The sequence below is a fragment of the Bos taurus genome, chromosome 4 (assembly GCF_002263795.3).
Source record: "Bos taurus isolate L1 Dominette 01449 registration number 42190680 breed Hereford chromosome 4, ARS-UCD2.0, whole genome shotgun sequence".
Lineage (NCBI taxonomy): Eukaryota > Metazoa > Chordata > Mammalia > Artiodactyla > Bovidae > Bos > Bos taurus.
This window is the reverse complement of record NC_037331.1, coordinates 108979931-109124109: the sequence shown is the minus strand read 5'-3', so window position 1 is coordinate 109124109 and position 144179 is coordinate 108979931.

Here is a 144179-nt window from a genome sequence, read left to right as displayed (position 1 = left end):
AAATTCCAGTACTTTGGCCACCTCATGTGAAGAGTTGACTCATTGTAAAAGACCCTGATGCTGGGAGGGGTTGGGGGCAGGAGGAGAAGGGGACGACAGAGGATGAGATAGCTGGATGGCATCACTGACTTGATGGACATGAGTTTGGGTGAACTCTGGGAGTTGGTGATGGACAGGGAGGCCTGGTGTGCTGCAATTCATGGGGTTGCAAAGACTCGGACACAACTGAGCGACTGAACTGAACTGAACTGAAGGCTTTTGTAAAATGTGAATTGTATTTGTTTGTTGTTTTTACCCTAATCAATAAATATATTTAGGGGTTTTAGGATTTAGCATGTTTCAAGGAAAAGTGTTCAGTTCAGATAGTCAGTAATATCTGACTCTCCTTCTCCTCCTGCCCTCAATCTTTCCAAGCATCAGGGTCTTTCCCAATGAGTCAGTTCTTTTCATCAGGTGGCCAAAGTACTGGAGTTTCAGCTTTAGCATCAGTCCTTCCAGTGAATATTCAGGACTGATTTCCTCTAGGATGGACTGGTTGGATGTCCTTGCAGTCCAAGGGACTCTCAAGAGTATTCTCCAACACCGCAGTTCAAAAACACTGATTCTTCGACACTCAGCTTTCTTTAATGGTCCAACTCTAACATCCATACATGACTACTGGCAAAACCATAGCTTTGACTGGACGGACCTTTGTTGGCAAAGTAATGTCTCTGCTTTTGAATATGCTGTCTAGGTTGGTCAGAGCTTTTCTTCCAAGGAGCAAGTGTCTTTTAATTTCATGGCCGAAGTAACTATCTGCAGTGATTTTGGAGCCCAAGAAAATAAAGTCTGACACTGTTTCCACTGTTTCCCCATCTATTTGCCATGAAGTGATGGAAGCAGATGTCATCACCTTAGCTTTTTGAATGTTGAGTTTTAAGCCAAGGAAAAGTGGCTTAAGGAAAAGAGTTGTTGTGGCCTAAATAGAATATAGATCAAAGTGGACCAGACAATTTGGAGCATGGAGATTTAGCTGGCAGCATCAGTTTGCCTCATCTAATCAAGTTCATTCTCCATCACTGGTGATAGAGGATCTTTTGTTAAGTTGGAAGGGATTGGACTTTATATAAGGCTTAGAAAGTTATTTTTTATTTTGGAGCAAAAACGTCTTTATTTTTGCTGATTCATCTTTTTCTTAGACACAATTTACATCCCATGGTTTCAAAGGAAATCAAGTGTTTTGGAAATCCCCCAATATTTTTTCACAAGTTCAATATTAATTAGTCTAATTTTTTTCAGTGTGACTGGAGTTAGAATATAGGTAATTTGTAATGAAAATCATAAAGTTGGTTAAAATTTAAAGAGAAAAATACTTTGGCCTCATTAGAATAGAGGTAATGTTTCTGAACATCTAGGCCAAGTTGGGTGGAGAAGTATGCGACTACTCTAACAAAATGATGGAGGGGGATATGAGGGTAGTGCCAAGGAAAATGAAGCCACAGTGAATGGAAAAGTAACATGTTACAGTATCAAAGGAGTAGAAAATTTTAGAAGCGTGAGGCTTTGACTGAAGTTAGGTTTATAGTATGAGTCCATGGCATCAGAGTATATTCCAATAGAAATGCTCTTTATTTTTCCTGCCTTAACAATGTTTCATTGGAAGGACTGATATTGAAACTGAAACTCCAATACTTTGGCCACATGATGTGAAGAACTGACTCCTTGGAAAAGAGCCTGATGCTGGGAAGGATTGAAGGTGGGAAGAGAAGGGCCTGACAGAGGATGAGATGGTTGGATGTCATCACTGACTCAATGGACATGAATTTGGGTAAACTCTGGGAGTTGGTGAGGGACAGGGAGGCCTGGCATGCTGCAATTCATGGGCTCGCAATGAGTCAGACATGACCTAGTGACTGAAGTGAACTGAACAATGTTTTAGAAAATTGCCTTTAAACAGATGGCCATCTAAACTTTTACAGCACATCAATGGATGGAAACAACTGATAGGAAAGGTTATCTCATAGGTATTTAACCCTACTTTTAAGGCTCTAGTTCCTTCTTATATCAAGCTATATTTGTTTTCCTATAACTTCAACACATTGAATTTATTTTTATCTTCTGGGACCACCTGGGACACATTGCTCCTTTCCTCGTAATTACAAAGATTTAAATGTTTTTAGAGCTTTTTTGTTTCTTTCATATTTTCTGTTTTCAAGATAAACATTTCCCTTTTCTTCAGTTGATTTTTAATTGTGTTGTTTCAAGCAGTCTCACTTATTCTGTTTTTTTTTTTTTGTATTTGTCAACAGCTCCTAACGGGTATGGCATACAAACCTAAATGAACTGCCTAGTATACAATTCCAAGTCCAAAGGACAGGGACTCTTATTTCGCTTCCTACATACATTAGAATCTTTAAAGTTGCCTAAGCTCTATGTTGGAGAAGGCAATGGCAGCCCACTCCAGTACTCTTGCCTGGCAGATCCCATGGACCGAGGAGCCTGGTAGGCTGCAGTCCATTGGGTCACTAAGAGTTGGACACGACTGAGCGACTTCACTTTTACTTTTCACTTTCATGCATTGGAGAAGGAAATAGCAACCCACTCCAATGTTCTTGCCTGGAGAATCCCAGGGACAGCGGAGCCTGGTGGGCTGCCGTTTATGGGGTTGCACAGAGTCGGACACGACTGAAGCAACTTAGCAGCAAGCTCTATGTTTATCATTTCCATCGTATTTTGACTCACATTTCATATGCAGAGAACTAAATTCTTTACCTTTGCTTTCCATACATAATGCTGCTAATCAGGCTTTACCATCTTGCACTTGAAATTTACATTCATGTACTCATTAAATGACATCTTCTTTCAATCTACACTGGATTTCTAGTTTTGCTAACCTTCCCACATTCATGCTATTTAAAATTTAGTTAAGTTCACAATCAATGTTAGCATTGAAGGACTTAGATAAAAGTTATTAAAATGCTATGACTATAGGACATGGTAAAGATGAAATCATGAGAATGTATATAATGACAAGTGGAAGAAGGTAAATGGGGAAAAAAAGAATGGGAAGAAAGAAGAATCTTATTGAACCAAAATCCTGCTAGCATGGGGCTTCCCTTGTGGCTCAGATGGTAAAGAATTTGCCTGCAATGTGGGAGACCTGGGTTTGATACCTAGGTTGGGAAGATCCCCTGGAGAAGGGAAAAGTTACCTACTCTAGTATTCTGGCCTAGAGAATTCCATGGATTGTATAGTCCATGGGGTCCAAAGAGTTGGACATGACCAAGTGACTTTCACTTCATCTGCTAGCGTACACGGTGTTCTTTATAATATAATTAGCTTTGGGGGGGATGGTTCTAAAATAAAACATTTGCACTAGCAAGATTCAACATGTGAGCATTTCAACATGGACAGATTTCCAGGAGAGTTGGAGAGATGGAAGGAGGTTGGGAAACTTACCTACAATATACTCATTTCATTTAGGCTTAATTCTGGTGGGTGAATTTTCTTTTTCAAGCTAAAGCTTATTCTTTTTCTTATGGAGAAATATTACATATTTGAAGCAAGGTACTGCCTGAACTAAGTGGTATGATAAAATCCAAAACTGACATTAGATAATATAACAGAAATGAAGTATAGATCAAAAGGGTTCCTTTACTAAATAATTGAATTCATAACCCATGTCTTTGAATTTCAGATTTTATTCATTCATCTTATAATGGCTTTCTAAATTGGCTTTTTCCAGCTGATATGCCAAAAACACTTGATAGCCCAAATTTTCCCGTTATAGAACTACTTTGATAAACTAACTTTGAAGTCAATTGGATCTTTATAGGCAAAAAGAAGTGACACTGCAATGCTTGCAAATTTAAGTCAATATATGGAGATTTTTCTTAAAGAAGATTTTGTAGCTGGATAGACATTTTCATGTCAAGGTTCTAAGTATTAAGAAGGATACAAATAATTAAAGCTTTGATGCTTACTCTTAGTGTGTTTGAAATCTCATTGAGTAGAAAATAAATAGCAATTCATTCTTTCATCAGTTAATTAACAAATATTGACAAAGTAAATTCCATGTTCCAGATACTTCTAAGGCATTTGGGATACATTTAAACATTCTTCCTTTCATGATATTTGTATTGGAGCAATCAGAGATAGACAATAAAAAGTAAAGGAATTAAGTAAATTAAATGATATGCCAAAATGTGATTATTAATATATATAAGAATATGAACAGGAGTCATTTAGGCTTTAGAGGTGGGGGAAGGATACTGTTTTATACTGAGTCCTCATTGAGAAAGAAATATAAGAAAATGGAATTAGCCTTGGAGTAAGAGTATTTCAAATAGAAGAAAGAGAAAAAACCTATAAGGACATGGCTGGTATGAGGAATTAGAGGGGGACTACTGTTGCTGGGGCATTGTACCAGTGGGGAAAGAATAGGAAATGAGGAAAGAAAAGGATGGATTGAGAGATTGTAAATGATGTGGTGTGTGTGTGTGTGTGTGTGTATGTGTGTGTGTGTGTGTGTGTGTGTGTGTGTGTACACACATATGCTCAATTGCGTCTGACTCTTTGAGACCCCATGGACTGTAGCCCACCAGGAAATGATGTCATAGGTACCTCTTAACATGGCTCCAGTGATTCCCCACCTCCTAGTGGTCATGACCACTGTAATCCTCCACCTTCCAGTGTGGGATGAACCTAGTTAATTGCTTCTAGTACTCTTGCTTGGAAAATCCCATGGACAGAGGAGTCTGGTGGGCTGCAATCCATGGGATCTCGAAGAGTCGTACACGACTGAGCGACTTCACTTTCACTTTTCACTCTCATGCATTGGAGAAGGAAGTGGCAACCCACTCCAGTGTTCTTGCCTGGAGAATCCCAGGGACAGAAGAGCCTGGTAGGCTGCCATCTCTGGGGTAGCACAGAGTCAGACACGACTGAAGCGACTTAGCAGCAGCAGCAGCAGCAACCAGTAGAATATGAGAAAAGTGATGGAGTACCATGTCCATGATTAGGTTGTACAGGTTTGTGACTTTTATCTTGATGATACTCTCTTCCTGTTACTTTCTTTCTCTCTTCTGAAACTGTTCTGATAAAAAGCCAGCTGTAATGTTGTGAAGTCCTCTATGGAGAGACCTCCATGGTAAGTAATTGAAAGAGACCTCTGATCAACAGCTCACAAGGGCCCAAGTCCTTAACTCTATTACAAATCTTGGGAGTGATTTAGATCTACCAATCTTGTGAGTACCTTCCCTGTTGAAGCCTGAGGTTGTTGAAGTCTTAAAGAGTTCCACATAAAAAAAGGATGCTCAGTTAAATCTGAAGTTCAGATAAAATTTCTTATGTAAGTATGTTACCAAACCCAGGTCCAGCTGCTTGCCATTTAAAAGCCGTTAGAGAGACCAGGTTGGTGGAAGGGAAAGTTTAATTTTGGAGGTTGGCAATCAGGGCATGGGGTTGGGGTGGGGAGAGGTAGATGTTTTCCAAAGGGCAACCTCTCCCTCTCCCAACAATCAGGGTGCAAGACCTTTTATCAACAAAGGGAGGGGGCTACATGCAGAAACAGCACAGTCAGCTCTGACAGTCATCTGGAAATTGGTCATTGGTGGTCGGATCAGTGTAATCTTGATTGTTTTAGGTACAGCTAATCTTCAGTTTCAGGGTTGGTTTGTTTCCCTTTATTTGAGGCCAATTCTCAGAATTGTGGCAGCTTATGTCATGGCTACTTAATGGCCATCAGGTGGTTAACTTCTCCCCCTGAGGTTTCAGTATGTATAAGACAGGTCACAGGTAGAACTCAAGGGCTCTATATTGTCTATAGCCCTTGAGAAGGAACTGAAGGTTCTTGACTGTGCTTAAATAGACCACTTATTCTTTGGTCTCCTCTGGTTGCTTTCCTTTGTTTCTGCGTTTTAGCATATTCTCACTCCTCAGGTTAAACTTATTCTTTGACTACAGTTCTTCCATAGACAAAATGCAGGCTGGGGAAATGGGAGGTGGGGCAAGGACCATAGGGTTCTGCTCTCTTTCAAGTAAAGGATATTTTGAACATGTGCTAGAAACTATCTGTTGTTTATCTGAAATAAAAATTTAATTGGGCATCCTGTATAGTGTCTGCTAAAAACATCAAGCCTACTTGTAAATGACCCAGAGTCAGAGGAATTATCTAAACTTGTCCATGATTTTTGACCCAAAGGAGGATAGAGATGTGCTTACTGTGGTTAGGTTTGGGGGCTATTTGTATGCAGTGATAGCTAGCTAAAACAATGTAGTTTTGATAAAACTCAAAGGAGAAAAGTGCTAACCTAGGTTTGAATGAAGGCCAGGGGAGTAGTGAGTAAGGAGGTAGGGTTTGTTGTACTATGTCTTAATTTATTTGTAAGAATGCTAAAATGGGTTAGAATATACTTAGAAATTAAAGCTCAGTTCTTTTACTTTGCACTAGAGGATATCACAATTCTTCTATTCATTAATTTACACATCTACCCTGGGCTTCCCTGGTGGCTCAGATGGTAAAGACTCCACCTGCAATGTGGGAGACCTGGGTTCAATCCCTGGGTTGGGAAGATCTCTTGGAGGAGGGCATAGTAACCCACTCCCGTATTCTTGCCTGGAGAATCTCCATGCATAGAAGACCCTAGCAGGCTACAGTCCAAGGGGTCACAAAGAGTTGGACTTGACTGAGCAACTAAGCACAGCACAGCACAGCACAGCCCGATCCTGGGAAAGATTGAAGGCAGGAGGAGAAGGGGATGACAGAGGACAAGATGATTGGATGGCATCAGTGACTCAATGGACATGAGTTTGAGCAAGCTCCAGGAGATGGCGAAGGACAGGGAAGCCTGGTGTGCTGCAGTTCATGGGGTCGTGAACTGCAGCGACTGAACAACAACAGTCATTCTAAATTATCTTTTGGAACATATTCCTACAGTAGCTTCACCGTATTAACTTTGCAAAAATTGAAAACAATATTCTACGGTATGGTCTTGCTGTATCCCCATGTTATAAGAATAGCTAATATATATAGCATTAGCTATGTGCCACTTCCTGTGGTAAATGCTTTCTGTGTATTAATTTAATTGCCATAATAACTAAAATAAATAATGTTATCATTTGTATAGATGATAAAACTGAGAGGCAGATGATAAAGTAATTTGTGTAAGATTATAGACATAGTAAGAGATAGACCAATGCATCCTTGGTGGATACCAAACTTTTTGATTTTAACAAACAGAAACTCCTTTTTCTGTGTGTGTCATCTGCCACAAACTCGAAATTCATCTTTATTTAGATGACTGATTTTTTTTAATCATAAAAATATACATTTCATCTTATAAGCTTCACTGTTACCTTTTCCATGAAATCCATCTCTTGCAAATCCAAATTGTCACAGTCAGCTCTATGTTACAAATGAGCCCTACCATCCTGTGATCTGTTTACACCCTTCTGGCAAGTATTCAATCAATCTGGGGCTAAATACTAGTTCTGTTTTAAGTGATCTTCAAAACTTTGGGCAATTAAAAAAATTCTCTTAGCCTCAGTTTTTTCTTTCTTTCTTTCTTTTTTTTTTTTTTTACTATGAAACAGGAATAATTGTTGTTGTTGTTCAGTTGGTAAGTCGTGTCTGACTCTATGATCTCGTGGACTACAGCTCGCCAGGCTCCCCTGTCCTTCACTGTCTCCCAGAGTTTGCACAAATTTCTGTCCATTGAGTCGGTGATGCTATCTAACCATCTCATCCTCTGCTGCCCTCTTCTTTTGCCTTCAATCTTTCCCAGCATCACAGTATTTTCCAATGAGTCAGCTCTTCACATCAGGTGGCCACAGTATTGGTACTTCAGCATCAGTCCTTCCAGTGAATACTCAGCATTGATTTCCTTTAGGATTGACTGGCTTAATCTCCCTGCAGTCTCAAGGGATTCTCAAGAGTCTTCTCCAAACCACAATTCAAAAGCATCATTCTTCAGCTCTCAGCCTTCTTTATGGTCCAACTCTCACATCTATACATGACTACTGGAAAAACCATGGTTTTGAGTATTTGGACCTTTGGGAATAACGTAACTATTATTTTAAGACACAGAGAAGATTTAAAAATATATTTTACATACAGTGCCTATATAGCACCTGAGATAAGAATTGTGTGTCAAATGCTAATTCCATGTCATCTCCCATTTTTCATTGTGCCTAACCTCCAATCATTTGCTTCTTGATCCCCTGAAATCTGGCCAGAATTCACAGCTAACACTGAAGTAGTCTCCTAGGATACCTCTGTGATTTATTTCTGTCCAAAAGTGTAAGCGTTTCCTCACCCTAATCCCTCTTGTTGTGTTTAGAGGTTTTGACGCTTTTACTACTGCCTCTTTCATTTAATAAGGTATTGCTCCCTGACCTCGGTCCCATTGTCTTCTGAGAATCTCACCATGCTCTTTGACCCTTTCTTTTTGTGCCATTTTAGTGGTACTATCAGTCACACTAAGCTTGTCCCATGGAACCTGTAGATTGGGCCTCTCAAGGTCTACATCATATGTGCTTTTTGGTTTTCTTCTAATTATATTATTGTTTTCCCTCAAATTCTTGCAGTTAGTCACCTGGTTCTTCCTTTTTTTTTTTTTAATTTAATTTTATTTTTTAACTTTACAATATTGTATTGGTTTTGCCAAATATCAAAATGAATCCGCCACAGGTATACATGTGTTCCCCATCCTGAACCCTCCTCCCTCCTCCCTCCCCATCCCATCCCTCTGGGTCATCCCAGTTCTTTCTTATGCCAGGTACTGAGATGTTGCCTCTCAACTCTCGGTCTACCTCTATTTGCCTTGCTTTGTGACTGATGAATATTTCTTTTTTGTTGGCTGATGTTCAGTTTTGTCAGTAAAGGGTGCTGGATGGGTGCTATAGGAGGGGCATTCTCTTCCTGATTGTCATGTGCTTTTTCTCGCTCTTTCTCTGGCTGCCAGTATTGAGCACCCCCAGGCAGTGAGTGCTTGCCCTTCAGCATGTCCATCCTGCTCCATGGTGCCCCTCCCAGCAGCCTCAGCCTTTCAGTCATCTGGCAGAAAGCTTCCTGCTCATCAGGCTTTATCTCCTAGCTGCAGGCCAGCTCTACCAGGGGACAACATAGGCATCATCTTCACCATCTAGTTGGGCTCTTCCATCTCAGGCTTGTCCCCTAGTGGGGCCTACTATACTTGAAACTCAGTAACTTTCTCAAGTATCAGTGGATTATGGCCACACCCTCTCCAAGAAGGCTTAAATCTCAGGCCTAAACACTCTTCTCTAGTTGATTTCTTCCTTGTCTAGTTCTGTCAGCCCTAGGCTACTGTATGCAATCCTATTTTATTCATTCCAAGTAGGTTTTTCCCTTTTTGTAATTAATGCTTCTTTATTATTATTTTTTAATATTCAAATTAGCTGTTTGGTTTGTGTGTCCTAACTGGGTTCTGACCGATGCAAGATAGGTACATGAGAGGTCCTAGGAGGCAAATCCTAAAAGGTGTTATTGTGGAATTAGTTAATGATGTTTGTGTTCTTAGCATAGTGCTGAGCTCCTTGCCAGTGAGAAGTGAGATGCTAATAAATCACATGTATGCATCTGAGTAAGTTGCACCAAGTAATTCTCCAAAGTGGCTGTACAAACTTACCCTTTGGTGGACAGTGTATTTGAGTTCCTCTTACTTTGCATGCATGCTACGTTGCTTACGTCCTGTCCAACTGTTTCAGACCTCATGGACCTTGGCTGCCAGGCTCCTTTCTCCATGGGATTCTCAGGCAAGAATACTGAAGTGGGTTGTCATTTTCTTCTCCATCCTGTTACTCTAGATCCTTGCAAATACTTGCATGTGTATATTCTTGGCTTTAGCCATCCTGGCAGATATTCAGTGCTATCCATTTATGGTTTTAACTTTAATTCATATTAAGATTAATGAGAGTGAGTACCTTTCATATGCTTATTATCCATGTGAATATCCTTTTAACCATTTCCTGTTTTGATATCTTATCCATTTTTTTTTAATTGGCTCATTTAACTTTTTCCTTATTGATTTATAAGAGTTCTTGATACATTCCATAAAGCATTAACTTGTTTTAGTTATATGTGTTACAAATACTTTTTCCCAGTCTTTGTACGTACCATTTAGAATAATAGGAATATTTAAATGCTAAAGAATTAATCTTAAAATAAATTTAAGAGACACTGCTGTAAAACTATATATTGAAGAAGTAATGTGATCTACATGAGATGGCTATGTTTATGGATGGCAAACCTATAAAATGTAAAGATACCAATTTTCTCAATCCTATCTATAAAATCAAAAATCCTCAATCAAAATATAAGCTAGTCTGATTGGAAATTGAAAAACTAATTGCAAAATTCACATGGAAACATGACAACCTTGAAGATTTACTCTACCAGGCGTCAAGACCTGCTCTAAAGCATCACTAACTTATAGTGTGAATATGGCACAAACATACATATACATTAATGTATAAAGCAATGAGCAACAAGTTTAGTAGCAGAACCAGCCCACTTTTTCTCAGAGTGATGTGCATGGTTCCTTAGAGATAATTGATTTGCAAGTCTTTGACCTCTATTTATATAAAAGTATTTGCCCTCCAGGTTTCTTCCATATCCTATCCTGCATTGGCATCTTATATTACTACCTCTTCCATTCTGTAACTTTCCCTAAATAGGATTCATGAGGGAAGTTTTAAATACTTCTTTGCATGTAACACTGACACACAGCAAAAATTTCCCTTTGAAGTCTACTGTATAATGTTTATTCCCACAGAAATTTTCATATGTTTTATGTCTTAAATTATTTCGAGATAATATTTAGCATGTCAGTGTCCAAATTACACTATATTTCCTCTACTATCCTGTGAGTAAATTAATTCCTGGCTAGCAGTTACTATGATATTTTATTAGAGATTAAATTTGGCATCTATAAGACTCTGATGCTGGGATGGATTAGGGGCAGGAGGAGAAGGGGACGACAGAAGATGAGATGGCTGGATGGCATCACTGAGTCGATGGAGGTGAGTCTGAGTGAACTCCGGGAGTTGGTGATGGACAGGGAGGCCTGGCGTGCTGCGATTCATGGGGTCGCAAAGAGTCAGACACGACTGAGCGACTGAACTGAACTGAATTTGGTGATATAACTGTAGTGGTTGTGTAGGAGAGGGAGGCTGTTTCACCCAACTGGCATTGTTCCCAATAAAAAATATCATGTTGCAACAGACTTGTGTGTTTCCAATGAAAGACACCTAATTTCCAAGAGTTCATTTTATACAGAATATTAGTGCCCATTCATAGAAAACAGCAAGAGCCATTGTGAATAACATACTCACCTTTGAAGATATTGTTCTGTTTTTGAGCTTCCTTGAAAAAATCGTGCCAGTTTGGGATGGCATTCCCAATAGGAAAAATTGAAAACTCAGTTACAACCATCACTAACACACATGTTAAGTTTGAGCTCCATTTCTTCCCTGCTGATTCAGGTAATTACTCTCAAAAATAGTTTCACATTTTTTCCCCCTACAATTAAAGGCACTGTACTGCTCAAACGATCTTAAGTGCATGCATTTTCTTTTGAGTATGCTAGATAGTTATTTTTTCCTCAGTCTTTCACCTCTCCCTTCTTCATGTTAATTTAAAATAATTGCATTTTGAAAGAAACAATAGACAATTACTTTTCAAAGGCTCAATAGACTATAGACATAGAAAGGAAGAATGAGCTCTTTCGAATTACTTATAAAAGTGAACCCTTGTTACTAAATCTCATTGAAAAATGTATTTAATAGACTTTTAAATTTACAAATAAAAGATTATGAGCATTTATGAAACTATATATATTTTAGGGTTCCTATGAGAAGGAAGGGGGTCAGTGACGGTCTCCAGCTGTTAACTTAGCTTGTGCCTCAGCTGTACAAGTGGAGATCTCGTTCTGTTTAGGATGCTGCCAATGCCTGAGTAGGGCAGCAGTCCTAGAGGATTTGCTTTTCCAGGGTAGATGGTGGCCAGTGTCTGAGCAAGACCTTGGTAAAAGGTCACAGTCATTTGCATCCACTCTGAGACTCCATTATTGGGCAGGATTTACCCTGGATCTCACTTTTAGGCTGAGACTCTGACGGATCTTCAGCATGGTCTGCTGGGTTCCCCGCTCAATTCTGCTGTCTCCCGTGATTGTTCACAAGGTCCTCCCTGATAGACCTTTTCCACTCCTACCTGCATCTCAACATCTACTTCCCAGAGAGCTGGACTTAGGCCATGGGAAGCTTTTAAATGTAATATAGAGTCATACTGTAGATCAGAGACAAACAGAGACAAAGCAGAGACATAAGTTAAAATAGTGCTGAATTTTTATCTATTAAGATAAATTGCCTTAAAAATTCATGGTTAAAACTGATTTACTATGGACTTTCTTAAGTACTTTTGATATACTTTCTGAAAGAATATTATAAAAAAGAAGAAAAAATTTCAAAACAAAAGCACATACATGTGACTGAACAATTTGATATCAAACAATGACTGCTATGAGAGTGAGACCATTGTTAAAACTTTATGTTGTTTTATTGTTTTTTTTAAAGCAAATATTCTTTGGAGAAAAATAAGTTTATATCTAAATAGCAGCAGAAAAGTAAACAATTTATTAGTATGTTTCAGGAATGATGAATATTAGCAGGAAAGAATACTTGTTAAATACTCTGATTTTTGAAATTAAAAAAAAAATTACTTATAGATTTGCTATGCTATGCTAAGTCACTTCAGTCGTGTCCTACTCTGTGTGACCCCAGAGATGGCAGCACACCAGGCTCCCCCGTCCCTGGGATTCTCCAGGCAAGAACACTGGAGTGGGGTGCCATTTCCTTCTCCAATGCATGAAAGTGAAAAGAGAAAGTGAAGTCGCTCAGTCGTGTCCGACTCCTAGTGACCCCATGGACTGCAGCCTACCAGGCTCCTCCATCCATGGGATTTTCCAGGCAAGTGTACTGGAGTGGGGCGCCATTGCCTTCTCTTACTCAATAACAATTATTACTTTGGAACTACATTTTAACTATGCAAGCATATTTGAATTTAATGATCCTTGCTTTAATCAAAAGAAACCAAATTCAAAGTTTAAATCAAAATATACCTCTACAGTATTATTATTGAACTGTATATAATAGTGTTATATTTGAACTATATACTTGATGTTAGGTAATGCAATTGCTGATTGTATAAACATGAATGTTATACAGAATTTGGCTTTCAGGTATAGTATTTCAGAGATGTTCAAATACATATATTAATATTTGCGATGTGCATATATCTTTATGAAAACATTCTAACATAGAGCTCTCCACTTCTTTTGTTTTGAGGGCGTTGAAGAGAGTCCCCACTTAGATGCTGGGGTTATTGCCCTCTAAATATTACCACCATTGTACTTTCCAATATTCTCAATTCTATAATACAATGTAGAGGAGTCAAACCAGGAAGGGCTAGAATTTAATGTCTTTAATAAGGCTTCAGAAACTTTGACTTCTTGAAGAGATAATTTCTCACAGCTGGCAATATTTATTTTCTCTTTTGTTTAGCATGTAGGATTTACAACCAGAGAAGGCAATGGCACCCCACTCCAGTACTCTTGCCTGGAAAATCCATGGACGGAGGAGCCTGGTAGGCTGCAGTCCATGGGGTGGCTAAGAGTCGGACATGACTGAATGACTTCACTTTCATGGATTGGAGAAGGAAATGGCAACCGACTCCAGTGTTCTTATCTGGAGAATCTCAGGGATGGGGGAGCCTGGTAGGCTGCCATCTATGGGGTCGCGCAGAGCTGGACACGACTGAAGTGACTTAGCAGCAGCTGCAGCAGGATTTACAACTGTCTTGTGTTTTCAAGTTCTTTAATGATCAATACATTTTTCTAATTCATTCAAGAGGCTTCCTCCTATAACACCAGGTAGCATTTATTTACCTTTCTCCTAGCTATTATTAGGAGTTATTTATATGACTTATTTTAGCATTTCTTCTGAGGGATTCCTGCCCACAGTAGTAGATATAATGGTCATCTGAGTTAAATTCACCCATTCCAGACCATTTCAGTTCGCTGATTCCTAGAATGTCGACATTCACTCTTGCCATCTCCTGTTTGACTACTTCCAATTTGCCTTGATTCATGGACCTGACATTCCAGGTTCCTATGCAATATTGCTCTTTACAGCATTGGACCTTGCTTCTATCACCAGTCATATCCACAGCTGGGTATTGTTTTTGCTTTGGCTCCATCCCTTCATTCTTTCTGGAGTTATTTCTCCACTGATCTCCAGTAGCATATTGGGCACCTACTGACCTGGGGAGTTTCTCTTTCAGTATCCTATCATTTTGCCTTTTCATACTGTTCATGGGGTTCTCAAGGCAAGAATACTGAAGTGGTTTGCCATTCCCTTCTCCAGTGGACCACATTAGAAATGGAGTGGCCATCATGGTCAACAAAAGAGTCCAAAATGCAGTACTTGGGTGCAATCTCAAAAGCGACAGAATGATCTCTCTTCGTTTCCAAGGCAAACAATTCAATATCACAGTAATCCAAGTCTATGCCCCAAACAGTAACACTGAAGAAGCTGAAGTTGAATGGTTCTATGAAGACCTCCAAGACCTTTTAGAACTAACACCCAAAAAAGATGTCCTTTTCATTATAGGGGACTGGAATGCAAAAGTAGGAAGTCAAGGAACACCTGGAGTAACAGGCAAATTTGACCTTGGAATACGGAATGAAGCAGGGCAAAACTAATAGAGTTTTGCCAAGAAAATGCACTGGTCATAACAAACACCCACTTCCAACAACACAAGAGAAGACTCTATACATGGACATCACCAGATGGTCAACACCAAAATCAGATTGATTATATTCTTTGCAGCCAAAGATGGAGAAGCTCTATACAGTCAGCAAAAACAAGACCAGAAGCTGACTGTGGCTCAGACCATGAACCCTTTATTGCCAAATCCAGACTTAAATTGAAGAAAGTAGGGAAAACCACTAGACCATTCAGGTATGACCCAAATCAAATCCCTTACGATTATACAGTGGAAGTAAGAACTAGATTATAGGGCCTAGATCTGATAGATAGAGTGCCTGAAGAACTATGGAATGAGGTTCATGACATTGTACAGGAGACAGGGATCAAGACCATCCACATGGAAAAGAAATGCAAAAAAGCAAAATGGCTGTCTGGGGAGGCCTTACAAATAGCTGTGAAAAGAAGAGAAGCGAAAAGCAAAGGAGAAAAGGAAAGATATAAACATCTGAATGCAGAGTTCCAAAGAATAGCAAGTTCCAAAGAATAGCAAGAAGAGATAAGAAAGCCTTCTTCAGCGATCAATGCAAAGAAATAGAAGAAAACAACAGAATGGGAAAGACTAGAGATCTCTTCAAGAAAAGCAGAGATACCAAAGGAACATTTCATGCAAAGATGGGCTTGATAAAGGACAGAAATGGTATGGACCTAATAGAAGCAGAAGATATTAAGAAGAGATGGCAAGGATAAACAGAAGAACTGTACAAAAAAGATCTTCATGACCCAGATAATCACGATGGTGTGATCACTCACCTAGAGCCAGACATCCTGGAATGTGAAGTCAGGTGGGCCTTAGAAAGCATCACTACGAACAAAGCTAGTGGAGGTGATGGAATTCCAGTTGAGCTCTTTCAAATCCTGAAAGATGATGCTGTGAAAGTGCTGCACTCAATATGCCAGCAAATTTGGAAAACTCAGCAGTGGCCACAGGACTGGAAAAGGTCAGTTTTCATTCCAGTCCCAAAGAAAGGCAATGCCAAATAATGCTCAAACTACTGCACAATTGCACTCATCTCACACGCTAGTAAAGTAATGCTCAAAATTCTCCAAGCCAGGCTTCAGCAAAATGTGAACCGTGAACTTCCTGATGTTCAAGCTGGTTTTAGAAAAGGCAGAGGAACCAGAGATCAAATTGCCAACATCCGCTGGATCATGGAAAAAGCAAGAGAGTTCCTGAAAAACATCTATTTCTGCTTTATTGACTATGCCAAAGCCTTTGACTGTGTGGATCACAATAAACTGTGGAAAATTCTTCAAGAGATGGGAATACCAGACTACGTGATCTGCCTCTTGAGAAATTTGTAAGCAGGTCAGGAAGCAGCAGTTAGAACTGGACATGGAACAACAGACTGGTCCCAAATAGGAAAAGGAGTACATCAAGGCTGTATATTGCCACCTTGCCTATTTAACTTATATGCAGAGTACATCATGAGAAACGCTGGACTGGAAGAAACACAAGCTGGAATCAAGATTGCCGGGAGAAATATCAATAACCTCAGATATGCAGATGACACCACCCTTATGGCAGAAAGTGAAAGTGGAGAGTGAAAAAGTTGGCTTAAAGCTCAACATTCAGAAAACGAAGATCATGGCATCCGGTCCCACCACTTCATGGGAAATAGATGGGGAAAGATTGGAAACAGTGTCAGACTTCAGTTTTCTGGGCTCCAAAATCACTGCAGATGGTGATTGCAGCCATGAAATTAAAAGACACTTACTCCTTGGAAGGAAAGTTATGACCAGCCTAGATAGCATATTCAAAAGCGGAGACATTACTTTGCCAACAAAGGTCCGTCTAGTCAAGGCTATGGTTTTTCCTGTGGTCATGTATGGATGTGAGAGTTCGACTATGAAGAAAGCTGAGTGCTGAAGAATTGATGCTTTTGAACTGTGGTGTTGGAGAAGACTCTTGAGAGTCCCTTGGACTGCAAGAAGATCCAACCAGTCCATTCTGAAGGAGATCAGCCCTGGGATTTCTTTGGAAGGAATGATGCTAAAGCTGAAACTCCAGTACTTTGGCCACCTCCTGCAGAGAGTTGACTCATTGGAAAAGCCTCTGATGCTGGGAGGGATTGGGGGCAAGAGGAGAAGGGGACGACAGAGGATGAGATGGCTGGATGGCATCACTGACTCGATGGACGTGAGTTTGAGTGAACTCTGGGTTTGGTGATGGACAGGGAGGCCTGGCCTGCTGCCGTTCATGGGATTGCAAAGAGTCGGACATGACTGAGCGACTGATCTGATCTGATGGGGGATTGCTTTACATCTGTAGATCAATGTGGGAAGAACTGACAGGACACTGAACATTTCAATCTGTGAAAATGATATATCTCTTAATGTATTTAAGAATTATTTAACTTGCCTTACTATTTTTTTTTTCTGCATTGAGGCCGGGCACATTTTTTAAATAATATATTTCTGTATATTTACGTTTAAAACTACTTGGAATCTGTCTTTAACATTTTAATTTGTTGCTGGCGTGTAGTCTAATTTTGTGTGTTGTATGTATGATGATTTGCATCCAGTGGCCTTGATAAAGTTTCTTATTAATTTTAATAGTTGGTAAAGTCTTTTTATGGTCTATGTACATTTCATTTGGAATTAATCCTTTCATTTCTTCCTGCCCAATGTTTTTGTTTTTTTTCTTCAATTGTTGTGCTTTCTAGATGTCCAGTTCAATGTTGAATAGAAATGGTGGGGGGAAACCTTGTGTCAGTTTTAGTCACCAGGGATGAATATTTTAATATTTCATCGTTTATTATATAGTGTTTTATAAATTAGGTTTGCTCTATGGATAGTATTTTTAAGATGAAAGGCCTTTCCTTCTATTTCTAATTGGCTGAGAGTTATTTATCAGGAATGATATTGAATATTTTTTATATTTTCTGCATTATTTATTCCTGAAGTGCTTTTTTGTAAGCATTTAATAAGAATAGGGAATTTTCCTTCTATTTCTATTTCCTAGGTTGTTTTCAACAAGAATAGATGAAATATTTTCAAATCCTAGTTTTTAATCTGTTACTATGACACTATGGTTAGTTCCTGTTTTCCAATTTTTTCCAACTCCATCTTTTCTTTACACTTCGCTTCTTTTCCTCTGACTTTCAGTGGATTAATAATGTATTTCTTTTACATTTACTGATCTTTAACATTTAGTGTCTTCCTCAGTGTTTATAGTTTGCATTATTAACATTACAGTCCATCTTAAGTTACGATTGTGTGACATCAAACAAACTATAAGCCATCACAGCATTGTAATTCTGTTTAACACTGTCTGCATGTGGCCATTACATATTTTATCTTTACATATAAGACATACATTATTATTTCAACAAATCAGTAGTTTTTACTTATAAAAATATTTTTTTATCATGTGTCTTAGGGATGGGGTTTGGGGATGCAGTTTTAGAGATTTTCCCTTGGCTTTTCCCAACTAAGAAAGTAGAGGAAATAGTAACAATCTCATTAAAATAGCACCAGACTGGGGAGGGTAGAAACTGATGCTAGAACAGTGGTTAAGTACTGAGAGAACAGGGAAAATTAGGAAATTTAGAGGTCAAATTGAGAGCAAAGAAGGTAGGTAAGGAAATTATAACTTCATCCAAGAAGAGAATATTCTCTGCTTATTTTATTCATTAGTTCATTTGTTTAATACAAATGGTGTGTTACTTACAGGCATAAAATTAACTATATTTAAAACCAGCAATGAATAAGCAAATTCCAAACTGAATTAGTAAATAAATAAGAATGTGACTAATGCTATCAATGAGTAAGTATAGGGATTATTTCAGCATATAGCTACAGGACCTGTCTTTGTCCAGTTAAGTTTAAGGAAAAAAATCCCACAGATTTTATATTTAAGATGCTACTTGAACTATAAATATAAAATTAGCTAGAAAAAAAAGAGAGGAGTGAAAACAAGCACTTAAGAGTTAGTATGATAATGGAAGCAAAGCATACTGCCTGGAGTAATTCTGAACACCTGATGTAACTGATTTGAAAATTACCTGGAATTTATTTAGTTTATAGAAATAAACTAAAATTCTGAATTTTAATTATTTCTAATTTTCAATATTCAGAATTGGTTTCTTGGAAATATATATTGTTAAAGGTCCCACATTTTCTGATTAGTTAGTCTCCCAAGCAGTGCATAGAACCTTATTCTGGAAGTTCCATCATATAGAGAGTAATAATTTAGGGTCCGTGTACCAAGCATAAGGGGCTTCTTCAGTGGCTCAGCGATAAAGGATCCACCTGCAATGCAGAAGCCACAGGGGATGTGGGTTTGATTCCTGGGTGGGGAAGATACCATGGAGGAGAGCATGGCAACCCATTCCAGTATTCTTGTCTGGAGAATCTCATGGACAGAGGAGCCCGGCGGGCTACAGTCAGTCCATAGGGTCACAAATAGACCAGCAGGACTGAATTGACTTAGCATATATGCGCGCACCAAGTATAAACTGAGTCAAAATGACATAAGCAGGAGGAGATATAAAGGCATTCAGTCTAAAACTTTGAGTCTTTAAACATAGGAAGGTGAACAAAGCAGAAGTAAGGAATAAAGGCCTGCTAGAATCTCCAATACTGAGTTTTAGGTTTGTGCGGCATTTTATAAAGTGCTGTTTTCACTGCTTTCAAGAGTATGGCCTGCCTAATAGATTAAATAAATTTTGGGGAAAACACTTTGAATTTGTGCGTCTTAAGTAAATTTGTGTTTGTGTGTGTGTGTGAGTTTCAGTAGCTCAGTTGTGTCCAACTCTTTGCGAACTCATATCTGTAGCTTGCCAGGCTCCTCTGTCTATGGCATTCTCTAGGCAAGAATAATAGAATGGGCTGCCATTCCTTTCTCCAGGGCATCTGTCTGACACAGAGATTGAAGTCCTGTCTCCTGCAGTGCAGGCAGATTCTTTACTGTCTGAGTCACCTATCTAGAGGCTATTTCAAATTAGCATAGGGATATATGAAATGAAAATAGGAAAATGTACAATGGGCAAGGATGAAGTTTAAACCTTGAAATTGTGAGCTGAAATAAATAAGAATGGATTTGTTTCTGATGAAAAGAGTGGAGAGGCAAGTGTGTCTTACACAGATGAATGAGATAAAAGTCAGTTTGAAGTTACTAACAGGGAGTTGGGGAATTGAATTGATTAAAATGATATTACCCTTGAAATGTTGATGTGAGGGTAGTTTTAGCAGTTTCACATGTGAGTAAATTAACCTGATGTGATTCTGGTGGATTATGTTGTCAAAAAACAGGGTTTTGAATATGCAGGTCCACCTCTCAGTTCAGTTCAGTTCAGTCGCTCAGTCGTGTCTGACTCTTTGTGACTCCATGAATCGCAGGACGCCAGGCCTCCCTGTCCATCAGCAACTCCCGGAGTCTACTCAAACTCATGTGCATCGAGTAGGTGATGCCATCCCGCCATCTCATCCTCTGTCGTCCCCTTCTCCTCCTGTCCCCAATCCCTCCCAGCTTCAATGAGTCAACTTTTCGCATGAGGTGGCCAAAGTATTGGAGTTTCAGCTTTAGCACCACTCCTTCCAATGAACACCCAGGACTGATCTCCTTTAGGATGGACTGGTTGGACCTCCTTGCAGTCCAGTGGACTCTCAAGAGTCCTCTCCAACACCACAGTTCAAAAGCATCAATTCTTTGGCACTAAGCTTTCTTTACAGTCCAACTCTCACATTCATACATGACCACTGGAAAAACCATAGCCTTGACTAGATGGATCTTTGTTGGCAAAGTAATGTCTCTGCTTTTCAATATGCTGTCTCAGTTGATCATAACTTTCTTTCCAAGGAGTAAGCGTCTTTTAATTTCATGGCTGCAATCACCATCTGCAGTGATTTTGGAGCCCCCCAAAATAAAGTCTGACACTGTTTCCACTCTTTCCCCATCTATTTCCCATGAAGTGATGGGACCAGATGCCATGATCTTCGTTTTCTGAATGTTGAGCTTTAAGCCAACTTTTTCACTCTCCTCTTTCACTTTCATCAAGAGGTCCACCTCTACTTGGAGGTTTTTCAGTAGTAAATAGTAAAATCTGACAGAGGGATATATAATCATGAATATCAAGGAACTGTGGATACTGACTATAAATTATGTGTAGATTTTTCACTGCACAGAGAGTTCACACTTCTAAACCCTTTGTCGTCGAAGTGCCAACTGTATTTCAAAGTCTCTTCATTTACAAACTAAAAAAAATCTTCATCAAAGTGAGTTCATGCTATGAAAAATCTTCATCCTCAGCTGCAAGAGTAAATTGCTTTAGTGCTCAGTTTGCAGTGAAGATACCTACAGGTATTTTGTTTGTTTACAGCAACTATTTTTACCAGGAACTTTCCTTTGGAAGGTTTAAATACTTATATAGCAACTTAAAATATTCTCATATGAAATAACATTAAAATATCAATTCAGAGTTCTATATTATGTTCTGTTTTATACTAAATTTATGATCAATTTAAGTTACATAAGTTATGAGGTGCAAGAAAAGTTATGGGTTTTTTCTCCTGTGGATATCCACTTGCTTCAGAAATTATTCGATGAAACAACTGCTGTTCCTCCTTTTAATCTGCGTTTGAATCTTTGTCAAAAGTCAGTTGTTTGTACATCAGTGAACCTAGTTCTGGGATCTCTAATCTGTTTCGTTGATCTATGTATCTATTCCTCCAGAAGGTCCAAAGAGTTTTCATTGTTGTAGTTATATCATACATAAGTATTGGAATCAGGTAGACTGATTTTTCCCATTTTATTCTTTAAATTAGATTCTAGCCATTCTAATTCCTCTGCATTTCTATGTAAATTTTAGACAAATTTTGGTTATACTTACAAAAATATTACTGGGATTAATTGGAGAAAATTAACATCTTTACCTAATTGAGTTTCAAATCTATGATTACTGTATGTCTCCAATACTTAGTTATCTTTGATTTCTTTCATGAGCATACTCTAGTTTTCAGTATGAAAATCCTGTAAAACTTTTTTAGATTGCATGTATATACTTCATTTTTGAATGATTGTAAGTGGTATTTGCTAATATATAAAAATCTTTTTCATATTGATTTTGTATCTTGTGGACTTGCTTAATGCATTTATAATTTCAGAAGGGTTTCTTATAGTTTTCTTGGAATTTTCTACAAGTAAGTATAGCTAACTGCAAGTAGGTACAGTTTTATTTCTTCCTTGCTGATTTCTTTGCCTTTTATTTCATTTTCTTTCCTTATATTACTAGTGCTTAGTGTTTCCATTAAGTATGCTGTTAACTGTAGGTTTATTGTAGGTCTTTTAAATCAAGTTGAAGAAATTTCTCACTATTCTCGTTTTATGAATTTTAAAAATTCATGAGTAGGTGTTGAATATTGTCACTTTATCTGCATCAGTTGACATAATCTTTTCTCCTTTTACCTTGATAATATGGTATATTATAATCATTGTTTTTCAAATATTGAACTATCCTTGCATCTCTGGACCATTGGAATAACCCTCGATTGATATTATATGTAATTATTCTTACATATTACTGAAATTACTTCAGTAATACTTTGCTAAATATTTTGTGTCTATATTCATTGAAAAGACTGATGCTGAAGCTGAAACTCCAATACTTTGGCCACCTGATGTGAAGAACTGACTCATTTGAAAAGAGCCTGATGCTGGGAAAGATTAAAGGTGGAAGGAGAAGGAGATGATGGAGGGTGAGATGGTTGGATGGCATCACTGCTTCAATGGACATGAGTTTAAGTAAATTCAGGGAGTTGGTGATGGACAAGGAGGCCTGGCATGCTACAGTTCATGGGATTGCAAAGAGTTAGACACAACTGAGTGACTGAACTGAACTGAACTGATATTCAAGAGGGAAAGTGGTCTTAGTGTTCCTTCATGAATAAGTTGGGAAGTATTCTCAATTTTATTATCTGGAAAAGATTGTACAGAGTTGGTATTAATTCTTCTTTTAACATGTTAATAGAATTCTCTAGGGAAACTATCTGGACCTGTAATTTACTTGTCAGAAGTTTTAAAATTATAAATTCAATCTCTTTTTTTTGTTACATATTATTCAAAATATCTATTTCATATTGGGTGAGTTGATACAAGTTTACTTTTTCAGAGATAGTTTATTTAACCAAATTTGTCAAATTTATGTATGTAGGATTGTTTGTATTAATTCTTTATTAAATGTCTGATATTTGCAAGGTATGTACTGATACCTGCCATTGCATTCTTGATGCCATTCGTTTCTGTCTTTTAATTTGTCAGTCTTGCTAGAGATATGTTAATTTTATTGATCTTTACAAAGAACCAACTATTTTTTTCACTTATTATCTTTATCATTTTTGGGAGTTTTCAATTTCATTGCTTTAGGCTTCACAGGTAGTCCTAGTGGTAAAGAACCCATCTTCCAATGCAGGAGACTTAAGAGACAAAGGTTCAATGCTTGAGTCAGGAAGACTCCCTGGAGAAGGGCATGACAATCCACTCCAATATTCTTGCCTGGAGAATCCATGGATAGAGGATCCTGGTGGGCTACAGTCAGCAGGGTCACAAAGAATCAGACAAGAATGAAGCAAATTAGCACATAGCATATAGGCTTTTATCACTATTATCCCCTTCATTCTGATTGTTTGAGGTTTACATTGTCTTTTGTTTGATTCTTTAGATAAAAATCTGCATTATAAATTAGGACTTTTTTATAATAAGAGCAGTTTATATTACATTGGTGCTATAAATTTCCACTGAAGCAGTTTTTCTTATGTTCTACATATTTTGATAGGTTGTATTTTCAGTTTCGTTAGGTTCAATGCATTTAAAAAATTTCCTTGGATATTTCTTCTTGTCCAATGAGCTATTTAGAAGTGTGTTAATTTCCAAATGTTTGAGCATTTTCCTGTTATTTTTCTCTTATTGATTTACAGTCTGATTTCATTGTGACTAAATATGCTCTGATTTAATTTTTAAGCATATTAGTATTTGTTTATGATCCAGGATATGATCTATTTTGCTATTTGTTGCACAGAAACTTGAAAACTTGTATATTTTGAGTTTTCTAATGTTCATTATACCCTGCTGGTTGATGATACTGTTGAGTTCTTCCATATCCTTACTCATTTTATTTCTACTTCTTTTAACAATTCTCAAGAGGAGTGTTGAAATCCCCAGCTGTAATTGCAGAATTTTCTATTCTCATTTCTGTTTATGAAATGAAATTCAAAATGTGAATTGCATACTTTGCAACACTTTTGTCTGATGCATACACATTTAGGACTGTTATGTCTTGGTGAATTGATTACATTACCACTATGTAATGTCCATGCTGAAGTTGAAACTACAATACCTTGGCCACCTGATGTGAAGGGCTGATTCATTAGAAAAGACCCTGATGCTGGGAAAGATTGAAGGTAGGAGGAGAAGGGGACGACAGAGGATGAGATGGTTGGATGGCATCACTGATTTGATGGACATGCATTTGAGCAAGTTCTGGAAGTTGATGATGGACAGGGAAGCCTGGTGTGCTGCAGTCCATGGGGTCACAAAGAGTCAGACAGGAATGGGCCACTGAACTGAACTTAATGTCCCTCTCTGGCTCTAGTGATTTTCTTGGCTCTGAAGTCTATTTAATGTGTTATTAATAGAGCCATCCCTCTTTCCTTCTGGTTAATATTTTTGTGATCTATCTTTTCCCATATTTTTACAATCACCCATATAATTTTATTTGAGGTAAGTGTGTGATATAGATATTTAGTTGGGTCATGTTATTAACTACTCTGCATTCTGTCTTTTATCCTGTGTGTTTAGACCATCTACACTTAATACAATTGCTGATAATTTTAGGACTTGCCTACTATTTTATTACTTGTTTTGTTTCTTCTGTTTTATTGCTTTTGTTTTCTTATTCCTGCTTTCCTGTGGATTTCTTGAACACATTTCGAATTTTATTTTTATTTATCAATGCTATTTTTGAGTGTTTTCCTTCACATAGCTTTTCTAGTGGTTGGTCTAGGTAGTACACACACATATTTTACATATATATCTATTTTTATATTTTGTATATAAAATAATTTAGAAATTTCAAGGGGAGTTTGAAAGTCTATAGCATTTATCCATATGTCTATTTACATGTTTTTTTTAATCTTCTTTCTTCCTTTTTGATGTTACATATTTTCTTTTATTCATCATTTCCCTTCTGTTAGAGAACTTTCTTTAGCCACTCTCTTAAAGTATATGTATTAGTGACAAATTCTAGTTTTGCTTCATCTGATAATGCCTAGGTATCTCCTTCATTACTGAAGGACATTGTCACTGAATATACAGTTCTGAGTTGGTAGCTTTTATTCCCCCATATTTGAAAAATATTGTACCTTTCTTTTTGTCCCACAATTCTTTCTTGTAATAAGAAACTTACCATCATTAGAATTGATATTCCCCTTTAGGAAGAGTGTTGTTTTACCTCTGTCTGCTTTCAAGTTTTGTTTTTTATCTTTGATTTTCTGAAGTTTAATTTTGATTTGTCTTGTCATGTTTTACCCTTTCTGGAGTTTGCTCTGCTTCTTAAATATGTAAGTTATGTCCTTTGCCAAGTTCAGCAAGCACTATTTCATTCATTATTTTATGGAGCTGGTTTTGAGCTCATTTTCTTTCCTTCTGAGATTTTATCTTTTGTTATAGCCCCACTTGTCCTTCAGGCTCTTTAAAAAAATTTTTTTTTCAGTGTATTTTCTTTCTGTTGTTCAGATTGGGGCATTTCTATTGTTCTTTCTTCCAGTTCATAGATTCTTTCCTCTGTTCCCACTCATTCTACTGTTTTTGAATTTCCATATGGTTCTCCTTTATGTCTTCTATTTCTTTACTAAGGCTTTCTATTATGGAACATTCTAATTAAAAAAAAAAAAAAGTTTCAAGAAAGAAGAAGCTGTCTGCTAGTTTTATCTGTGAGTGAAAGTTTAGGTTTCTCACTTAGCCTTCTTTTGATACCCTGGGGTGGGCTTTAGAGGGTCATAATTCCTAGATAGGAGGAAGAGTTCAGCCCTCCCCTTGCCAGCCCTCTCTGGAGACCACCCTGGCTGTGAAGGGGAGAGGTCCTTTGTCACTGCTCCTGAAATTGCCTCCACTGATTCTGTGTGAGTTGAGATAATTACTGCCGTAAGGTGGGGAAAGTCTCAACTTTTAACTTTTCAGCCTCCTTGATTTCATCCCAACTGCGTGTGACTAGGAATCGGGATCTTCACATTGTTCAGGTGACATGATGAGGGCTGTTTTGTCTCTGCTTCTATGTTTTTTTCATCATGTTTCTAGCATCTCTAGTACCTAGTCTAATTTATATTGATATATGCCATAATGAAAGCCCAGGGAAATCATCACATGTAATGTTTCAGGGCTCAACATCCCCACTCTTTCACTACATTTCATATTCTTCCTATTTTTTTAATTTAAAATTTATATAAACTCAGGAAAATATACATAATCTCTAGGATTTTAGCATAGATCTTAATGACCTTAATAGAGAGCATTACATGAGAAAAATAAATAAAGTTTTAAAATTTAAATTTTATTTAGGATAATTTGAAAAAAATGGTGTTCATAAAGTACTGTAAGGATGAATATAGATAATTGCTTGCATTTAGCTATATTTATAAAGTGTTTTTATTTTTCAAAATTTCATTCCAAAGATTTCTTTGCCTTCCTTTAACTAGACTCTATCACTATTTGGTTAACAATATTGGAGTCATAAAGACTGTAGGTTGTTAACCCAAAATTGCCATTTTTTCATGGTTCACTGTATACAAGATTTCTAATTCAAGATCATCAATATAAAGACTAAAATAACTCATATCCCATGCCATACATTATCCTTTGTGAATAATTGGGGAAAGAGGGAAGATGAATCTGTAGTGCCTCAAATAATCATTAGAGGAGGACTCCCCAAAATACATTTTAATCACATTTATTTATTTAGCGTTATCAGTTCAGTTCAGTCGCTCAATCGTGTCCGACTCTTTGCCACCCCATAAATCCCAGCACGCCAGGCCTCCCTGCTGCTGCTAGGTCACTTCAGTCGTGTCCGACTCCGTGTGATCCCATAGATGGCAGCCCACCAGGCCCCGCCGTCCCTGGGATTCTCCAGGCAAGAACACTGGAGTGGGTTGCCATTTCCTCCTCCAATGCATGAAAGTGAAAAGTGAAAGTGAAGTCCCTCAGTCGTGTCCGACTCTTAGCGACCCCATGGACTGCAGCCTACCAGGCTCCTCCGTCCATGGGGTTTTCCGGGCAAGAGTACTGGAGTGGCATGCCATTGCCTTCTTCCAGGCCTGCCTATCCATCACTAACTCCCAGAGTTCACTCAGACTCATGTCCATCGAGTCAGTGATGCTATCCAGCCATCTCATCCTCTGTCATCCCCTTCTCCTCCTGCCCCCAATCCCTCCCTGCATCAGAGTCTTTTCCAATGAGTCAACTCATCAGGTGGCCAAAGTACTGGAGTTTCAACTTTAGCATCATTCCTTCCAAAGAAATCCCAGGGCTGATCTCCTTCAGAATGGACTGGTTGCATCTCCTTGCAGTCCAAGGGACTCTCAAGAGTCTTCTCCAACACCACAGTTCAAAAGCACCAATTCTAAGGCACTCAGCTTTCTTCACAGTCCAACTCTCACATCCATACAAGACCACTGGAAAAACCATAGCCTTGACTAGATGGACCTTTGTTGGCAAAGTAATGTCTCTGCTTTTGAATATGCTATCTAGGTTGGTCATAACTTTCCTTCCAAGGAGTAAGCGTCTTTTAATTTTGTGGCTGCAGTCACCATCTGCAGTGATTTTGGAGCTGACACTGTTTCACTGTTTCCCCATCTATTTCCCATGAAGTGATTGGACCAGATGCCATGATCTTCATTTTCTGAATGTTGAGCTTTAAGCCAACTTTTTCACTCTCCACTTTTACTTTCATCAAGAGGCTTTTTAGTTCCTCTTCATTTTCTGCCATAAGGGTGGTGTCATCTGCACATCTGAGGTTTTGATATTTCTCTTGGCAATCTTGATTCCAGCTTGTGCTTCTTCCAGCCCAGCATTTCTCATGATGTACTCTGCATATAAGTTAAATAAGCAGGGTGGCAATATACAGCCTTGACATACTCCTTTTCCTATTTGGAACCAGTCTGTTGTTCCATGTCCAGTTCTAACTGTCGCTTCCTGATCTGCACACAAATTTCTCAAGAGGCAGGTCAGGTGGTCTGGTATTCCCATCTCTTTCAGAATTTTCCACAGTTGATTGTGATCCACACAGTCAAAGGCTTTGGCATAGTCAATAAAGCAGATGTTTTTCTGGAATTCTCTTGCTTTTTCGATGATCCGGCAGATGTTGGCAATTGTTATAGGGGTATTTTTATTTGCCAGAAAAAAAAAATGAGAAATTCACAGAGGATATGGGGTATGCATGTGTGTACAGGCATCTGTGTGATTTAATGATAAAGGAGTTGTAATTAAAGGGGAAATAGGAGAAGACATTCCATATAATCCTAGAAAACAATATATTTGGAAATTAGGATCTTGGAGTTTATATAACTTAAACAGTATCTAATTCCCATACCTTAATATCAACCCAGTATTAAACATCCTGCTGGAAGACCACAATTGAAGCAGACCACAACTTTTCACTAGTAGAAATAACATTGCAGTGTGCACCTTCTGCGTTTCTCTACCTGAGCATACGTGAAAACCTTCTCTTGGGAGCTACCTAGAGAACAGATCATTGATTAAAGGAAAACAACATGGTCAACATTGTTATTTATTCTCAAATTAGATTCCAACATAATTATAGCAATTTAGTTTCCAAAATATTGTGTTAAATTTTCCTCTGTTTGATATCCAAACTGTTTTATATCAACAGCCCTCAATTTTGGTCATATGATAGGCATTAAATAGTATCACTTTTTAAAACAATTATATTTCTCTGTTTATTCTTGAGATTGAGCATTTTTTTTCATGTGTCTAAACCATTTCCATTTCTTAGGTAATTTCCTTTTTGATTTGATTTTCTTGTTGGACTGACTTTTTAAAAATAATTGTAGTTCTCTATATTTATTGTATAGTAATTACTGAATAATCCCTTTAATTAATGTAGATTAAAGAAATCAGTCCTGAATATTCATAGAAAGGACTGATGTTGAAGCTGAAACTCCAATACTTTGGTCACCTGATGCGAAGATCTGACTCATTTGAAAAGACCCTGATGCTGGCAAAGATTGAAGGCAGGAGGAGAAGTGGACAACAGAGAATGAGATGGTTGGATGGCATCACCGACTCAATGGACATGAGTTTGAGTAAACTCCGGGAGTTGGTGATGGACAGGGAGACCTGGCTTGTTGCAGGCATTAGGGTCACAAAGAGTCAGACATGACTGAGTGACTGAACTGAACTGTACTGAAAGTTATCTTCTTGAGTGAGTGATTTGTCTTTCCACATTGAATATGAAAGTTCTTCTGTAAGTTTTTAATGTAGCCAAATATATGACTGCATTTTCTTATTTTTGTGTTTTCTGACCTATTTCTTTAAAATATATATTTTTTTATCTGAGATTATCAGATATATTCCTGTAGTGCTTTCTGGGAATTACGGAGCTTTGTTTTTCACCTAGGGTTTTTCATCTATTTGGTTTATTTTCATATATGGCATAAACTTGAGGTCATAGAAATGGTATTCATTTTCTGTTTTTGCATAACAAGTTACCACAAACTTAGCAGCTTAAAATATCACCCCTTTGAGATCTCTCATTTCTTTAGGTGAGAAGTCTGAGTGAGCATGTCTAGGCTGCCTAGTGTCTCACAAGTTTGAGATCAAGTGTCACTGGAATAAAGTCTTACATAGGAGTTCTGGGGAAGAATCTCCTTTCAAGCTCCTTCAGGTTATTAGCAGAATCCAGTACACTCAATTGCATGGCAAGTTCCTTATTTTCTTGTAGAATGTCAAATGGGATCATTCCTAGCTTCTAGAAGTCACTGAGGCCCTTTCTATATGATCTGCTCCATCGCCAAACCAGCAATGGCATCTCTCCTTCTCACTCTCTATCATAATATATTCTCCTCCTTGAATCTCTCTGGCTTACTCTTTGATTATTAACCAGAGAAAACACTACTTTTAAAGGACTCACCTAATTAGGTTTAAGTGTCTACCTGCATGACCTGCTAATTGTGTGGTCGACAGATGAATAACTTTAATTGTATCTACAAAATAACTTTTATCATATAAAACCAATCACTGGTGCAGTAATGGACAGTGGAGGTCCTGGGGTTATCTTGGAATTCTGCTTGCCACAGAAGTATTTGGGATGGGTTTGCTACTCAATTATTTGAGATTTCCTACATGCGTTATTTGAATCTTCCCCTTAGAGAGATGAGAGAGAAAGAGTGAGAGAGAGAGGCTCAAGCCACTGGCTTCCAAAAATCATATTTAAATTAATCTTCATAAAATTCTTATTTTAATTTTAATATAGTCAGGAATATAATGTAGTATTTTTCTATTTTTTAATGCTAAATTAAAAACTCCCATATTTACATATATAGTCAGTGTATTTCACTTAATAATTAACAAAGAAATAAAAGATATATACTATACCCTTAGCTTCCATTGAAGAGACTTTAAATCTCTTTTAATGAATATACATACTGTATTGAATTTAAGGTAGGAACTCAATTAGGACTGCACTGACAGAACAGGAAAAAGACAGGACAGATATATGCTTGTATTTAAATTCTCAGAAATTCAACTTCTGTAAAAAGCTTTAGCCTTTCCTCATTTTTAATTGGGAACAAATGCAGTCAAGTGGATTTTTGTAATGCACTTGCAAAACTTCTGGAGCTCTTACACTATTGTTTTGGTTTTACATAAAGTGAATATTGCATGCAACAGTGACCTTGGAAGAATTGCCCTGACCATGTACCATGTATCCACAAATCCCTGATTTAATAGAAATAATTGAAATAAGTGAGCTGTGTTTTACTTTCCAATTGAATTACGTGGCTTTTCAATTGAATCTATATAATTGAAAAAGAAAAAAAGAATGTATTATATTCCTTTTTGTCCACATTTTTTCTTTTGTTCTCAAGGCTTCTGTTTCTATATACCTGGGCCCTAGAAGTCAACAAGCTAAAATAATCATTTCCAATAAGAAATCAGTGAAACCCTTGAAGAAATAATTACATACTTGCCTAAAACTGCATCAAGCTGAATCCTAGAATTAGGCCATGCAGCTCAGCCTCGTCTTTTGTAACATTATGTTAGGTCACCAAGTCACTCAGTTGTGTGTGTTCAGTCACATCTGACGCTGTTACCCTATGGACTATGGATCACCAGGCTCCTCTGTCCATGGTACTTTTTCAGGCAAGAATGGTGGAGTGGGTTGCCATTTTCTCCTCCAGGGATCTTCCTGAAACAGGGATCAAACTCATGTCTCCCCCAGCTCCTGCAAGGCAGGTGGATTCTTTACCACTGATCCACCTAGGAAGCCCAGAACTCACTTCAGTACAGTTCAGTTCAGTTGCTCAGTTGTATCCGACTCTTTGAGACCCCATGGACTGTAGCACGCCAGGCCTCCTTGTCCATCACCAACTCATGGAGGTTACTCAAACTCATGTCCATTGAGTCGGTGATGCCATCCAACCATCTGATCCTGTATTGTCCCCTTCTCCTTGCACCTTCAATCTTTGCCAGCATCAGGGTCTTTCCTAATGAGTCAGTTCTTTGCATCAGGTGGCCAAAGTATTGGAGCTTTAGCTTCAGCATTAGTCCTTCCAATGAATATTCAGGACTGATTTCCTTAGGATAGACTGAGTGGACCTCCTTGCAGTCCAAGGGACTCTCAAGAGTCCTTCTCCAACACCACAGTTCAAAAGCATCAATTCTTCAGAGCTCAACTTTCTTGATAGTCCAACTCTCACATCCATACATGACTACTGGAAAAACCACAGCCTTGACTAGACGGACCTTTGTTGGCAAAGTAATGTCTCTGCTTTTAATATGCTATCTAGGTTGGTCATAACTTTTCTTTCAAAGAGCAAGCATCTTTTAATTTCCTGGCTGCAGTCACCATCTGCAGTGATTTTAGAGCCACACCGACACCCTCCCCCAAAAAAGAGTCTGCCACTGTTTCCACTGCTTATCCATCTATTTGCCATGAAGTGATGGGACCAGATGCTATGATCTTTGTTTTCTGAATGTTGAGCTTTAAGTCAACTTTGTCACTCTCCTCTTTCACTTTCATCAAGAGGCTTTTTAGTTCTTCTTCACTTTTTGCCATAAGGGTGGTGTCATATGCATATCTGAGGTTATTGGTATGTCTCCTAGCAATGTTGGTTCCAGCCTGTGCTTCATCCAGCCCAGTGTTTCTCATGATGTACTCTGCATTAAGTTAAATAAGCAGGGTGACAACATACAGCCTTGATGGACTCATTTCCCGATTTGGAACCAGTCTGTTATTCCAGATCCAGTGCTTACTGTTGCTTCACCTGCATACAGATTTCTCAAGAGGCAGGTCAGGTGGTCTGGTATTCCCATCTCTTTCAGAATTTTCCATAGTTTATTGTGATCCACACAGTCAGGGGCTTTGGCATAGTCAATAAAGCAGAAATAGATGTTTTTCTGGAACTCTCTTGCTTTTTCAATGATCCAGTGGCTGTTGGCAATTTTGATCTCTGGTTCCTCTCCTTTTCTAAATTCAGCTTGAACATCTGGAAGTTCACAGTTCACATATTGCTGAAGCCTAGATTGGAAAATTTTGAGCATTACTTTACTAGCGTGTGTTATGAGTACAATTCTGTGGTAGTTTGAGCATTTTTTGGCATTGCATTTCTTTGGGAAATTACTCACTTATATAGCTCAAGTCAGAGGTTATCACCAAATTCCATATAAACTTATCTGAACTTGGATTAAATGTCTAAAGAAAAAATAGAATTGCGCTAAGGAATACAACTTAGATCTGAACAAATTTATTTTTCATTCATGTAAAAGAGCAATAAGGTTAACACAAGTGGGTGGGATTTTTTTGCAGTTGGATGGCATTTTTTGCCCCAAATATTAACCCATTTTGTCTCCTAGAGTTTATTACATGGTATATAGTTTCTGATTTGAGTCACTCATTTATATAGCTCAAATCCGAGGCTATGGATAACATGCTGTTCTTTTCTTATGTGACCAGGGAGAACTAGCAAACCATCACCAAATAGCAAACTCTAAGTCAAATGTGGTTTAGAAGAAGGAATGTAAGTATAAAATATATTAATTTAGAGACAAGTGATATTCTAATTAGGGGAAAAGTTAAAAATACATTCTTTTAAGAGAATAGTAGGTGTTTTAACCTATATGGTCACACAATCTAGATTGAATATCAGACAAATTTAAGGAAAATATATGGCTTTGATTTATATACTAAAACACATTTTCTGTGGTATGTATTTTTGCTGAAATGATTACTAATGAACTAAACAACTAAGGAAAAGAAGATTAAAATAGGAAGCACCTACACAATCCTTCTTTATTCACCCAACTCCAGTCACTTGTATATATCATGCTTGCTCTTACCACAGGGCCTTTGCACTGCCTTTTCCCTGTATATTGTCCTGCTGCTGCTACTGCTGCTAAGTTGCTTCAGTTGTGTCCAACTCTGTGCGACCCCATAGACGGCAGCCCACCAGGCTCCACCATCCCTGGGATTTTCCAGGCAAGATCACTGGAGTGGGTTGCCATTTCCTTCTCCAATGCATGAAAGTGAAAAGTGAAAGGGAAGTCACTCAGTCGTGTCTGATCCTCAGCGACCCCATGGACTGCAGCCTTCCAGGCTCCTCTGTCCATGGGATTTTCCAGGCAAGAGTACTGGAGTGGGGTGTATTGTCCTAGATACCCAAAATCCTTCCCACCTGCAAGTCTTTGCTCCAATGAACCCTGAAGATGTCTACATTGGATATCTTTTCTATAATTGCAGTCTACCCTCTGTCCCAGTACTGAGCCCTCATACCCTTAACTTTTTGTTTTTTTCCATAGAACTGGACACATTTTAACTTTTAACATATAGCTTACCTTATTAACTATGTTTATTGATCACTGTCTGCCTCATCTGAATTCAAACTTTATTCTGTGAGGATCTTTGAGTTTTGGTCACTGAGTATTAAGCTGCTTTAAGCACATGGTAGACATAGTTTGTATATGTATTTAATAGTGATTGAAGAAATTATTCAGCTTGTAACTAACTTGACAGCTGTCCTTTCTTAGTTAAACAAGAAACTCTGTTTGTGTCTATAGTACAAGCCAGCACTGGATTGTAATTAAAATTGATGAAAGTGAAAGTGGACAGTGAAAAAGTTGGCTTAAAGCTCAACATTCAGAAAACAAAGATCATGGCATCTGGTCCCATCACTTCATGGGAAATAGATGGGGAGACAGTGAAACAGTGTCAGACTTTATTTTTTTGGGCTCCAAGATCACTGTGGATGGTGACTGCAGCCATGAAATTAAAAGATGCTTATTCCTTGGAAGAAAAGTTATGACCAACCTGGATAGCATATTCAAAAGCAGACATTACTGTGCCAACAAAGGTCTGTCTAGTCAAGGCTATGGTTTTTCCAGTGGTCATGCATGGATGTGAGAGTTGGACTGTGAAGAAAGCTGAGCACCGAAGAATTGATGCTTTTGAACTGTGGTGTTGGAGAAGACTCTTGAGAGTCCCTTGGACTGCAAGGAGATGCAACCAGTCCATTCTGAAGGAGATCAGCCCTGGGATTTCTTTGGAGGGAATGATGCTAAAGTTGAAACTCCAGTACTTTGGCCACCTCATGCAAAGAGTTGACTCATTGGAAAAGACCCTGATGCTGGGAGGGATTGGGGGCTGGAGGGGAAGGGGATGACAGAGGATGAGATGGCTGGATGGCATCACTGACTCGATGGACGTGAGTCTGAGTGAACTCCGGGAGTTGGTGATGGACAGGGAGGGTTGGCGTGCTGCGATTCATGGGGTCGCAAAGAGTTGGACATGACTGAGCGACTGATCTGAACTGAACTGAACATATATTGAATACTTTGAGCCATGACTTCCCTGGTGGCTCAGTTGGTAAAGAATCTGCCTACAGTGCAAGAGACCTGAGTTCAATCCCTGGATTGGGAAGATCTCCTGGAAAAGGGAATGGTTATTCACTCCAGTTTTCTTGCCTGGGAAATCCCAGGGGCAGGGGAGCCTGGCGTGCTGCAGTCTATGGGGTCGCAAAGAGTTGGACACAACTGAATGAGCAACAGCACTGAATACTTTGATATATGCCAGGCATTCATTCAAGCAATTAACAAGTAATGCTTATTCTTCAAAACAAATATATGGTAGCTGTAAACATAACTTATTTTGCAGTTGAAGGGAAGGTTTCAACAACTTCTCTGGGGACATTTGGCAGGACAAGGTTTTGAACCCTGCTTATAAATTCCTTTGCAATATTGGAAGTGTCTAGAGGGTTCCTGATGAGCGTACTGAGTTCCTTGAATGGAAATGGTACACAATACTTAAAATTCTCATGGTTTTTGATAGTGATATTTAGTTTTATACTAGATGGCTAGAAAGATAATTTTTCATTTTTCTTAAGTCATAAATATAATCCACAGGCTTTATTTGCTTTTTGGGTTTGAGTTATGAAATATTCCAATAGAAACAGCTATTAAACATCTGGAATTTTAACCCAAAGCTCAGTACTGATCTCACACTAAGTAAAATTACTTATATTTCTATCACTATGTGGAAAACTGGCATATTCAAGAATAATCTTTCATTAAACATTCACATTTATTCAGGAGATAATTATTATGTCTGTCATCTTAGCACTGGGCCACACACTGAGCTTACAATGATCAACAAAAATAAATATGGTCTATATCATCAACAATTTTATGGATAAAAGGATATTAGGCAAGTAGTCACAAAAAACTAATTAAAAATTACAGATGTGAAAAGTACTATGGAGGGGCATATGTTACTATGAGAAAAATGTGATCATAGCTATATTTTGATCCATGACTTTAAAAATACATGTTTTAGGTACTTGTGTTAAGATGATCTTAACAACACAATTAGCAGATTAATTTAAGATGTAAATCCCAAGATAATATATTGTGTGTGGGTATCGGTGTGTCTCAGCGGCTGCTTATGCCCGTAAAATCTTTCAGTGGGCTCGGAAAGTTTTCTCTTTTCTGTTAAACCATTCCCTTGCTGTGAAACATACAGATAGTACAAAAACACCTCTTACTTATTTGTAACAGAGTAACAAAACTGGATATATCACTGGGCTTTATTTAGTTCTATATCAAATGTTTTTATGTGATTACCAAGATTGTTTTCTCATATAAATTGTCTTACTTCATAAATAGCTTATAGAAGCTTGAACTCAACTATAGAAAAGTATTTTCAGAATGTAGCATAGGGAGCTTTTCTAAGGTTAAAGCAAATTCTGTTTGGCTTATTTTTTTGGGGGGGTGCATATTGGTAACCAACACAAGTCTCAAGTAACCATTTAAATGTGTTTCTGTATATGTTTTCCTCTATTTCTTTATGTAACATCACCATTGTTAGTTAATGTTATTTTTTTCATTTGCTATGCAAAACCTACTATTAAAGTAGCTAAAATTAGAATAATTTTGCATAGATAATGAATGCAAAATTAAATTCCCATTATTTTAATATTATAAATTTATATTCATAATATTAAATGAGCTTATTTTCCATTTTTATGAGATAATAAATCACATTTTAAAATCTTTTTCAGATGAAGAATAACTTTATATAGAGGATGATAAACATCCAAAATTATTCTTGCATTTATTTTTGTCCTTCTGTTGTGATATTAACTTTCTTTTATTAATAGCAGAATGCTCAGTGCCAATTTAGATTTCATCATTAGCTTCAAGGAAAAGATTCTCATATAGTTGGATCACACATTTAAGGGATCTGAAATATTAATAGTAAAAAACTAGGAGGAAAAATAATAACAAAGCCATTTTTCAAAAATATAAAATACATTCATTAATTATTTCTAGTTTCTTGAAAAAGCATTTAAGATTTTCTAGCTTTTTAAAAGCCTCCATTTTGTGACTTTTTTAAAAAAAGCTCTAACATATACAGCTTATTCACATTACAGAGAAACAATTTATATTCTAAAAGTTAATGAAAATAGTAACTGTTTGTGCTACCAAAAACATTTTTGAATGTCAATACATTTAAATTTAACTGTTTTAAATCACAGGGAATTGAATAATAAACTGAGACCCCCCTCTCCAACCCAACAGGATTATTAACTGCCAGTTCTCTGTATGACTTTAAATATATTTGGTTATATCATGGAAATACTTGGTTATATAGTATTTTTCTGCTGAAAAGCTGCTTGATTTACTCTAAATCTAAACCAAGCCAGAAAAAAAAAATTAAATACTGCTCTTAATCTTATAAGTAAATATATTAAAATATCATAATTTTAGGCAGAATCCAAGTGAAAGGTGCAGCCATAATTTGGTCAGCTTTTCTTTGTTTCATATTTATTTATTTTTTAAATTTAAATTTATTTATTTTAATTAGAGGCTAATTACTTTACAATATTGTATTGGTTTTGCCATACATCAACATGAATCCACCACAGGTGTACACGTGTTCCCAATCCTGAACCCCCCTCCCACCTCCCTCTCCATACCACCCCTCTGGGTCATCCCAGTGCACCAGCCCCAAGCTTCCTGTATCGTGCATCGAACCTGGACTGGCGATTCATTTCTATATATGATATTATACATGTTTCAATGCCATTCTCCCAAATCATCCCCCCCCCCCGCCTCCCACAGAGTCCAAAAGACTGTTCTATACATCTGTGTTTCTTTTTCTGTCTTGCATACAGGGTTATCGTTACCATCTTTCTAAATTCCATATATATGCGTTAGTATTCTGTATTGGTATTTTTCTTTCTGGCTTACTTCACTCTATAATCGGCTCGAGTTTCATCCACCTCATTAGAACTGATTCAAATGAATGGGAAAAAATAATAGCAAATGAAGCAACTGACAAAAAACTAATCTCAAAAATATACAAGCAACTCATGCAGCTCAATCCCAGAAAAATAAACGACCCAATCAAAAAAATGGGCCAAAGAACTAAATAGACATTTCTCCAAAGAAGACATACAGATGGCTAACAAACACATGAAAAGATGCTCAACATCACTCATTATCAGAGAAATGCAAAGTAAAACCACAATGAGGTACCATTTCACGCCAGTCAGAATGGCTGCAATCCAAAAGTCTACGAGCAATAAATGCTGGATAGGATGTGGAGAAAAGGGAACCCTCTTACACTGTTGGTGGGAATGCAAACTAGTACAGCTACTATGGAGAACAGTGTGGAGATTCCTTAAAAAAACTGGAAATAGAACTGCCATACGACCCAGCAATCCCACTGCTGGGCATACACACTGAGGAAACCAGAATTGAAAGAGACACGTGTACCCCAATGCTCATCGCAGCACTGTTTATAATAACCAGGACATGGAAGCAACCTAGATGTCCATCAACAGATGAATGGATAAGAAAGCTGTGGTACATATACACAATGGAGTACTACTCAGCCATTAAAAAGAATACATTTGGTCAGCTTTTCTATTGAATTTTTATAGTCATACGCTATTTTAAATTAAAAAATCAGTGGGATATTTTCTGAATCCCAAAGCATTTATTTTACATGACTCTTCAGTTCAGTTCAGTTCAGTTGCTCAGTCATGTCCGACTCTTTGCGACCCCATGAATCTCAGCACGCCAGGCCTCCCTGTCCATCACCAACTCCTGGAGTTCACTCAGACTCACGTCCATTGAGTCACTGATGCCATCCAGCCATCTCATCCTCTGTCATCCCCTTCTCTTCCTGCCCCCAATCCCTCCCAGCATCAGAGTCTTTTCCAATGAGCCAACTCTTCGCATGAGGTGGCCAAAGTACTGGAGTTTCAGCTTTAGCATCATTCCTTTCAAAGAAATCCCAGGGTTGATCTCCTTCAGAATGGACAGGTTGGTGCAGTCCAAGGGACTCAAGAGTCTTTTCCAACACCACAATTTAACACCACAAATCAATTCTTCAGCGCTCAGCCTTCTTCACAGTCCAACTCTCACATCCATACATGACCACAGGAATAACCATAGCCTTGACTAGACAGACCTTGTTAGCAAAGTAATGTCTCTGCTTTTGAATGTGCTATCTAGTTTGGTCATAACTTTCCTTCCAAGGAGTAAGCATCTTTCAATTTTATGGCTGTAGTTACCATCTGCAGTGATTTTGGAGCCCCCCAAAATAAAGTCTGACAGTTTCCACTGTTTCTCCATCCTTAGATGGAAATAAAAGTGGTAAATTAGAGGAGATGATTTACCCACATATATGTTTTTGAAGCTTGAAAAGTTCATTTTGTTTTCCAGTCTTTATTTTTTATCCAACTGTAAGAATAGAATACTAAAGCTCAAACAGAATCTATCCTATGACTTTTCTGATCTATCTCCAGCCAAAATGCATTTACAATATCCAAAAATGTTAGTATATTTTCAAGATCAGGGAATTTCAGATACAGCGTTGAGCTCTGAGCACCTTGTCTAAAGATATAATGCCAAAACTCAGTTGTTGTTACTTGCTCCCCAAATGCAAGGAATTTCTAGAAAGCACACTATATATTATTTACCCAGTACATAGCCTTTTGCCGATCTAGCTAGTTATATGTGAACTTGGCAGAATGTGATGTTTTTAAAGTATGTGTATTATAGTATATTATCCCCTCCCCTCAAAAACATATCTGTTGAACAAGGTCTTTATATACATGTGATTTAAAACAAAGGAAAATATAATTGATGGCATAATTTATAAGAGATATACCAGTTCAGGAATATAGAGGGCAAGGCAATGTATACAACAAATGATTTTAGACCAGTGTGAGAAAGATGCAAGGGGCTTCCTGATAGCTTAGCAGGTAAAGAATCTGCCTGAAATGCAGGAGGCCCAGGGGACATGGGTTCAATTCTTGGGTTGGGAAGATCCCCTGGAGAAGGAAATGGCAATCCACTCCAGTATTCTTGCCTGAAAAATCTCATGGATGGAGTATCCTGGTGAGCTGCAATCCAAAAGGTCACAAAGTCAGACACAACCGAGCAGCTAAACACACAAGCAAAACACAGAAATATAGCATGTTGATTTACTGCTGATATAAAGCCAAGTCTTTTAGGTTGCCCTTGTTTAAGAAATATATTGTGTTATTAAGAGTATTTAGAGATTTTACAGGGAAGAAAGGATAGCGTTCTTGAAGGGTAAGAATATACTTAGAGATTTTGCCCCATAAAAATAAGTCTTTATTCCTATTTTTCTCTTCCTTTCAAAAGTGTGGAGAAGAGAGAAAATTAAATGCAACAGAAATATTAGATTTTTTAATGAGTACACTTATTTTCCAGGGCTGTGAATGAAAGCAACTATATGAAGACAACTACTTTTTCAAAAAGAAGTGAGACAGATATGCCTTATCTTGAGTTCTCCTAGATTCAAGTATTTTTCAAAAAGACTTTAGTGATGGTAGTATTATTTAAGAGAGGATCACAGAAAGATATGAGGTGTAGAGAAAATAAAACAGGATAGAGAGAAGCCAATAAAAGGATCCACTGTTGTTGTCATTTTTGTTGTTGCTGTTCAGTCGCTTAATTGTTTCTGACTCTTTGTGACCCCATGGACTGCACCATGGACTGCAGAACACCAGACTTCCCTACGCTTAACTATCTCCCAGAGTTTGCTCAAACTCATGTCCATTGAGTTGATGATCTTACCCAACTATCAAATCCTCTGTCATCCCCTTCTCCTCCTGTCCTCAATTTTTCCCAGCATCAGGGTCTTTTCTAATGAGTTGGCTCTTTGCAATAGGTGGCCAAAGGTTTGGAGCTTCAGCATCAGTCCTCCCAATGAATATTCAGGATTGATTTCCTATAGGATTGACTCATTTGATCTCTTGCAGTCCAAGGAACTCTCAAGAGTCTTCTCCAGCAGCACAGTTAAAAAATATCAATTCTTTGGCACTCAGCCTTCTGGATGGCCCAAATCTCACGTCCATACATGACTACTGGAAAAATCATGGCTTTGACTAGATAGACCTTTGTCGACAAAGTAATGTCTCTGCTTTCTAATATGCTGTCTAGGTTTGTCATAGTTTTCTTTCAAGGAGAAGCATCTTTTAATTTCAGGGCTGTAGTCCCATCTGCAGTGATTTTGGGAGCCCAAGAAATAAAGTCTTCACTGTTTCCATTGTTCCCCCCCCCTTTTTTTTTGGCTCTAAGTGATGAGACCGGATGCCACAATCTTAGTATTTTGTATGTTAAGTTTGAAGTCAACTTTTTCACTCTCCTCTTTCACCTTCATCAGGAGGCTCTTTAGTTCCTCTTTGCTTTCTGCCATTAGGGTGGTGTCATCTGCATATCTGAGGTTATTGATATTTCTCCCTACAATCTTGATTCCAGCTTGTTCATCCAGCCCACCATTTCACATGTTGTACTCTGCATATAATTTAAATAACCAGGGTGACAATATACAGCCTTGACATACTATTTTCCAAATTTTGAACCAGTCTGTTGTTCCATGTCTGCTTCTAACAGTTTCTTCTTGACTTGCATACAGATTTCTCAAGAGGAAGTTAAGGTAATCTGGTATTTCCATCTCTTTATGAATTTTCCATAGTTTGTTGTGATCTACACAGCCAAAGGCTTTAGCAATTCAATAAGAGTAGGAATAAAGCTGTAGGCAGCAGGGCATAGGTCTACTGAAGTCCTCAAAAACTATGTGCAATTAGTCTCAACACTGTTTTTCTGGATTCTATGGGGTTGGCCAAGAAGTTTTATGGGAGAAAAAAAATGCTAAGCGAAATTTTTGACCACTCAGTACTTTCACTAAGGGTGTGAAAGTTGGTGAGAACAGTCTCTGCCATCCTCATAACAAGAAAGAGTTGGATAAACTACAAAATCATTTGTCATCTTCAAATTATCATACAACTGAGGTTGCAAGGCAAAGAAATACTGTGAAATCTTCAGAAAGATTAGCTCCTCCAAAGAGAAATGGAATACAAATGCCAGATCACCTGGGAAGAACATGAACTAAAGGACCCCAAGTATTACATGCATGGATGAAAGTAATTAAGCTGCGATGTTAAAAAATGTGCTATAAATTGATCGTGAGATAGAGGAGAGTCTAAAACTCCTGTAAGCCTCAGATATGAAGAGAACCAGGACTTTTCTCCGAACACCTCTACTGGGTACTTAGGAGAATGGTTAAAAGAAAGGCAGGGACTGTAGAAAGACTCCCTCACTGGGACAGATCTGAACAACAGTTGCTGCCACTGAAGGAAAATGCAACATGGCCCAGGAAGACAAGTATTCTCTACATAACAAAAACCTGAAGTCACTGGAGAAGGGCAGGAATCTCTGCGAACGCATGTAAGGATCTTGAGTGGATAGAGGGTGTAAATGGAAGACAAGTACCAAAACATCTTGGCCACAGGCTGAAGTGCAGGAAATGATGCTGAGACATGGACCATATACAGCTAAACCTGGTGATCCCCTACTCTGAGGAAAGACAAGAGACCTCTCCCACACAAGAACTGTCTAAAAGGCAGTCTGGCTGCCATGAAAGGAAAAATAGTATCACAGTTACTGACCAGGGTCCTTGACCTCCTCCATCAATAGAAATTGATCAGAGGCCAGAGAAGAAATTTGGGCAAAGCTTTACTGGGGGTAACACTGCTTTACTGCAGCTCACCTGCCACAGCAGTGGTGAGTAAGAACAGGTAATCAGTTCCTTTGCCCACTCCCTGAGAGGGGCTAGCTGATTCCTTATGTGGAGTGAGGATAGGGGTGTATGCAGAGACTAGGCTATAAGGGTGGCTTAGGTGGGTTTGCCCTCCCCTTTGGTGGTTTTGTGTGCTGAGGGCATGCCCAGTACTCTGCTTTTGCTCCAACCCCTTGCTTTCGCTCCTAGCCCTTTGGAAGTAGCCATTGGGCTGTTTGGTCTTTCAGTATCTTATTGTCCAGAATTTTCCCCAACTGCATTTGCATGCAGTTATTTTTAGTCCCTTATAGTTTCTTTATATTTCATTGCTGTAGAGACATTTGTCCAGGTGCAAGCATTGCAGCAAAGGGTCCCAGGCCCCAGCATGTCTCATCACTTAGCCATATCCCTGAGACCAAGGCAGGCAGGGCACGCCAAAGACCCAGACTAGACTGGGATAACAGAAAGCCCACCTGACTCCACTGGCATGGTAACAGATATTGGGTTATAAGCAGTGGCAATGTGCCATTGGGGAATGGGTATGTACATGAAGGTAACCATGCCTACATGCTAACCACAGTTAATGCTGCAAAAATTTGAAGTAAAGGCATAGAAATTAATATCAGCAGCAGACATCCAAACTAGTACATATTTGGAAGAGACTGACTGAAAAACACCCTAAAAATCTAGTGCAAGAAAAGGTATTTACAGGTTTATCCATTTTCAAGTACAATGCTATTTACAATCCAATGTGTACAATTTTTCACATAATGGCCAGAATTTAATAAAAAATAATGAGGCAAACACAAAAAAACAAGAGAATAAAGAGCACACTCTTTACCATCTGCCTCTTGCAGACACATACCCAAAGGAAGAATCAGATGTGGAGTCTATCAGATAAGGATGTTAAAATACCAACGAATCTGTAAAGAAGGCTAGTATAAAAGATGGACTGATCGCCTCTATAAATTTCAGGAATAAGATGGAAAGTATAAGAAAGAGTTGATGGAAATGTGAATGCAACAGTAACAGCCACAACTTGAAGCCACATAGCGAATAGCCGTGACAGGTTCATGAGTAGTCTTGAAAAATCCCAGGAAAGAATCTGTCTACTAGGATATAGGTTAATAAAAATTATTAAAACTGAAACACAAGATGAAAAAAATCACAGCAACAACAAAACTCCTAAGTCATCCAAAAGCTGTTAAACGGTATCAAACTGGGCAACTCTTTTGAAAGGAAATTTGGCAATATCTAAAAAATCTACATTTGCATTTATCTTTTGATAGTATAGGACTGAAGAAATAAATTATATTTTAAGTGCTGAGAACCTCTGTAAGAGAATGTTATAAATAAGAAAGAAGGGAAATGAAAATGAAGCTTGTAGTGTTGAACCAGAATCGCAGTTGTCTCTATGAACACATGGTGTGTGAGTGTTTGTGAGTGTGTGTGTGTGTGTGTGCGTAGATAAAACACATCCAGTTCCCAAATATTTGTTTTTTAAGTACTATTTCTTGATAAAATTATCCAGGGCTCTTTAGCAAAATAACTTTCATTAGAAATTCCATTAGTTTTAAAAAATGTAGTTTGGTTTATTTTGTCCACTGTTGCTAGAAAGATATTTGTTTTGCTGTGTAATTCGATGTTTATTTATTTATTTATTTACTTAAAAAAATTTTTTTATTTTATTTTTAAACTTTACAATATTGTATTAGTTTTGCCAGATATCTAAATGAATTGATGTTTTTTTAATAGATGGACACAGACAGGAAGTATTTACAAAGAAGAAAGAAATGTTAAGTAACAGCCTATTTATTTTTAAAATTATGCTAAAGTTAGATGTAGCATTTTTTTAAATTTTTTTATTTTTACAGTACATAATCCTGGAGGAGGGCATGGCAACCCACTCTAGTATTCTTGCTTAGACAATCCCATGGACAGAGGAACCCGGTTGGGCTATCATCCAAGGAGTTGTACAGAGTCAGACGTGATTGCAGTGATGCACACACACACACACACACACACACACAGTACATATAATGTATTGAATTATTCTCACAAGCCTCAGCATATATTCTTCAAACAATATGATATTATAGATTGTAGAATTCATCTTTAAAAAAAATAGGGGCATTAGAAGAAACTGATCATTTGAAAATAGTATAAAGTTAATCCTCCAGAGTACAAATACTTATATATGTTTGGTCATATTATTTTCTAGACCCAGTAATCAATCTGCTCCATAATAAAATCCAAAACACACAAAATACCTCTTTTCATAATCACCAAATCTAATAAAATCCTGCTGCTGCTGCTAAGTCGCTTCAGTAGTGTCCGAGTCTGTGCAACCCCATAACGGCAGCCCACCCTACTTTTGGACAATTGATCCCCATCCTCCATTTGCACAAAATTGTATTGGCATCAGCAACTACCATCCATTATCATTGGTATAGTCACCAAAGTGCTCACCTTTATTCAGTTCATTTAAAAAACATTAGATTCAAAAATTTGATTTTTTCATGTGAGCTTAGACATAAATTTAACTATAATATTTTAAACCCATTCTTTCAACACTAAAATTCATGAATGATACTGAGTAGAAATTAAAAATAATGTTCCTAATTTCTTCTTGGTTTTGCATAACAAATGGTTTTTAAAATATTTTAATATACTTTTTTTTCATGTCTCTGCCAGCTAGATCACTCACTCATTTCCAACAAAAATATTATCAGAGACCCAAGTGTTAGACTTAGAACAAATGTCTTTATTTTCTCCTGGATTTACATTAATTTTATAAACACATACTTGATAAAAATTAGTCATATGGTGATTGAGCCAGGAAATAATTTGACATGGCATTCAAAGCATGTTCATACTCATTTAGTCTGGATACCTTGTATATAGTAGATAATTCTATTACCTTGAGTCCTAGGGATTCTTGATTCTTCAATGGTAAAAAGAGATCCTTCTACTTTCTAGATATTGCTACTATGGAAAAATACCATATGTGGTACCAAAATTATTATTCTAAATGTCACTGGAATTATAAGACTTTAAAGTACCAAACTAGATGAAAGGGGAAATTTGGATATACAGAAGAGTTCACATCAGAGGAAAGTGTATCAGAATATATCATGAACTGCAGAGGAGATCCACATAGTAGGAAGGGTGGCTTCTTACAGATAATGTACTGTGACTGAAACCACAGGTCCTCTCAACTTAAACAATATTTGACTACTCATAGTTGTGATAACGGCCATCCTTCCTAACCCCTGTTTTCTGACAATTGTCTTCCCACTGTCTGACAGAACACTGTCTGACAATCAGTGTTCCCAAAGAGCAATCCTTGTGTCCAGTGCAAATGTAGCCTTAGTTGACTATCATGCCGATTGTTGTTGTTCAATAACTCAGTTGTGTCTGACTCTTTGCAGCACAACTGCACCAACCCCATGGACAGCAGCACACCAAACTTCCCTGTCCTTCATCAAACTCATGTCCATTGAGTCAATGATGCCATCCAACCATCTATTTCTCTCTCACTCCTTTCTCTTCCTGCCCTCAGTTTCCCAACATCAGGATCTTTTCCAATGAGTTGGGTCCTCACATCAGATGGCCAAAGTATTGGAGCTTCATCATCATTCTTTCAAATGAATATTCAGCCTTCTTCACGGTCTAACTCTCACATCCACGGTCTAACTCTCACATCCATAAATGACTGCTGGAAAAACCATTATTTTGAATAGAAGGACCTTTGCAGCAAAGATATGTCTCTGCTTTTTAATGTGTCGAGGATTGTCGTAGTTTTCCTTTCAAGGAGCAAGTGTCTTTTAGTTTCATACCTGGGGTCACTGTCTGCAGTAATTTTGGAACCCAAGAAAATAAATTCTCTCACCATTTCTATTGTTTCTCCATTTATTTTCTATGAACTGATGAAACCAGAGGCCATGATCTTCGTTTCTTGAATGTTGAGTTTTAAGCCAACTTTTTCACTCTCCCCTCTCACCTTCATCAAGAGACTTTAGTTACTCCTTGCTTTTTGTCTTAAGAGTGGTGTCATCTGCATATCTGAAGTTATTGATATTTCTCCCAGCAATCTTGATTCTAGCTTGTGATTTATCCAGCCCAGCATTTCACATGATGCACTCTGCATATAAGTTAAATTAGCAGGGTGACAATATACAATCTTGAAGTATTCCTTTCCCAATTTGGAACCAGTCCATTGTTCCATGTCCAGTTCTAACTGTTGCTTTTTGACCTGCATACAGATTTCTCAGGAGGTAGGTCAGGTGGTCTGATAGCCCCATCTTTTGAAGAATTTTCCACAGTTTGTTGTGATCCACACAGTCAAATGCTTTAGCATAGTCAATGAAGCAGAAGTTGATGTTTTTTCTGGAATTCCCTTGTTTTTCCTATGATCCGGCTGATGTTGGAAATTTGATTTCTGGTTTCTTTGCTTTTCTAGATTCAGCTTGTACTTGGTTCACATACTATTGAAGCCTAGCTTGAAGAATTTTGAACATTAGTTTGCTAGCATGTGAAATGAATGCAATTCTGCGGTAGTTTGAACATTCTTTGGCATTGCCCTTCTTTGAGACTGGAATGAAAACTGACCTTTTCCAGTCCTGTGGCCACTGCTGAGTTTCCCAAATTTGCTGGTGTATTGAGTGCTGCAATTTAAGCATCATCTTAGAGGATTTGAAACACCTCAGCTGGAATTAGATCGCCTCCACTAGCTTTGTTTGTAGTAAGGCTTCCTAAGTCCCACTTGAGTTCACATTCTAGGATGTCTGGCTCTAGGTGAGCCATCACACCATCATGGTTATCTGGGTCATTAAGAACTTTTTGTGTAGTTCTTCTGATTATTTTTGCCATGTCCTCTTAGCATCTCCTGCCTCTGTTAGGTCCGTACTGTTTCTGTCCTTTTTGTGCCCATCTTTGCATGAAATGCTCCCTTGGTATCTCTAATTTTCTTGAAGAGATCTCTAGTCTTTCCCATTGTATTGTTTATACAGATAGACAGAGTGCCTGAGGAACTATGGACAGAGGTTTGTAACATTGTACAGGAGGCAGAGATCAAAACCATTCCCAAGGAAAATAAATGCAAAAAGGCAAAATGGTTGTCTGAGGAGACCTTACAAATAGCTGAGAAAAGAAGAGAGGTAAAAGGCAAAGGAGTAAAGGAAACATATACCCACCTGAATGCAGAGTTCCAAAGAATGAGCAAAAGATAAGAAAGTCTTCTTAAGTGAACAATGCAAAGAAATAGAGGAAAACAATAGAATGGGAAAAGCTAAAAATCATGCCAATATACAAATACTAATGTTGGCTTTCTCTTGAGCACAGTCCACCATGTAGAGAGAGAGAGAGAGAGAGAGAGAGAGAGAGAATGGTGAAGCTGTAAACAAAAAAATCCTAACAACATCTGATCCCTGGTTCTCGTAATCCCCAAGGGACTGCATCACTGACATCCTGTACCTTTCATGATGTATCACAGTGAGATTCCAATAGTTTCTCCTTTTTCGTGGATTTCCACTCGAATCAGTTAACAAGCACAGCAGAACTTTTTGGCTTAAACCCACAATTAGTGCTTTGGAGTTCATAAGTCAACTGGGAAAGTGCTGGCCTGAAATTAAGTGGACACAGCTGATGTTGGCTGCTCTGTCACAGATGGTGGATGGCTTATTTCTGCTCCATGTGGTCTTTTTCTCCCAGAGAGCCAGACGAGGTCTGTTCAAATGACCACTGAGTAAGGTTCCAGAAGTAGGAAAGGAGGGGAAAAAGGCCTTCCAAAGTCTAGGATTGGAACTTCTTTATTTTCTGGTTGCCACCATTTGGTAAAGAAGTCACAGATCAAAAAACTCAATGGGTGGAGAAGTAAACTCCATTTCTTCATGGAAAGAACTGAAAAATCAAAAAGTAAAACAGCATAATCTGGGGAGTGGTGAGCCATTACGGTCATTTTTGCAATCTGCTGCAGCATAAAATGCAGTCTCACTTATTCTAAGTAACAGAGTCCTCACTATGAAGAGAAATCTGCTGCTAAAATAAAAGAATTTTGCAATATGACACAGAATGCTTCCTTCAGAATGCATTTGCTTAGACAGCAGGAATTTAGGAAGCATCACTTTGAACAAAGCTAGTGGAGGTAATGGAATAACAGCTGAGCTACCTCAAATCTTAAAAGATGATGCTGTTAAAGTGTTACACTCAATGTGTCAACAAATTTGGAAAGGCCGCAGGACTGGAAAAGGTCATTTTTAATCCAATCCCAAAGAAAGGCAATGCCAAAGAGTGATTAAACTGCCACACAATTGTACTCATTTCACACACTAGCAAGCAATGCTCAAAATTCTCTAAGTGAGGCTTCAACAGTACAGGAGTAAAGAACTTCCAGATGTTCAAACTGGATTTTAAAAAGGCAGAAAGAAAAGAAGAAAGCGAAGTCACTCATTCGTGTCTGACTCTTTGGGACCCCATGGTTTGTAGTCTACCAGCCTCCTCTGTCCATGGAATTTTCCAGGTAAGAGTACTGGAGTGGGTTGCCATTTCTTTATCTAGGGGATCTTCCCGACCGAGGGATTGAACCAGGGTCTCTTGCATTGCAGGCAGACACTTTACTATCTGAGCCACCAGGGAAGCACAGAAAAGGCAGAGGAACAAGAAATCAAACGGGCAGCATCCCGTTAGATCACATAAAAAGCAAGAGAATTCCAGAAAAACATATATTTCTGCTTCATTGACTATGCTAAAACCTTGAACTGTGTGGATCACAACAAACAGGAAAAATCTTCAATAGATGGGAATACCAGACCATTTACCTGCCTCTGAGAAACCAGTATGAAGATCAAGCAGCAACAATTAGAACTGGACTGGTTCCAAATTGGGAAAGGAGTATGTCAAGGCTGTATATTGTCACCCTGCTTATTTTAACTTATAAGCATAGTTCAGTTCAGTTCAGTCACTTAGTCATATCTGACTCTTTGCAACCCCGTGGACTGCAGAATGCCAGACTTCCCTGTCTACCACCAATTCCTCAAACTCATATCTTTCAAGTCAGTGATGCCATCCAACCATCTCATCCTCCCTTCTTCAATCTTTTCCAGCATCAGGGTCTTTTCCAATGAGTCAGTTCTTTGCATCAGGTGGCCAAGGTATTGGAGTTTCAGATTCAACATCAGTCATTCCAGTGAATATTCAGGACTGATTTCCTTTAGGATTGACTGGTTGGATCTCCTTGCAGTCCAAGGGACTCTCAAGAGTCTTCTCCAACACCACAGTTCCAAAGCATGAATTCTTGAGTGCTCAGCTTTCGTTATAGTCCAATTCTCACATCCATACATGACTACTGGAAAAACCATAGCTTTGACTAGACAGACCTTTGTTGACAAAGCAATGTCTTTGCTTTTTAATATTCTGTCTAGGTTGTTCACCTGCTTCCAAGGAGTAACCATCTTTTAATTTCATGGCTGTACTCACCATCTGCACTGATCTTGGAGCCCCCCCAAAATAAAGTCTATCACCATTTCCATTGTTTCCCCATCTATTTGCCATGAAGTGATGAGACCAGATCCCATGATCTTAGTTTTCTGAATGTTCAGTTTTAAGCCAGCTTTTTCACGCTCCTCTTTCACTTTTGTCAAGAGGCTCTTCAGTTCTTCTTCACTTTCTGCCATAAGGATTGTGTCATCTGCATATCTGAGGTTATTGATATTTCTCCCGGCAATCTTGATTCCAGCTAGTGCTTCATCTATGCAGAGTTCATCATGCAAAATGCTGGGCTGGATGAAGCTAAGCTGGAGATATGATTTCCAGGAGAAATATCAATAACTACAGAAATACAGATGCTACCACCAGAAAGCAAAGACGAACTAAAAGAGCCTCTTGCTGAAAGTAAAATAAATTTTACTTAAAATAATTTAAATAATTGGTAAAATGCATTATTTAAAAAAGACTAATGTGAATCAGCAATGAAGATTAATGTTATCACTGGCTAACTGAAATTTTCTAAAGTGTTTTGGACCCTGAGAAAGGCATGGCCCTTCTGTATATGTGAGTAATAACACTATTATCAACATTGAGAGAACAATGTGAAACTTTTGTTTAAAAGCTGCTTAAGCTAAAATACACAAGGAAGGCAAGAACTTCTCAACTTTAGTGTATTAAAAGCATGAGGCACAGATGAACTGAGTATATGAGGCAATTGTGAAATTATTACATGATTAGTCAACTGGGGGAGAAAACAATGAAGAAGAATTACACTTTATAATGTCCTATTACCATAAAAAGAAGATAAAACACCTCATGTATTTGATTTGAATCCTATTTAGATCTACTATAGTACTATTTCTCTTTTTGAAGATAATGATGGAGTAGGGTAAGCTGGTTTTAGAAAAGGCAGAGGAACCAGAGATCAAATTTTCAACATCCACTGGATCATGGAAAAAGCAAGAGAGTTCCAGAAAAACATCTATTTCTGCTTTATTGACTATGCCAAAGCCTTTGACTGTGTGGATCACAATACACTGTGGAAAATTCTTCAAGAGATGGGAATACCAGACCACCTGACCTGCCTCTTGAGAAACCTATATGCAGGTCAGGAAACAACAGTTAGAACTGGACATGGAACAATAGACTGGTTCCAAATAGGAAAAGGAGTGCGTCAAGGCTGTATATTGTCACCCTGCTTATTTAACTTCTATGTAGAGAACATCATGAGAAATGCTGGGCTGGAAGAAGCACAAGCTGGAATCAAGATTGCTGGGAGAAATATCAATAACCTCAGATATGCAGAGGACACCACCCTTATGGCAGAAAGTGAAGAGGAGCTAAAGAGCCTCTTGATGAAAGTGAAAGAGGAGAGTGAAAATGTTGGCTTAAAGCTCAACATTCAGAAAACTAAGATCATGGCATCTGTTCCCATCACTTCAAGGGAAACAGTGGAAACAGTGTCAGACTTTATTTTTTTGGGACTCCAAAATCACTGCAGATGGTGACTGCAGCCATGAAATTAAAAGACGCTTACTCCTTGGAAGGAAAGTTATGACCAAACTAGACAGCATATTCAAAAGCAGAGACATTACTTTGCCAACAAAGGTCTATCTAGTCAAGGCTACGGTTTTTCCAGTGGTCATGTATGCATGAGAGAGTTGGACTGTGAAGAAAGCTGAGCGCTGAAGAATTGATGCTTTTGGACTGTGGTGTTGGAGAAGACTCTTGAGAGTCCCTTGGACTTCAAGGAGATCCAACCAGTCCATCCTAAAGGAGATCAGTCCTGGGTGTTCTTTGGAAGGACTAATGCTAAAGCTGAAACTCCAATACTTGGGCCACCTCATGGGAAGAGATGACTCATTGGAAAAGACTCTGATGCTGGGAGGTATTGGGGGTAGGAGGAGAAGGGGATGACAGAGGATGAGATGGCTGGATGGTATCACTGACTCCATGGACGTGAGTCTGAGTGAACTCTGGGAATTGGTGATGGACAGGGAGGCCTGGAGTGCTGTGATTCATGGGGTCACAAAGAGTCAGACACGACTGAGAGACTGAACTGAAGTGAACTGAACTGAGGGTACCAAAGTGAGTTGATCTTTTTAAAATCTAAAATTGTGTAGAATCTTTATTCTGTTTGTAACAATGAGAAATGTACTTTTTATATAAAATTTGATGCAAAATCATAGCAGTCATGAATAAGAAATATTAATAGGTTCTTATGGAGAACCGTTTACTGGGTATACCAATCCAGGGAACTTTGGAAATGAATTCTCATCTGATAAGTATTTCTGGAGTTTATACACTTATCCCTTTCAATCTGCCAACATTTCTGAAAGTTAGTTTATTTCTTTTGCCTCTTTGTGTTCTCCTGAGTCGTGGCATAAGTTTTAATTAATTGGTTGATGTAAACTAGTTGTTTAGTCTCGGTTTCTGTGTAAGTAAGACATATGAACAGTGCCTTTGTATAACATAATGTATTTGTAAACATCCCTTCCTGTTGACATGAAACACAACTTTGAGCAGGTCTTCATGAAAAAAAATATTACAGATCATGAACAAAATATATAGTTTGGAGAAATGGCTGTGACAATATTACTACATCATTTGTAGTATTGTGTTGGCAATGCAAAACATAGGCTATTATGCCAACTCTTGGAACTTATTTAGTTATGAATTCTCAAAAGCGAGCTTTAGGGTAAAAATGTTTTAAGAAGAAAACAGTATTTGTTTCTCCATTCAATTGTTTTAATGTCATGGACACGATGTTATACAACAAGAGGAAAGGTAGAACAATTTGAAGAACTAAAGTAACTACTTGCTAGAATTCGATAAATTGTATAATGTCTCTTTTATTCTGCAGTTTTGATTCCCTGACTAATACAAAATAGATAATTTTGCTGAAATACTAACTCCATTTGATATCTTTTGCATTTACTCTTAGTGGAAACAGAAATAGTATTTGTTGTTGATATAGATTTGCATCAGAGTAAGGCTGTGGGCTCTTTTGTTTTCCATATACTATTATGTTCAACAGTGAAGTCATCACTATCATCATCATTTTTATTCAAACTTTTACTGTCTTAATTTAAGGTCCCATCTTATTTCACTGAGAAATTGTCATATCCTTCTAACCTCGTCTCGAACCCTCTCAGTCTATCTTCCATACCAATTCTAGAGGAAAAAAAATATTGAATGCTACAGTAGACAGACTGACTCCCCAAAGAGGTCAACATCCACATCCCCAGAATTGATAAATATGTTATATGGCAACAGGAAACTGAGGTTGCAGATGGATTTAAAGTTGTTCTTCAGCTGACCTCGAGGTAGGGAATTTATCCAGATAATCCAGGCAGACCCAGTGTAATCACAAGGGTCCTGATAAGCACAAGAAGAGTCATGAAAGACTGTCAGAATGATGTTATATAAGAAACACTCTTCTAATCCTTGTTCATTTTGAATAAGGGGACATGGGCCAAGAAATGTGGTCAGCTAAAAAAGGAGAGGACATCAATTCTTCCTAGAGTTTCCAGAAGGAAAGCACCACAGACACCTTAATATTGGCCAACTGAAACCCATCTTGGACTTTTGACTTCCAGAATGGTACAATAACAAATGTGTCCTTCCAAGCCACGAAGTTTGTGGTGATTTGTATTTGAGCAGTAATATGTACCTCAGTGTCACACCTTGATGTAAAATCTTGTAATGATTCCTTAGTACGCATACAATAAAGTCAGTAGATACTTAACAATTAGATCCCTGGGATAAAAGCCATAGTTTATAGTGTTTGTCAAATTCTGTGGTATAATTACTCAAATCAGGGCCTTTTATAAGCTACCAACCTGACCTAACTGAAGGTCAAGTTAAAGGACATGCACAACATCATGTCTTACAAACTGGTACAAGCTTGAAAGTGAAAATGTTAGTTGTCAGTCATGTCTGACTCTTTGCTATCCCTTGGACTATAGCCTACTAGGATCCTCTGTACATGAAATTCTGATAAAAGTACTGGAGTGGGCATCCATTCCCTTCTTTAAGGGTTCTTCCCGACCCAAGGATCTAATCCAGGTCTTTTGCATTGCAGGCAGATTCTTTATGGTCTAAGCCACCAGGGAAGCATGGTGATGGATAAATTCCATACCACCCCCCACCCCCCAGGGACAGGGCTTTTAAGATCATCCTTAATCTAACCTCTAAGTCTCTAGTTGTGCTCCATACATTTTTTCCTGGTCTCTTTCATGTTCTTTGTATATACTAGCCTTTTCCCTGAGCTACCACCTTTATGTCTGTCTATTGAAATTCCACTAATTATTTACAAATCACCAAAGACAATGGCTCCTTTGTGAAGCCTGCCCTGTTCATTTTACCTCCCACCCCATTAAATTCCCACATAGCAAAGAGAACATACATACCTTTTTATTCTGATGGCAAAAATGCCTTGTAGCTTCATTCATTGCAGAGTTTACCCCAAATGTTTGTGATTTATTTTTCATTTTCTGAAACTCTAAGAAGGGCAGATATTTCTGTTTTATTTTTTAAATTCAGTATGTAGAATACCTAAATAGACATAGGCCTGTAATAAATATGTTAAAATGTTAGTTTGACTAAAAAATAAATGAATGTGTGTTAAGTTTACACTCTCAGTCAATAAGAGAAATACAAAAAAGATCAGTTTCATTTGAAAGAGAACCACTCACCACTCAGAAGCCATAGTAATATAAAGATTTGTAAAGAAGATGAGAGGATTAAGGCATATTGGGTATGAATGGAGTAATTATGGTAAAATTAGCAAAATTTATAGTAAAATTAGCAAAGCTTAAGCTCACAACCCCATGATACTCTCCTTGATCCCTGACACTGTGGGGACCGAGCAGAGGTAAGAACACCCGCCCCATGAAGTCTGGGATTTTAAATGAAAGTCAGCTCTGTGAAAATGAAAAGTTCTCAGATTAGATCTCAAAAAGATAATTTTATGGTGTTGTCAAAGGCAAATTAAAAATACTTTAAAATAATAAAATTTTCATAAGTAGAAAATTTGAAAGCCAATATAATAATACTGGTATCATAATATGAAATCTAAGGTGAAGAATCACAATAAAATAAAAAGATCATACCAGAAAATGTTCAGGTAATCTACAAAATAAGATATATCAGTCATGCACTTGAAAGAAATTCAACTAATAAGATAGAATCAACCTATACAAAGTAACAGAGAAGGCAATGACACCCCACTCCAGTACTCTTGCCTGGAAAATCCCATGGATGGAGGAGCCTGGTAGGCTGCAGTCCATGGGGTCACTAAGAGTCGGACATGACTGAGCGACTTCACTTTCCCTTTTCACTTTCATGCTTTGGAGAAGGAAATGGCAACCCACTCCAGTGTTCTTGCCTGGAGAGTCCCAGGGACGGGGGAGCCTGGTGGGCTGCCATCTATGGGATCGCACAGAGTCAGACACGACTGAAGCGACTTAGCAGTAGCATACAAAGTAAAAAGTAGCAACTTTATTAGAATAGGACCACAGCTAATTTGTAAAAGTTAAGTGCATCTCTCTGACAATCTTATGGATCAAGGAGAAAAAAAATATCCCAGCTTCAATTCATATATATGGTAGACAGAAGAATGTAAAGTTATGACCAACCTAGACAGCATGTTAAAAAACAGAGACATTATTTTGCCAACAATGGTCCATCTAGTCAAGGCTATGTTTTTTCCAGTGGTCATGTATGGATGTGAGAATTGGACTATAAAGAAAGCTGAGTGCCAAAGAATTGATGCTTTTGAACTGTGGTGTTGGAGAAGACTCTTGAGAGTCCCTTGGACTGCAAGGAGATCCAACCAGTCCATCCTAAAGGAGCTCAGACCTAAGTGTTCATTGGAAGGACTGATGTTGAAGCTGAAAGAAACTCCAATAGTTTGGCCACCCGATGTGAAGAACTGACTAATTTGAAAAGACCCTGATGCTGGGAAAGATTGAGGGCAGTAGGAGAAGGGGATAGCAGAGGATGAGATGGCTGGATGGCATCACTGACTCAATGGACATGAGTTTGGGTAAACCCTGGGAGTTGGTGATGGACAGGGAGGCCTGGCGTGTTGTGGTCCATGGGGTCACAAAGAGTCAGACATGACTGAGTGACTGAACTGAACTGAACTGAACTGAAGAAGGATGTATTCTTCACTGAAAACAATGAAAAATCCTAGTTAAAACAATTAAAATATGTTTTAAAAACTTTTATAACTACTAAGAGTGTAAGGTCTCGTTCTTAATTGTACCATTTACTGAATCAGCACATGGCTATTGTTATCCAGTACACAGGAATAAATGCATTGATTAACTGTTCGTAATTTTATCATACCTTGTACACTATTTATTTTTATTATTGATCACGTGCTTAAGGGTCCATAGATGTTAACATTAGCCACTTAGAACCCAGAGCTTCATGGAAATTACAATAGAAAAAAACTATCTATCATAGGGCTCATCTGTCTACAAACTATTTTGTTCTCTCTAACATCTTTTTTCTTGAGTACCCAGAATTCCCATGTTGAGATCAATTTTGTTGTTTTGATAACATGAATAACTGGTAATCCATGTAGATTAAAGTAAGGAAGAAAACATATTGGCCAAGATATCTTTCAGCATCCTAATTCTAAATGATGGATCTATCAGATTTGAAACAAGCATCAATGTGGCAAAGAAAACTTATAAGATAATAGGTGTGAAGTATCTCACTATTCATTGTTTTTTTTTTTTAATTGACTATTTTGGAATCCTAGTCTCTTATATCTTCAGAGATAGAACTTATAAAAGAGATTTTATGTTCATCTCTGAATCTATGGTTATTAGTTTTTTAAAAAAGCATTCACACATATTTACAACTTACCAGGAACTCTACAAATGAGAAATCAGTTGTTATTCTTACTATTTACCAATGATAGTATCCTCAATTGACAAATAAGAAACAAAGGTTCAGGTATCCCTGGGTCACCCCACTCATAAATGCTAGAATGTGAATTCATATATTGTATTTCTATGGTCTGTGTATGTGCATTCTATGCTGATGGATCAGTTTATTTTACAAAGTAACAAGTGATGTTGACTGACTGCATGATAGAAAAGTTACATATTATAGCTGGGACATTTGTTTAGCCAATGCACCTTTCGTTGTGAGCAGCAGAAATCCACATTTACTACATAAAATAAGGGAAAAAATGTGCCACAGAGTCTAACAAAGTCTGTCAGGTCCTATGGCATCTGGTCTCATCACTTCATGGCAAATAGATGGGGAAACAGTGGAAACATTGAGAGAATTTATTTTCTTGGGCTCCAAAATCACTTCAGATGGTGGCTGGAGCCATTAAATTAAAAAATGTTTGCTCCTTGGAAGAAAAGCTATGACCAACTGAGACAGCATTTTAAAAAGCAGAGACATTACTTTGCTAACAAAGGTAAATCTAGTCAAAAGCTATGATTTTTCCACTAGTCATGTATGAATGTGAGAGTTGGACCATAAAGAAGGTTGAGCAATGAAAAATTGATATTTTTGAACTGCGATGTTGAAGAAGACTCCTGAGAGTCCCTTGGACTGCAAGGAGATCCAACCAGCCCATCCTAAAGGAAATCGGTCTTGAATATTCATTGGAAGGACTGATGCTGAAGCTGAAACTCTAATACTTTGGTCACCTGATGTGAAGAACTGACTCAGTTGAAAGACCCTGATGCTGGGAAAGATTGAAGGCAGGAGGAAAAGGGGATGACAGAGGATGAGATGGTTGGATGGCAACATCAACTTGATGGACACTAGTCTGAGCAAGCTCTGAGAATTGGTGATGGACAGGGAAGGCTGGTGTTCTGCAGTCCATGGGGTCACAAAGAGTCGGACATGACTGAGTGACTGAACTGAAGTGTGGCACAAATTCCAGTCAAGCCCATGAGATACTGATTCCCACACTTTGCCTTTCTCTCTAGGATAACCCGGTTTTTCATATATGCTTCTCTTCATTTCTGCTTCATTTCATTCTTTCTTTTAAAAAAAGAAAATCCTCCATGGTGACTTTGATTGTGATTTCCTAATTAGTCTTACACCTGTCTCTTTAGTGTAATTATCTAATTTCATATTTGTGTCAGACATTTCTGAACTCTGGTGTTTCTAGAGTTATTGCAATGTACCGAAAAGAGAGCTAGACTCTGCAGCAGGCTGTGGCCAGGCTGGCACTGTGACCACCACCTCCATCTATGCCTGCACATGCTTCTTCATGTTGTTCTTGGTTAGGTATCTCCAACTATGGGGATTTGTTCAAGAATCAGAGGACAGAAGTGCAATCACATAGTCATTGGGAGGTCACAAGTGTTCCACTTAGAGGCTTCATCAGTTTATCGACTGATTTTCACATGTGAAGAAAAACAGGAGCTTCTGGGACCCATCCCCTAGCTCCTGATACTTATTTATGGAGAGCATTGAAGATTTCCTTACAAATTCTCCTTTCTCAAACTGCTTGCCTATCCTCAGACCAAGGTCTACCTGCATGAGTATTTGACCTTGGGCAGCAACTACCCAGGTCTTCAGCAGCATCTTGGCTTTCTTTCTTGAGTTCTTCTATGAGTCATATAAGATCATTTGTTGTTGTTGTTCAATTGCTAAGTTGTGTCCACCTCTGCAAAGCCATGGACTGCAGCACACCAGGCTTCCCTGTCCTTCACTATCTCCTAGAGTTTGCTAAAACTCATATCCATTGAGTTGGAGATGCCATCATAATTTCTCTTCAGTTCAGTTAAGTTCAGTCACTCAGTAGTGTCCGACTCTTTGCGACCCCATGAACTGCAGTATGCCAGGCCTCCCTGTCCATCACCAACTCCCAGAGTTCACCCAAACCCATGTCCATTGAGTCAGTGATACCATCCAACCATCTCATCCTCTGTCATCCCCTTCTCCTCCTGCCTTCAATCTTTCCCAGCATCAGGGTCTTTTTCAAATGAGTCAATACTTCACATCAGGTGGCCAAAGTGTTGGAGTTTCAGCTTCAACATCAGTCCTTCCAATGAGCACCCAGGACTGATCTTCTTTAGGATGGACTGGTTGGATCTCCTTGCAGTCCAAGGGACTCTCAAGAGTCTTCTCTAACATCACAGTTCAAAAGCATCATTCTTTGGTGCTTAGCTTTCTTTATAGTCCAACTCTCATATCCATACATGTGAGAAAAACCATATGGAAAAACCATAACCTTGACTAGACAGACCTTTGTTGACAAAGTAGTGTTTCTGCTTTTTAATATGCTGTCTAGGTTCCTTCCAAGGAGTAAGGGTCTTTTAATTTTATGGCTGCATATTTGAGGTTATTGTTATCTCTCCCGGAAATCTTGATTCCAACTTGTGCTTCTTCCAGCCCAGCATTTCTCATGATGTAGTCTGCATATAAGTTAAATAAGCAGGGTGACAATATACAGCCTTGACATTCTTCTTTTCCTATTTGGAACCAGTCTGTTTTTCCATGTCCAGTTCTAACTGTTGCTTCCTGACATGCATATAGGTTTCTCAAGAGGCAGGTCAGGTGTTCTGGTATTCCTATCTCTTTCAGAATATTCCACAGCATATTGTGATCCACACAGTCAAAGGCTTTGGCATAGTCAAATTTCTCCTAAACCCTTTTTAATAAGAATGAATAGATAAAGTAATTTTCCTGAATAATCCCAACTGGCATATACCATTGTTATATCTCAAGGCATTTTTGTGTATTATATTCAATGTTGATCTAAAATCGTGAACCAACAATTATTTTAAAGCTACTGGCTATTCTTAGGAGAGTAGCAACATATCTATGCTGTGGTGTTTTCCTACTGTATCTACACTACAAATGTAGTGGCTTAAAATGCCTACATTCTCAGGTATGGATATAAAAGCATGTCTGCTTGAATGAGCTTCTGAATAGTTCAATTAAGGAAAATAAAGGCTACCAATTCCTCTGAGAGTACTAACGCTAATATCCCCTGAAATTAATGCACAACTGAATAGCCTCACATTTTTAGAAAAGAATCTAAATTTTTTTTCTGACTAAACAGAAAAAATAATGGTATGAAATTTTGTAATACTACCTGTTAAGGGAAACACCATTCACTTAAGCTTATCTTTTTCATCTTAAAATTTTTCCTGTAATTTAATTTTTATGAAAATGCTGTCTATATAGAGGAAAAAGATAATCCAGAAAGTAAAGATAAGTCAAGTGTATCTCCTAGAGATGACAGTGATAAGACCAAAAGAAGGATGAGGAGACAGACAAAAAGTCTGGAGCCCAATACATTGGCTGCTGATAATTGCTTCCTGTTCTCATCACTCTTTAAAGAATCACATGCAGGGGAAATAAACATGAGGAAAATATTCAGTCACTCAAAAGAACCCGTATCAAAGAAAATAGATTTCACAATTAATTTTCTTAGTGTAATCCTGAGTTCCCATATTTAACGAGACACTTTTTCTTGCCTTGTGAAATAATAGGAAAATTCAATCCAATGTTTTAAAATAAGGAATGTTTCATTTTGATATTTTATTTATAGAATTTCTAAGTAAATATTTGATAATATTGTTAGGACGTCTTCATGATGTACTCCTTAATGGTAAAAGTGGTGGAAAAGGTAATGCTTACTGAACGATAGTTTAAGACTGATCATACATGTGTGCAAAAAATGTTTTAATTTCTTAGGGTTTTTCAGAGAGGGAGAGGTAGAGAGAGAGAGAGGACTTATTATCAGCAAATAGTTTATGTGATGGTGGGAGCCACAGGCCTGAAATTTGTAGGGAAGACCAGCAGGTAGGAAACTCAGAAAGAATTTCTGTGTTAGAGACTCGAGGCAGAATTCCTCTTTCTGCAGGAGTATCAGTTTTTGCTTGAACAGGCCTTCAACTGACTGGATGAAGTCCACTCAGGTTATGAAAGGTGATACAGTTACTTAAAGTCAGTTCAGTTCAGTTCAGTCCCTCAGTCGTGTCCAACTCTTTGCGACCCCATGAACCACAGCATGCCAGACCTCCCTCTTCATCATCAACTGCCGGAGTCTATCCAAACCCACGTCCATTGAGTAGGTGATGCCATCCAACCATCTCATCCTCTGTCGTCCTCATCTCCTCCTGCCCTCAATCTTTCCCAGCATCAGGGTCTTTTCCAATGAGTCAGCTCTTCACATCAGGTGGCCAAAGTATTGGAGTTTCAGCCTCAGCATTAGTCCTTCCAATGAGCATTCAAGACTGATCTCCTTTAGGATGGACTGGTTGGATCTCCTTGCAGTCCAAGGGACTCTCAAGAGTCTTCTGCAACACCACAGTTCAAAAGCATCAATTCTTCAGCGCTCAGCTTCCTTTATAGTCCAACTCTCTCATCCATACATCACCACTGGAAAAACCATAGTCTTGACTAAACAGACATTTTTTGGCAAAGTAATGTCTCTGCTTTTGAATATGCTGTCTAGGTTGGTCATAATTTTCCTTCCAAAGAGTAAGCATCTTTTAATTTCATGGCTGCAGTCACCAGCTGCAGTGATTTTGGAGCCCCCCAAATTAAAGTCAGCCACTGTTTCCCCATCTATCTCCCATGAAGTGATGGGACCGGATGCCATGATCTTAGTTTTCTAAATGTTGAGCTTTAAGCCAACTTTTTTACTCTCCTCTTTCACTTTCATCAAGAGCCTTCTTCACTCTCTGCCAGAGTCAACTGAATTGTAAACATTATCCATATCTACAATATAGCTTTACAGCAACATCTATACTAATGTTTGACTAAACATTGGGGCACCAGAGCCTAGTCAAGTTGACACATAAAATCAACCATCACATAAGCCTAACAAAAACTTGTCATAGATTGACAAATATAGTCCCAGAGGAGAAATAAGAGATAATTGTAAAATTAAGTGACACCTAAAATACAACTTGAGAAAAAATTTTAAAAACTAGAAGAGAAGTTTATGTGATTGTCAACCTTTCCTACCTTGTATTTCAATGAGTGGATACATTGTAGGGCCACAGCTGGGTGATCTATGCAAGTTATGTAACTTCTCTGTGCCTCAGTTTCCTCATAAGTAAAGTGGAGCCAATAATAGTATTCACAGGGTTTTATGAAAATCAAGTTGTGAAAAATATATAGAGTGCTTCAAAAGTTATTAGAAAGAAAATCATCTTAATAAGAAATTTATTTATATAATGGGAGGCTTTCTATATGAATCATGTAAAATCATTTCTAAATGAAAAAAGTCGCTGTTGTACTTTTGAAATTACCACTACCACTAGAAATGAGTTTTAAAATAATGTAAGAGAAACACTTAACTAAGCATGACAAAAATAGGTGAATTTAATATGATTTTAGCCAAAATTTTCAAAACTTAAAAATCTGGCATTGGGCAGTTTAAGTTGAAGAAGGGCTAGAAAATTCAAGGCAAATGCTGGAATTTTTATATTTTCCAAAGGGTCATAAGATGTCTGAAATAGCTCCTTAAACAACTGTATTAATATTTAGGTATGACAAAAAGCAAGCAACCTTTTGTTTCTCCAAGGAAAACTTTCTATTGAATTTAGTCATTGAATGGCCATTATTTATGAGATTAGTATTCTGCAACATGATAGAATCAATCTTTTCCTTTTACATCAGTCTTAATCTCTAACAGTCACTCAAACACTCATAAAAGTGTAAAAAAATTATCTCTGAACATTTGCTATTTCCTTTATGAACATGAATGTGGTAATGCATGCATAATATCGTTTGAGGCTCAGATACGGTATATGACATTGGTAGTTAAAAATATAATATGTTAGATAAGCTTTATAATGCAAAACTTGAGGCAAGGGAACAGTAGCCTATTATTCTAAATAATCTCATGGATTTTAAATGTTATTTAATAGTGATTGAAAGTAATATCTTGGTAATTCCCATAATGTGAAATGTAATCCTTTCTAATATAATATAAAATGCTGCTATCATTAACTTGAAACATTAGTTTTACTCTATCTACAGAAACAGTATTATTTAAAATAGCACTAGGATTATTCTACTCATAAAACTAGACATCTTCACAGATGTAGGTAAAAGTAACAAGTTACTTTATAGCTAGCGCTCTCTTCTGGGTAAAAGAGAAGAGTTTATTGAATGGAATAAAATTGAATGTACTTTTAATATAAATCAGGATTTGTTACAAACATAAAAATGCCAAGTATGTTTAACAGGTATATATTGGTTTTATATGTTTATACTTCAATTTATAATATTTCATATTTTTTAATTTGTGAGTTAAAATTACCCAGGTACATGTCTAATTATGTGTATAGAGGAAAAATCATACAAAACTTTAGTGCTCTAAAGATGATAAATGCCAACTCTTTCATTTTGCTGGGAAATCGAAGCCTTTTGTACTTTAGTCCTACTCCAAGATCCTGTATTTTTTGTGTCACAAAGCCTAGGCTTCCAAGCAATAGTCCACCTTATTCATTTGACTGTATGCACTCAAGATATATTAGTTAAATTCTTACTATGTGCTAGATATTGTTTCAAAACAAGGAAATACACAAGTCAAAGAATCCTAGACTCTAAAGGGCTTAAGTATGAAAAGAACAGATTTTGATACATTCATAAACAAGTGTGAAAATGGTTCTAAGTGTTTAAATAGAAACATACAGCCATTAGTATGGAGTTTTTAATTATCTGAGGGTGAGGGGTAGGTGGGGAGTGTGAAACTTAAGCCGAGCATTGGAAAGTGAATAGGTATTTGCAATGTATAAAGATATTGTAAATAATCAGAATGGTTGAAGCACAGGATTTGAGTAGACCAGGCATCAATCCGAGAATGAAATAAGGTGTATGAAGAGAGAGGCAGAGGTGAAATTACAGGTGGATTTTTTTAAGCAATGATGATTAAATATTGATTTTATTTGGTTTCTTATCTTACAAACTTACAACACTATTTCCCCACTTCCAGTTGCAGCCAAGTCAGAAGGATATGTGATAAGAAAGATCATTCTGTATTATTCGCCTGAAAAGCTCAATCTTTATGCAGTAATTTCCTTCTCAATAAAGTCATGCCAATGCAGGCATGCTCATCTCTCATTCAAATTATTAGAAATTTTCATAATATATTGTGGACAATCACATTTCTTAGTCATCTGCCTAACTTGTACTGCCTTAATTGACTTCCCTCTACTCTTTCTTGACACATGAAATTTGCAGGCCTCTCTAGTCTGCATCAGACCGTGATCAAATCAAGCCTATTATCAGCCTACTATCCAGGTTAACAATAAATTTGGGTTTTATGAACCCTCTTCTTCTTTAACCAGTCTACTTCTGCTTTCAGAAGTAAATTATTCTATTAAAATGTGAAAGATATCTCAAACAATCTTAGGTCTTTCTTTAAATTTGATTTGGCAAGATTTTCTCTAAAATTTTTTGGTTACAAATAAGTCCAGAGACACCTGTTATCTTTTTTTATCACTTTATTTTAAAGAAGAAAATCTTCTTGTCAAAGTACTATGTTTTGGGGCTTTTTTTTCCCCCCAAAAGGCAAAAACCAAAACCAAACAAAATTCTTAAAATAACAAGCCATCAGGGAAGTATTTAAATATTATAAATATAGCTTAACCAAGTATTTTCCTTCTGTTTACTATGCTGGATACATTTAAGGATAATAAAGTGACTGTTCTTTGCTGGCAGGATATACTAATACATGTGTTTTCTGTAAATACATTGAACAGATTAAAATGATTTGGAATATAGGCAATTCTTTCAATTTCAGTGTTAGTATAGTTTCTGTAGGGCTTCCCTGGTTTCTCAGACTGTAAACAATCTGCCTTCAGTGCAGGAGACCCAGGTTCAATCCCTGGTTTGGGCAGATTCCCTGGAGAAGGAAATGGCAACCCATTCCAGTATTCTTGCCTGGAGAATGCTGTGGATGGAAGAGCCTGGCAGGCTACAGTCCCTGGACTCACAAAGAGTTGGACACAACTGAGTGACTAACACATTTACATAATTTCTGTGAAGTTTTCTTCAGATTCCAACAATTGATCCATGAGAAAGTCTTGGTAATATTTTCACAGGCATTAATCCCTCTATGATGATTGATAACATAGATTGAAAAAACTGTGCTTTCCCTTTTCAAATTAAAGCATTGTTTACTAAAAATTGCTCATTAATGCATCTGTCAATTGTTTCCCCATAAGAGATATGAGTAGTCTTGTCACCCCCAGATACACAGGTGGGACTTTCCAACTTTATATGATTCTTAGAGATTTTCTCTCTTCCTCCAACAGGTGAGAACAGGCTCATGTAATATATAAATGTTGTACAGAGATGATATATTGGAAAGGTAGAAATTAAGGATAAAGTGGGATTTTATATCTGAGTAAATGAGAACAGAAAAATCTTCAATGGCAGAGAGATTTTCCACACATATATTTTATCAATTACTGGAGAGAGGTATTGATGTCTCCTACTATAACTATAGACAGGTCTATTTCTCCTTTCCCTTCGATTAGATTTTACTACATATATTTTGAAGATTTGTGACTAGTCCATACACATTTAGAGCATTTAAGTTTCTTGTAGAGTTGACTCGTTTATTGTTGTACAATACTTCTTTTTAGTCCTGGTAAATTCCTTGTTCTGAAGTCTACTTTATCTGAAATGAATAGACCAGTTTTAGGTTTTTTTTTTAACTAGTTTTTTTTCATTTTATATCTTTTATATCAGTGTTCTTTGACCAATTATGCTTTTATTTGTTTAAAAAGATATCCTATGGCATTTTGTTTCTACAACATGGGGCAAATTTGGCTAAGGGGAAATTGCCAGTTTTAGATTCTTAAAGTAAGTCATCTCAGTGGTCTTCCAGTCCACATTCCCTAATGTACCCATAGAGGAAGTATCCCAGAGGGATGAAGCGTGCTATGCTCAGGTCCTACATTGAGTTAGAGGCAAAGTCGAGGACCTTGTATAATTTCAAGGTTAAAGACATTTTAGAGGATCCCTGGGCCTTCATAATCCTCAGAACTATGTTACAGATTCATTCTTTTTCCAGCTTTATCCATTTTCTTTCTATTCCTCTATACATTTTCCAGTTCTCAAATTCACAAGGAAATGTTGGATGGGCAATTGCAATGGCCCTGGTTACCAAGTGTTGCATGGGTGCTTAGTGATCAAAAAAAGTTTACATTCATCTGTTCCCTATCAGTTACTCATGATATGCCTTTATTTTTAAAGTGAGTTTCTTGTAGATGTTCTAAACTTAAATCTTGCTTTTTCATTCCGTTTGACAATGTCTGTATTTTAATTGGTATGTATAGACTTATTATATTTAATGCTATTATTTATAAGGCAATATTAAAATACCATCTTAATAGATGTTTCCTAATTTATTTATTTGCTCTTTGTTTCTTTTTCTTCTGCTGCTGTTATTTTTTCGTCAACAAGATTTTAAATATTGTTCTAGGGCTTATAATGTACATCTTGAAATAATAAGAGTCTATCTTCTTCTTATAAGAATAATAATATTGTGCCACTTCTTATGTAAAGCTTTTGTTGTTGACTCTTTGAGACTCCATGGACTATATGTAGCCTGTCAGGCCCTTCTGAACATGGAATTTCCCAGGCAAAAATGAGACTGGAGTGGGCTGCCCTTTCCTCCTCTAGGGATCTTTCCAGGGAGCAAACCCAAGTCTCCTACATTGGCAGGCAGATTCTTTACCACTGAGCCACCAGGGAAGCCAATGTAGAGCTAATGACCTTCCAATAGTATATTCCCAATACCTCATCCCATTCCTTATACTGTTTTTGTCATGTATTTTATTTTTGCTTGTGCTTTAAACACACAGTACATTGCAACTCTTGCTTTAGCTTCTTCTTAGAACAATTAATACTAATGGAATATGTTTTATTTTCATTTATTCCATTTCTATGTTTTTGTGTAGATTCTTGTTTCTATCTGGGCTTCCTGGTGGCTCAGACAGTAAAGAATCTGCCAGCAATGCAGGAGACCTGGGTTCAATCCCTGGGTTGGGAGGATCCCTTAGAGAAGGGAATGGCCACCCATGCCAGAACTCTAGCGTAGAGAATTTCATGGACTGTATAGTCCATGGCATCTCAGAGAGTCACACACAACTGAGTGACTTTCAGTTCAGTTCAGTTTTGTTTCTATTATAATACATCTGCATGAATAACTTCCTTGAAATTGCTTCATTGCAATTCTGCCGATAATTAATTCCCTCTGATTTCATCTGTCTGAGTTTTTAGCCCCACTTCAGTTTAGAAGGATATTTCACTGAGGTGCCAACAAACAATCTGGTCCATGCATGAAAAAAGGCAGAAGAATAAATGTCAGTTTTCTGCTGTGTCACAAAAATTCTAACAAACAAGCATGTCATATTGTACATGACTAAGCCAAGGATTATAAAACATTGTCTCAGAAAATTAAAATAGTTGACTTAGTGAGAATTAGGAAGCTACTTTTAATGACCTGATCATGGTATAAGTAAGTCCATATAAGCATAAACGCACATCCCTCTGTTAAAAATCTTGGAGCAAAGAAAGCAGTGAAGGATAGGAGAAATGTCAAACAAGAACTGATTTCTGGTCTTGGGAGACTGCTATCCTAGCCTAGCCTACCTGAGTGTATTTATTGAGCTACAGCTAAACACCTTCTGCTTCTGCCTACACAACCAAAGATGGGAACTCAATAGTGATTAAGCCATGATCCAAAAGGTTCTGATATCCACTGCCAACCACAATCAATAGAAAACTAATGCTTGCCTGGTTTTAAGAATGGGAGACTAGCAGGGACAGAGAGTTGGAGTCACTATTAATTGTTCTACTAATTCATCTATAAATAAGCATTTTGTTTTTTCCTTTTGAGAGACTGGTGTTGATTTATCATTTTCCATATAAAAAGTTTAAAGAACATTGGAATAGGGTCCATTATCCTGTCTTAAATAAATCTAGTCAATTCATGGGGGACAAACAGGAGAAAAAATGAGTTCCAAAATCCATATTTACCTACTTATCAAGTTCAAATACAAAGGCATAACTTTCTCTTCCTCCATAAGCAATCCAAATTAGATTATGCTTTACCTTCTTCCATGTTTTTAGCAGAGTTCCTATAGCTATGACGGCTAGTTTACTTATAAGTAATATACTCGAAGATTTTTTTAAACTTGGATAATTGCTATTTTGCTACTGAAAGGACAGCAGTTTACAATGATGCATAAAAGGCAATTAAATAGATGAATTTAAAAAATGAAACAAGGGCAGAGCAGCCTCTGTGTGTGTGTGTGTGTGTGTGTGTGTGTGTGTGTGTATGGGTTATGTGTGGTGGAAGGGGAGCTGGGGATGATTTTAAGGAAAAGTAAAACAGTCTAATGCCCTTATTTCTCAGTGGACCTAAAGTCTCTTAGAATACATAGTCAAAGCACTGCAGAATCCTACCAGCGTGGCATTTCTTCATGGCAGCCCCTTCCTACCGCCATCTTTTTTCCCTGGGCTCTTATTCTGCGGTTTTGCTATCCGGGTGATTGACAGTTTTTGCGGAGTGGCTCCTCTCTTCCTTCCCGCCTTGTGTTCCTCTCCCTGTCCCTGGCTCCTGCTGTCCTCCTGACTCGGCAAACAGCCTTCTGAGTGGAGGAATCCTCCTGCTTAGCGCAAAGAAATACAAACAGAGCCAGATGTTGTTACTGTGAACTTTCCATTTAGACACAGTTTGTCAGTCTCTGTGAAAGCACTTCCTGTCAAAAGTCTGTCCTCTGATTTTGTAAGGAAAAACAGAGGAAAACAAAGTATTTAAAAATGCAGAACTTGCTCTTGAATAATTGAAGCCAGAATCAAAGAGATGAAATGAAATGACAATATTAATTGAATAGCTCCAATAAGAATGCAAATGGGCTGGCTTGTCCAGTTAATACCTGAGGTAACTACAGTTTAGAACAGCTAACTGCCCTTGTTTATGCATTCATAAAAAAAGCAGAACCAATATTTGATTCCATCAATAGCATCAATCTTACGTCCTTTCATTTACAAAATACTCTTTGTTAACGCTAGAGCACAGTGACAGTTTTTCAAGATTGTGAAGTATCTGGAAAATTGTGGCCATCCAGGAAACAGGTATCTGGGGAAAGAAATTGGTGTGTGTGAACAATCATAAATATATCTTAGTGTATAGAATGTGGTGGTGGTAGTTTAGTTGTTAAGTCGTGTCCAACTCTTTGTGACCCCAGGGACTGAAGCCTACAAGGTTCCTCTGTCTATGGGATTTCCCAGACAAGAATAGTGGAGTGGGTTGCCATTTCCTTCTCCAAGTGTATAGAGTATACATCACCATTTTAAGTATAATAGAAAAGACTTTCAAAAATATTTTCAAAACAAAATAAATGATTACAGTCTAATATATTAATATTTTATGATGGATATATAGGTTACAATGGATTTTGTCCATAGTCTCTCCCATAAAATGCAATAAGGATTTCTAAGGAAGAAAAAAACCACATAATTACATCCATAGATGCTTAAAAAGATTTGAAAAAAGTTGAGTATCTGTTTCTAATTTAAACAAAATCAGTCAAATAGACATAGATATTTACTTGACACCAATCTCCGACATTATTCTCAATGGGAAAAATTCACTTTAAAGTTAATAGGTAAGAAAAATACCCTCAGTCTCTCTGAAGCCAAAACTGCTAAACTTTGAACTAGAAATATTAGTCATTTAGTGAAAAATAAGTGAAATGGAATTTAAAATGTGAAGCAAAAAGACAATGTAAAATTTGCCAATCATATGGTTATTTATATAGAAAACCCTAGAATGAGAGATTTACCTTAAAACTACTACAAAGATTAATTTGTTCTGTTCTTAGTCACTCCGTCAAGTCTGACTCTTTGTGACCCCATGGACCGTAGCCCACCAGGCTCCTCTGTCCATGGGGATTCTCTAGGCGAGAATACTGGAGTGGTTTGCCATGCCCTCCTCCAGGAGATCTTCCTATCCCAGGAATTGAACCTAGGTCTCCCACATTGTAGGCCAATTCTTTTACCATCTGAGCCCAAAGAGTAACTTAGTGGCATAAAGTAGTGGCAGAAGAATGTATATACAGAGAGCAATTGACTTCATGTTCACCACTAACCTGATAGAAAACATCATGGATGCTAAAATAAAAAAAAAAAAAAAATTACAATAGCAAGCAAAGTCATGTTATATGAGGATAAACTAACAAATAAAGTTAACTATGGAGAAACAGAAAATGAAATAGTTGGATATCACCAAGTCAATGGACATGAGTTTGAGCAAACTCTGGGAGATTGTGAAGGACAGGGAAGCCTGGCATGCTGCACTCAATAGGGTCACAAAGAGTTGGACACGACTGAGCGACTGAACAACAAATGTTAGTTAAACATAAAATTGAAACTAAAATAAGGGAAAGACATACCAAGATAAGTAGGTGTGCTCAGTTGTGTGCTCAGAATTTTCCAGGCAAGAATACTGGAGTTGGGTTGCCATTTCCTTCTTCAGGGTATCTTTCCAACTCCAATATTGAAGCTGGGTCTCTTAAGTCTCCCATGTTGGTAGTAGGTTCTTTACCACTAGCAAAGCTGCCTGTATAAGAATACTCAATATCATGAAGAATACTCAACATCATACCTGGGAAGCCCCACATATAAGAATACTCAACATCATTAAGATATCAGTTCTCAAAATTTTACTTGGAAATTTACATGACATCTGTAAAATTTTCAAGTGTCTTATTTTATATATTGTAGAAATAAAAATGGATCCTAATATGCATTTTGGGGCTTGTTAGAGCCTATTTTTTATTTTACAGTATACAAAAAAAATATGCATTTGGAAAACCAAACAGAAGAGGTAAGAACTGTAGGGTGGGGAGGAATGCTCAAGAATGGTGAAACTGTTCTGCTGCTGCTACTGCTGCTAAGTCGCTTCAGTCGGATCCGACTCTGTGCGACCCCATGGGCTGCAGCCCACCAGGCTCCCCCGTCCCTGGGATTCTCCAGGCAAGAACATTGGAGTGGGTTGCCATTTTCTTCTCCAATGCATGAAAGTGAAAAGTGAAGGTGAAGTTGCTCAGTCGTGTCTGACTTAGTGACCCCATGGACTGCAGCCCACCAGGCTCCTCTGTCCATGGGGTTTTCCAGGCAAGAGTACTGGAGTGGGGTGCCATTGCCTTCTCCGAAACTGTTCTACCAGATATTAAAATATTTATTAAGCTTAAAAAATTAGAACAACATGAGATTAGAATATGAATAGACAAGATCGAAAAATCAGTGTCAAGAAAATTGTTATCATAGTATAGTGTATGATAATGGCAGATTTCTAATTAGTGGGAAAGAAGTCTATTTACTAAAAGCTTTTGAGACTCCAGGGTAATAGATCATTTCTCTCTCTCTTCATATTTTGCACCACTTACTATGTTTTTCCTCTACTTTTTTGTAGCAATGTTTGATACATAGCATTGTGCAAATTTAAAATGTACAGCATGTTAAGTGGATACATTTACAGTGATGTGATTGTCATTGTAGCAATAATTACTGCTTCTAGACTGTTACATAATTTCCTCTCTTTTTGGTATTTTGATCATTAAATTCTAGTCTTTTAGCAAGTTTGATGATTATAATAGAATATAGTTTTCTGTATTCACTAAACTATGCATTGAATCTCCAGGGCCTATTTACTACTTGTTTCAAGTTTGTTCTCTTAAACATTTTTCTATCCTCTACCACCAACCCCTGCAATCCCCTGGTAACAGCATTTTACTTCTGGTTTTCACAATTATTTTTGATACTGCATATAAAGTGATATATGGTATTTGTCTTTCTATGCCTGAATTATCTTACTTTCATATGCTCAAGTTTCATCCATGTTGTTGCAAACAGCAGGATGCCCTTCTTTTGCATGGGTGAATAATACTCCAGTGTGTGTGTGTGTGACATTTTCTTTCCTATTTACTGATGGATACTTAGGTATTTTCAAGTTTTTGGCTATTGAAAATAATGCTGTAATAAATATGGGAGTGCACATATCTCCAATATCCTGTTTTCATTTTCTTTGGTTATATACCCAGAAGTGGAATTGCTGATGGATTGTATGGTAGATCTACTTTAATTTTTTGAGGAATCTCCCTTATGTTTTCCATAGTGGTCAAACTTATTTACATCCCCACCACAGTGTACAAGGGTCTGTTTCTCCATGTCCTCACCAACACTTACCTGGTCTTCTTGACAATGTCCATAACGGATGGAAGGTGGTATCTCCTTGTGGTTTTGATTTTCATTACTCTGGTAATTAATGAGATTGAACAGCATTTCATATACCTATTGGCTATTTGTATGTCTTATTTTGAAAAATGTGTATTCCATTTATCTGCCCATTTTTAAAGGGATTGTTTTTAATTTATTGAGTTGTATAAAAAACAACAACAACCAAAAAAACCTGTTCAGTCATGTCTGACTCTTTGCAGCTCCATAGACTGTAGCCCTCCAGCCTCCTCTGTCCATAGGATTTTCCAGGCAAGAATTCTGGAGCAGGTTGCCATTTCCTTCTCCAGAGGATCATCCTGACCCAGAGATTGAATCTGGGTCTCCTGCATTGAGGGCATTTTCTCTACCATCTGAGCCACCAGGATAGCCCTAGTGAGTTGACTGGATTATTTATATATTTTGATACTAATCTTTTATCCAATACATAGTTTGTAAACATTTTTACCATCCTGTGGGTTGTATTTTCAATTGCTTCTTTTCCTGTGCGGAAACTTTGTATGATGTTGTCCCATTTATTGACCTTTGTTCTTGTTTGTGCTTTGGATGTCCTAGAGAGAAAAGCATTGCCAAGATCAATGTTGAGAAATTTTGTCTATGTTTTCTTCCAGAAGTTTTATGGAATCGGGTCTTATATCTAAATTTTTGATCCATTTGAGTTAATTTTTGTGAATGGTGTAAGATAGGAGTCGCTGCAATGGCATGCGTTTAACCAGGTTTCCCAGCACCATTTGTTGAAAAGACTATCTTTTCATCACTGAGTGTTCTTGGCACTTCTGTAGAATATTAATTGACTGTAAATGTGGGGCTTTAATTCTGGGCACTCTATTCCCTTGGTTTATGTGTTTATTTTTATGCTTGTAGCTTCCTGTTTTTTATTACTGTACCTGTATAGTATAGGTTGAAATCAGGAAGTGCAATACTTCAGGCTACTCAGCATCTTTTATGGTTCCATGAATATTTTAGGATTTTTTTTACAGTTCTGTGAACATTAGTATCCTGATGGGGATTTTATTGAGTCTATAGATAGCTTTGTGTAGTACGGGTATTTTAGCATCAGTTATTCCCATCCATGAACACAGATATCTTTCCATTTGTTTGTATCTTCTTTGATTTCTTTCAGCAGTCTTACAGTTTTTGTTGTACAGATCTTTCCCTTCCTTTGTTAAATTTATTCCTAGATATTTTATTATTCTGATGTGGTGTTGTGAACAGAATAGTTTCCTTTATTGTTTTTCAGATTTTTATTATTAGTGTATAGAAGTGCAACTGATTTTATATGCTGTAACTTTACTGAAATCTTTAATTCCAAATTTGTTGTTTGAGTTTTGAGATATTCTATATACAAAACCATGTCAGACATGTAGTGACAATTTTAAAAATCTAATTTGATTAAATATTTAAATGAAAAAATTAAGTCTCAAAAAGCATTCAGAGTGTGAAAATTTCAAGTACATACTAGGGAAAGCTGTCCCAACTGAATCAAGATCCAGAAACCATAAAATAAAAAGTAACAAAGATCATCTGAATATAAAAGACACTTCAATACTTCTGTATAATTTAAAAAATCACAAATCTCAAATATAAATAACACACTGAGAAACAAGTATTTGCAACTTATTTCTATAATTCTTAATATTTAAAGAGAGAAAAAAAAAGCCAAATTTCAATTAAAAAGTGATCAGGTACCATTTCACGCCAGTCAGAATGGCTGTGATCCAAAAGTCTACAAGAAATAAATGCTGGAGAGGGTGTGGAGAAAAGGGAATCCTCTTAACTGTTGGTGGGAATGCAAACTAATACAGCCAGTATGGAGAATAGTGTGGAGATTCCTTAAAAAACTGGAAATAGAACTGCCTTATGATCCAGCAATCCCACTGCTGGGCATACACACTGAGGAAACCAGAATTGAAAGAGACACGTGTACCCCAAAGTTCATCACAGCATTGTTTATAATAGCCAGGACACGGAAGCAACCTAGACGTCCATCAGCAGATGAATGGATAAGAAAGCAGTGGTACATATACACAATGGAGTATTACTCAGCCATTAAAAAGAATACATTTGAATCAGTTCTAATGAGGTGGATGAAACTGGAGCCTATTATACAGAGTGAAGTAAGCCAGAAAGAAAAACAGCAATACAGTATACTAATGCATGTATATGGAATTTAGAAAGATGGTAACAATAACCCTGTGTATGAGACAGCAAAAGAGACACTGATGTATAGAACAGTCTTATGGACTCTGTGGGAGAGGGAGAAGGTGGGGAGATTTGGGAGAATGGCATTGAAACATGTATAATATCATATATGAAACGAGTCGCCAGTCCAGGTTCGATGCATGATACTGGATGCTTGGGGCTGGTGCACTGGGACGACCCAGAGGGATGGGATGGGGAGGGAGGAGGGAGGAGGGTTCAGGATGGGGAACACATGTATACCTGTGGCAGATTCATTTTGATATATGGCAAAACCAATACAATATTGTAAAGTTAAAAAATAAAATAAATTAAATAAAAAAGTGATCAAATTATGAAAAAAGATGGACACAAAATGGAAACTGCAAGTAGTTCTTCACCATGTACAAATGATCCAGATGTCCAAATGTCCAGTTTCACTTATAATGAGAGGAGTTAAACAAACTATGCTGAGGCATATTGATATATTTTAACCCTATTTTATTGACAATAATGCAAAAGTTTGATCACACTGAAGTGTTGGTCAATGAATAATATGCACTCTCATAAATCATGATGTAAATTACATGCAAACTGGTACTAAACCCTTTTGGAAGAAATCTTATTAATTTGGCAAAATTATAAATGCAAAGATTCTATGCATTTAACCTAGATACACTTAAGTATGTACAAAAGAACAAGAAAAATGCTATTCATTGCATTATTACTTGTAAAAGCACGAGACTAGAAACTAAATGACGTCAGTGCACACCAGCATGCTCAGTCACTTCAGTCGCGTCTGACTCTTTGCAACGCATGGACTGTAGCCCACCAGGCTCCTCTGTCCATGGAAGTCTCCAGGCAAGAATGCTGGAGTGGGTTGCTATGCACGCCTTCAGGAGATCTTCCCAGCCCAGGGATCAAACCTGCATTTCTTATGTCTTCTGTGTTGGCAGACAGGTTCTTTTCCACCACCACCACCCGGGAAACCCAACAAAGTCGGTGCTGCTGCTGCCGCTGCTGCTAAGTCGCTTCAGTCGTGTCTGACTCTGTGCGACCCCATAGACGGCAGCCCACCAGGCTCCCCCGTCCCTGGGATTCTCCAGGCAAGAACACTGGAGTGGGTTGCCATTTCCTTCCCCAATGCATGAAAGTGAAAAGTGAAATTTTTGAAGTCGCTCAGTAGTGTCCGACTCTAAGTGACCCCATGGACTGCAGCCCACCAGTCTCCTCCGCGCATGGGATTTTCTAGGCAAGAGTACTGGAGTGGGGTTGCCATTCCCTTCTCTGCCATCACCAGTTTGGCACTGCCCAATTCAAAGTAAAAGTGTGCTCAAGTAAACTCTTGAAAATTTTAATGCACTTCAGTTGATTTTTTAACAGAAGCTAGGAAGATAGTAGATTAGAAGGACATTTGTGAATAAAAGAGGAAATACAAATTATCTTTATTTATTTGGATAGTCATAAAATTTGGAATGGTTCAGGAAAAATAATAAAACAAAAGTCCTTTATTTTGGAATGTGTAAAAGAAATAAATCTTTAACTTTTGAAATATGAATGATGTGATTTATTACATATCCAGAAAATTAAATCAATCAATTTACTAATTTATCATCAAGACAACATTTGAATACTAATGAAAGCTTCCTGGGGCTTCCCTGAAGCTCAATTGGTAAAGAATCTTCTTGCAGTGCTCCTGGTTCAATTCCTGGGTTGGAAAGATTCTGAGGTTAAGACCTCAATCAAAATAAACAATTTCTGTCAGTTCCATAAGAAAAGGGATTGTGTTTTGTTCACTAATATGTTCCAAGTGCCAAGAATACTTCTTTTCAACGTGTGTGTCTGTGTGTTATTCACTCACTTGTGTCTCACTCTTCACGATCCTGCCGGGCTCCTCTGCCCATGGAACTCTCCAGGCAAGTGTATTGGAGTGGGTTGCCATTCCCTTCTTCAGGGGATCTTCCTGACCCAGGGATTGAATGCATGTTTCCTTCATTGTATGCAGATTCTTTACCATCTGAGCCACCAGGGAAGTCTTGGCATATAGTAGGTATTCAAAACAAACACACTAAATGAATGAATGAATAAATGAAGCATATGTTAAGAATCACAGGGGCTAGAAGAATATATCTTCAGGTACAAGTTGAGTGAAAGCATTTGATTCATTGAGTATATGTTCTAACATAAACATACAGCTTTTCTAATGCCCTCCAAAGTCAGTAATAAAAATATACTATGGCTTTTTCAGGCCCATAAAATTTAGAAAAACACTGTATCAGAGCAAAAATGAAGTACTATGTAAGGAAAAATGAAATACCCACATGATTTCAGTTATCAATTATAACAGAGGTTTATATCTCTCTAAAGGAAATAGATAACTAAAACCAAGAAGAAATTACAATCTACTTAGTTTTAACCTTCCTAGGATGGCAATGAATCACTTCTAGTTACACACAGTCTGTTTGTTCTGCGTTTAAACTCAACTAGGAGAAATCAGACATCAATGGTAATTCTGCTAATCAGAACTTCTTTAAACATTTCAGTTCAGTTCAGTTCAGTCACTCAGTCGTGTCTGATTCTTTGTGACCCCGTGGCCTGCAGCACTCCAGGCCTCCCTGTCCATCACCAACTCCCGGAGTTTATCCAAACTCATATCCATTGAGTCCATTGATTCCATCCAGCCATCTCATCCTCTGTCGTCCCCTTCTCCTCCTGCCTTCAATCTTTCTCAGCAACAGGATCTTTTAAAACTAGTCAGTTCTTCACATCAGGAGGCCAAAGTATTGGAGTTTCAGCTTCAGTATCTCCTTGCAGTTCAAGGGACACTCAAGAGTTTTAAAACCTTAAAAAATTAAAGAAAAATTTAAATCCACTCTAGTCGTCACATCACTAGCGTCGTCAGAGCAAATATCTCCGCTTTCCAGGGCAGTCTGGTGTATGTATTTTGTTCCAAGTAATTGCAATAGCTCCCCCCATTTCATACTCAAGATTGCTCCAGTTTGAATGATTATGTATTTGGCTACCCTTTCTGAGTTTGTGCCTTCAATAGCAGTGACCAATCAGAGACAATGCATTCTGCCAAAATGCTGCTTCACATAATTTTCAGTTCTCAGGTTTACATTTGGTAACATTTCAATACTCAAATAAGTGTACTGAAAATATTTGTTCATCTCTCTCTTTCTTATATATCAGAATGTTAGTAAGCCATGATGTATACTACTAAGTTTGCTGCAAGAACAACTTTAGAGCCACTTGGTCACAGGAGGTCTCTGCAGACAGCCTATTGTATAAAAGCTCTGTCTGTCTTTGAGATTTTTTTTTGTCAGCAAGATATCACCTTCTTCATTCAGGCCAGTGCTTCTAATAAATCAATGGTCTTTTGGTCTCAGATTGCCAACTGGAGATTACCCTTGTTCTAGGAAAGCCTTCTCAGGCTAAGGCCAAGGAAAGACCCCTGTGTATGTAAATGGTGATCCTGAATAAGCTTGTTCAAACCCAAAGAGACTCTCATTACTGTGCGCTCTGGACTGGGAAGTCCTTGCGAAGGCAGCTGCAGTGAGAGAATCAGAATCCCCATGTGGTTGTCGATAAAGATGAGGACCTTTGCATCTGCCCTTTTGTCCTGCATTGGGCTTCAATATTTCACCAGGTATCTGAAGACGTCTGGATGCTGGTAAGATGTGCTTGTTTCTGTTAAGTAGAAAAATATAAAATATCCAATTCCCAAAGAAACACAAAAAGAAGAAAAGCAGATTGGAAAACAAAGTAGCATTTTGCCAATAACTACACAAATTCCCTTAGGGATTTACTTACTCTCCAGGGAGAGGCTGAGTTGGAGCACAACACTTCTGTTTCAGGGTTAAGCATTACCTCCCCAATCCCATATATCTCCATTTACTTGTGGGAAAGTTTATATAAAAAGTGAACACTTGCAGCTTTACACCCATAAATTTTCACCGGTGAACTGTGTCAAATATGCATAAAAAAAAAATCAATACCGTTCTTATCACGATTCTCCAGGAAAGCATTATAGAAGAGGAGGGAAAAGTTGCCAAACCGTTTTCAGGAGTCAGAATAACTCTAATACCAAATACTGACAGATACGTCAAGAAAATCGTAGGCAATGGGTGTATAATTCCTCACAAAATAATAGCAAAACAAATTCAGCAGTATATTAAACGGATAATATATCATGACCAATTGGGATTATGATGCCTGAAAGACTAGAGTAGATTCATATTTGAAAATAAATCTGTTCACCCAAATGATAGAATAAAGGGAAAATTGTAGGACTTACAGTATAAAGAAAAAAGGAAAGCTTTGGACACTTCCTCACATCAAACATGGCTTCCCTTGTGGTTCAGCTGGTAAAGAATCCACCTGCAATGTGAGAGACCTGGGTTTGATCCCTGGGTTGGGAAGACCTCCTGAAGAAAGGAATGGCTACCCACTCCAGTATTCTGGCCTGGAGAATTCCATGGACTAAATAGTCCGTGGGGTCACAAAGAGTCAGACACGACTGAGCGACTTTCACTTCACACCAAACACACAATTCCATTTCTATCTTCCCAATTATTATATGATTTTTTTCATACATTTTATTTTTATATTTGTTGTAGAACCCTATGTTATTATAACATTTGCTTATACTCATGTTAAAAGAAATATGGAAATGTTTAATACCATATAAGTACTGTTTCTAGTGATTTCCATTCTTCTGTGAAGACTCATATTTCCATATCGTTTCTTTTTTCTTCTGACTGAAGAACTTCTTTTAAACTTTTTTGTAGTGTAGATCTACTAGTGATGGATTCTTTCAGCATTTATATGTCGGAAAACTTTCTGCTTTCATTTTTGAGATGTACTTTTTCTGGATGTAGAACTGTTTGTTTCAGATTTTTTTTTTTTCTTTCAGTACTTTAAAGATTTTTAATACTCTGTCTTCTCACTTGCATTGTTTCCAATGAGAAATATGATGCTATTTTTGTATTTGTTCTAGAGAAGTAACATTTCTTTTTCCCTCTGCCTGCTTTCAGGAACTTACCTTTTCACATGTTTTGAGAAATTCAGTTACAGTGTGTCTTGGCATAGTTTTCTTCATACTGTGTTCAGATTTTGTTAAGATTTTTGGATCTGTGAGGTTGCAGTTTGCATCATTTTAAAAATGTTTTGAATTATTTAAGAAGAATTTTTGCCTTTCTTTTCTTTCCTACATGAGTCCAGGAAATTTTCTTAAGACAGTGACGTTGGGCAACGATAGAGTTCATCTCATAGGTTTCCTATCTCTCAGGAGTGTTATTCAATGCCTGAAGTCCACTATTTTACATATTTTTTTGTCTAGTTTTGTTGTTTTATGCAGTGAGGTAAATTTGTTTTCTGTTATTACATCTTTGCTGAAGGCAAAATCACAAAATTCTAAGACACCCTTGAGAAAAAAATTTAGAGGCTCAGTTTCGATCCCTGGGTTGGGATGAGCCCCTAGAGTAGGAAATGGCAACCCTTTCTAGGACTCTTGCCTGGAGAATTCCATGGACAGAGGAACCTGGTGGGTTACAGTCCATGGATTCATAAACAGTCAGACATGATTGAGCACACACACAGACATATGTATCAAAGCATTTTTGGAAATGCAGTTTGCTTATTTTACATATGATCTATGTAGAAAATTAATATGCATGTTTTCTCATTTCTCTTTTAAAATTGGAACTACATAAACTGTCATTAATGGCAATCAGGTTATATTCCTATATTCCTAGTTAGGTTAAAATATATTTTCAAACAAATTATATTGATTTAGCATGTTATATATATATATATATATATATATAGTTGACATTACATGGAGAAAATTGAAATATGAATATTTATGCTTTACTAATACTAATTTAGAAATATAGAGGAGGATGTGATAATTCTAAAATAAGTTTATCTTATTTAAACAAAATTTTCTTATGCACTTTAACCAAGTGAATGCTGGTTACAATTTCAAACATTACTGTCAAATTTCAGAAATTCCGGTGACACTCAGAAGTGGATATTTTACCAGCAAAATGCCTATGTATTTCAAAACTTTAGCCAGAACAAAAGGAACATAAAATAAATCTCCATATCTATGTCACATATACTATTATAATTCTCAGCTCTTCTCATCAAATTAATTTTGTAGAACCTTCAATTTTTCAAACAAGAACTATTCCTGATGTGCTGGTAAAATACATCTGAAGATTATTACATGCCTGTGCTCAATTGAAGATATGAATGTCATTATGAATGCTTAGATTCCAAAATAAACTAGTTTTTTTTTTTTTTTTTAATCCATCCTTTTAGCAGAAATCTACTGAGGATAGCTGAAAAAAAGTTGATATTACCATGTGTTTGTTCATTTCCAATTTAAGCAACCAAAAGCTCCAGATATATTTCTGTAAAAAAAAACAAAACAAAACACTATTTCTGTAAATAGTTGCAAATAAATCAACATAAGAATATAACTCATTTCATCCTTTAAAATTTTCTGCTATTATTTTACAACAAAATATATTTTTAAATTGATTCACTAATTGCAGGAAAATGATTTTTGTTAGTCAAGATAATTATAAGAACAACTAAATTAAGATAACACTGAGGGCTTATACTGAGCCAGTTATGGAACCTAGAAGTTTTGCATGTACTAACTAACTTTCTGTTCATAAAAATACAAACTATTTTTGTTATCTCCATTTCTGTACTGCAAAAACTGAAGCAAAGACAAGTTAATGTAACTTTGGGAAGATTCCCTGGAATAGGAAATAGCAACCCACTTTAATATTCTTGCCTGGTTAATTCCATGGACAGAGGAGCCTGGTGAGCTATGGCCCATGGGGTGGCAAAGAGTTTGAAATGACCAAGCATAGCACAAACACAGCCAAAGATTACACATTTAATAAATAGTGATTTATAATTCAAAATCACAATTCAAAATTCAGGATTCAAAACCAGAAACATGACTCAGATCTTGAACTTTTTAACTACTTCTCTCTTACATTTTAGATATATCCAACCAGTCCATTGAAAAAGCTAGAGAGTTCCAGAAATACATCTATTTCTGCTTTACTGACTATGCCAAAATCTTTGACTGTGTGGATCACAATCCTGTGGAAAATTTTAAAGAGACAGGAATACTAGAGCACCTGACCTGCCTCCTGAGAAATCTGTATGCAGGTCAGGAAGCAATAGTTAGAACAGGATATGAAACAGATTGGTTCCAAATAGGAAAAGGAGTATGTCAAGTATACACAGCCTTCATTTCAAGCTGTATATTGTCACCCTTCTTATTTAACTTCTACGCAGAGTACATCATGAGAAATGCTGGGCTGGAAGAAGCACAAGCTGGAATCAAGATTGCCGGGAGAAATATCGATAACCTCAGATATGCAGATGACACCACCCTTATGGCAGAAAGTGAAGAAGAACCAAAGAGCCTCTTGATGAAAGTGAAAGCGGAAAGTGAAAAAGTTGGCTTAAAGCTCAACATTCAGAAAACTAAGATTATGGCATCCAGTCCCTTCACTTCATGGTAAATAGATGGGGAGACAGTGGCAGACTTTATCTTTTTGGGCTCCAAACTCACTGCAGATGGTGACTGCAGCCATGAAATTAAAAGACACTTACTCCTTGGAAGGAAAATTATGACGAACCTAGACAGCATATTAAAAAGCAGAGACATTATCTGGCCAACAAAGGTCCGTCTGGTCAAGGCTATGGTTTTTCCAGCAGTTGTGTATGGATGTGAGAGTTGGAAAGCTGAGCACTGAAGAACTGATGCTTTTGAATTATGGTGTTGGAGAAGACTCTTGAGAGTCCCTTGGACTGCAAGGAGTTCCAACCAGTCCATCTTAAAGGAAATCAGTCCTGAATGTTCATTGGAAGGACTGATGTTGAAGCTGAAACTCCAATACTTTGGCCACCTGATGCAAAGAGCTGACTCATTTGAAAAGACCCCAGTGCTGGGAAAGATTGAAGGCAGTAGGAGAGGGGACAACAGAGAATGAGATGGTTGGATGACATCACTGACTCAATGGACATGAGTTCGAGTAAACTCCAAGAGTTGGTGATGGACAAGGAGGCCTGGCATACTGAAGCCAATGGGGTTGCAAAGAGTTGGACATGACTGAGTGACTGAACTGAACTGAACCTTGGAAAAATCAATGTTAATGTATTTTTATTAAGTCACAGTTGCCAATAAAATTAATTAATCTCATTCACTCTATACTGCTAATTACTATATTTTTATAACCTCAATACTTGTATATTTCAGTCTAGAACTCTCTCTTAAGATACTTCAAACATCATCACAAATGTGGTTTTTATTGTTGTGGTTCAGGCACTTAGTCATGTTCAACTCTGCAACCCTATGAAATGTAGCACTCCGATTCCCTGCCCTTTACTATTTCCCAGAGTTTGCTGAGATGCATGTTCATTGAGTTGGTGATGCTCTCTAACCATCTCATCCTCTGCTGCCCCTCTTTTCCTTTTGCCTTCAATCTTTCCCAGCCTCAGGGTCCTTTCCAGTGAGTCAGCTCTTCATTTCAGGTGGTCAAAGTATTGGAGCTTCAGCTTCAGCATGAGTGCTTCCAGTGAATATTCAGGACTGATTTCCTTTAGGATTGACTGCTTTGATCTCCTTGCAGTCCAAAGGACTCTCAAGAGTCTTCTCCAACACCACAGTTCAAAAGCATCAATTCTTCAGTGCTCAGCTTTCTTTATAGTTCAACTCTCACATCCATACATGACTACTGGAAAACCATAGCTTTGAGTATATTGACTTTGTCAGCAAAGTGATGTCTCTGCTTTTTACTAGGTTTGTCATAGCTTTGCTTCCAATGAGCAAACATCTTTTAAATTCATGGCTGCAGTCACTGGAGCCATGAAAATTTTGGAGCCAAGAAAATAAAATATGTCACTCTTTCCACCTTTCCCCCATCTATTAGCCATGAAGTAATGTGACCAGATGCCATGATCTTTATTTTCTGAATGTTGAGTTTTAAGCCAGCTTTTTCACTCTCCACTTTCACCATTATCAAAAGGCTCTCTAGTTCCTCTTCAGTTTCTTCAAAATGGTATCATCTGCATATCTGAGGTTGTTGACAGCTTTCTCAGCAATCTTGGTCTAGCTTGTGATTCATGTAGCCCATCATTTTGCATAATGTACTCTGCATATAAATAAAATAAACAGGGTGCCAGTAAACAGCTTTGTCATACTCCTTTCCCAATTGTGAACCAGTCCATTGTTCCATGTCCAGTTCTGACTGTTGCTTCTTGAGCAGATACAGGTTTCTCAGGTGACAGGTAAGGTGGTCTGTATTCATGTCTCTTTAAGAATTTTCCAGTTTGTTGTGATCCACCCAGTCAAAAGCTTAAGTGTAGTCAATGAAACAGAATTATGTATTTTTCTGGAATTCCCTTGCTTTCTCTGTGATCCAATGAATGATAGAAATTTGATCTCTGGTTCCTCTGCCTTTTCTAAATCTACCTTGGACATGTGGAATTCTCAGTTCATGTACTACTGAAGCCCAGCTTGAAAGATTTGAGCATAACTTTACTAGCATGTTAAATGAGCACATGGATTGTTCAGTAGTTTGGCAGTGCCCTGCTTTGGGTTTGGAATGAAAACTGACCGTTTCTAGTCCTATGGCCACTGCTGAGTTTTCCAGAGTTGCTGACATACTGAGTGCAGCACTTTAACAGCATCCCAATTATTGGAGATCAGTCCTGGGTGTTCATTGGAAGGACTGATGCTGAGGCTGAAACTCCAATACTTAACCCACCTCATGCGAAGAGTTGACTCATTGGAAAAGACCCTGATGCTGGGAGGGATTGGGGGCAGGAGGAGAAGGGACGACTGAGGATGAGATGGCTGGATGGCATCACCAGATCGATGGACATGAGTTTGGGTAAACTCGGGGAGTTGGTGATGGACAAGGGGGCCTGGCGTGTTGCAATTCATGGGGTCGCAGAGAGTCAGACACGACTGAGCAACTGAACTGAACTGAACTAAGAGTATCTTAAACTTACTACAAAGTTGCAAGTGTGACACCAAGAACTGTTCTCCAGAACCATTTGATAGCACTAATAAATTGCTGATACAATGCACTATACCCTTCAAATACTTCAGTGAGTATTTCCTAAAAACCAGGACATTCTCATGTGTAACCATAGTACACACATAATTGCTGTGGTACCCTATTAACTTCTAATCCTCAGATCCCATTCAGGTTCTACCAGTAATCCCACTATAGCCTTCAGAGAAAAAGTATCTGATTCAGAATTCTAAGTTCTGCTAAGTGTTCACATCTCTGGTTATCTTTAATCTGGATCACTTTTTCAGTCTTTGACTTTCATAATCTGGATGCTTGTGAATCTATAGACCAATTATTTTATAGAATGTTTGTCAATTTGTGCTTGGACTTCCCAGGTGGTTCAGTAATGAATCCACCTGCCAATGCAGGAAATGCAGATTCGATCCCCTGGAGAGGGAAATGACAATCTACTGCAATATTCTTGCCTGAGATACCCCATGGACAGTGGATCCTGGTGGGACCACCCGTGAGTCCCCAGGGTCTCAAAGGATTGGACATGACTGAGCACGCACAGCTTCTGCTTGTCTGATGTTTCTTGTTATTAGTTTCAAATTGTCCTCTGGTTATGAAAGTAATCCTCTTGCTTTTATCATTGCAACCTATCAGGTGACACAGGATTTTGATTAGTGGTTATCAACATAACCTTTACTGGTTAATGTTAACTAATCACATGTTAGACTTTTCACTGTCAGACTTCTTACTGACTTGTCAGTCTATAAATATTTTGCAAAGAGATACATTGAAACTGTAAATATCTTGTAACTTACAAATTTCAATATAGTCAATTCAGTATTCAGAATGACCAATAGTTTCCTATTTTTTAAAAAAATGATTATTATTTGTTACCATCACTATTTTTATGTCAAATTGTCCATGTTTAACCAATGAGGGTCCATTCAAGTTGGCTTTTGTGACACTTCTTTGAGTATTTCTACTCTAGCACAAGATATTCCAGGCCTATTCCAGGCTCATCATGTTTTTTACCTGTCCCAAACTTGGAATCAGCCATTTCTTCAAGGAGTCTTATTTTCCTTTTAGTGGAAAACAATTAGAAACCAATATCCAGGTGGAAGGAATGCTCAGTGCTACAGGGGTGTCACTGCCACACCCTCTCAGCAGACAGCTGAAGAAATGTTTTTATCTATCTATTTACCTTTATCCAGGGCTTCCCTGATAGTTTGGGTGGTAAAGAATCTGCCTGCAATGCAGGAGACCCCAGTTTGATTCCTGGGTCAGGAAGATCCCCTGGAGAAGGGAAAGGCTACCCACTCCAGTATTCTGGCCTGGAGAATTCCATGGACTGTATAGTCCATGGAGTAGCAAAGATCATATGTGTTTGTATGTATATGTATATATATATAACTTTTTATGCCCCTTAACTTCTATACAGCCGTAGCTATATGCTGCCCTGTGGCTCAGATTAAGAATCTGCCTGCAATTCAGAAGACCTTGGTTTGATCCCTGGGTCAGGAAGACTTCCTGGAGAAGCAAATGGCTACCCACTCCAGTATTATGTTGAAAACCAGTTTCACAGTAATACCTCCAAATTCAGTATAATACCACAGAGTTCATAACAGTGTTATATGGACATGGATCCAGAGTTAGGCACAGAAAGCCCTATAAGTGAGTGTATTTGGGGTTTTTATTCTTGCTCTGCCAAATAGTTTTGGATATTTTCATTGCCTGATAACCTAACTTTGTCTTTTTTTTTTTTAATTAATTTTATTTTATTTTTAAACTTTACATAATTGTATTAGTTTTGCCAAATATCAAAATGAATCCACCACAGGTATACATGTGTTCCCCATCCTGAACCCTCCTCCCTCCTCCCTCCCCATACCATCCCTCTGGGTCGTCCCAGTGCACTAGCCCCAAGCATCCAGTATTGTGCATTGAACCTGGACTGGCATCTCGTTTCATACATGATATTTTACATGTTTCAATGCCATTCTCCCAAATCTTCCCACCCTCTCCCTCTCCCACAAAGTCCATAAGACTGTTCTATACGTCAGTGTCTCATTTGCTGTCTCGTATACAGGGTTGTCGTTACCATCTTTCTAAATTCCATATATATGCATTAGTATACTGTATTGGTGTTTTTCCTTCTGGCTTACTTCACTCTGTATAATAGGCTCCAGTTTCATCCACCTCATTAGAACTGATTCAAATGTATTCTTTTTAATGGCTGAGTAATACTCCATTGTGTATATGTACCACTGCTTTCTTATCCATTCATCTGCTGATGGACATCTAGGTTGCTTCCACGTCCTGGCTATTATAAACAGTGCTGCGATGAACATTGGGGTACACGTGTCTCTTTCCCTTCTGGTTTCCTCAGTGTGTATGCCCAGCAGTGGGATTGCTGGATCGTAAGGCAGTTCTATTTCCAGTTTTTTAAGGAATCTCCACACTGTTCTCCATAGTGGCTGTACTAGTTTGCATTCCCACCAACAGTGTAAGAGGGTTCCCTTTTCTCCACACCCTCTCCAGCATTTATTATTTGTAGACTTTTGGATTGCAGCCATTCTGACTGGTGTGAGATGGTACCTCGTAGTGGTTTTGATTTGCATTTCTCTGATAATGAGTGATGTTGGGCATCTTTTCATGTGTTTGTTAGCCATCTGTATGTCTTCTTTGGAGAAATGTCTATTTAGATCTTTGGCCCATTTTTTGATTGGGTCATTTATTTTTCTGGAGTTGAGCTGTAGGAGTTGCTTGTATATTTTTTTTTTTTGATAAAATTTTTAAATGCTAGAAAATGTACCCTAAAATATTACGTTAAAAATGATATTCCTATGACGTATAATAAAAATCAGAAAATCCATCTTAAATTTCCTCAAACAGATATAAAATGCATTTATTCAGTTACCACATGATTATTTAGACCTGTATGCATTTCCAGAGTCTGGTAATACATTAGAAAATAAAACAAGTAAGGCTGGCATTCATGCTACTTACTGTCTCTTCTAAAATAGAGAGGATAAAAGTCATTATATCTTTATGAACTAAATAATTTACTGGTGCAATACAAGGCACTTCAAATGTATCAGAGCGGATTATGTGAAGGGGGTTGTATGATTGAGTAAAGTTCCACCTATGACTTTGGTACTCTGTCAATACAAGTTGGTTTTAGTTTGCTTCCTATAAAATGATGCATGTAATTGGGCATAAAGATAGATGTACCTTTATATTCTTATATTTATCCTTACAATTTCCTTGCCATGCTTAGTTTGGCTAGAAGAAATAGAGAGTAATTTTTCATTTATTTTCTGTTATCCTCACCCCAAGAGGGCATTTATGAAATGCTTAGTTTATGAAAATACAGCTGTACTTTTTTCACATCTGTTTAAATGGACATTTCCCATTACCACCACGAATCATTCCATAATCACATACAATTTCCATTACTTCACAGCTTTTGCTTATAATTTATAAAGAAGACAGGATTTTGTTTGATTTCCCCAAGCTTCACTGAAACTGTAGGTTTGCGAACAACATTTATTTTGACTGGAAAGCTGAATAAACACATTTTTATAGTTTTAATGGGAAGCATTTATCAAATTCATTGAGTTAAAATACTAGCATAATTCAGCAGAATATTTATGTGTTTTCTTATTTCTTTTAATATGAAATGTGTCAATAACATTTCAGGGTATAGATTAGGCTACAGACACTAGGCTACACAGAACAAAATGTGATTATCCATCGATCCTAAAATGTTCACATTTGTTTTAATCTGTGCTATTTATAAAGATGTTTATGTTTCTAACCTCTATTCAAACTATTTGGCTAATTTGATTTTGGCGTGTCTTCTTGAGTATAGTAGTCTGTATTTTCACCAAATAGGTTAAAGAAGTAACTTGAGAGATTAGAATTTAGGGGGAAAAAAAGTATAAGCACTTGGTTGTTCTTTATTTAAAGTAAAATTTCAGTGTATTTTCAGGGAATGTTTTTGTGACATCAAAACTGTTTTAAACTTCATAATTTACAGCTCTTGGAACTTGTACCATTCAAAAAAAAGGATGCCTCATTGGTAGCATAATATAAATAGATTACAAATATATTTCAAACAACTCTTCCACAAGAGAAGCCTATGGTAATACATGACAATTATTACAGTATTTTTTTTTTCAAAAACAGGATTATGCATGTTTAGGCCAAGTTGAAGAAAACATTAATATCATAATATTCTGTTCAATTTCTTTAATTAAATGTAACTAGATACTCTTCCTGGAGAAGGAAATGGCAACCCACTCCAGTATTCTTGTATTCTTGCCTGGAGAATCCCATGGACAAAGGAGCCTGGTGGGTCCATGGGGTCGCAAAGAGTTGGACATGACTAAGTGACTAAACGACAACAGCAACAAGATACTCTTACTGCCCCTAATCTTGTCATTTTAGTTGATTCTAAAAATGGAAGCCGGATTTTTTTTTAAATGCCATATTTGATCTGAAAAGACTGAAAGAAAATTTTGGCCAAAGACACATATGAGAAAGGATTTGCACCTAGAATATATAATGTTCTCTAAAACCCAGATAAGAAAATCAAACAGTCCAATAAAGATGTAAAAGATATGGAGACAATTCACTAAAATTGTATGGATAGCATATAATAGCAATATTATATAGATATTATTAGAAGTAATATCTAACTATATGTGGAAAGAAAATAATAAAAATACAGATGTTAAACACATCATTAGTCATTAGGAAAATACAAATGAAAACCACAGTAAAATACCACTATATACCTCTTGTGCTCAGTTGTTTCAGTCGTGTCCGAATCTGTGTGACCCCATGGACTATAGCCCACCAAGCTCCTCTGTCCATGGGATTCTCAAGGCAAGAATACTGGAGTGAATTGCCATTTCCTTCTCAAGGGGATCTTCTGGACCCAGGGGTTGAACGCAAGTCTCCTGTACTGCAGGTGGATTCTTTACTGTCTGAGCCATCAGGAAAGCCCGACATAACTATTAGAACACCTAAAATCAAAAACACATCAGGCAGCATGGGTGCAGGGCACCTATAACTCTCCTATATATTGCTAGTGTGAATACAAAATTGCAAAACCATTTTGGAAAACATTTGGGCAATTGCTAGTAAAAATAAGCCTATAATTGACATATGACCCAGCAATCCTAATCTTATATTTATCAAGAGATATGAAAATTTAGGTTCCTGCATGACTTCATAGTTAAGATTCATTGTGTCTCAGAAACTGGAAACAAACTAGTGCTTTTAACCTGGTGAATGGACCAACAGTCTGTGGTATGTTGATACTGTTATATATTGATATTACTCAGCAAGAAAAGGGACAGACTTGTGATAGACACAACAGCAGGGTGAACATTGTGTGTCAAGGGACTAAAGTAACTGATTATAAAGGCTACATAGTATCTCTTGCTGTTCAGTCCTTAAGTCATGCCCAACTCTTTGTGAGCGCATGGACTGTAGCACATGAGTCTCCTTTGTTCTCCAGTATCTCCCAGAGTTTGCTCAGATTTATGTCCATTAAGTCAATGATACCATCCAACCATGTCATACTCTATTTCTCTCTTCTCCTCCTGACCTCAATCTTTTACAATATCAGAACCTTTTCCAAAGAGTAAGTTCTTTGCATCAGGTGGCCAACATATTGGAGCTCCAGCTTCAACATCAGCCCTTCCAGTGAATATTCAGGATTGATTTCCTTTAGGATTGACTGGTTTGATCTCCTTGCTGTTCAAGAGATTCTCAAGTCCTCTCCAGCACCACAAATCAAAAGAATCAATTCTTTAGCACTCAGCCTTCTTTATGGTCCAATTCTCACATCTATATGTGACTACTGGAAAATCCATACCTTTGACTATACGGACCTTTGTCAAAAAAGTTATATCCCTGCTTTTTAATACACTGTCTAGGTTTTTCATAGCTTTTATTCCACCAAGCAAGCATCTTTTAAATTCATGGCTGCAGTCACCATCTGCAGTGGTTTTGGAGCCCAAGAATATAAACTCTATCACTGCTTCCACTTTTCCCCCTATTTGCTTTAAGTGATGGGATCAGATGCCACAACCTTAGTTTTTTGAAATGTAGAGTTTTAAGCCAGTCTTCTTGCTTTTCCTTTTGCACCTTCATCAAGAGGCTCTTTAGTTCTTTTTCACTTTCTGCCATTAGAATGGTATCATCTTCATATCTGAGGTTGTTGGTATTTCTCTTGGAAATCTTGATTCCCTCTTGTGATTCATCCGGCCTGGCATTTTGCAAGATGTCAATATCAGTTCAGTCGCTCAGTTGTGTCTGACTCTGCAAACCCATAAACCGCAGCACACCAGGCCTTCCTGTCCGTCACCATCTCCCGGAGTCCACCCAAACCCATGTCCATCGAGTCAATGATGCCATCCAACCATCTCATCTTCTGACGTCCCCTTCTCCTCCCACCCTCAATATTTTCCAGCATCATGGTCTTTTCCAATGAGTCAGTTCTTCACATCAGGTGGCCAAAGTATTGGAGTTTCAGCTTCAACATCAGTCCTTCCAATGAATACCCAGAACTGATCTCCTTTAGGATGGACTGGTTGGTTCTCCTTGCAGTTCAAGGGTCTCTCAGGAGTCTTCTCCAACACCACAGTTCAAAAGCATCAATTCTTCGGCTCACAGCTTTCTTTATAGTCCAACTCTCACATCCATACATGACTACTGGAAAAACCATAGCCTTGACTAGACGGACCTTTGTTGGCAAAGTAATGTCTCTGCTTTTTAATATGCTGTCTAGGTTGGTCATAACTTTCCTTCCAAGGAGTACGCATCTTTTAATTTCATTGCTGCAGTCACCATCTGCAGTGATTTTGAAGCCCAGAAAAGTGAAGTCTGACACTGTTTCCACTGTTTCCCCATCTCTGCCATGAAGTGATGGGACCGGATGCCATGATCTTCGTTTTCTGAATGTTGAGCTTTAAGCCAAATTCTTCACTCTCCTCTTTCACTTTCATCAAGAGGCTCTTTACTTCTTCTTCACTTTTTGCCATAAGGGTGGTATCATCTGCATAACTGAGTTTATTGATATTTCTCCCGGCAATCTTGGTTCCAGCTTGTGCTTCTTCCAGCCCAGCATTTCTCATGATGGACTCTCCATGTAAGTTAAACAAGAAGGGTGACAATATACAGCCTTGACGAACTCCTTTTCCTATTTGAAACCAGTCTGTTGTTCCATGTCCAGTTCTAACTGTTGCTTCCTGATCTGTATACAGGTTTCTGAAGAGGCAGGTCAGGTGGTCTGGTATGCCCATCTCTTTCAGAATTTTCCACAGTTTATTGTGATCCACACAGTCAAAGGCTTTTGGCATTGTTAATAAAGCAGAAATAGATGTTTTTCTGGAACTCTCTTGCTTTTTCCATGATCCAGAGGATGTTGGCAATTTGATCTCTGGTTCCTCTGCCTTTTCTAAAATCAGCTTGAACATCTGGAAGTTCACGGTTCATGTATTGCTAAAGCCTGGCTTGGAGAATTTTAAGCATTACTTTACTAGTGTCTGAGATGAGTGCAATTGTGTGGTAGTTTGAGCATTATTTGGCATTGCCTTTCTTTGGGATTGGAATGAAAACTGAACTTTTCCAGTTCTGTGGCCACTGCTGAGTTTTCCAAACTTGCTGGCATATTGAGTGCAGCACTTTCACAGCATCATCTGTCAGGATTTGAAATAACTCTACTGGAATTCCATCACCTCCACTAGCTTTGTTCATAGTGATACTTCCTAAGGCCCACTTGACTTCATAGTCCAGAATGTCTGCCTCTAGGTGAGTGATCACACCGTGATTATCTGGGTCGTCAAGATCTTTTTTGTACAGTTATTCTGTATATTATTGCATGATGTACTCTGCGTATAAGTTAAACAAGCAGACAATGTTGTACTCCTTTTCCAATTTTGAACCAGTCCATTATGATGCTAAAGCTGACACTCCAGTACTTTGGCCACCTCATGTGAAGAGTTGACTTATTGGAAAAGACCCTGATGCTGGGAGGGATTGAGGGCAGGAAGAGAAGGGGACAACAGAGGATGAGATGGCTGGATGGCATCACTGACTTGATGGACGTGAGTCTGAGTGAACTCCGGGAGTTGGTGATGGACAGGGAGGCCTGGCGTGCTGCATTTCATGGGGTCGCAAAGAGTCGGACACGACTGAGAGACTGAACTGAACTGATTGTTATATATAGAGTTCTAACTATTGCTTCTTGACCAGCATATGAGTCCATTGATGTGATATTTTGGGAAAGACAGAATTACAGGGATAGAAAATGAGTCAATACTAAGACTTGTGGGTGGAGGAGAGAACAGAATATCTTGGGTGATGGAACTCTTCTACAGTTTGATTGTGAGGATGTTTCAGACTCTATCCCTTTGTCAAAACTGATGAAAATATACACTAAAAAGGGTGAATTGCTGTATGTAAATTACATCTTATTAATCCTGACTTAAATAATGTGCTTGTTCCATTATATAAAATTTTCAGTGATATAAAACTTTCAGTGAAAGTGTAGAATGAAATCTACACTCTACCATATAAAAAGACATGTCTTTTATTTCACAATTTTCTCTCGTTGGCCTATCTAAATACCTCATTCCCCATTTATTAACCAAATCGCATATTCAGTTAAACTAAAATGGCCAGTTTCCACAGCAAGCATTCTCTTTTTACTTTTTACATGAGCCATGTGTTTCAAATCTGTATGCTACTATTCTGATATGTCGGAGAAGGCAATGGCACCCAACTCCAGTACTCTTGCCTGGAAAATCCCATGGAAGGAGGAGCCTGGTAGGCTGCAGTCCATGGCGTCGCTAAGAGTCGGGCCAGACTAAGTGACTTCACTTTCACTTTTCACTTTCATGCGTTGGAGAAGGAAATGGCAACCCACTCCAGTGTTCTTGCCTGGAGAATCCCAGGGACAGGGGAGCCTGGTGGGTTTCCATCTATGGGGTCACACAGAGTCGGACACGACTGAAACGACTTAGCAGCATTCTGATATGTAGCCCTGCAATTTTCTTTTTTATTTTTTCCTTCTGTAATTGCAATCAACTTGCTCCTGAACTCATTGCCCTTCAATAGAGGAAAATATATAATCTGGTCTCTTTAAGGGGGCTCTGAGTTGTTCAAGTTGAAAGAGTCTCTTGAGGTTAATTTTTCAATCAATGTTGTATGTAACCTTAGTTATATAGATATATAACCTATACAGGTTATAAAGTATATGCTGCTGCTGCTGCTAAGTGCTTTAGTCGTGTCCGACTCTGTGCGACCCCATAGACGGCAGCCCACCAGGCTCCTCCATCCCTGGGATTCTCCAGGCAAGAACACTGGAGTGGGTTGCCATTTCCTTCTCCAATGCATGAAAGTGAAAAGTGAAAGGGAAGTCGCTCATTTGTGTCCAACTCCTAGCAACCCCATGGACTGCAGCCCACCAGGCTCCTTGGTCCATGGGATTCTCCAGTCAATTAGTCAATTTAAAATTCAAACTTACTATCAGGCATCTTGTCCTCTCTTAACAATCTTTCCTTTTATCGTTCTTTGTAAGTTGCATGGAAATGCTTATAACCATCTGCCATTAGAAGTGGATACAGAGTCCTGAATTGTCACCAAGGTCAGCTTTGGCCTCTCTAATGTTTCTTGATCTGTCCAGTGTCCAATTCATCTTCTGACCCAGCAAGTGCTGCTGCTGTGGTTTGCTGCATCTTTCCACTCAGAATGGGCATATGTTATTGCTGTCCTGTCTATGGCATTTGCAATGACACCCAAGTATAAGGTCCCAAAACGTGTGTCCTCCTTGTCTAGGCTATAGGAATCTTCTGGATTTGGATGGCATATTTGTCTTCTACTTAGTCACACTCTTAGAAAATAACAAATTCAATTCTGAGCATTGAATTTTATCATTTACACTTTAAAATAAATAACCCATTGTAACTTTTAAGTACTTGGGTTTTACTTTGAGTTGGGCTTCTTTTTCAAACGTGCTTTGGAATTTCAAACTTTAAACAAAAATTAATTTCACTTAAACCATAAGAAAAAAATTAATCTTCCTCAATAAAAGTGTTGCCTCTGGATAAACGAGCAAGAAGCACAAAGAAATAAGAAAAAGTAAGCAATTAATGGCTCAGACAGTAAAGAATCTGCCTGCAATGCAGGAGACCCAAGTTCGATCCCTGGGTTGGGAAGATCCCCTGGGGAAGGCAATGGCAGCACACCAATATACTTGCCTAGAGAATTCCATGGACAGAGGTGCCTGGCATACTACAGTCCATGGGGGTCACACAGAGCTGAACACGACTGAGCAACTAACACTCTCATTTTCACTTTCAAACAGTTGTCTTCCTATATATCCTGCACTATTTGTCTTATATATACTTCACTTCTTTCCTGAATAATTTCTACTCATCTTTTGGGAATTTCTTCATCATGTTTAATAGAAGATTCTGATCTCCAAAATATGATTACTGCTCCTATGTTTTCCCCCTGCAGGTGTTTGCCTCATTGTTAGTAATTATCATGCATTTTGAAATTCTCATTAGTTAAAAATTTGATAATAAATAAAAATAAAAAATTGATTTATTTTTATACTTAAGAGGTATTTAAAAACTTATTTTAGTTTTCACTCAATATTCTTTTATTTTCAAATATATTTCTAATTTGATTGCATTTTATTAAGACATAATCTGACAAATACTGATGGATTAATGTTGTAAAATGTGTTGAGATTTGCTTGGTGGGCTAATACATTTGGTAATTTTTATATTTTCCCTATATTCATTAAATTGATATTTAATCTTCATGTAATAGGTATGCGGTTTTATGTATTGCTCAGAAGAAATATGCGAAATGTTTGAAAACAAATGCTTGTGTTGGTTAAACCAATTGGAATGTATGTTCAGTCACTCAGAACAGCTAGCGGCACATACATTTTACCCAGAAATGGCAGCTGAATTTAGCAATACATATGGCCACTAGATAAAGCTTTATAATCGTGTTGTTCATATCTTATAAATCTTAGATACCTTTTTGTATATTTAGTTTGTATATATATAATTTGTGTATATATTTGTGTATTAGTTTGTGTATATATAATTTGTATAATTATAATTGAGGGGATTGGTATTGAAATCTCTGTGTAATGATGAATTTGACAATTTCTTAGCCTATTTGTATTCATTTTCTTTTATATATTGTGAAGCTTTTTAAAAAAATTTGTGTAAGTTTCAAATAATTATATGGTCCTTGTAAATGAGATCTTTCATCATAATTTGTCAATTTTCTTTAACCTGAATAAGTTAGGTCTCTAAGAGTATTTTTTCTTAAATGTATTGCCTATATATATTTTATAATATTTTTATTTTTGATATTACTCATTTGTTATTCTTATAGATGAAAATTTTGCAGTTATAATTATAGAGAGCTAATGTTTTACCATCATATATGTCCAACTTTTTTCCACATTCTTCGCCATTGCTTTTTAATTTTTCTTTGCTATTACTTTTTATAATATTGTGATAGAAATCTTATAATAAAGATACAATCTTTTATTATGTTTTCTAACTTATACTGGTTGGTGTAGAGAAAAATATATGTATTTTTATGCCTATTTTGTCAATTTTACTATATTTTTGTTTAACATAATAGTACTACTACATGATATGTTTATAAATCATCACTTTTTTCTTTTGTAAAATTTTCCCTTAAGTGAAGATCATGATAGAGAGAAACCCTGTCTTTTCTTTTTACTATGTCTCCTTTAAAAAATCTACAATACTTTTTAAAGAAATGTATGCTTAGTATGGCACAGATAGTATACAGATGATTTAAATATAAAATGTATCAATTTAAGCAAATGTTTAAAGACAATTTTATAGCTGTACACTGCTCAAATGAATTTAATGCTAATAATATTCTTGACAGTTGTTTGGATATCTATTTTTATTGTGCTTAAATTGTTAAGGCATTTGAGGCCATGAGGAATTGTCTGAAAGTCAGTACACAATCATTTAAAAGGCAGTTGTTTGTGTGTGTTGACCTGTAAACATAAGGCAAAATAGGACCCAACTAAATCAAATAAACTTGTTTCTCAGGGCAAGTTAGCTGGGTTCCCTAAAGAAAAAGATAAAACAAATTCAGTGCTTCAATGTCAACAGGGTCTATCAACCATGGTTACAAGCATGTATGTCTAAGACACCTCAAGGTTATAAAACAAATTCCTAAAAGTTCAGGTTTATGGCTTCACACTGAGTCACTGTAAAACCTTCTGAATTCCATTGGGAACATTTATTTCAAAATCGATGTTGGAGTTGTTTGAAGAGAAGAGAACTATCTCTGAACCAATGCTCAGGCTGTTAGAAAGGATTACAGGTATTTGAAGTAAAGTTCTAAGGAGCTTTTCAAAAACTGAAGAATGGGCATCACAGCTACCTTTTACATAACATCCACAAAAAACCCTGTGGAGTTCATACATGTTGCTGTTCAGTCGCCGAGTCATGTCTGACTCTTTTGCAACACCATGGTCTATAGCCCACCAGGCTCATCTGCCCATGGTATTTCTCAGGCAAGAATATTGGATGGGGCTGTCATTTCCTTCTCCAGGGGATCTTCCTGACCCAGGGATTGATTTGTGTCTCCTGCATCGGCAGGCAAATTCTTTACCACTGAGCCACCTGGAAGGTTTACCTATATATAACTAGTACATATTGCCATTAAGGATTTCTTATGGATTTTACAGGAGACCATTGTTGTTTGTTCAATATAGAGATTCAGTTCAGTTCATTTCAGTTGCTCAGTTGTGTCCGACTCTTTGCGGCCCCATGGACTGCAGCATGCCAGGCCTCCCTGTCCATCACCAACTCCCAGAGTTTACTCGAACACACGTCCATTGAGTTGGTGATGCCATCCAACCATCGCATCCTCTGTTGTCCCCTTCTCCTCCTGCCTTCAATCTAAACTTGTGCTTTTCCAAGTAGATACCCAAGAATATCATATATTCTCCAGGAAATGGCAACCCACTGCAGTATGCTGCTGCTGCTGCTAAGTCGCTTCAGTCGTGTCCAACTCTGCGACCCCATAGACGGCAGCCCACCAGGCTCCCCCATCCCTGGGATTCTCCAGGCAAGAACACTGGAGTGGGTTGCAGTATACTTTCCTGGAAAATCCCATGGATGGAGGAGCCTGGCAGGCTACAGTCCATGGGGTTGAAAAGAGTAGAACATGACTTAGTGACTTCACTTTCTTTCTTTGGAAAATGAAGCAGGTTTGTCTTTAGAATCCACAAAGTATTTACAGACATTTACAGTAGGTGGTTTGGAGAAGGAAATGGCAACCCACTCCAGTGTTCTTACCTGGAGAATCCCAGGGACGGGGGAGCCTGCTGGGCTGCCGTCTGTGGGGTTGCACAGAGTCGGACACGACTGAAGTGACTTAGCAGTAGCACAGTAGGTGGTTATACCTAATTTGAAAAATAGTAAAGAATCAATATATTAACTCCAATTATTTGCACAAATGTGGTTTTATTTTACAAGCCACAGTTTGTGGTTTAATGTGAGCACATAGAAATAACACGATATAATCTTTGTTCTCCAGAGAGCATCCTGAAGTAAAAATGTTCAAGTTATTTCTTGTTTTGGAAAACTTTAACGATAGGTAAGGAAGTTGAACCCATGCTGGAAGAATATTTTATCTTAATTTTTGTTTCTCCTCTTTTATTCGTTTGATGTAAAATACTCAGTAAAATATTAAATATTTAAAAATATATCTAACATAGAGATGCTAGAAAGATTAACAAAAATATACACACTCAGATACACACGGTTTTTGACACACGGGTTTTTCTGCTTGTTTTTTTTAAATTTTTTTTAGCTTACATAATAGATATTATTGTTTCACATTTCTGGAGGCTAGAAGGACAAGATGAAGGTGCTGGTGGGGTGTTTTCCTGAGGGGTGTGAGGGAAGGGTTAGTTCCAGACTTCTGTCCTTAGCTTGTAGACAGCCACCTTCTCCAGGAGTCTCTTCACAGTGTCTTCTACGTGTGTATTTCTCTTTCCAAATTTCCTCTTCTATTGTGATCCTTCTCCATCGCTATTGTCTGCGGGTTGCTTCAGTTTCATGCTAGTGTTGTAGGATTTTCACCATGGTGTCTTTCCTTTAGATAGTTACTATTTGGTCTTGTGAGAGGAACTGATGTCCAGAACTACCTATGTTGGCAGAAAGCTAAGAAGAAATTAAGAGCCTCTTGATGAAAGTGAAAGAGGAGAGTGAAAATGTTGGCTTAAAGCTCAACATTCAGAAAAGAAAGATCATGGCATCCGACCCCATCACTTCATGGTAATAGATGGGGAAACAGTGAAAACAGTGGCTGACTTTATTTTGGGGGGCTCCAAAATCACTGCAGATCGTGACTGCAGCCATGAAATTAAAAGAGGTTACTCCTTGGCAGGAAAGTTATGACCAACCTAGCAGCATATTAAAAAGCAGAGACATTACTTTGCCAACAAAGTTCCATCTAGTCAAAGCTTGGTTTTACCAGTAGTCATGTATGGATATGAGAGTTGGACTATAAAGAAAGCTGAGCGCCAAAGAATTGATGCTTTTGAACTGTGGTGTTGGAGAAGACTCTTGAATGTTTCTTGGACTGCAAGGAGTTCCAACCAGTCTGTCCTAAAGGAAATCAGTCCTGAATATTCATTGGAAGGACTGTGTTGATTTTGAAATTCTAATACCTTGGCCACTTGATGCAAACAGCTGACTCATTTGAAAAGACCTCATGCTGGGAAAGATTGAGGGCAGGTGGAGAATGGGATGACAGAGGATGAGATGACTGGATGGCATCACTGACTCAATGGATACGAGTTTGGTAAACTCCAGCAGTTGGTGATGGACAGGGAGGCCTGTCGTTCTGCAGTTCATGGGTTCGCAAATAGTCAGACTCAACTGAGTGACTGAACTGAACTTATATGTTAACTGCAACAAAAATGTAAATATGATTTGAAATACTTCTTTGAGAATATTAGTGTTTCTAAAGATATCCACAAGTTAAAATTTAGTTGTAGTTTTTTTCATTATATTTGAGTTAGTGTGAATTGTGAGCACAAAGATGAACACAATGATATTGATACTTGTTTGAATAGTTATTAAGTATAAGAAGTAAAAGTAAGTGGAAACAATCTCTTGTGAGATGGCAGAGGATGTTTTTGTTTTTTTACAATAAGTTTGGATCTTTATTGTTTATTGGTAGAATGAGTTTTTTTTCCTAGTTTTCTTCGTTGCAGATGTAAATGATAAGAAAATTTATATATTTAATGGAGCTCTGTAATAGCATTGTTCTTAAACTCTTTTCAAATTATATTCCAAGTAACCTAGCAGTTTCTCATAAAACCTGTTTTTAATGTTATATCTGCTGACAGCTTGATTGCTTCCTTCTTCAGTTTTATTGATAGCAAGGAATTAGAAATGACCTAACTTTCAAAAAGATTTGTTACTTAATCATGAAGATCAATCAGAAAATCACTTTCTAGGAATTATCCCTAAAAGGCTTTACTACAACTTTTCAAAAGACTATTAATTATTCCTTTTACTTTTCAACTTAGAGAGAACCTGTTTAACCTGATACACTAAAAATTCATTAGAAGAATTCATTTCAATATGCCCTTGCTGGTGTAATATGTATTTTAGTGAATGTTTTCAACTTATGTTTTAAATATATATTTGAGTGAAAAATTGTGGACCTGTAGTTTAACGTATTTAGTTTATGGGAAATAATGTTTATATAACCTAATTGGGAAAGTTGATCCCTGTCAAGCCAATCATTTGACACTTTCTTTGTGAAAGTGACAAAAATGTGCTAATAAGCACCACCTTGGCAATCACTGGACTTCTAAATTTCAACTCTAGAATAGATATATTCATCACATCATCTGGGGAGGCAGTTCCCCAACTTTTCTGCACCAGGGACCAGTTTCATGGAAGATGATTTTTCCATGGACTGGAGGTGGGTAGGGCAATGGATTTGGCTTCACATTTATTGTGCAGCTCATTTCTATTATTATTATTAATATATCAGCTCAACCTCAGATCCTGGAGGTTGGGGACTCCTGTTTTGGGGGGTCTGGTTAAAATAAACTGCTGCATCATCAGCATTTCTTAAATTCTCATTCACTCTCATTTACCTTTCTATCTTTCCCTCTTCCATTCGCCCCACCCCACATCTTTTTCTTCCTCATTTGTTTCATAGTGTTTCCTCCCCAGAAGTGATATATTAAGTTTTTGACAATTGTCTGGGAATAACTCAGGGTTTTATCACTCGTGTATTCCATTTGAATAAATCTGATAAAGAACATTTGGATATATTAATAGAAAAAGCATTACAGTCCTCATGCTTTTTCCTTTGGAAAAAGTAGCATATATATGACAGAGCAAATAAGACTATTTCAGAGCAAGATTATGGTGTATTTGGTCTATTGATGGAAGTTTTTGACTTCTCATTTTTTCAGATACTTAGTTTTATACCACAAGATAATTCTGGATAATCGAGAGGCATGGCCCTCTCTTGTAAATGTGAATAAAGTTAAAGTGAAAAAGAACATAAAAATCTGTAAATGATACCTCTAGTCAAGTGTGTTCTCGGGCACAACAGTATTATGAAGAAATAGACGTTGAAGCTAAAGATCTACTTTTTTTCTCCTTTTATGTATTTGTGATTTACATAAAACTTAAGCAGTATTTAAGTTCCTGAAGCAGTATTTAAGTTCTTAGTTTTTACATAGGCCAAGTTGAAGGTGATTGGAATATGGTGGGAGTTAGGGATTTATTTGTCTTATTTTTCTGTATTTACAGTCAACTGAGGTATAACCGTGTATTGAATATGTACCACTGGTCTGCAATGGTAGCTGGGTCAGTGAGCAGGTTTCCATTAATTATCCATGTCTACCGGACAGAGGAGACTGGCAGGCCACATCCATAGGGCTGCAAAGAAGTGGACACAACTTAGTGACTAAACAACAACAACAGATGCTTGGAGGGGCCCTTTATGCAGTTCTGACGTCTTTCCTTGCATCAGCACCACAGTGTAATTATCATGGCTTTGTAAAAATACTTGTTTATAGTATGATATTGCAAAGCAAGAACTTTTATTCTTTTTTTTTCAATTTCGTCCTCTTTCAGGAGTTTCTTGGCTATTTTTAAATTTTACTTCCCAAATTTACCATTACTTTGTGAGGATTGACAAAAACCCTTTTGAGCTTTTTAATGGAATAAGTTTGAGCTTAGTATCAATTAAGAACTGATATAAGTATGATATCAAATTTTCTCTTTAAGAACATGCTATGTCTCTCCATTTATTTAGGGCCTTGTCAATGTTTTACATTTCATAATTCTTCCCATAAAAGGCTTACCCTAGTTTTCAGTTTTATGCTTACGTACTATGCATTTCTATTGCTATTTTTAGTGATACTTTATTTGTAAGCACCTAGTAAGTAAGAAGGAGAAAGCAATGGCACCCCAATCCATTACTCTTGCCTGGAAAATCCCATGGACAGAGGAGCCTGGTAGGCTGCAGTCCATGGGGTCACTAAGAGTCGGACATGACCGAAGTGACTTAGCAGCAGCAGCAGCAGTAAGAAAGAAATCCTGTACAAGGTAACTTTTATAGGTCTCAGCAAACCTGTATGTATGAAAATACAAACCTGTATGTATAAGCATAATTTTCAGAGTTTTAGATTTTATAACTGAAGTAGTTAATTTAAAGAGCAATTAAGATGCTATTCAATATTAATTAAAGGGAAAAGGTTAGTTTTGAACATAGAACTAATTTCTAGGCATTCTGGGCTGCACCTACTTTCTAGAGAAAATTCAATGTATATATAGTATGTATTTAAAAGCCTCTTGATGACAGTGAAAGAGGAGAGTGAAAAAGCTGGCTTAAAGCTCAACATTCAGAAAACAAAGATCATGACATCTGGTCCCATCACGTCACAGAAAATAGATGGGGAAACAATGGAAACAGTGAAAGACTTTATATTTTGGGGCTCCAAAATCACTGCAGATGGGGATTGCAGTCATGAAATTAAAAGACACTTACTCTTTGGAAGGAAAGTTACAACCAACCTAGATAGCATATTCAAAAGCAGAGACATTACTTTGCCAACAAAGGTCCGTCTAGTCAAGGCTATGGTTTTTCCAGTGGTCATGTATGGATGTAAGATTGGACTGTGAAGAAAGCTGAGCACTGAAGAATTGATGCTTTTGAACTGTGGTGTTGGAGAAGACTCTTGCGAGTCCCTTGGACTGCAAGGAGATCCAAACAGTCCATCCTAAAGGAGATCAGTCCTGGGTGTTCATTGGAAGGACTGATGCTGAGGCTGAAACTCCAGTACTTTGGCCACCTCATGTGAAGAGTTGACTCATTGGACAAGACTTTGATGCTGGGGGGGATTGGGGGCAGGAGGAGACGGGGATGACAGAGGATGAGATGACTGGATGGCATCACTGACTCAATGCACATGAGTTTGGGTGAACTCCAGGAGTTGGTGATGGACAGGGAGGCCCGGAGTGCTGTGATTCATGGGGTCGCAAAGAGTCGGACAGGACTGAGTGACTGAACTGAACTGAACTGAAAGGAGACCAAATATGCACAAATTACAATGTAGCATATATAGCGTCAAATGTGGGCTTCTAAAAGTATGATTAGACAGAATGGCCTACAAACAATAAATCTGCAAACATCAGAAAGTCTACAAAAAACAAATGCTGGAGAGGGTGTGGACAAAATGGAACCCTCTTGCACTGTTGATGGGAATGCAAATTGATACAACCACTATGGAGCACAGTGTGGAGATTCCCTTAAAAATCTAGGAACAAAATTATCATATGACCCAGCAATCCCACTACTAGGCATACACTCTGAGGAAATCATACTTGAAAAAGGTATATGAACCCCAATATTCTTGCACCACTATTTACAATAGCTAGGACATGGAGCAGCCTAGAATCCATTTACAGATGAATAGATAAGGAAACTGTTATATATACACAATGGACCTGGGAAAGGATATGGCAACCCGCTCCAGTGTTCTTGCCTAGAGAATCCTATGGATGGATGAGCCTGGAAGGCTATAGTCCATGGGGTTGCATTGAGTCAGACATGACTGAGTGACTGACACTATACACAATCGAATATTCAGTTCAGTTCAGTATTCAGTCATGTCTGACTCTTTGCGACCCCATGAACCACAGCACGGCAGGCCTCCCAGTCCATCACCAACTCCTGGAGTCCACCCACACCCATGTCCATTGAGTCGATGATGCCATCCAACAATCTTGTCCTCTGTCGTCCCCTTCTCCTCATGTCCTCAATCTTTCCCAGCATCAGGATCTTTTCAGATGAGTCAGCTCTTCGCAGGAGGTGGCCAAATATTGGAGTTTCAGCTTCAACATCAGTCCTTTCAATGAACACCCAGGACTGGTCTCCTTTAGGGTAGACTAGTTGGATCTTCTTGCTGTCCAAGGGACTCTCAAGAGTCTTCTCCAACACCACAGTTCAAAAGCATCAATTCTTTAGGATTCAGCTTTCTTTGTAGTCCAACTGTCACTTCCATACACGACCACTGGAAAAACCATAGCCTTGACTAGATGGACCTTTGTTGGCAAAGTAACGTCTCTTCTTTTGAATATGCTATCTAGGTTGGTCATAACTTTCCTTCCAAAGAGTAAGGGACTTTTAATTTCATTGCTGTAATCACCATCTGCAGTGATTTTAGAGCCCAGAAAAATAAAGCCAGCCACTGTTTCCCCATCTATCTGCCATGAAATGATGGGACCAGATGCCATGATCTTTGTTTTCTGAATGTTGAGCTTTAAGTCAACTTTTTCACTCTCTTCTTTCAGTTTCATCAATAGGCTCTTTAGTTTTTCTTCACTTTCTGCCATAAGGGCGGTGTCATCTGCATATCTAAGGTTATTGATATTTCTCCTGGCAATCTTGATTCCAGCTTGTGCTTCTTCCAGCCCAGCGTTTCTCATGATGTACTCTGCATATAAGTTAAATAAGCAGGGTGACAATATACAGCCTTGATGTACTCCATTTCCTATGTGGAACCAGTCTGTTGTTTCATGTCCAGTTCTAACTGTTGCTTCCTGATCTGCATACAGGTTTCTGAAGAGGCTGGTCAGGCAGTCTGGTATTTCCATCTCTTTCAGAATCTTCCACAGTTTATTGTGATCCACACAGTCAAAGGCTTTTGCATAGTCAATAAAGCAGAAATAGATGTTTTTCTGGAAGTCTCTTGCTTTTTCCATGATTCAGCGGATGTTGGCAATTTGATCTCTGGTTCCTCTGCCTTTTCTAAAACCAGCTTAAACATCTGGAAGTTCACAGTTCATGTATTGCTGAAGCCTGGCTTGGAGAATTTTATGCATTATTTACTAGTGTGTGAGATGAGTGCAATTTTGCAGTAGTTTGAGCATTCTTTGGCATTACCTTTCTTTGGGATTGGAATGAAAACTGACCTTTTCCAGTCCTGTGACCACTGCTGAGTTTTCCAAATTCGCTGGCATATTTAGTTCAGCACTTTCACAGCATCATCTTTCAGGATTTGAAATAGCTCCGCTGGAATTCTATCACCTCCACTAGCTTTGTTTGTAGTGATGCTTCCTAAGGCCCACTTGACTTCACATTTCAGGATGTCTGGCTCTAGGTGAGTGATTACATCATCATGATTATCTGGGTCATGAAGATCTTTTTTGTACAGTTCTTCTGTGTATTCTTGCCACCTCTTCTTAATATCTTCTGCTTCTGTTAGGTCTCTCCTATTTCTGTCCTTTATCGAGCCCATCTTTGCATGAAATGTTACCTGGGTATCTCTAATTTTCTTGTAGACATCACTAGTCTTTCCCATTCTATTGTTTTCCTCTATTTGTTTGCATTGATTGCAAATGGACTATTACTCAGCTATAAAAAGGAATGCATTTTAGTCAGTTCTACTGAAGTAGATGAACCTAGAGCCTATTATATAGAATTAAATAAGTCATAAAGAGAGAGACAAACATCATATATTCATGCATGTATTTGGAATCTAGAAAGATAGTACTGATGATCCTACTTGCAGGCAACAAAGGAGACTCATACATAAAGAATGGACTTTTGGACACAGCGAGGGAAGAGGTGGGTGGGATGTTTTGAGAAAAAAGCATTGAAACATATACATTACCATACGTAAAATAGATAGCCAGTAGGAGTGTCCTCTATGACACAGGAAACCCAAAGCTGGTGCTCTGTGACAACCTAAAGGGGTGGGCTGGGGAGGGAGGTTTAAGAAGGAGGGAACATATGCATACTGATTCATGTTGATGTACGGCAGAAACCATCACAATACTGTAAAGTAATAATCCTCTAATTAAAAATAAAAATTAAAATGAATAAATTTTCTAATAAGCATAATTAGAATCTAGAGGAAGAATCAATTAGTGTTTTTTCCTTGCTTACATTAGAAGATATTTATATTAGATATATATATATGATATTATTATATATTTACAAGATATAATTATATGTATTAGACTATAATGTTTCAAATTATATAAACATACATTAGATAATACTATAATATGAACAGTAAATTTGCTTCTGTCTACCTTTCCTGGTGGCTCAGACAGTAAAGAATCTGCCTGAAATACAGAAGACTTGGGTTCAGTCCCTGGGTTGGGAAGATCCCCTGGAGAAGGGAATGGATTACCCACCCCAATATTCTTGCCTGAAGAATTCCACAGACAGAGTAGCCTGATGGGCTACAGTCCATGAGGCCACTAAGAGTTGGACACCACTGAGCCAGTAACACAGTTACAATGACCCAAAGTTCCAGCAACCTACCCAAAATTTTGCTTTTCTTTCTAATATATTAAACTGTCTTGTATTATTTATGAGCAGACTCAGAAGACATAGACATACAAAGCCCTAAATAGTCTCTACTATTTCTTTTTAACTTTGTGAGTTCCACTTACTCACCCACTCACTCACTATGTGTGTGGACAATAGTCATAATTTTCAGTATTTGTTACAGTTTTGTTCTGAATCTTTTCAAGAATGTTTTGTATTATTTCATTTTTCCAAAATAAAAGTGACATTTTCCTTATGAGCAGAGGGTAGGTTTGTAGACTGCCCAGTATAATGAAGATAATGTCTCCCTTCAAGATAAAGGTTGATCAGGTTTTCATTAAGCCCATGATAAAAAAAAAAAAAAAAATTGGAGTTTCCTAAGCTTTGGGTTCCTGAGCTCTGATGAAAACCTACTGCTTATACATCATGCGCCTAGGCTGCTCTGTATCTCAAGGGGAAAAGCAAATGTGAGTGAAGTCGCTTGCCCCTGACCCAAGAGCATCATGTCGTTTGCTAACATCTACGAAACTGTTGAAGGTTTACTTTTATTTTTTATTGCTTTTGTTTTTTACTTTTTTTTCAGAGCATAGTTGATTTACAATGCTATATTGGTTCCATGTGTTTAGCTTGAGTGCCATGTAAAATCTCATGCCATTTACAGTGTTTAGGAAGGCTCAGAGAAAATGGGCACACGTAGAAATAGTACTGGGTATGAATGAGAGTTAATACTACTATTATTATTATGTATTATTTTATTATTCTTTTTAAAATTCTTTTTAAAATTAATTTATGTATTTTAATTGGAGGCTAATTACTTTACAATATTGTAGTGGTTCTTGCCATACATTGACATGAATCAGACATGGGTGTACATGTGTCCCCCATCCTGAATCCCCTCCCTCCCTCCCCATCCCATCCCTCAGGGTTGTCCCAGTAAAACGGCTTTGAGTGCCCTGTTTCATGCATCGAATTTGGACTAGTGATCTATTTCACATACGGTAACATACAGGTTTCAATGCTATTCTCTCAAATTATCCCACCCTCACCTTCTCCCACAAAGTCCAAAAGTCTGTTCTTTATAACTGCGTATAGACAATTATTATTTAAGTTCTTAGAACTATTTTTCTTAAGTAATCTATATTCTTATATAATTTTGCACTAAAAATCTTCATAGTGAAAAAGCTCTTTACTTACTCTCTAAAAGTACTGCTTTGTCTCTAAACACTGAGTTAGTTATAGTTTTAAGGTTGAATGATGTATTATAATTCACTTATAATGTTTGCTGATTAACTTTTTATAAAAATAAAAAATGCATGAAAATAAAAATAAACACGACTATTTCAGGTAGAGGTTTCCATATATTTTTATAAAGTCTTTTTTTAACATATATTTTTTTAATCTAGTTGAGATCATGCCTCAAGTTTTATTATTAAAAATTCATTTATGCCATATCTTATTTCAGAAAATGAGTTTAACAAGAACGTATCATTTTTATTTTCTGTTTTCCCCTTACTTCAGTACCAAAAGTATGCAATTTAAACAGTTATTAGAAGTTATTTAACTGGTGTATTTTATTTTATCAGTTGGATACACAATACCTTATTTAGTATTTACTTTTCATTGGAAATGTATCTGTGATTTTTCTACCATATACCTAATGTTGTGATGATCATTTTTGTGCATGACTCTATTTACAAAAGTAAAATGATCAAGAGAATTCCCAGAAGTAAAATTGCTTTCTCAAATTTTGATTATAGATAGGAACTTTGGTTTTTAGCTTAACATCTTATTCAGAAATATTGTGCTCTTTGACCTTTGGTGTTAAATGAAATCTCAATAACATGGCAGGTGAAAGGTAGAAGCTACACTTGGTGTTATTTGGGTTTTTAGTTTGTGAGGTTAAACATGAAAAGTATATTGTGGTTCAGTTACCAGGTTGTATCCGCCGCTTTGTGACCCCATAGACTGCAGCACATTTGGCTTCCCTGCACTTCACTATTTCCCTGAGTTGCCCCAAACTCATGTCCATTGAGTCGGTGATGCCTTCCAACCATCTCACCCTCTGTCATTCCCTTCTCTTCCTGCCCTCAATCTTTCCTGCATCAGGGTCTTTTCCAATAGGTTGGCTCTTCATGTCAGGTAGCCAAAGTATTGGAATATTCTGTAACTATTTGGGGTTATTTCCTTTAGTATTGACTGGTTTGACCTCCTTGCAGTCCGAAGGACCCTCAAAAGTCTTCTCCAGCACCACAATTCAAAAGCACCAATTCTTCTGGACCTCAGCCTTTTTTATAGTCCAACTCTCACAAAAAATGTATTAGTCAGTCATCTATTTATATGTCTTTTCAGATTGTCAGCCAAGCTTTTCCCAGCTGTAATGAAAAAGCAAGAGAGTTCCAGAAAAACATCTATTTCTGCTTTATTGACTATGCCAAAGCCTTTGACTGTGTGGATCACAATAAACTGTGGAAAATCCTGAAAGAGATGGGAATACCAGACCACCTGACCTGCCTCCTGAGAAATTTGTATGCAGGTCAGGAAGCAACAGTTAGAACTGGACATGGAACAACAGACTGGTTCCAAATAGGAAAAGGAGTACATCAAGGCTGTATATTGTCACCCTGCTTATTTAACTTCTATACAGAGTACATCATGAGAAATGCTAGGCTGGAAGAAGCACAAGCTGGAATCAAGATTGGTGGGAGAAATATCAATAACCTCAGATATGCAGATGACACCACCCTTATGGCAGAAAGTGAAGAGGAACTAAAGAGCCTCTTGATGAAGGTGAAAGAGGAGAGTGAAAAAGTTGGCTTAAAACTCAACATTCAGAAAACGAAGATCATGGCATCTGGTCCCATCACTTCATGGCAAATAGATGGGGAAACAGTGGAAACAGTGTCAGACTTTATTTTTCTGGGCTCCAAAATCACTGCAGATGGTGACTGCAGCCATGAAATTAAAAGACGCTTACTCCTTGGAAGGAAAGTTATGACCAACCTAGATAGCATATTCAAAAGCAGAGACATTACTTTGCCAACAAAGGTCCGTCTAGTCAAGGCTATGGTTTTTCCAGTGGTCATGTATGGATGTGAGAGTTGGACTGTGAAGAAATCTGAGCACCAAAGAATTGATGCTTTTGAACTGTGGTGTTGGAGAAGACTCTTGAGAGTCCCTTGGACTGCAAGGAGATCCAACCAGTCCATTCTGAAGGAGATCAGCCCTGGGATTTCTTTGGAAGGAATGATGCTAAAGCTGAAACTCCAGTTCTTTGGCCACCTCATGCAAAGAGTTGACTCATTGGAAAAGACTCTGATGCTGGGAGAGATTGGAGGCAGGAGGAGAAGGGGATGACAGAGGATGAGATGGCTGGATGGCATCACTGACTCAATGGACGTGAGTCTGAGTGAACTCCGGGAGTTGGTGATGGACAGGGAGGCCTGGCGTGCTGTCATTCATGAGGTCACAGAGTCGGACATGACTGAGCGACTGAACTGAACTGAACTGAATGCTATTCTGTTTCTCTCTACTATGGTCAATTTATGTCTCACATGACTCCGTAAATTATTGATGAGAGAAAGGAATTGTACACTGAAAAATTCTCATTAGTTCATCTCTGTAACCACATGTCCTTGAACAATATATGCATTTTGTATTCAGATACGTTTACCCAGCAGAGAGCCTCTGAGAGTCATGTGTGTTGTGGCACAGTGTTATCAGTGCTTTTCTACCTTTCACTTTTGATTAGTCCATTTTGCATGTATGAATTTTTCAATATTTATAAGCTTAAAAACATTGTTGTTCAGTTACTAAGTCATGTCTAAATTTTTGAGACCCCATGGACCACAACACACAAGGCCTCCCTGTCCTTTGCTATCTCCTGGAGTTTGCTCCCACTCATTAGGAGATAGTAGGATCCCATCACTGACTCAGTGGACATGAGTTTGAGCAAACCTCTCTTATGGCTCAGGTGGTAAAGAATCTGCTTGCAATGCAGGAGACTCAAGAGACATAGGTTTGATCCCTGGTTTGGGAAGATCCCTGGAGAAGGAAATGACAACCCACTCCAGTATTCTTGCCAGAGAAGTCCCATGGACAGAGCAGCCTGGTGGGCTACAGTCCATGGGGCTGCAAAGAGTTGGACATGACTGAGTGACTAACACACTGGGAAATAATGAAGGATAGGTAAGCCAGGAATGCTCTAGTTCAGGGGGTCACAAAGTGTTGGACACGACTTAGTGACTGAACAACAACAACAATGTCCATTGAATTGGTAATACCATCAAAATATCTCATTATCTGTAGACTGTTCTCTGCCAACTGTCATCTTTCCCAGCATCAGGGTCTCTTCCAGTGAGTCAGCTCTTTGCTTCAGCTGGCCAAAGTATTGGAACTTCAGTTTCAGCATTGGTCCTTCCAATGAATCTTCAGGAGTGATTTCCTTTAGGAGTCATTGGTTTGATTGCCTTGCTGTCCAAGGGACTCTCAAGAGTCTTATCCAGCACCACGATTCAAAAGCATCAATTCTTTGGTGCTCAGCCTTTTTCATGGTTCAACTCTCACTTCAGTACATGACTATTGGAAGAACTATAGCTTTGACTGTATGGATGTCTCTGCTGTTTAATACACTGTCTAGGTTTGACATAGCTTTTCTTCCAAGAAGCAAGTCTTTTAATTTCATGACTTCAGTCACCATCTGCAATGATTTTGGAGTCCAAGAAAATAAAATCTGCCGCATTTCCACTTTTTCCTTTTCTACTTGCCATGAAGTGATGGGACTTGATCCCATGATGTTGGCTTTTTGAATGCTGAGTTTTAAGCCAGCCTTTTCACTTTCCTCTTTCACCCTCATCAAGAGACTCTTTAGTTCGTCTTCACTTTCTGCCATAGAGTGGTATCACTTGCATCTCTGAGGTTGTTGATATTTCTCCCCACAATTTTGATCGCAGCTTGTGAGTCATCCAATCTGGCATTTCACAGGATGTACTCTACATAGAAGCTAAATAAGCAGGGTGACAATATACAACTCGATGTACTCTTTTCCCAATTGGAACCAGTCCATTATCGCATGTCCAGTTCTAATTGCAGCTTCTTGACCTGCATATAGGTTTCTCATGAGACAAGTAAGGGCTTTTGGTATTCCCATCTTTTAAAAAAAGTTTAATAACATTTGGTGATCCACATAGTCAAAGGTTTTAGTCAATGAGGCCGAAGTAGATGTTTTTTTTGGCATTCCCTTGCTTTTTTCTATGATTCAATAGATGATGGCAATTTGATCTCTGTTTCCTCTGCCTTTTCTGAATCCAGCATGTGCACCTGGAAGTTTTTGATTCACATAATGTTGAAGCCTAGCTTGAAGGATTTTGAGCATTACCTTGCTAGCATGTGAAATGAGTACAGTTGTGCAGTAGTTTAACCATTCTTTGGCATAGCCTTTCTTTGGGATTGGAATGAAAACTGACTTTTTCCAGTCATGTGCCTATTTCTAAGTTGTCCAAATTTGCTGGCATTTTGAGTGTAGCACTTTAACAGCAGCATCTTTTAGGATGTGATATAGCTCAGCTGCAATTCCATCACCTCATCTAACTTTGTTTGGTATAATACTACCTCAGGCCCACTTGACTTCACACACCTGGATGTCAGGCTCTTGGTGAGTGACCCCACCACTGTGGTTATCCTGGTCATTAAGATCTTTTTTGTATACTTCTGTGTTTTTTTGCCACCTCTACTTAATCTTTTCTGCCCCGTTAGGTCCTTTTAGTTTCTGTCATTTATTGTGCCCATCTTTGCAGGAAATCTTCCCTTAATATCTCTAATAAGCATAATAATATTAACATAATAATAACTGGCAGTAATCATATTTTGAAGTTCATCATAATCATGCTTTCCCCAAAACAGGTAATTACTTTTAGTTCTATTCTTCTTTAATTCTGGGACTTGATTTTAGTCTTGCATATTCATTTTGCCAGCAACAGACCTTTTCTAACTCAAGGTACACAGACATTTCTAATTTTAAATTTCAGGTTCAATCGCTCAGTTGTGTCTGATTCTTTGCGATCCCATGGACTGCAGCATGCCAGGCTTCCCTGTCCATCACCAACTCCCAGAGTCTGCTCAAACTCATGTCCACTGAGTCTGTGATGCCTTCCAACCACCTTATCCTCTATCGTCCCCTTCTCCTCCTGCCTTCAATCTTTCCCAGCATCAGATCTTTTCCAAAGAGTCAGTTCTTCACATCAGGTGCTCAACGTATTGGAGTTTCAGCTTTAGCATCAGTTCTTTCAATGACTATTCAGGACTGATTTCCTTCAGGATGGACTGGTTGGATCTCCTTGCAGTCCAAGGGACTCTCAAGAGTCTTCTCCAACACCACAGTTCAAAAGCATCAATTCTTCGGCACTCATCTTTCTCTATAGTCCAACTCTCACATCTATACGTGACTTCTGGGAAAACCATAGCTTTTACTAGGCAGATCTTTGTTGACAAAGTAATGTCTCTGCCTTTAAATATACTGTCTAGGTTGCTCATAGCTTTTCTTCCATGGAGCAAGAGTCTTTTAATTTCATGGTTGCAATAATCATCTGCAGTGATTTTGAAGCTCCTCAAAATAGTCTGTCACTGTTTTCATTGTTTCCCTATCTATGTGCCATGAAGTGATGGGCCTGGATGCCATGATCTTAATTTTTGGAGTGTTGACTTTTAAGCCAACTTTTTCACTCTCCTTTTTCACTTTCCTCAAGAGGCTCTTTAGTTCTTTGCTTTCTGCTGTAAGTGTGGTGTCATCTGTATATCTGAGGTTATTGATATTTCTTTTGCCAATCTTGATTCAGCTTGTGCTTCATCTAGCCCAGCATTCCACATGCTGTACCCTTCATATAAGTTAAAAAAATGGGGTGACAATATATAGCCTTGACACTCCTTTCCTGATTTGGAACCTGACTGTTGTTCCATGTCCAGTTCTAACTGTTGCTTCTTGATCTGGATACAGATTTCTCAGGAGGCAGGTCAGGTGGTCTGGTATTCCCTTCTCTTTAAGAATGTTCTATAGTTTGCTGTGATCCACACAGTCAAATGCTTTGGCATAGTCAATAAAGCAGAAGTAGATGTTTTTCTGGAACTCTCTTGCTTTTTCAATGATCCAACAGATGTTGGCAATTTGATCTCTGTTTCCTCTGGCTTTTCTATATCCAGCTTGAACATCTGGAAGTTCACTTTTAAGTTTACTTCTGGGTAAATTGTCATTTCAAATTTTAGATAGATAATATCTCCTTCTAAGGCAAAGATCGAACAGGTTTTCTTAAAGCCCTTCAAAAAAATTGTAGTTTCCTAATCTGGGGCTCCTCAGTGATGATGGAAACCCATTGCATGGGCATACCCATCTTGGCTGCTCTGCCTCACATGTGGAAACAATGTAAATAGGAGCAATCAAGTCCTTTGTCTCTGACACACAAGCACTGTGTCATTTGCTAATATCTATGAAACTGTTGGTTTACATGGAATTTTATACTGTTTTTATGGACTGAACATTTGTGCCTCTCTCCTCAAAATTAGGTTAAAACCTGATCCCTGATGTGAGGACATTTGGAGGTGTGGCCCTTGGGAGGTGATTAGGTCACTTTGGGAGGTGATTAGGAATGGAATTCTGCCATGTGAACTTACAGTGAACAAGTGTCTATGGCGTAAGAAACAGGTTCTCACCAGACACTGAATCTAGTAGCACCTCAATCTTAGATTTTTCAGAGTCCAGAACTATGTGAAATCAATTTTTGCTGTTTATAAGCCATCCAGTTCATGGTATTACGATAGAGCAGCCTGAATGGACTAAGACACTGCTTAATCTTTACTAGCAAAAAGGGCTCATGCAATTCTAAATGTTTCCAATTAGCATAGCTAATGAAACCCTGTAAAGGGCAGTCTTAGCAGATAACCCCGATAAAAGACAAACACATTATAATCCCTTTGCAGGTAGTAGCAATTCTAAAAATACATTTGGGTAAAGGTTACTTAATCCCTGAAAAATCTCTCCAGTCACACTTTGCAGTTTGTAACTTTACACTACATTTGTTTCTGTAATGCATCTCTAAATCCATGCAATTTCAAGCTACACTCTTTTAGTACTGTTCTTATCTTTCATAATATTTACTGTCCTTTGAATCCCGACATCTTAAAACTGTAAGAAGTTATACATATCTCCTGTAGGCCACTTCACCCAAATCATTGCACATTTCCTGAGGTCCCCTGATTGCGGAGAGCGAGCTCCGTCCATGGCAAAGGTCATGAGGAAGGAGGCTTGGCATACGCAAAGGCGGGATCAAGCCTCCGGAGTCTCCCTGGAAATTCTCGAGCATCTACCCCCAAAACCAGAGTCTGCCTACTTTCTGCTTTGTGCTTTCACCTACACCTCTGACTTTACGGGGGGCTGTTCCCCACTACCTCTCTCTGAAAAAAGAGTTAGCTTACAGCTCCAGTTAATAATTCCTGGGTGTGACAGTGTTTAACCTACAAACTCCTTTGGAAATCCTCTAGCCTGCCTGAATAGGTTTTTCCGGCCACATGTGATTGCTCAGAGCCTCCCAACTGTGAGAGGCAGGAGATGTTCTAAACTGCCTAAACACAGATTATTTTGAGTAGCTAAAAGATTGATTAGAAATTGTATTGGTGAAGGGTTTTTCACTTATTGGGCCAATGTTTGCTGCTAAGTCTCCATACTCCTTACCTACTGTGTTCTTGGCAGTGTATTGATTGATATAATGGGTGTATAGAAATGTAAGTAGTAGCCTCAATGTTTGTAACCTTGGACCCTTGAGTTAACTCTTTTCTTGATTGAGCCCACCTCACCTTTGCCCTATAGGAATGCAGCTTTGTCCAGTGCTTTTTTGGAGGCTGGTGCCTGACTTTGGAATAATCACCTTTAGAGAAAGATAAGTTTCTTAAAATGTTAACAGGCCTCCTGGCCAGAAGATGATGTAATTCACCTGAACTTTTGCATATGATAAGTTTGAAAGCCTGGCTTCGATTAGGATCAGGAACTGCTGTCCTTGCATGACTCCACCCCTTCCCCCATTATCCTCTATGCACAACTTAAGGTATAAAAACTACTTTGGAAAATAAAGTGCGGGCCTTGTTTACCGAAACTTGGTCTCCCCATGTCGCTCTCTCTCTCTCTCAAATTCTGGCTGAGTCTCCATCTGGAGCGTGGAACCCGCCATGCTTGCTAATTATGCCTGGGCTTCTAAGATCCGACCGGGGAGGCCTCCGTGTCTCCTCTCCTTCGGGAGAACGGAAGGACGCCTGCGGCCTACGTAAGTGGTGCAAACTTCTTGTCTTGAAGTTTTATTGGTCTCCCGCGTAAACCAAGCTACTCAGCCTCTTTTCTCTGCTGAATTTTCCTACTGAGCTATCCTCATTCTATTACTCTTTATATCTTTGATAAAATATTTAAATAAATAGGTCGCCGACGCCGTCCCCGCCCCCGCTTCGAATACCCTGGATCAGCCGGGGCTGGTCCCCGGCACCTGATGGTAGATTAATTGCTATAATTCAACAGGAATGGGATGTGCTTCCGGTTTACTATACTGCTTGAGTGAGGAAATTTCAGAGGTTTCCAGTAGTCATTCCTGTTATGTTGGCCATTTTTCCATGGGTCAGAGAGCTAATATGGAATTTCTACAAATTGTGAATTATGTCTGTTTCCATTATACATTCAGAAAGTAACCATATAATGATTTACTACCTGGTCCTACTACAAGTTCAGTTTGGCCCAGCACTCCATCTCTCACCTTACATCAAAAATACACACTTTACCTAATGAGCTACAGTGACATTTTTGGTGTTCAGGAATTAATCAATTTAGAGCCAGCTAATCTTTGAAAAGTCTCAGTATTTCTCCCTAGTGAACAGTTGTTCTCGTAGATTGTCTTAAGTCCTTTAAGAGGAAAGCATAGAGGAAGATTTATGTTCTATACTGTGATAATTCTAGGGCTTCCCTGGTGGCTCAGATGGTAAAGAATCTTCCTGCAAGGCAGGAAACCTGTGTTTCATCCCTGGGTCAGGAAGGTCCCCTGGAAAAGGTAATGGCTACCCACTCCAGTATTCTTGAGAATTCCATGGACAGAGTAGTCTGGCGGGTCTCAGAGTTGGACACAACTGAGCCACTTTTACTTTCTTAGAAGATTTATGCTCTATACTGTGATAATGCTGGAGGGTTTTTCTCAAATAGACCTGGCTTCTCTTTGGTTTTTTTAATAAACAATTTTTGAACAGTTTTATGTTTACAGAAAAAATTACACAATAATACAGTGTCCATATCTCCTCCCAGTTTCTCTTATTATTAACATATTATGTTAACCAAAATATTCATTTGGGTTTTCTATAAGATGTTACAAAGACTCACAAAAATTTATTTGGCTAATCCAATACTAATTAGCATGGTTCATTTGTTAAAACTAACAAATTAGTATTGATATATATTTTTATTAACTTAAGTCCATACTCTATTCAGATTTCCTTTATTCTTACTTTTCTGTTCCATGATCCCATCCAAAATAATACATTACATTTGGCTCAAATTTCTCTTGATTGTGCAGTTTCTCAGAATTTCCTTGTACTTGATGACCTTGATAGTTTCTAGGAGTCTGGTTGGGTATATTTAGGATGTTTTGTTGGAATTTGTCTGATGTTTCTCATGGTTAGAATAAAGATATGGATTTGGGACAAATATCATAGAAGAAAAACACCATTTTGCCACTCATATAAAGGGTACATATATTAACATGATTTATCTATGCTGATAGTGACCTTGATTAACTGACTGAGGTATTATTTGTCAGATTTCTCCATACTCCCCATTTCAGATTTCACTTTTCTAGAGGAAGTAAAATGCATATAGCCCAAGTAGGGAGTCACATTACTCCTTAAGGTTAGGATGAAGGGTTTATATATTAATAGATTATCTGAATTTCATATACATGGGAGATTTCCCTCTTCTGCCATTTGAACTCATAGATATTTATCTTATACTTTGCATTAAAATATAATACCTATTTATTATTTATCACTCAAATTGTTCTAGCTTTAGCTGCTGTGAACTCTTTCAGATGGCTTTTGTGTGCCTTTGACATACTCTAATCATTACAATTTTTTGAGCAAATATTTACTTGATAAGCACTATGGGATGCTCCAGACTCATCTTGTATTTTCCCCCATCTGTCTCATAATCAGTTATTTCTCAAAGAAGCCCTCAGTGTGTGTTTTGCTGGAGAAATATTGTAGCTTCTAGGCCCTTTTAGCACACACAGCAAAGATATATATGTGTGTATACTAACCTGTGCATATACATGTATCTAAAAATATTTATATTGAACCACATATATATTAAATTAAGCATGCGTTCTTACTGTCTTCAAAACTAACCCATCACCTCATGGATGATTCTAACAGCCTCTGCTTGCTTATCTGTAAAGTGCCACTTCAATTGGCTCTCACAATCAGTCAGCTCAGTTCAGTCACTCAGTCGTGTCCAATTCTTTGCGACGCCATGAATCGCAGCACACCAGGCCTCCCTGTCCATCACCATCTCCCAGAGTTCACTCAAACTCACGTCCATTGAGTCGGTGGTACCATCCAGCCATCTCATCCTCTGTCGTCCCCTTCTCTACCTGCCCCCAATCCCTCCCAGCATCAGACTCTTTTCCAATGAGTTAACACTTCGTATGAGGTGGCCAAAGTACTGGAGTTTCAGTTTTAGCATCATTCCTTCCAAAGAAAACCCAGGGCTGATCTCCTTCAGAATGGACTGGTTGGATCTCCTTGCAGTCCAAGGGACTCTCAAGAGTCTTCTCCAACACCACAGTTCAAAAGCTTCAATTCTTCAGTGCTCAGCTTTCTTCACAGTCCAACTCTCACATCCATACATGACCACTGGAAAAACCATAGCCTAGACAAGACGGACCTTTGTTGGCAAAGTAATGTCTCTGCTTTTCAATATGCTATCTAGGTTGGTTATAACTTTCCTTCCAAGGAGTAAGCGTCTTTTAATTTCATGGCTACAGTCACCATCTGTAGTGATTTTGGAGCCCAAACAAATAAAGTCTGACACTGTTTCCACTGTTTCCCCATCTATTTGCCATGAAGTGATGGGACCAGATGCCATGATCTTTGTTTTCTAAATGTTGAGCTTTAAGCCAACTCTTTCACTTCATCAAGAGGCTTTTGAGTTCCTCTTCACTTTCTGCCATAAGGGTGGTGTCATCTGCATATCTGAGGTTATTGCTATTTCTCCCAGCAATCTTGATTCCAGCTTGTGCTTCTTCCAGCCCAGCATTTCTCATGATGTACTCTGCATATAAGTTAAATAAGCAGGGTGACAATATACAGCCTTGACGTACTCCTTTTCCTACTTGGAACCAGTCTGTTGTTCCATGTCCAGTTCTAACTGTTGCTTCCTGACCTGCATATAAGTTTCTCAAGAGGCAGATCAGGTGGTTTGGTATTCCCATCTCTTTCAGAATTTTCCACAGTTTATTGTGATCCACACAGTCAAAGACTTTGGCATAGTCAATAAAGCAGAAATAGATGTTTTTCTGGAACTCTCTTGCTTTTTCAATGATCCAGAGGATGTTGGCAATTTGATCTCTGGTTCCTCCGCCTTTTCTAAAACCAGCTTGAACATCTGGAAGTTCACTGTTCATGTATTGCTGAGGTCTGGCTTTGAGAATTTTCAGCATTACTTTACTAGCATGTGAGATGAGTGCAATTGTGTGGTAGTTTGAGCATTCTTTGGCATTGCCTTTCTTTGGGATTGGAATGAAAACTGACGTTTTCCAGTCCTGGTGCCACTACTGAGTTTTCCAAATTTGCTGGCATATTGAGTACAGCACTTTCAAAGCATAATCTTTCAGAATTCGAAAGAGCTCAACTCAAATTCCATCACCTCCACTAGCTTTGTTCGTAGTGATGCTTTCTAAGGCCCACTTGACTTCACATTCCAGGATGTCTGGCTCTAGGTCAGTGATCACACCATCGTGATTATCTGGGTTGTGAAGATCTTTTTTGAACAGTTCTTCTGTGTATTCTTGCCACCTCTTCTTAATATCTTCTGCTTCTGTTAGGTCCATATCTTTTCTGTCCTTTATCGAGCCCATCTTTGCAAGAAATGTTCTCTTGGTGTCTCTAATTTTCTTGAAGAGATCTCTAGTCTTCTTTCCCATTCTGTTTTTTTTTTTTTTTTTTTTCCTCTATTTCTTTGCATTGATCACTGAGGAAGGCTTTCTTATCTCTTCTTGCTATTCTTTGGAACTCTGCATTCGGATGCTTATATCTTTCCTTTTCTCCTTTGCTTTTCACTTCTCTTCTTTTCACAGCTATTTGTAAGGCCTCCCCAGGCAGCCATTTTGCTTTTTTGCATTTCTTTTCCATGGGGATGGTATTGATCCCTGTCTCCAGTACAATGTCACGAACCTCCATCCATAGTTCATAAGGCACTCTATCTATCATATCTACTCCCTTAAATCTTTTTTTCACTTCCACTGTATAATCATAAGGGATTTGATTTAGGTCATACCTGAATGGTCTGGAAGAAACACAAACTGGAATCAAGATTGCCGGGAGAAATATCAATAACCTCAGATATGCAGATGACACCACCCTTATGGCAGAAAATGAAGAGGAACTCAAAAGCCTCTTGATGAAAGTGAAATTCGAGAGTGAAAAGGTTGGCTTAAAGCTCAACATTCAGAAAACGAAGATCATGGCATCCGGTCCCACCACTTCATGGGAAATAGATGGGGAAACAGTGGAAAGTGCCAGACTTTATTTTTCTGGGCTCCAAAATCACTACAGATGGTGACTGCAGCCATGAAATTAAAAGACGCTTACTCCGTGGAAGGAAAGTTATGACAAACCTACATAGTATATTGAAAAGCAGAGACATTACTTTGCCAACAAAGGTCCGTCTTGTCTAGGCTATGGTTTTTCCTGTGGTCATGTATGGATGTAAGAGTTGGACTGTGAAGAAGGCTGAGCGCCAAAGAATTGATGCTTTTGAACTGTGGTGTTGGAGAAGACTCCTTGGACCTCAAGGAGATCCAACCAGCCCATTCTGAAAGAGATCAGCCCTGGGATTTCTTTGGAAGGAATGATGCTAAAGCTGAAACTCCAGTACTTTGGCCACCTGATGCGAAGAGTTGACTCATTGGAAAAGACTCTGATGCTGGGAGGGATTGGGGGCAGGAGGAGAAGGGGACGACAGAGGATGAGATGGCTGGATGGTATCACTGACTCGATGGTCGTGAGTCTCAGTGAACTCTGGGAGTTGGTGATGGACAGGGAGGCTGGTGTGCTGCGATTCATGGGGTCGCAAAGAGTCGGACACGACTGAGCGACTGATCTGATCTGATCTGAATGGTCTAGTGGTTTTCCCTACTTTCTTCAATTTAAGTCTGAATTTGGCAATAAGGAGCTCATGATCTGAGCCACAGTCAGCTCCCAGTCTTGTTTTTGCTGACTGTATAGAGCTTCTCCATCTTTGGCTGCAAAGAATATAATCAATCTGATTTCGGTGTTGACCATCTGGTCATGTCCACGTGTAGAGTCTTCTCTTGTGTTGTTGGAAGAGGGTGTTTGCTATGACCAGTGCATTTTCTTGGCAAAATTCTATTAGCTTTTGCCCTGCTTCATTCCGTATTCTAAGGCCAAATTTGCCTCTTACTCCAGGTATTTTTTGACTTCCAACTTTTGCATTCCAGTCCCCTATAATGAAAAGGACATCTTTTTTGGGTGTTAGTTCTAAAAGGTCTTAGAGGTCTTCATAGAACTGTTCAACTTCAGCTTCTTCAGCATTACTGGTTGGGGCATAGACTTAGATTACTGTGATATTGAATGGTTTGCCTTGAAAACGAACAGAGATCATTCTGTCGTTTTTGAGATTGCATCCAAATACTGCCTTTTGGACTCGTTTGTTGACCATGATGGTTACTCCATTTCTTCTAAGGGATTCTTGCCCACAGTAGTCGGAGAAGGCAATGGCACCCCACTCCAGCACTCTTGCCTGGAAAATCCCATGGAAGAAGGAGCCTCGAAGGTTGCAGTCCATAGGGTCACTGAGGGTTGGACATGACTGAGCAACTTCCCTTTCACTTTTCACTTTCATGCATTGGAGAAGGAAATGTCAACCCACCCCAGTGTTCTTGCCTGGAGAATCCCAGGGACAGGGGAGCATGGTGGGCTGCCGTCTATGGGTTGCACAGAGTCGGACATGACTGAAGTGACTTAGCATCAGCCGACAGTAGTAGATATAATGGTTATCTGAGTTAACTTCACCCATTCCAGTCCTTTTTAGTTCGCTGATTCCTAGAATGTCGACATTCACTCTTGCCATCTCCTGTTTGGCCACTTCCAATTTGCCTTGATTCATGGACCTGATATTCCAGGTTCCTATGCAATATTGCTCTTTACAGCATCGGACCTTGCTTCTGTCATCAGTCACATCCACAGCTGGGTATTGTTTTTGCTTTGGCTTCATCCCTTCATTCTTTCTGGAGTTATTTCTCCACTGATCTCCAGCAGCAGGGCTCTCACAATACCCCCATCCATTTCCTTATATGGTCAATATAAAGTAACAATTAATGGGTGTCCAGGAGTATCAGAATTATTAATCTGTACCTCCATGGAGAACATTTTCAAGTAATGGACAGAGATTATGTTCAACACCTTTAGACTTTAGTTGTCCACGCACGTATGCTATGTTGTTTCAGTCACGTCCAACTCTGCACCCCCTTGGACTTTAGCCTGCCGGGCTCCTCTGTCAGTGGAGATTCTCCAGGTGAGAATACTGGAGTTGGTTGCCATGCCCTCCTCCAGGAGATCTTCCCAACCCAGGGGTCAGACCTGCATCTCTTATGTCTCCTGCATTGGCAGGCAGGTTCTTTACTACTAGCGCCACGTTAGTTTTACATACTTTATAAGCTATTGTGATCAGCAATTTCCTTCAGCTTTCTTTGGTGTGGCTGTTTAATTCATGTGCAGTGCAGATAACTTCTTTTTTCACAGTCTGTAGTCTTTCTGCAGGTCCCACAACATCCTAAATGATTTTTTTTTCTTTTAAATTATATACCCAAACTTTCTCTTTGCTATTAAGTCCTAAGGATGTTGACAAATGTATAATGTTTTCTTTCACTCAGCAATATACATTTAGAGTTACTCCATGTCTTTTTATGGCTTGATAGCCCATTTCTTGATTTTGATAAATACATTCCAGTGTATAGTAATACCATAGTTTATCCGTTCATATTTTAAATAACATTTATTTGTTTCCAATTTGGGGTGCTATCAACACTTTAAATACCTCATTCTTCTTCTTTTTGCATGGTTTCTGATATGAAGTCCTATTATTTCTTAGCCCTTTTTCATTATTGGTAAGGTGTGATTTTTTTTTTTCTACTATTTCAAGATTTTCTCATTGTCTTTAGTTTTCTGCAGGTTAAGTATGATACAAGTATATGCAAAATTGTTGCTACTTCCTTGGTTTTCTGTGAATTTCCTGGATCTGTGGTTTGACATCTTTAATTAGCTTTGAAAAGTTCTGTCATTAGTACTTCAGATATTCCTTCTCCTCCTTTTTGTCTTTCACCTTATAGTGTTTCTATTATATAAATATTACAGGCATACCTCATTTTATTATTCTTCACTTTATTTTGCTTTGCAGATAATGATTTTTTTTCAACAAATTGAAGGTTTAGATCATAACTATCAGAACCATTTTTCTAATAACATTTGCTTACTTCATGCCTCTGTGTCACATTTTGGTAATTCTTGCAATATTTTAAGCTTTGTTATTATTGTGATAAATGATCTTTCTTACTATTATGACTTGCTGAAGGCTCAGATGATGGTTAGCATTTTTTACCAGTTAAGTCTTTTATAGTATGTATATATTTTTAGATATAACACTCTTAAACACTTAATAGATTATAGTAAAGCATAAACGTAACTTTTATAAGAAATCACAAACCTAAAAACCTGCATGATTTGCTTTATTGCAATACTCATTTTATTGTAATGGTCTGGGACTAAACCTACAGTGTCACCCACGTCTGCCTCTTTACCTTTTGCAATTATTCCACTCTTCTTGCATGTTCTTTTATGTTTTCCTTTTCAGTATTTTTTCTCCCTGCATATCAGTCTGGAAAGTTTTGACTCATTTAACTTGAAGCTCACTGATTCTTATTTTGGCCATGTCCAGTCTATTGATGAGCCCAAAACAAATGCATTTTTATTTATGTTAGAATGTTTGATTTTCAGCATTGCTTTTGATTTTCTTGGAGTTGTCATTTCTCTATGAAAACTCTCATCTATTCGAGCATGTGTCCTCTTGCATACCTTCATTAGACTCCTTCACATATTACTCATAGTTATTACAATTGAATTTCCTGTCTGATAGTTTCAATCTATGTAATATAGGAGTTTGGTTCTGATGAGTGTTTTGTCTCTTCAGACTGTGTATTTTTGGATTTTAGTAGCATTCCTTGTATTTTTTCTTTTTAATTGAAAACAACACAGGAAATATGAGGTGACTGCAAATTAACATGTGTTTAGCCAGTTTTCCCAACATCACTTACTGGAGAGGCTACCCTTTCCCCATTGAGTATGATTTTCTCCCTTGTCCAGTATTATTTTACTATATGTGATGGTTTATTTCTGGGCTCAGTTCTGTCCTGTTGGGTCTATGTGTGTATCTCTATGCTGGCACCATACTGATTTTATTACTATAGTTTGTAATGTAGTTTGAAAGGCAGTGTCATGACTCTAGCTTTGTTTCCCTTTCTCAAGAATGCTTTGGCTATTCAGGGTCTTTGTGGTTCTACATGAATTTTGAATTAATTTATATTTCTGTGAAATGTACCATAAAATTATTTGATAGGAATTACATTATATTGATGGATGGTTTTGAATAGTATGGGCGTATAAATGATATTCTTCTCCTCTATGAAGATAGGATATCTTTTCATTTATTTGCTTTCAATTTCTTTCATCAAAGTCTCATAGTTTTCAGTATACAAGTATTTCATTTTCTTGCTTAAATTTATCCTTAGGTATTTTACTTTAATTTTTGATATGGTTGTGAGTGGGATCATTTTCTTTCTTTATTTTTCAGGTATTTTATTGTCATTGTATGGAAACACAACTGATTTCTGTATATTGATTGGTTTACTGCAGCTTTACAGTTTTTGTCAATTAGTTCCAACAATTTTTGATGGGGCCTTTAAGATTTAATATATATAAAAGCATATCATCTGCAGAGGTAATTTTAACTACTCCTTTATAATTTGAATGCCTTTTCTTTTCTCTCTTGTCTGATTGCTCTTACTAGGAATCACAATACTATATTGAATTGCATTTGTGATAGTGGGTGCTCTTGTCTTTTTCCTGATATTAGAACACTTTCAGCCTTTAAGTTTTGAAGTTTCTGTCAATAAAACCCATGAATGTGTCAGGACCTCACTAAGACTAGGATCCCAGTTGTTCTTCCTATAAAGCTAGTATCCATTCAACCTCCAGCAATTTGTCAAAATTGCTAGTTAAATATTCCTACCAATTCTTGACTGTAGCAGTTTGTGCTCCAAGATAACTGATCTCAGCTGTGATTCTCTATATTTTCCCATCCTTTCAAATTTGGGGTTGTCAATTTGTCCTGTGACATCAATTCTCTGATGGGCCTAAGAAAAGTTGTTGATTTTCATTCATTTATCCTTTTTTTTTTAACTCTGTTCTGAGAATCATAGGTGGTAATTTCTAAGGTTGTCAGATGTCATAACTGAAATTAGAAACCTGGACAAATGTTTAAAATTAAGATGACAGCATTCTAGCTTCCATTTTAATCAAGAGGGTTAAGGTTTATTTTGTGACTTAAGTCTGGACATTAGGTTCAGTTCAGTTCAGTTGCTTAGTCGTGTCCAATTCTTTGAGACCCACTGAACTACAGCACTCCAGCCTTCCCTGTCCATCACCAACTCCCAGAACTTGCTCAAAATTACATCCATTGAGCCAGTGATGCCATCCAACCATCTTATCCTTGGTCATGCCCTTATCCTCCTGCCTTCAATCTTTCCCAGCATCAGAGTCTTTTCAAATTTGTCAGTTTTTTGCATCAGGTGGCCAAAGAATTGGAATTTCATCTTCAGCATTAGTCCTTCCAAAGAATATTCAGGACTAATTTCCTTTAGGATTGACAGGTTTGATCTCCTTGCAGTCCAAGGGATTCTCAAGAGTCTTCTCCAATACCACAGTTCAAAAGCATCAATTCTTCAGCACTCAGCTTTCTTTATAGTCCAACTCTACATCCACACATGACTCCTGGAAAAATCATAGCTTTGACTAGATGGACCTTTATTGGTAAAGTAATGTCTCTGCTTTTTAATGTTCTGTCTAGGTTGGTCATAACTTTTCTTCCAAGGAGCAAGCATCTTTTAATATCATGGGTGCAATCACCATATGCAGTGATTTTAGAGCCCCCCAAAATAAAGCCAGTCACAGTTTCAATTGATTCCCCATCTATTTGCCATGAAGTGATGGGACCAGACCCCATGATCTTAGTTTTCAGAATGTTGAGGTTTAAGCCAACTTTTTCACTCTCCTCTTTCACCTTCATCAAGAAGCTCTTTAGTTCTTCTTCACTTTCTGCATAAGGGTGGTGTCATCTGCATATCTGAGGTAACTGATATTTCTCCCAGCAATCTTGATTCCAGCTTGTCCTTCCTCCAGCCCAGTGATTCTTATGATGTACTCTGCATATAAGTTAAATAAGCAGGGTGCCAAAATACAGACTTCAGATCAGATCAGTCACTCAGTCGTGTCTGACTCTTTGTGACCCCATGAATCGCAGCATGCCAGGCCTCCCTGTCCAACACCAACTCCTGGAATTCACTCAAACTCACGTCCATCGAGCCGGTGATGCCATCCAGCCATCTCATCCTCCGTCGTCCCCTTCTCCTCCTGCCCCCAATCCCTCCCTGCATCAGAGTCTTTTCCAATGAGTCAACTCTTCGCATGAGGTGGCCCAAGTACTGGAGTTTCAGTTTTAGCATCATTCCTTCCAAAGAAATCCCAGGGCTGATCTCTTTCAGAATGGACTGGTTAGATCTCCTTGCAGTCCAAGGGACTCTCAAGAGTCTTCTCCAATGCCACAGTTCAAAAGCATCAATTCTTCGGCGCTCAGCCTTCTTCACAGTCCAACTCTCGCATCCATACATGACCACTGGAAAAACCATAGCCTTGACTAGATGAACCTTTGTTGGCAAAGTAATGTCTCTGCTTTTCAATATACTACGTAGGTTTGTCATAACTTTCCTTCCAAGGAGTAAGCGTCTTTTAATTTCATGGCTGCAGTCACCATCTGTAGTGATTTTGGAGCCCAGAAAAATAAAGTCTGACACTTTCCACTGTTTCCCCATCTATTTCCCATGAAGTGAAGGGACCCGATGCCATGATCTTCGTTTTCTGAATGTTGAGCTTTAAGCCAACATTTTCATTCTCCACTTTCACTTTCATCAAGAGGCTTTTGAGTTCCTCTTCACTTTCTGCCATAAGGGTGGTGTCATCTGCATAGCTGAGGTTATTGATATTTCTCTCGGCAATCTTGATTCCAGCTTGTGTTTCTTCCAGTCCAGTGTTTCTCATGATGTACTCTGCAGATAAGTTAAATCAACAGGGTGACAATATACAGCCTTGACGAACTCCTTTTCCTATTTGGAACCAGTCTGTTGTTCCATGTCCAGTTCTAACTGTTGCTTCCTGACCTGCATACAAATTTCTCAAGAGGCAGGTTAGGTGGTCTGGTATTCCCATCTCTTTCAGAATTTTTCACAGTTTGCTGTGATTCACACAGTCAAAGGCTTTGCCATAGTCAATAAAGCAGAAATAGATGTTTTTCTGGAACTCTCTTGCTTTTTCAGTGATCCAACGAATGTTGACAATTTGATCTCTGGTTCGTCTGCCTTTTCTAAATCCAGCTTGAATATCTGTAAGTTCACGGTTCATGTGTTGTTGAAGCCTGGCTTGGAGAATTTTGAGCATTTCTTTGCTAGTGTGTGAGATGAGTGCAATTGTGTCATAGTTTATACTTTCTTTGGCATTGCCTTTCTTTGGGATTGGAATGAAAACTGAGCTTTTCCAGTCCTGTGTCCATGCCTGAGTTTTCCAAATTTGCTGACATATTGACTGCAGCACTTTAACAACATCATCCTTTAGGATTTGACATTAGTTTACATGCCATGATTTTCTATTACAGCAATTTATGTGGAGATATGGTCAACACACATAGTTTATGGTGAAGATGATTTTCAGTTATACATCAAAAATATTATAATATGTTGTTCATCCCTTTCATTCCTGGGGACAATATTATCAGCTAGACAGTCCCTGAGACCCTAGAAAGCTAACATATTCTGATTAATGGTATAATCCTACTACTTTTCATGGTAAACAGACTCTTCCCTCTTTGTGATTAAATACTTCCATTTACAATGAAATCCATTCATCCCAAATGAAATCAGGGACCCATTTCAGTACCAGCATCCCCTCATGGTCATGCCTGACCCACAAAGGAAAACAATTACATTTTATTTTTTTTCCAAGGATATAGGTGTTCCCCTTCCTAATCTATATTCATAAGCATAACAAACAGAATATCTTCTTCATATTATTGTGAGATGTCATTGAGGGGGTAGTGTGAGGTTTGCAGAAATTAAATACATTCCAACTTTCTTGTCTCTTGATGTTGTTTATATTCTCCATATTATGCCTGAGAGGATCTATCATATCCACCTCACTAAAGGAATGTTATTTTTTAAGTCCAAGCTTCAGTCAACCAGCAAGTAGTTGAAGCTACTTTCAGCTGCATAAGACAACAAATTAAACCAAGAATATCTAGTAAGGGCATGTCCTGATGTTTTATTCTAACCTTAGTCTAGCATCCTTAAAATCCACTCTTACACCTGTCCCTGAGGTTTCTGTTGACATATATTTGCAAAATCTGGGGACTGCTTTGTGTGTCAGCTATTTCGTCCTGGATCATAGTGTGTGTCTGGCCCCCTCTATCATGCTTATATAATACTTTAGCTGTGAGCTTGGTGCCAGCAAGGGGCAATGGTGGTAGGCTTGAGGAGGATCACTATCTCTTTATAAGACACATGCTCAGGTAAGATTTACATTTTCAGCAAAGTGAGGCAACTCTCTTTATTTTTTTAAAGTTTTATTGGAGTATAGTTGCCTTCCCATGCTGTGTTCTACTGTATGGCAAAGTGAGTCAGCTTTACATATCCATATGTCGCCTCTTTTTTCGATTTCCTTCCCATTTACAGGCTTCCCTTGTGGCTCAGACTCTAAAGAAGCTCCTGCAATGCAGGAGACCAGAGTTTGATCCCTGGGTTGGGAAGCTCCCTTGGGAATGGAATGGCAACCACTCCTGTAGACTTGCCTGGAGAATTCCATGGGTACAGGAGCGTGCCAGGCTACAGTGCATGGGGTCTCAGAGTCAGACAAGGCTGAGCGACTAACACTCTCACTCTTAGGCCACCACGGAGCATTGAGTAGTGTCCCTTTGCTATAGAGCAGGTTCTCGTTAGTTATCTATTTGATACATAGTGTCAATATTATGCAATTGTCAATCCCAGTCTCCCAATTTACTACGTGCCCCATTTTCTCCTTGGTATCCATAGGTTTGTTTCTATGTATATGTCTCTATTTCTGCTTTGTAAATTGGTATAGATTGTCTATGCCAATTTTTTCAGATTATACAGTGTTTGTTTTTCTCTTACTTACTTCACTCTGCATGATGGTATCTAGGTTCTTCTATGTCTCTTCAAATGATCCAATTTTGTTCCTTTTTATGGAGGTGAGACTCTTTAGACATAGATGAACAGCTACTTTCACAGACAGAGGAGCCAGGGTGACTGAGTGCACAACATTCTCAGCATAAGTGGAGCTCACTAAATGTCTTAATTCTAAAGGTGTTGGCCCTTGTACTTCCCAATCAAACCCTAACTTTCATGTGAGAAACTGAGCAAGATTATAACTTAAATTAGCATTCTAATTCTGTAAGTAGCACAGTTAAATTTTTGATTTAATGGTGAAAAATTCGACTTTAACCAGATGTTCAACAACATCATAAATAAACCAACCCCAAAATCCTATAATTGAAGGACAGGGACAACCACTGGTATCAGTCAAGGTTCTGATATAAGGCAGAAAGTATGCTAGTAATTTAAATGGGCAGAGATTTACTAAAATACAACTTTCTCAGTGAAGCATTCTTTTAACACTCTGTTTAAAAATGCGACCTCCTGTATTGCCTAGATGACATGTGATTTATTTTCCTCCAAAGTTCATACTGCCACTTTAAAAATACATATTTTTATGTTACATCTTATATGTGTTTTATTACACTAAAGTGTATGCTCCGCACTATCAGAGATGTTTGTCTCTTTTGTTCATTGTGTTATATCTATCACTTAGAACAGTGCCTGTGAAACGGCAAATCTTAGGAAGCATTTGATAAAGAAATTGACCAAACTCTATTTGAAATGAAGAAAGAGTGCTTCCTAGAGAAGGGGAGTGGGTGGGAATTTCCTTTCCAGCATTAGGACAAATTATAATCCTAAAACAATTGAGATATAAGTGAAATATATACATTTTTAGAAGCCCGATGAGATGTTCTTATGAGAGGTTATTCTAAGAAAAATGATGATGTGTTTATGAATAATTTTTGACTTTAAATATTGAAAGCACAAAACTTTACCATTTGAGAAAAAGTAAGAGACTTTTAAAATCATTTTAAGTTATATATATATATATATATTAATAATAAAATGGAAATATGATGGTAAGGACCTGATGATAGTGCAATGAAGTTGTACATTTAGTAAATGTTTATGTGCTTTTAGCTTCGCTAAACAAACTAATATTTCTGACATTGAAAATTAATATGTTCTTACATCTACTTTAGAAAAAGTATCCCATCTGCACATTGGTTATATCTGTCTTTTCTGTTTACACCCTGGACTTCTTGCCCAGGGCAAAAGGAGCAAAAAGAACTAGAAATGGTATTTATTACAAAGAGTAATCAACCATAAAGACTATAATTGAACACTCAAGTGTAGTCATTACATGATTAATTACTTTGGCAAATCAGCCTCCTACATATATCATGAAAATATTCAAAGGAGCTAGAACAGAATATACAAAAAGCAGGCTTGTCATTAGCAAACTCACTGCCATCCATAGCTTGTTTGTTTTCAGTATTTCTTAGTTTTCACCATTGTTCCTCCCTTTAATCCTCTATACTAATGACATTTTAAGATAAATACTTTGATTGCATAGTAGCAATGCAGGCAAATGTTTTTTCAAGTTTTTGTCACACAAACAAAAGACTGACCATGATGGCTTATTTGGCAACTTACATGTCTATCATTGATGGATCTATTGTTGATTGATAAACTGCTCTCATTTCTAACATTTCTATATTGCTTCAGTTTAATAGGAACCATATCAAAATAGTTTTTTCTTAAGTTAATAACATTCAGTACTAATTACAAGGCTCTGGGGAAAAAAGTGTAGAGAATAGAGTCACATGTGGTGAAAATTGTGATGGCTTCTTTTGCTCTGGCTGTTCTCATGTCTGGTTATAAAATTTAGAACTTCTGAATCTGTACTACAAACTGGATAAGAAGTAGGCTGAGCTGGAATAGGAGGGGAGTCACACTTTAGATGGCAGATCAGAGAGGTGGGAAGAACCCAGATCTGGATTACATCACTAAACTATTGAGACAAGTAAAGGTAGAATGTGTCCTGAATTTGAACATGGAGTATCCGCAGGTGGATTCTCTTACTCAGAAACCTATAATGTTCTTGATTACACCTATGTAGTTATTAAAATCATTTAATTGTACAGTTATAAATAAAACAGGAATCTACCTTGGATTTACTTTTTCACAATACAACTCGGAATGAATTTTATATAGTCTTCTTTCTGAATTATTTCTTTGAGCATAATCTCCTCTAGCTTCATCGACGTTGTTGCAAATAGCAGGATTTCCTTTCTTCAGTTCAGTTCAGTTCATTCGCTCAGTCGTGTCTGACTCTTTGTGACCCATGGACTGTAGCAGGCCCAGCCTCCCTGTCCATCACCAACTTCCACAGTTTACCCAAACTCATGTCCATTGAGTCAGTGATGCCATCCAGCCATCTCATCCTCTGTCATCCCCTTTTCCTTCTGCACTCAATTTTCCCCAGCATCAAGTTCTTTTCAAATGCATCAGCTCTTCACATCAGGTAGCTAAAGTACTGGAGTTTCAGCTTCAACATTAGTCCTTCCAGTGAATACCCAGGATTGATCTCCTTTAGGACAGGCTGGTTGGATCTCCTTACAGTCCAAGGGACTCTCAAGAGTCTTCTCCAACACCACAGTTCAAAAGCATCAATTCTTTGGCACTCAGCTTTCTTTACAGTCCAACTCTCACATTCATACATGACCACTGGAAAAACCATAGCCTTGACTAGACAGACCTTTGTGGGCAAAGTATTGTCTCTGCTTTTTAATATGCTGTCTCAGTTGATCATAACTTTCCTTCCAAGGAGTAAGCGTCTTTTAATTTCATGGCTACAGACACCATCTGCAGTGATTATGGAGCCCCCCAAAAAATAAAGTCAGCCTCTGTTTCCACTGTTTCCCATCTATTTGCCATGAAGTGATGGGGCTAAATGCCATGATCTTTGTCTTCTGAATGTTGAGCTTTAAGTCAACTTTTCCACTCTCCTCTTTCACTTTCATCAAGAGGCTCTTTAGTTCTTCTTCACTTTCTGCCATAAGGGTGGTGTCATCTGCATATCTGTGGTTACTGATATTTCTCCCAGCAATCTTGATTCTAGCTTGGGCTTCCTCCAGACCAGTTTCTCATGATGTATTCTGCATGTAAGTTAAACAAATAGGGTGACAATATGCAGTCTTGATGTACTCCTTTTCCTATTTGGAACCAGTCTGTTGTTCCATGTCCAGTTCTAACTGTTGCTTCCTGACCCTCATATGAACTGATTTCCCAAGAGTCAGGTTAGGTGGTCTGGTATTCCCATCTCTTTCAGAATTTTCCAGTTTATTGTGACCCACAGTCAAAGGCTTTGGTATAGTCAATAAAGCAGAAATAGATGTTTTTCTGGTACTCTCTTGCTGTTTCCATGATCCAGAGGATGTTGGCAATTTGATCTCTGGTTCCTCTGCCATTTCTAAATCCAGGTTGAACTTCTAGAAGTTCACGGTTCATGTATTGCTGAAGCCTGGCTTGGAGAATTTTGAGCATTACTTTCCTAGCTTGTGAGATGAGTGCAATTGTGCAATAGTTTGAGCATTATTTGGCATTGCCTTTCTTTGGGATTGGAATGAAAACTGACCTTTTCCAGTCCTGTGGCCAGTGCTGAGTTTTCCAAATTTGCTGGCATATTGACTGCAGCACTCTCACAGCATTGTCTTTTAGGATTTGGAATAGCTCAACTGGAATTCCATCACCTCCACTAATTTTGTTCGTAGTGATGCTTCTTATGGCCCACTTGAATTCACATTCCAGGATGTCTGCCTCTAGGTGAGTTATCACACCATCATGATTATCTGGGTCATGATGATCTTTTTTGTTGCCACCTCTTCTTACTATCTTCTGCTTCTGTTGGGTCCATACGATTTCTATACTTTATTATGACTATTTATTATTTCTTTATTATTTCCTTTAGAATGACTGATTAATATTTCATCATATATTTTAATGTTTATGTATATATGTATACATGTTATGTATATAGGTTATATATATACATATATGCATATGTATACACACATATGTGTACACACACACCCACACCATCAAAGGAAATTTATTTTTTTCTCTAACCTGGCTGTTGCGAATAATGCTGCAGTAAAATGGGTGCACAGATATCTCTTTGAAATGCTAATTTCCAAGCTGCATGCTGAATTGCTTCAGTCATGTGCGTCTCTTTGTGATCCTGTGGATGGTAACCTGCCAGGCTCCTCTGTCCATGTGATTCTCCAGGCAAGAATACTTAGTGGGTTGCTGTGCCCTCTCTGAATATATACCCGAGAGTGGGGTTACTGGATCATATGGCATTCAATATTTAATTTTCTGATTAAAAGATCTATTTTCCATAATGGCTGAATCATTCTACATTCTTACCAATGGTGTTTTCTCTACATCCTCACCAACATTTGTTATCCTTGTCTTTTTGATAATAGCCCTCTTAATAGGGGTGAGGTGATATCTCATTGTCATTTTTATTTGCATTTCCCTGATGGTAAGTAAGTTTGAGCACCTTTTCATATATATACTGTCCATTTGTATATCTTCTTTGGAAATTTTTTCTTTTCAGGTTCCTGGCCCATTTTAATTTTATTGTTATTATTATTTTGCTATTAAACTGTATGAAACCTTTACATATTTTGGATATTAACCCTTTATCAGATACAGTGCCTTTTACAGGCACATAGTTCTCTGGTGGCTCATACAGTAACGAATCCACCTGCAATGCAGGAGACCTGGGTTTGATCCCTGATGGGAAGATCCCTTGGAGAAGGGAATGGCTAACCACTCCAATATTCTTGCCTGGAGAATTCCATGTTCAGAGGAGCCTGGCAGGCTATGATCCATGATGTCACAAAGAGTCAGACATGGCTGAGTGACTAATAAACACAAAACAGACTAGTGAAATAGAATAGAGTGTTCCAACACAAGCCCACATATTTATGATTCAGTAAGTTTTCACAAAGGTGCCAGGAACAGACAATGAAGAAAGGGTAGTCTCATCAATAAATGGTGTTGGGAAAACTGGTTATCCACATGGAAGAAAATGACAATGGAGTTTTGTTTTACACCATTCACAAAAATTAACTCAAAATGGATTAAAGAATTAAATATAAGACCTGAAACCATACAACTCCTAGAAGTAGACTTTTGAAAAAAATATCCTTGACATTAGTGTTGGCAATATATTTTTATGGATAAGACATCAAAAGAATAGGCATAAAATAACCAAGTGAAGCTACATTAAACTAAAGAGCTCCTGCACAGTAATGGAAAACATAAACTGAAAAGATTCTACAGAACAGAAACAATTTTTAAATCAAGTCAAAACAGATCTTCTAATATAAAGAATATATCCATTAAGAAAAGAAATAGCCCTCAGAGTGTTTGACCAAAAGTTAATTAAGATTAACTACAAATAGAAATGATAAATTTATGAGGAAATCACCAAAATACAGCACGAAGATAAAAATATATGAAAATATCAGTGCCTTAAGGGAAGGAGAAAGGAAGAGTAAGACAGTAGAAGTTGAATAAGAAGTAACTAAAGATTGGGGAGTAAGTCAATATTTAAAGAGAAGTTGGTATATGTATTATAAAATGCTGAAAGAAAAAAGACTTTTCTGATGGAAGAAACACATTAAGTACTGAGCAAGACTAACAAGGTAAATGCCACTGGAAAAGAGCCATAGTGAAACAGAAAAGCAATGACAAATCTGAACAAGAAATGTGGGCTAACTGTAGACTTTAATTATTAACAAAAGATGCCAAAAGGTCACAAAATATGTTCAATTATTGTAAAAAATAATCTCCTATCTCGAATTTTACATCTGAGGAAAGTAGACATTTAGATGAACAAATTCAGAAAGGTTGTGGTTTCCTGGGCATAATTTTTAAAGTACTAAAAATATCCTCCAGTTAAATCTAAAACCAGAAAGAAGTGGAAAACTAAACCTACTAACGAACAAAATAGTTGTCAAATGTGTGTATAAATTACAACTGACTGTAAAAACATAAATAATACTGGGTGTTCATGGTTGGAAAAAAGTCAGAGATTTAAGTTTTCTGTACTGTGTACTCTGGATATTGGGATTATTTCTCCTATAAAAAGTACATAAAGTACTGATATATTACCTTAAAAATGTTAAATTTATACCTGAAATTACAACAAAGGAAATCTAAAATGCTTAAAGAAATGTCTAAAATATAGAAACCGTGTTGCATTTCTTAAAAATGTGGAACACATTTATTAAATGAGAGTGCAAGAGAAAACAAAGTACAAAATAAATAAAGAGATGTAAAGAGCGGACATTTCTTTCTTCCTTTGTGATAATGTAGACATGTGCCTGCTTTATCAGTGCAGTGAATACATGTCCAATCTTGTTAGGGTTATGGTACTTTATAGTTTCTATCATCTTTTTCCATATTAATGAATTAGCTTTTAAAACTTTACTACCTTTAAAATTTTTGCTTTGTTCATCATTGTTTTCAATAGTCTATACATTCTCTTTTTAAAGCTGTTCTTTCATTGATTTTTTAAACAGGACTTTCCACATAAAATGCTTTCTCAGTATTTGTTTTTATTTTTTCCTTTTTTAAATATATATTTATTTTAATTGGAGGCTAATTACTTTACAATATTGTACTGGCTTTGCCATACATTGACATGAATCCACCATGGGTGTGCATATGTTCCCCATCCTGAACCCCCCTCCCAACCTCCCTCCCCATCCCATCCCTCTGGGTTATCCCAGTGCACCAGCCCCGAGCATCCTGTATCATGCATCGAACCTGGACTGGCAATTCATTTCACATATGATAATATACATGTTTCAATGCCATTCTCCCAAATCATCCCACCCTCGCCCTCTCCCACAGAGTCCAAAAGACTGTTCTATACATCTGTGTCTCTTTTGCTGTCTCACATACAGGGTTATCGTTACCATCTTTCTAAATTCTAAGCAGACGAATGGATAAGAAAGCTGTGGTACATATACACAATGCAATATTACTCAGCCATTACAAAGAATACATTTAAATCAGTTCTAATGAGGTGGATGAAACTGGAGCTTATTATACAGAGTGAAGTAAGCCAGGAAGAAAAACACCAATATAGTATAATAACACATATATATGGAATTTAGAAAGATGGTAACGATAACTCAATACTTGTTTCTAAAATGTCTTTAATTTTGTCACAGTCTTGTATGATGATTTTAATAGACATAATATTTCTAATAGTTATTTTTTCATTGAAAATACTTACTTTGTCTCCTGGTATCTTTATTCACTAGAAATAAACCTAAAATTAATCTAATCACTGTCCCAAGATTGTATCTATTCTTAGTTACTTTTGCCTCATTATTAAGTGTGTATAGGTGGATTTACTTTTTTTCCCCACCACTTAAGAATCAAAGTGAATTTTAAATTTGCCACCAAGTGATAATCCAGTGATTTCAAGTTTACCTTTGAGATTAGGCTGTTGCCACCCACTATCGCAAGTTATCTTAATAGCGCATGATTATTGGTTATTCCATCTTCCTTCTCTGTATTATTTGTATTATTTTCCTGTACCACCACCAGTATTTCCTTGACCTTACAAATTAGCTACTTATACCTGAATCCTCTTTTTGTGGAAACTCTAACAGAAATGATAATAAATAACATTTTTGTTTTGCATCCACATATTTTTCACAACCACTTATTTCAGAAGTTCCCCAGTACGTTGTAGATCGATTTTCCTCTCCCCAGTCTATTCATGTTCCTGGTTATCTTATTCAGTCTTTGGTTTTGAATACAATTAAAATAATTTCCAAGGCCCAGACTCTTGCCTGAAACAGAGTCATATACCCAACTGCCTGCATGATTTCTCCACTTGGAAGTAAATACTTTATTTAAAAAATATGATTGAAATATAATTGCTTTACAATATTACTAGTTTCTTTCTGTACAACAGCTAAATATGTACATATATCTCCTCCCTCTTAGGCCTCCCTCCCAACCCCCCAGTCCCACCCGTCTAGGTCATCACAGAGCACCACGCTGCTTCCCTGAGCTATTCAGCATGTTCCCATTTGCTACCTATTTTACACATGGCAGTGTGTATATATCAGTCATAGTCTCTCAATTTGTCCCATCCTCCCCTTCCTCCATGTCCATTCTCTACATCTGCGTCTCTATTTCTGCCTTGTAAATAGGATCATCTGTACTATTTTTCTAGGTTCCATATATACGCGTTAATATATAATATTTGTTTTTCTCTTTATGACTTCACTCTGCATGACAGACTCTAGGTCCATCCACACCACTTCAGTTGACTCAATTTCATTTCTTTTTATGGCTGAGTAATATTTCATTGTATATATGCACACCTTTTCTTTATTCATTCATCTGTCGATGGACATTTAGGATGCCTCTATGTCCTGGCTATTGTGAATAGTGTGCTGCAATGAACATTGGGGTACATGTGTCTTTTTGAATTATGATTTTATCAGAATCTATGCCCAGTGTGGGAGTTCTGGGTAAACTTTACATGTCTAAAATTGAACTCCTAAATTCTTCCAACCAAAAAGATAACTTCCTTTCCAGTTTCTGACAATCCAGTCCTTTCAATCCCTTTCACCAAAACTTTAGAGACATTCTTAACATTTGTTTTCTTATCCCCTGCATCCAAAGCTGTCTTCTCTACTTTACAAATACATCCAGAATTCAGCCTCTTCCACCACTCTGCAATTCTTAGCACCACTCTGGCCTACGCCATGATTCTCCTGACCACAATCACACAGGAGAGTCCTAACTAGTCTCCATGGGACCAAGCTTGCTCTATATTCCAAGACATGGGTATGCTCATGTTACCCATTTGGACAAAATTCTTTACTGGATCTTCACCCTCACTAGTAAAAATCCCAAAGTCCTACAGTGGCCTACAAATCCCAACCAAATGACAGCCTGCACCATGTCTCTGATCTCCCCTCCTGTACTTTTCCTCCTATTCACTCTGCACTCCTGCTGCTCTGGCCACAATGTTTCTTCTTCCTGGAAAGTTCTGTTCCCAAATATCCTAATGAATACCTTGCACCTCCTTCAGAGCATTTTGACACATGTCGCTTTCTTTATGGAGCCAGTACTGATGATACCACTTCTACTTTTTTCTCAAGTATTTTATACCCCTTACTCTAGGGTTTTTTAGTAGATCTTTAAATTATTTATTACATTTAATACATTGTATCTTTCCACTAAATAGGATGTCACCTATTTCAGGGAGAGACTTTTTGCATTTATAATGTAATTCAAGCACCTAGAAGAGCCCATGATACATAATAGATGATCAATAAATATTTGAATGTATATTTCCATAAAAATTTCTGAAAGGGTAAATAAGTAAAATATTGATGAGGAAATTGTGTGTTTTAAAGCAGAAAAATGAAGCCACAACAAGAAGTATATGAAAATCTAGGATGAAGCGATAGGTTACTTAATGTACTAGAAGAAGTGAGGGGATTAGATGAAGTCCATTGATCAAAAATGATGAATCTTCAGGCAGAGATTGCTCAAGTTGAGTTGAAAGTGTGTGTAATTATTAAAATGAGCACAGTGTCTGATACACAAGGGCCAGTCAATAAATGTCAGTTAAAGTGAATAAAATATCCTAATATCACACTCTCATAATAGGGGTACTGGGCTACATGTTAAACCAAAAATAATAAAAGCAGTAAAACTGTATATTTCCTGACCCGTTAGGACTTAGTACCTGAAGTGTGATACACGAATATGTAAAAATATCAAAGTTAGGTAGTATTTAATGGCTTCAGTGAGGTCAGTTAAATCATATAAAGCTTTTAAAATATGTGTTTCATTTTCCATGGAATTTTTTTCATCTTAGAATCAGTATATTTGAGTTTAGTTTCAGCAAGTGAGATAATAAGAATCATGGGGAGACACATCTAGTCCTGCTGCTGTTAACTGCTGCTATGTCGCTTCAGTAGTGTCCGACTCTGTGTGACCCCATAGATGGCAGCCCACCAGGCTCCCCCATCCCTGGGATTCTCCAGGCAAGAACACTGGAGTGGGTTGCCATTTCCTTCTCCAATGCATGAAAAGTGAAAAGTGAAAGTGAAGTCGCTCAGTCGTGTTCGTCTCTTAGCCACCCCATGGACTGTAGCCTACCATGCTCCTCCATCCATGGGATTTCCCAGGCAAGAGTACTGAGGTGGGGTGCGATTGCCTTCTCTGACATCTAGTCCTAATCTGTTCTAATTCTCCTTGAATCCTTTCTAAGGCACTGCTGATATTTCCTTGCACTCAGTTTTCATCCCGAGGATTTCCCTGTGATCACACTTGGCAGGAATCTCACACTAAGTAATGATCAGTATTAAAAAGCTCATTTTTAAATAGAAACAATAGTGTTCTTATTACAGTTGATTGATTAAATACACAAAGTGATCATCGTCCAAGTTTTTATGATCTGGAATTTACCTCAGAAATTAATTAATCGCTTTTTATCATAACTAACTACATGATTCATGAAAGCTTGTGGAGATTAACTCTAAATTATTATATTGTCAGTGAGAAGACTGGCTGATGATATTAATAAGTAAATGACAAAAGAAGGTATGTCTCTAATTATTCTGAAATAATTATATTCATTATCACCACATTTGACTTTATTGTTTCTATGAAATTAGTTCCTTAAGAAATCAGACAGCGGTGTTTTCAACAAAAACTGCTAACTGTACCCTATTCAAAAAAGAGAATGTCTCATTTATCCAAAATTCATTCATGCAACAAGCTAACCTTTCCGTAAGAAAGCCAACAACCCTGAAATGAGTGAAAGCACAATGCTTTTGCACAGCAACAGTAGATATAATACATGATATAAAAATTATAGGTTCTTATGAAAAATGTGAACATGTTTAGGACACGATAATAACATATAAATGAATTAAAGTTTAAAAGATGATATATTAAATATTTAATTGTTTTATGCATATTTTCTTCAGTAATGTGTATCAGTTATTTAGAAGCAATTCCAAAGAAATTCAGGTGAAAGTAGACTTGTTGATGAAATTCAGCAAAATGTGTGCTGGCACCTTTGACATACAAGCTTTTGGCAACAGAAGAGTTGGGTGTACATACATGTGCTTGCTACATATATATAAAATTTCTAAGAATGTAAGTTAGGATAATACTTGGAACAAAAATAGTGATTTAATAATATGTATTTTTTTTCTTTCAGTCTATAATTTGTTTTTCACTTACCCAAGTATACTTGCATTTTTGTGCTCAATCAAGTCAGTCCTATTAACTTTTTGTGACACCATGGACCATAGCTCAACAGGTCCTCTTTTCACAGGATTTCCCAACCAGGAATACTGTAATGGGTTGCCATGCCCTCCTCCAGGAGATCTTCCCCATTCAAGGATTGAACCCAGGTCTCCTCAGTCTCCTGCATTGCAAGAGGATCCTTTACTGCTGAGCCACTGGGGAAGCCAATTTATATTTTTCAGTTGAGCTCAATTGCTCAGTCATGTCCAACTCTTTGCGATCCCATGGACTGTAGTACGCTGGGTTTCATTCTCCATCACCAACTCCCGGAGCCTTCTCAAACTCATGTCCATCAAGTCAGCCATGCCATCCAACCATCTCATCCTCTGTATCCCTCTCCTCCTGCCTTCAATCTTTCACAGTATCAGGGTATTTTCCAGTGAGTCAGTTCTTCCCATCAGGTGGCCAAAGTATTGGAGCTTCAGCTTCAGCATCAGTCCTTCCAATGAATATTCAGGACTGATTTCCCTTAGGATTGATTGGTTTGATCACCTTGCATTCCAAGGGACTCTCAAGAGTCTTTTCCAACACCACAGTTCAAAAGCATCAATTCTTCAGCACTCAGCTTTCTTTATAGTCTAACTCTCACATCCATACATGACTACAAAGCCATAGCTTTGACTAGACAGACCTTTATTAGCAAAGTAATGTCTCTACTTTTAATATGCTGTCTAGGTTGGTCATAGCTTTTCTTCTAAAAACATGTGCCATTTAATTTCATGGCTGTAGTCACAATCTGCAGTGATTTTGTAGCCCAGGAAAATAAAGTCTGTCACTGTTTCCATAGCTTCTCCTTTATTTTCCATGAAGTGATGGGACCAGATGCCACGATCCTGGTTTTTTGAATGCTGAGTTTTAAGCCAAGTTTTTCACTCTCCTCTTTCACCTTCATCAAGAGGCTCTTTAGTTCCTCCTCGCTTTCTTTCATAAGAGTGCTATCATCTGCATATATAAGGTTATTGATATTTCTCCCAGCAATCTTGATTCCAGCTTGTGCTTCATCCAGTCTAGCATTTTGCATGATGTACTCTGCATATAAGTTAAATAAGCAAGGTGAAAATATACAGCCTTGATGTACTCCTTTCCCAATTTGGAATCAGTCCGTTGTTCCATGTCCAGTTCTAACTGTTGCTTTTTGACCTGCATACAGTTTTCACAGGAGGCAGGTAAGGTGGTCTGGTAATGCCATTTCTTTCAGAATTTTCTGCAGTTTGTTGTGATACTCACAGTCAAAGGCTTTAACATAGTCAATGAAGCAGAAGTAAATATTTTTCTGGAATCCCCTTTCTTTTTCTATGATCCAAAGGATGTTAGCAATTTGATCTCTGGTTCCTCTGCCTTGTCTAAATCGAGTTTGAACTTCTGAGAGTTCTCAGTTCATATACTGTTGAAGCCTAGCGTGGAGAATTTTGAATAATGATATTTAATGATGACTCACCAGCATCTGATAACTCTTCTTTCTCTATTAAATTATCCTTGAATTTTGAGAAAATTAATTAACTATATATATTGGCTTATTTCTGGAATTACTATTGTATTTCATTGATCTATACTTTCACAAATTCCACATTGTACTGATTAATGTAATTTATAGTAAATCACAAAATCATTCTCTATATTGTGTTTCTTGTACAAAATTGCTTTTGCTCTCCTAGTTCCACTGCTTACCGTATTTTGCATGTATTTGTTGATTTCTACCCAAAGAAACCCTGAAATATGCAAATAAAAAAGTGAGTGCTGGGATTATATTGAATCTATAGATTAGTCTGAAGAAAATTGACATCCTACAAACATTAGTTCTTCATATTCAATAAAGTAGGATATAGTCCAATTTTTTAAGGAAATTTTATTTCCATCATCAATATTTTATTGTTTTTAACAAATAAATCTTATTAGTTGCAAATATATTTTGTTAAATTTATATGCACACCTCCTACAGACAATCAACAATCTGTTCTTTGCATCTATGAATTTCATGGTTTTGTATTGTCTTAGATACCACATAAGTCCAGCTGAGCGATTTCAAATCATAAAAGATGATGCTGTGAAAGTGCTGCGCTCAATATGCCAGCATATTTGGAAAACTTAGCAGTGGCCACAGGACTGGAAAAGGTCAGTTTTCATTCCAGTCCCAAAGAAAGGCAATGCCAAAAATGCTCATACTACTGCACAATTGCATTCATCTCACACGCTAGTAAAGTAATGCTCAAAATTCTCCAAGCCGGGCTTCAGCAATATGTGAACTGTGAACTTTCGGATGTTCAAGCTAGTTTTAGAAAGGCAGAAGAACCAGAGAACAAATTGCCAACATCCGCTGGATTACTGAAAAAGCAAAAGAGTTCCAGAAAAACATCTATTTCTATTTTATTGACTGTGCTAAAGCCTTTGACTGTGTGGATCACAATAAACTGTGGGAAATTCTGAAAGAGATGGGTATACCAGACCACCTGCTCTGCCTCTTAGGAAATCTGTTCATATGAGGGTCAGGAAGCAGCAGTTAGAACTGGACGTGGAACAACAGACTGGTTCCAAATAGGGAAAAGAGTAAATCAAGGCTGTATAATGTCACCCTGCTTATTTAACTTATATGCAGAGTACATCATGAGACATGCTGGGCTGGATGAAGCCCAAGTTGGAATCAAGATTGCTGGGAGAAATATCAATAACCTCAGCTATGCAGATGACACCACCCTTATGGCAGAAAGTGAAGAACTAAACAGCTTCTTGATGAAGGTGAAAGAGGAGAGTGGAAAAGTTGACTTAAAGCTCAACATTCAGAAAACTAAGATCATGGCATCTGATCACATCACCTCATGGCAAATAGATGAGGAAAGAGTAGAAACAGCAGCTGACTTTATTTTTCTGGGCTTCAAAATCACTGCAGATGGTGATTGCAGCCATGAAATTAAAAGACGCTTACTCCTTGGAAAGAAAGTTGTGACCAACCTAGACAGCATATTAAAAAGCAGAGACATTACTTTGCCAAGAAGTGTCCATCTAGTCAAGGCTATGGTTTTTCCAGTGGTCATGTATGGATGTGAGAGTTGGACTATAAAGAAAGCTGAGCACTGAAGAATAGATGCTTTTCAACTGTGGTGTTGGAGAAGACTCTTGAGAGTCCCTTGGACTGCACGGAGACACAACCAGTCCATCCTAAAAGGAAATCAGTCCTGGGTGTTCATTGGAAGGACTGATTTTGAAGCTGAAACTCCAATATTTTGACCTCCTGATGCAAAAAGCTGACTCATTTGAAAAGACCCTGATGCTGGGAAAGATTGAGGGTGGGAGGAGAAGGGGACAACAGAAGATGAGATGGTTGGATGGCATCATCGACTCAATGCCCATGAGTTTGGGTAAACTCCAGGAGGTGGAGTTTAGGAGTTTTGATGGACAGGGAGGCCTGGTGTGCTGTGGTCCATGGGGTCGCAAAGAGTCAGACATGACTG